Below are 144,179 nucleotides of genomic sequence, written 5' to 3'. Positions count from 1 at the left end.
ATTATTGTCAAGTTCCCGCGCCTGGCGCTCTCTTGTTACATCCCGTAAATGAAACAAATTACTTTCTTCAAAGCCCTCTGCTATCTGTGATACTAAAATTCGTCTGCTGTCTTTTCCTACGATTTCGCTTTTAATATATTTGTCTTGCTTTTGTAATGCCTCAAATTCCCTTTTCACGCGTTCATTAAATTTTCCCTGATTTTCAACATGTTTATTTATGTTCTGGTACTCTTCGGTTTCTGCAAATGGCAATGGAACTGTATCATCCGAATCTCTGTCCCCATTTAAACTAAGACTTGTCAATTTATCTGAAATCTCTTCAACTCTTTCCAATACGTTTACGTCTTCCATAAGTGTCGCAACTCGGGTTTCGGTGTTGACACATTTGGTAGTTAACTGTTCATATTGTTGTGTTAGGTTATTTAATCTGTCATTTGGTACGGATTCCTCGATTCTCTCAAATATTTCTTCCTTATCGTGTGCACGTTGTAAATTTAACTCTGAAAATTTTTGTACTATCACGCGATCTCTTTCTTCCTGTTCTCTATCCTGTTCCCTTTGTCTAATCTCTACTGCCATTAATCTATTATTGTGAGAATTCAAAATCGGTTGTACTTCTTCTCTGATTTCTTTCTTTAATTCATCTTTCATGTTTTTGAAACATGTCCCTATTCGTGAATCTAACCGTGTTTCCATTGTTTCCATCTCTGTTTCTAGCCGTGTTGCCACTGTTTTTAATTCAGATCCTAACCGTGTTTTCATTGTTCGCATATCAGTTTTAATTGTTCCTATCTCTGTCTTAATTGTTCCCATTTGTGAGTCTAGTGAGTCGAACCGTGATCCCAAATTTAATATTGCACCCATCAACTGCTCCGTGTTAAGTGTTTCAAAATTCTTTTCACCCCTAACATTTCCCACAAAACCAGTTTCCTTCGTCATAGCTGTAAAGCTATCTGTGTTCGATACTATTCCAGAATCTTCTGTCGCTAATCTCGAATTCTGAAAATTTTCTGATTGAGAAAAATTTTGAAATGGTTCCGGACTATTTTCCCGACTTATTAAATTGTTTTCCACTTCATTATTCATCATACTATTCTCCTGTGTTGGCGAGTTCGCCATGTCAACAATTTCATCATTCTGACTATCCATCATTTTTGCCTTTTTCATCGATTGCGTAATCATTTACAAAACATACAAAACTCGTCACTGTACGAAAATTACACACAATGGCTCTTTATCTCCAACAATATCATTCACACGAAATGCTTCCCTCAACAACGATTAACGAACAATTGAAATAATTGCACTAAATTATCAAACCCGTAGACAAGACAACAAAAAAAAAAAAATTTGCAAAATACCATTAGAAGAATGTCAATTACCAAGTCTACACATGCAATATAGACTACAATTCCTAAACTACAAATTACTACAACAATCCTACTGTCTACTATTTCTACAATCAGAAGAATTCCAAGGGACGATCCTGGCAGGGTCGCCACGTGCATGGGGGCTTAATTATTTAAAAAGAATGCAAATAATTTTAATTTTTTGATTTAGTAGCTGTCTGTTCGATTACGAAGTCTCGTAAACGGTTGGCCCTGACTAGTATTATTACGCAATCTGACTGCATAGAACAACAACAAAGAATGAAATGGAAATTTTCATTAACACAATTAATTAATTAAGTCCCCAGCAACTATAAAACCTTCGAAACCAAAGCACAAGTATAACTGTTCTGTGTGTGGAAGTATGACTCAACGTACGCATCTGGCACGGTTCTTCTTCAACAACACAAGAAATTTTAAATATCATTTATACTGAATTAATTAAAGGAAATAGAAATACCATAATTACTCAAGAAAATCAGATTTACACTCTAATCCCAGAACACAAGCCAGATGCTTTGTTGACTGAACCTGTAATGAAGCATTATTTACGACATTAAATAATGAAAAATAAATCAAGTTTCGTTACCTTCATATATTGACCAAAATCACTCTAATCATTACAATATATCTCCACACCAACTCGCTATTACCACATCTCAACAAGAACTTTTCAGTATCACATCTCAGCAAGCACTCCCTACTAGCACATCTCAAAAAACACTCTCTGCTACGAGTTATTAACAAGCACTGACTACTACGAGTTCTCAACAACCACTGACTACTACGAGTTCTCAATAATCACTGCCAGTGGAGGCGGCGGAACAATACTCTCTAGAGCGATCTCTGGCGCTGTGGCTCAGTGTAGCCTCCTTTCACAGGTCGAACTTGGGGATTACAACCTTCTACTATCCTACACACCTACAAAATCCCAATGCAACCCATTCTCTGCAGTGCAAATGTTACTTGGATCTCTGTCCCACCAAAGTTCTGTAAGTCCCTCCAAATCTTCAAACGCCAACCTCTCTGTCTCGCTTCCCGCATCTATTTTTCTTCCGCCACATGGATCCTCTACAATCTTATTAAATTCCAGCCCCTCCTCATCCAGATCAAACACCTCCATATCTTCTGTACTATCCACAAACTTGATTCCAATAACCCCAATGTCTCTCCTCTGATCACCAACCCTGGTATGCTTTCACGCCTTCACTAACAAATCCCTCGATCCCTACCCCTACACACTCTGCATATCCTATCTCAATGCAACTTCAACCAACTCCTCCCCCCCCACCCCAAACAATGAGATCCATGGCCCAGATGGGTCTACACTTTTAATTAATAATTAATTTTTAATTTTAATACTAGCCTCTGATTGGGGGAGAGGTTGCGGATGGGGAGAGGAGGGGTTTAAATTTTTTCCACTGATGCAACTGGACTATTTCCCCAGTTTGGTCTCTAATGTCACACTATGGTTGGCTGGAGTGAGGGATTGGGAGAGGAAAGAGGAATAAAACCCAATATGGCTGTTTTCTTTTTTCAGTTTAGTTTATTCTGATTGGATGGCTTCTTTTAATGTTTTGCAGCGACTGGTTGGTCGAAGACAGGGGAGAACGCTGGGGTATAAACCATAGTTGAGCCAGTTGGACTTTTAAAACTTTTCCGCCAATTTTTAACAATTTCTCACTAATGCCTTCCTTGATTTTTTAATTTTTCGTCTTTTCTTAGAAAAGTTCTCACCATCTGCCATCTTTGATTTTTAAATTCCTCGACAATTTTGTTTTCCATTTCCCGACATTTTCCACGCAGGACAGTTTTGAATTTCCGGTCATTTTTTGAATTACCAGTGGGCCTCCATCTCAGATTTTTTTCATTTTCTGCCAAAAGCGTCTGAAGCACCGCGATTGTCGTGCCACCTAGCAGCAGAAACTTGAGCTAGCCCATAGCATTACCACTTACAAACATGCAGTAAGTTCAGCAACTGTTAGGGGATGTACCGCTTAACATGGATGCAACTAGACGAGAATTATTTCCAAAACCATAAGTTCCTGTTGGATAGTTTATTTCGACTCCTCTGTCAACTCCTTGAGTTTGTGCGCAGCCTTGTGAATCATCCCTTATATCGTGCGAAACAAGTACAAGTGGAAGTTGTTTCCCACACCCTGACCTTCATTTTCGGTTATGTGACTTTTCACTTGACGTGTCAAGGAACATAACAACATATGTGGTGTATTTAAAATTAATAAAGATTCAATAACGTCAAAGTTCTACGGGAAAACTTGCTGTAAATGGAGTGCAGCGTATCGCTCAACATAACTGACCCACTCACACGTTGATTAAGCTTCAGTCAGCCAAACCTACTAACGATAACAGAAAAAAATTATTTACAGCTCTGTTCATAACACCTTGCCAGAGCATCAGATAGCCATATCATTGCATCTACTCGTCGGAAATACTATTCTGGAGAGAAAAAGTGACGTACTTCAATGTAAAATTTGATGTCTGTATGTTGGTGAATAATGCGATTAGGATAATACTCCAGTCACTAAGTTATGTCTCCTTTGTGGGTCTCCTTGAAATCGCATTAACTATGTGGTTTATGGACCAAACGTTATTTGTCAAATGTTAGGTGCCTACAATCGTCCCGACAGCATATGAGCAGAGGCTTCAGTTTCACAAGTTTTCAACATATAACTAGGTAGTGGGCACTTTACCTACCGTGCTGCCGTTACATTTACTAGGCACATGCAGCTTAACTGTATGGTTTAATGATGATAGTATCGTCCTCGGCAAAACATTCTGGAATAATATAGTTGCCCATTCAGACTACTGGGCAGAGACTACTTAGGAAGATGTTGTGAGAAAAAGAATGTCTCTGAGGTTCTACAGATTGGACAACGAAATGTTAATTGCTTGGGCAGGTTAGAGAACTTGAAAGGTTAAGCGGTTAGGTTGGAGTTGCATGCAGAGGAACTAGTGAAGATCGATGATAGGAAGAAAAGAACGTGTTATCAGGTGATTACATAGTTATCAACAGAAAATTAGATGAAGGTAATGCAAAAGTAGGACTAATAATAAACGAGAAAACAGGAATGCAGGTAAACTACTTTGAACCAAATAGCCAAGATAAACAAAAAAACACGACCACGACCACCACAGTATTGCTTGTAGAGTAGATGCCTAACTCTGGACCTGGGTAAGAAATTTGGAACAGTGTAACGAGAAAAGTATAATATTAAGTTTGTTAAGAAAGATTTAATTTAATGAGAGGGCTGGAATTCGATAGTAGCAGAAAGAAGAGCAGACGACAATGGACTGTGGAGTATGAACAATAGGATAGGGATTCGAGAAAAATTTTGAACCGAGCACATTGCAATCATTGCTCACTTTTTGATTTTCCTTGAGTCAGAAAACTGGTTTGATGCAGCCCGCCATTAATTCCTCCCCTGCAATAACCGCTTAATCTCAGAGTAGCATTTGTACCCTATGACCACAGTTATTTAATGGATATATTAAAATCTCTGTCTTCCGTACAGAGTTTGCTCTCTACAGCCCCATCTGCTACCATAAAGGGTATTCTTTGATGTCGTAACACATATCTTATCATCCTGTCCCGTCTTCTGATCAGGATTCCCTGTAAGTTCCTTTCTTCGTCGATTCTGCGTAATATTCCTCATTCCTTACCTTATCAGTCCACCTAACTTTCAACATTCTTCTGTAGCACCATATCTCAAACACTTCGGTTTTCTTCTGTTCCAATTTTATCACAGTCCATGATTCACTACCATAAAATGCTGTGCTTCAAACGTACTTTCTCAGAAATTTCTTCCTCAAATTAAGGACTATGTTTGATGCCAGTAGACTTCTCTTGGCTGGGAATGCCATATTGTCTGCGCTAGTCTGCTTTTAATGTCCTCTTTGCTTCATTCATTATGGATAATTTTGCTTTCAAGGTAGCAAAATTAACTACCTTCATCTATTCCGAGATCACCTATTTTGTTATTACGTTTCCCTCTTGTAAGGTGGCTTGGTCTCCTGACCTTCATTTCTTACATATTCCTACCTCACCATCGTATTCTGTGTATCAAGATGTTTCATTCGAGCCCAAACTCGATAGGAGAGAGTCAGTTTTAATATTTCCATTTAATCGATATGCAAATCTAATAAATAAATCGCAAGTGTGCATCGAGATTAAAAAGTCGAAGCTGGTGTACACAAACATTCCAGACACGACGGCCACAGAGCTTTTGTTCAACCAGCCCACTGGAAAGTCTGTAGGAGGGTGAGTTAGCATGCAGCTGTGCGGCTGGCCGACTGCCCAGGGACCAAAACAGCTTTTGCCAGAGAAAAGGGATAATGGCCTGCGTGTTCATCTTAAAAGCAAAACTCGCTGTATTGTTTGGCAGAGCCCCAGCCTACGCATTTTTTGACGGACCTAGTGCGAGGTTTCAGAGCTCTCAGAGGAGGATGGCAAACGCATAACGCAGATGCTATATATTTCCGGATTGGTCTGCTTGAACAGAGCGCCATTCTCCCGTTTGTAAGAGTAACACTGATTGGTGGACTATTTCTGACGCAATGAGTCAGAGAAGTGAGGGAAAGACAGTGGATGGTATACCCTTTCGCTTTTTGCGTGGAGGGAAGTCATTCCGGTGACGCTCCTGTAGTGGGAACACATAGTGAGAGCGAGTGCGCTCGTGCATGTACGCAGAGAGCGAGGAACAAAGTCTCTACTCAGTACTGCACTGGGAGAGCACCTCTGTTGCTAGCGAATCGAAATGATACTCTATATTGAGTCACTCGCGATTAAGCGTTTGTTCACTGTGTTGGCCGTGACACTTAATGTGTGGTGTGAACACAGACAGATTATTAGTTAGCACCTGCAAGCGAACATTGAGTGGCATCGTGGTGGACTGGTTATCTGACCAGCGTACCACGCCAATAGTTAGACTAGGGGCGGATAGGAGTCCTTGACTTCATCAAGGCGTAGTGTGCGTTCGATTGGCGAAGGTCAATCCAGATAGAAAGAGACAGTTTTGTTATTCTTCAGCGGTGAACGACGCAGGCAGCAGTCATCGCAGGTCACGGTATTGTGCGCTACAGCGTAGGCGAGCCCCATCTTTCCTCCATTAGAAATAACGTACTTCATTCACGTCACTCCATTACGTTTCTCACGTCACAACCTCGACCGTACTTAGAAAAATTCAGTCCGATAATTATTCACGTTGAGTAGGTGTGGCTCTCAGTCATTCTTCCGAGTAAATAACATTCTTAAAGAAAAGGTATAAAAAAAGCTTTCCCACACTTTGTATATGAATGTCATTAACAGGATTCCTATCCATTAGGGGTAACCTCCTATTCCAAAGAGAACCCGGAAATCTGTGTATCAGTTTATAAATAAAATTTTCATTTCATTTTTCTTAAATTTTTCAATAAATAATATTTTCCGTTCGTTTAATGTTTTTCTTACACTAACTAGCAATACTCCAGTACACAAGTACTGAACTAATTACATAAGAAAATAAAATATTTTTGTGTCTTTTCCTTACAGCAGACGACTCCAGAAGATATTTATTGCTGAAATTTTTCAGGCATTTCTTTTTGGTACATTAGGAGCGTCTGTCTGACTTCTGTAGTAGTGTGGTGTGGAAATTGCTTCTTGCAGGAGCCAAAGGGTACTTGTCAGATCAACCCGTAGCGCAACTCATCAACATAACACCCACACACTGACACATTATTCTCATTTTTGCCACATCTCATTACCTTCGTCGTTTTCCGTTTACTCTCAGTCCAAATTCTGTACTCATCAGAAAGTTCATTCCATCCAACAGATCCTGTGGTCCTTCTCCATATTCACTGACGATGATAATAACGTCAGCAAATCCTATCGTTCACACCCTTTCACCCTGACTTTTAATCCCACTCTTGAACCTTTCTATTATTTCCAACATTGCCTCTTCGATGTACAGATTGAACAGTAGGGAGGGAATGACTACATCCCTGTCTTACACCATTTTCATCCGAGCGCTTCGGTCTTGGTATTCCAGTCTCACTTTTCCTTATTGGTTCTTGTACATATTGTATATTACCCTTCTTTCCCTATAGTTACGCCAATTTTTCTCAGCATTTCGAACGCACTGTCGTACACTTCTTATCGGTCGACTAGTGAGCGTGTCTTGTTTTTTTTTTTTTTCATTCTTTCTTCTATTATGAAGCTCAACGCATCTCTGGTGCCTTTACCTTTCCTAAAGCCACACTGTTCATCGACTACCTGATCCTCAGTTTCCTTTTCCATTCTTCTGTATATTATTCTTGCTAGTAGTTGGGAAGCGTGAGCTGTTAAGCCATCTTCGGAGTTGAGTGGATGGTGGTAGGTCGCCAGTTCTATATATTTTACGCATCAAGATGAATAGTCCTTTGGTTGCCACTTCCAACAGTGATTTTAGAAATTCCAATATAATATTATCTTCCCCTTCTGCTATATTGATCTCATGTATTCCAGAGGTCCCTTAAATTCTGACACTAACACTGAAGTCCTCTTGTCGTCCGTATCGACTCCAGTTTCTTTATCTGTCACGTTATCAGCCAAGTTCTCCCACTCACAGAAAGCTTGATCGTACTTGTTCCTCCTATCCGCTCTCTCTTCTATGTTTAGCAGTGGAATTCCCATTGCGCTCTCAATGTTACTCACTTGCTTTTAATTTCATCGAACGTTCAGTTGAGTTTTCTATATCCTGTTCAGTCGCCAAATGATCATTCTTATTTCGATTCCCTCACGTTTTTTCAGCAGGCATTTCGCCTTGGCTGTCCTGCACTTCCTATTAATTTCATTCCTAACGGATTTACACCGCTGTATTCCTGCCTTTCCATGTACATTTTTGTACTTGCTTCTTTCGTCGATAAAATGAAGTATTTTTCTGTTACACGAGGTTTCTTCGCAGTTACCTTCCTTGTACCTATGTTAGTCTGTTGAACATCTCTGTTTGCCCTTTTCAGAAATGTCCACTCCTCTTCAACTGAACTACTTCTTCTGCTGTTCCTTAGCGCAGCATCCGCGTCCTTAGCGAACTCCAAAAGAAGTTCGTCGTTCCTCAGTAGTTCAGTATTCCACCTCTTCCACGTTCGTTCTTTCGGTCGATTCTCTTAAACTTCAGCCTATTCATTAATACTAAATTGTGATCTGAGTCCATATCTGCACCTGCATAAGCCTTATAATCCAATATCTTGTTTCGAAATCTTTTCCTGACCGTGGTATAATCCTGCTGGTACCTTCTCGAGTCTTCTCCAAGTACACCACCTCGTGTTGTGATTCTTGAAAAGAGTATTCGCTATTACTAGCTGAAATTTATTGCAGAACTCAATTAGTCTTTCTGCTGTCTCATTACTACTACCAAGCCCATATTTTTTCTGTATTCTCCTGCAGCTCTTTCTTCGATTCCTTTCCCTACAGGCCTGTTCCAATCCCCCATGAATATTAGATTTTAGTCCCTTTCCGTACCCTCATATAATTTCTCTAGCTCACCATCTGCCAACTGTTGACATGTATACCTGAACTATCATTGTCTACACTGCTTTGCTGTTGGATCTGATGAAAAAAATCCCATCACTAAACTGTTTAAATGGTTCAAATGGCTCTGAGCACTATGGGACTTAACATCTGAGGTAATCAGTCCCCTAGAACTTAGAACTACTTAAAACTAACTAACCTAAGAACATCACACACAATCATGCCCGAGGCAGGCTTCGAGCCTGCGACTGTAGTGGTACCGTGGTTCCGGACTGAAGCGCCTAGAACCGCTCGGCCACAGTGGCCGGCCACTAAACTGTTCAGAGTAGTTGATTCTCTGCCCTTCTTTCCTTTTCATAACGAATTCTATTCTCGTTGTACTATTTTCTGCTGCTGCTGATATTACCCCACATCCATCTGACTAGAAGCCCGTATCTTCTTTGGTTTAAGTATCATGAAATAAGGCTTTATACATGAAAGGCACCTGGAGGCATTGGAAGGTTTCAAATAAATTATTTATTAGTAAGACAGAGATTTAGAAACTCTATGTTATGATATGCATATTTAAGCTGAAGATATTACAGTTAGGTACGAAATTAGGGAGATGGAATCTGACTTATCTGGTAGAAGCAGAGGATGTTAAGAGTTCCAGAGGGACTATTAGGCAATGCCTGATTGAAATAGGCGACAGGAACGTAATAAACGTATAATGAGTAACTCTGAGAGATGATACACGAAATACTGCAAGGGAACAAGTAGGCAAAAGGCCAGAACCAGAAGAAAAACTTTACAAAACACATGAGATACCAAATTTAATGACCTGGGAAAATACAGAAACGTAGCAAATGAAGTAGCTGAAAGGAATACAGAGATCTAAAAAACAAGATTTACAGAAACTGAAAATTGGCATATCATGAAATGCGAGGACAAATACAAAGTTATAGAACTTTGCATTACTGTGGGACAGACGTGGCGTATAGGAAATTTAAAATAAAAAAATCTTTGGAGTAAATAGGAGCAATTGAATAAACACCAAGACATCAAAGGGCAAATCAGTTCCAACCAAAGAAGTGAAGTCTGAAAGTTGCGAGGGTTTTATAAAGGAAAGAAATGTGAAGGCCGTATTATGGAAAGGGAAGAGGAAGTAGATGAAGATAAAATATGGGTTTGATAATGCGAGAAATATTTCACAGAGCACTGGAAAATCTAACTCGAAAAAAGGCACCTGGAGAAGACGCCATATAGTCAGAATTATTGAGGCCTTCGGGACAATTAACCACCACTGAATTGTTCCATCTGTTATGCGGGATGTATGAGATAAGCGAAATATCCTCGGACTACAATAATAAAGTAATAATGCCAATATCAATGTAAAATTAGAGAGATTCCAGCGCGCAGTCGTTCTTCCCGCGAACCATACGCTACTGCAACAGGAAAGGGAGGTAATGACAGTGGCACGTAAAGTGCCCTCCGCCGCACACCGTTGGGTGGCTTGCGGAGTATAAACGTAGATGTAGATGTACATCAAAGCAGGGCGACGCTGACTGGTGTCAGTGTTACGGGACCATGAGGTTAAGAAGACATGGCTGTAAAATATTAACACAAATTATCCGTTAAAGGGTAGTACGCCTGGCAGAGGCCGATTTGGAAGAAGATCAGTTGAGGTTTCCGAAAAAAATGTAGCAACAAGCAAGAGAATTGCATTGTCTTGAAAGGAACCCCTTGAGTGCGAGGCCGTAAAAGGCCAATGATGTTCACGGCATTCGACGCCCCGCATATTGTCTGCCAAGCAACCACAACATCGGCTGCTGATGGCAACCGGGGGCGGAACTGGAGGTAGCCAATAGTGAGCACAGCGTGAAGCTGCTGAGGCTACGGAGCGCAGCTGAACTGCTTAGTCCACAAGTAACTCGCAAACAGTGCTACAAAGCTAGTTGTGTTGATACAAAGCAGAACAATAGCAACGAAAAACAAAGCAAACATTGCATTATATCCACAACAGTTACTGATGTTGGCACTGTGGTATCGATAGCTGCGATGTCACGGCGTAGCTGCAAGTTCTTAGGTTGGCACTACGACACCGACACCGACGACGGCGCCCTCTAGCCGGCGCTGTGCAGCTCTACGAGCGCCGCTGCACATTCTGTCCATTTATTTATTTATTTATTTATTTATGCATTTATTTTACCTGGCAAGATTAGGGCCTTCAGGCCCTCTCTTACACCTAACCAGGCATACTCAGATTCAACAAATTTCAGTTTCTACGGAACATTAAGGACATATTACATGTTATACAGTATTAATGTTAAGAAAAAAAATAGAGATTATAAACATAGTACAATGATAATTATAACAATCAAAAATTAATTATAACAATCAAGAATAATAATAATAATAATAATAATAATAATAATGACTATGTATATGAAAGTAAACATATTTTTCTTTTATGAATGTCAGTCCTATTGCTAGTTGGAAATTTTCTCGTTATATTCTTGCAGCTTGTGAGTTATTCTCATCAAGCAGAGACATAAGACGATAGAATGGGGTGAAAGAGATATAGAAGAGGTAGACAAGTTAGAGGAAGAGAAATATAATGGTAAAATTCGAAGCTATGATGGAGAGGAGAAAGAAAGAGATGAGAGGGGCCCAACAATGGTGGCTATACCGTCCCTAATATGTAAGTCTTGAGTTCACTCTTGAATGTTGAGTGGTTCCGGATAAGACGCAGATCACAGGGGAGCGCGTTCCATAGTCGTATGGCTGAGATGGAGAATGACATGGAGAAAGATTTTGTGTTATGTAAAGGTACAGCCAAGATGCTAGACGTATCCGATCTGGTATTGCGGTTGTGGAATGATGATAGGTGTTTAATGTGAGAAGATAAGTATTGGGGGCACCAGTGGCTAAGAAATCGATGAAGTAAGCACATCGTGTGGAGATCGCGTGCCTTATGTGGGCGTATCCAACCTAGCTGGGAGTATGAAGGAGCCGACGACGAAGCAATATTGTTTCTGTTTCATAGAGAGCGAGCCACTACAGGTTTTGCCTGTGTAACTTTTGTAACTTGATGTACAGCTTCACACCTATGTACTCATGTCAGCCAAAGTTAAGTACATAGTAAAACCATATTTAATTGCAGTACCAAGAAAGCAGTTGTTGCCAGATTTGAAAATTATCGAACTATCAGTTTAATAAGTCACAGCTGCAAAATACTACACGAACTCTTTACAGACGAATGGAAAAACTGGCAGAAGCCGACCTCGGGGAAGTTCAGTTTGGATTCCGTAGAAATGTTGGAACACGTGAGGCAATACTGACCTTACGACTTATCTTAGAAGAAAGATTAAGGAAAGGCAAACCTACGTTTCTAGCATTTGTAGACTTAGAGAAAGTTTTTGACAATGTTGACTGGAATACTGTCTTTCAAATTCTAAAGGTGGCAGGGGTAAAATACAGGGAGCGAAAGGCTATTTACAATTTGTACAGAAAGCAGATGGCAGTTATAAGAGTCGAGGGGCATGAAAGGGAAGCAGTGGCTGGGAAGGGAGTGAGACAGGGTTGTAGCCTCTCCCTGATGTTATTCAATCTGTATATTGAGCAAGCAGTAAAGGAAACAAAAGAAAAATTCGGAGTAGGTATTAAAAACCATGGAGAAGAAATAAAAACTTTGAGGTTCGCCGATGACATTGTAATTCAGTCAGCAAAGGACTTGGAAGAGCAGTTGAACGGAATGGACAGTGTATTGAAAGGAGGATATAAGATGAACATCAACAAAAGCAAAACGAGGATAATGGAATGTAGATGAATTAAGTCGGGTGATGCTGACGGAATTAGATTAGGAAATGAGACACTTAAAGTAGTAAAGGAGTTTTGCTATTTGGGGAGCAAAGTAACTGATGATGGTCGAAGTAGAGAGGATATAAAATGTAGACTGGCAATGGCGAAGAAAGCGTTTCTGAAGAAGAAAAATTTGTTAACAGCGAGTATAGGTTTAAATGTCAGGAAGTCGTTTCTGAAAGTATTTGTATGGAGTGTATCCATGTATGGAAGTGAACCATGGACGATAAATAGTTTGGACAAGAAGAGAATAGAAGCTTTCGAAATGTGGTGCTACAGAAGAATGCTGAAGATTAGATGGGTAGATCACATAACTAATGAGGAGGTATTGAATAGAATTGGGCAGAAGAGGAGTTTGTGGCACAACTTGACAAGAAGAAGGGACCGGTTGCAGGACATGTTCTGAGGCATCAAGGGATCACAAATTTAGCATTGGAGAGCAGCGTGGAGGGTAAAAATCGTAGAGGTAGACCAAGAGGTGAATACACTAAGCAGATTCAGAAGGATGTAGGTTGCAGTAGGTACTGCGAGATGAAGAAGCTTGCACAGGATAGAGTAGCATGGAGAGCTGCATCAAACCAGTCTCATGACTGAAGACCACAACAACAACAACCAAGTGTGCTACCTCACCTGCTCCTCCTAGCTTCCTTCATTCGGCCTACGCTTCAGTTTTCAGGGGCAGACCCGCGCGCCGCCTTCCAGGCGGGATACAAAAGACATTTCGTGAGAAAGGAACCCAACGAATTTCGCAGAGTAAGAATGATGTAGAAGATGAAACATTAGTGTTTCTGCAAGATAACTCAGTGGAATGTGTGCTGTCGTATATGCTCGACTGTGCGGACAATGTACGAGTATATGAGGAGTACAATGACGACGATATGTGCTTAACAAGTGACAGTGATACTGAAAAAGGTGTCGAGCCATGTAGTTCATCATCCGTGTCTGACAGGGAATCACAAATCCCGTCTTCAGTGAAACTTAGCAAAGAACAATCGTTGTGCAAGGCGCAGGTACTGAGCGTAACTACGTACATGGCAGATCATCCGCAGCATAGGAAAAAAACAATTATGAACATATTTCGATTTAGTCCATAGCAATATGACTGTGTAGTGAATAAGAAAGGCTTGTTACAGAAACTGGTATCTGAGCGTTTCATGGATGCTCCATACAGTTTAAAGGCTGTGAGTGATGGTGAGCTACTACGGTATGCACATCAAACTGCGCGGGACGCAGATTACACTGATTTCAAGGAAAGCATAGCTTCGAACAGTGCTGTGGAATTGGAAGACGTAAGATAACGAAATTTCAAACGAAGCGTCAAATTGACGATGGACAGCAAACTGCGGAATCAACCCGAAAATTTATAGATGAGATAAGCAAACTTATCCCATCGTTCAGAAAGGAATTTGTTTTCAACTCCGACCACTCGGGATTTGAAGAGGAAATGCATATGTCACGAATCCTAGAAATGAGAGGTACCACGAGATTTGTATCAAGATCAACTAACATCAATGCCTTAAATCATTTATATCCAATTATGCCGACGATTAATCTGGATGATTAATTGTGTTCTGGGAATTTGGATGTGCTCTGTCCCCTACGGTTCATTCTCGTGTGCTTGATTTTAAAAGAGCAATAGGGAATATTTACGTCACAGCAAGCAAGAGTGGGTAAATGAACGTAATAGAATTATTACTATGGTACGTGCACTGCTTTTGGGCAATAGCCAGTCAAAATAACTTGCTTTTGCTTCATTCCTGGTCTGTGTACAAAAATTATACTCCTTCAGAGCAAAAATTAGCCCTCCTGAAGAGTGTCTGCCATTGCAGTTCATGCCACCTGGAACCACTGAACAAATTCAGCCTTTGGATGTTTGCTTTTTCCGCGTCTGTAAAATATATTATCGTACTCTCTGCAGCTGCAGCTTTAAGGGGTGGCGAGTTTTCACGGTAAGCTCTACGACAGACTATTTCGCATTTGTTTGCATGCCATCACAGTACACCAGTTCTCATCACCCTGCTACACCAATACGATTCTATACGCAATCTTCAAGAGTGGATACCCAGGTGAATGTCCTGCCCGGTTTGTAGTCCCGAGGAGTTCACCTTCGATATTGATTGTGCGAACCTTTGCGATCACTGTCGCGCTCCACTTTTCATTCGTTGTCAGTGGTGCAAGTTAATGGTTTGCTTTGAACACTTCTTGAATGTCGACGTTGTCCATTTTGTGAGTGTGATGCACACATCGCACGGAAGATTGATCTCTGCTCCACCCGGACACTCATTTTCCGTCGCCCCCCTGATGCACAAGGTGACTCACTAGAATCTAATATTTTTTCCTGCCATAACTGTTAACCCAACTCTTTCACATGAGACTTACTAAAGATAGTGTACAAAATAATGGAAATAAAATAAATGGTAACTTTATTTTATGCAGTAACGTTCAGTGCGATAGAATGTCATCGTTCAGACAATTTCTGGTGGCTGTGGACAGCTTTAGAACCAATACAATAACAATGAAGAAAGCAATGTAGAAACGTTCTCAAAAGATGTGCGGTGATACAATGAAAATTTTGTGACACTAACAATAAAAAATAATAAGTATAAGAGAAAAACAGGAACTTAGTTAGATAGACAACAAATTGCATCAGTTCAGATGACAACCAGCACGGTAACCAACAACAAACATCAAATTGTGATATGCGTCAACCAGATCTTGGCTGGGTCGTTTCGTATTTTTTTAAAAATCTTCTTGTCTAAAAGAGAATAAAAGTTGAGAAGTGGCATGAGCCCCCTCTCATATTTCTATCTTACGATTTTCCTCTCTAATTCCATGCGGTGAAAAGTTGCTATTCCTTCACACGCGGACTTCCCACGCAGCGTCTCTTGTCACCCTGGTGGTCCGGTGACAGGCGGGCTCTGCTGATCTTGAAAGGGTAAGCCGACGGGTGTGAGGGAGTCGAGTGAATGCTTTCCAGACGCTGACATTGTAGAATAGCGACGGAGACACCCTCGCAGGGGCCTGAAGTAGCGGCTGCGCTCGAGGTTCCATTACTTCGCAGAAACTTAGCGAAAACACTTTCTGGCGGGCTACCAGCGAGGCGTGGGAATGACTTGTGTTCCCAAGCAGCCTTGGGCGCAAATTCCCGAGTTTTCTGCCATATCGTAACTGCGATTGGCTTGATCAGGGCATAGAGTGGAATTTTCCGCCGGTTTTCGAGTTGCTGATTGGAACGTTTAACCACGGCCACTGTCGTGGGGGCGGGAATGTTCTGTGTTTGGTTTGTACGGGTGCTCTTGTGGTAGTCGGCTCTCGCCTTTCGGTCGGAGTAGGTTACAAGACTGAGCTCTCGCTGCTCTGGACAGCCTGCCTTCCGTTGGCTGTCTAATATACTTTTATTTAATTGTAACTGTTTGACGAAGTTGCTGAAGTTTCGACTTCAACGTAACTTTCCGAGTACAGTTGGCAATTGAGCGTTCTGCGTACAAGCGGCCTATGTTGTCTGTCTTGAGCAGTTTTGGCTAAAGTTGACTGTATCGGAGTTACAGTGTGACTTCGCTTGTTAAAATCAATCACTGTACCGTCTCTTCAGAGGCACATTTGTATTGCTAGGAAGTCTTTAGTCTGGAACAACCAAACCAGGATAATTTGTTTTCGGCTATACTCGCGACATTATCATCACCACGACGGGACGTCGAAGCAACCAGCCATCGCCTCCGGTACGCCAGATCGTGTTCTGGCAGTTAAGAAGACAGTTTGGTAATGTATGTCCGCAGCACCGGCAGATAGGGATTTTCCTAGGTGATAATCAGAGCTCAGCAGAGCGAGCCTGTTCGTCTTTTTCTAACTTTGTTCTGTCTTGGGTAGCAGCAATTAATGTTGGGTTGGCTGTGTGTTTTCTCTTAAGATTTGAGTTGCAAGGAATTGGCTCCACATACCACTTCGTCATAAATGTCACAATCTACTTTAGGGACAACTTCACCTTCACAGCATTTATTTGAGTATCCAATTTGAGCCAATTTGATGTATTGTAAATGTTTCATGTGTTTTGTTTATTATTTTGAGTTTAGTCATAGTAAATCATATTGTTATTTTGGACAGAACTTTCATTCTGTTAATCGGTAGAGCAACCCTTTCATTTCTCACTACGTTACTGAAACTTTCCTTTATTTAATTAATGTCTATCAAACTAAATTATTGCAGGTGCCAAACTCTTTTCTACTCCACTTGCAGGGTCGATTACAGTCAATTCGCGTTTATTTTTAATCCATGTGCAACAGCAAAAGTCGGAGTTAGAATAGGTGGGGGGGGGGGGGGGGGGGCTTAGAGCATCATTTATATATGAAGATTCTCGAAGAATTTAGTGTTAAATACACTGCTAGCCCCGGCACCTCGCAAAGTATTGAAAAATAATAGAAATAACGGTTTCCTGCTAGTAGATAGCACCTTCATCCCTTTCTGAAGATCTAAAGTAGCAGTAGTTATGTCAATGAATCAGCAGTTTTCAAACTCCCCCCCACTTAGCAATGTGTGTAAGGACACGTGACCTTTTGACTCACAAGGAGACGGCACGACCGTGGGGTCGGGGATTTGTCCGCAATTTTGTGTGGTGAAGGAGGACCCCTAACACCTCACGTGGTTAAAGTATTAGGACGCACTACCCGGAAAATCCAGGGAAATATCGATCCAAAGTTTCTTAGTTGCCTTATAAGTATAAAATGTTAGTACACTGCCGAGCCGCAGTCTGGCCTCGGTGTTTAGGGCTCGGATTCTTACGCCAAAGGTCTCTCGTCTTCGATTCCTCCTCTGGCACTTTTTTCTCCTACATCATCTTTAACAAATTAGTTACGTTATTGAACAACACAATTCATGGCGGTGAGTTTTCCATTTTTCATTGTAAAGTATATGAGCAGAAACATTGCCTGTTTAATCAGAATAACAAAGTCGATTGGGAAACATTCAATTTTTATACATATAATAATTATAAACAAAAACAGCAGTGGTAATTATCGTAAAAACAAACAAAGCAATAATTTTTGCGACATCTTGCGCAGCGTATATAAGTGGATTTTTTAAAATCACAGGGCGTTTGCAATAAATCTGTACAAAAACATGCCCCATTAACATTTACGAAAATGTTTCGAGTTTCTGACAATTTTGAGGCAAACCGGGCATATTAAATATGTCTCTGCACTGACTTCGACACAAAATTAGGAAATCAAATTTTCGTAATGAAAATGCATTCAATTATTCAAAATCAGCCCTCTACTCCAGTGTATCAGCCTATGCTTGACAATTGGCTGGCTATAGTACTCCCTCACATGTTGCTGAATTCAAGAATGTGAGTCAAGTGGAACTTGTGAGTCTGGGGATTGTTAAAAGGTTCAAATGGCTCTGAGCACTATGGGACTTAACTTCTGACGTCATCAGTCCCCTAGAACTTAGAACTACTTAAACCGAAGGACATCACACACATCCATGCCCGAGGCAGGATTCGAACCTGCGACCGTAGCGGTCGCGCGGTTCCAGACTGTAGCGCCTAGAACCGCTCGGCCTCTGCGGCCGGCCAGGGATTGTTATGATACGGCTTTCGCCAAATGTGCCTATTGTGATTCTGCATATTGTTTCATGCATTTTGTTGAAGAATCTCATGCACATTTTTTATGTCCGGTAGCGAGCAAACTAACAGTAACACAGTGGATTGCTTTCACTATCACAGTGGTACGTAAATCTTCTAAACACAACTGTAACAACGAATTCTTGGTCGAACCCAAAGACTTCCCTTGTCAGAAAGGTTGCGACATTTTGTACAGCTCACGTATCATTTGCACATTCCGCTTTCTTGTACACCTTTTTAGGAGCAGTTGCGATAACAACAGCTGTACTTAATACAGAAAACCTATTTGTTGGTGATGATCACAAATTGAGCAGAAAGCATTCACATATCATCTGCGCTAAGATTTCTTCTTGCCTCGCATGCAATGTGTAACAGCTGTATCTTTCCGCGATCATACACCACTAAGAACTGTTATGAACTGAGCTTTTCGCGTGCGCGCCATTCAGCAGCACGTTTCTATCTCAGAGGGAGTTTCCCAAGTTATTGCATCTGGCTACAGCCAAAGATTTACAGATTATTTGCTTAAGTAGGTTGAGATTACACACTCATTTTGACAATTACAGTTTCTTTGATATTATTACAGCACATTTCTACTGATAATGTTTAAAGTAGCAAAACAGTACAGCAATAAAATTACGACAATCTCACAGAATAGATAAATACAATGTATGTCGTAAGAGAAGTACAAAGACATTTCGCAAAACAAATATAATGCTGTACTAGAAGCGTGTAAGGTGTCGTGCAGTTCCGTTACGACTGTAGTGTAGGACATAGTTGTGGCTAACGAAAATGGAATGGAGGGGAGTGCGACGTACAACGAGTAGAATATATGATAGTCCAAAGAAGTTCTGTACTGGAGTGAGTGAGGGTGCCGATATCGATCCTGTACTTGACGGATCGAAGCTGCCCTCGCGCCTCTTCGCTACAGTGCAGTGGCATCGCTGACGGGCATGCCCTTCAGTTCTAGAACGCACAGTTTCGTTCAGTGGGGTGAATTGCGGCAGAGCCATCAAGCGAGTAGATGGCAGGTGAATGTGAGAAAAGCGATCGTAGTTAAAGTGATAATTTTCAAGCAAAGGATTAATTTCGTATCAGTGGCATTGTTATACAATTTAACGCCACCGTACTGTAACGAATTGGCAATGGAAAACTCATTTAAACTGGTGATAAATGAGTGGCTGTAAATGAAGTGTGAATGCGATCAGATCAAGTAGGGGTGTGATTCTTGAAACTAAAGTAAAGTCGTACAAAAGTGTTCACCTATTGCAAACCTCTTCATTATTATCAGAATGTTTTGCAAGGGGCTGAGTTACATTTCAGTGTGGGAGAATGGACAGGGCATGCGTCGTATACACACGATCAGAACTTTAGTTATCGGCGCATATACATTGGGAATAAGGTCGCCCTCCAACACTGGCTACCTATAAATCTCCGCCGCCTAATATTCCAACCAGTCACAGTATAGTAAATAATGATCAAGTATAAATGAACAAATAATACGGAGTGGCGCCTTAAAATTGCAAGAGATAACGAAAGAGAGAGACGGATACCGATTTGAAAGTGGGTGCTGTCAGAAACCCTTGAACATCAGCAATGTTGCGTATCGTTAAAGATCAAAAAGCCTGGAGAAGTCTGGAGGAGGTCGTTATCTTGCAGCAGGTGTCAAGAGACCATTGACGATGAACATCAACCACGGCCATATAACCTGTGCCTCTTTCCAAACGCCAATGAATGGCCTTAAAAATAATATCGTTTCATTAAACAAAACATAGTTATTTCATGTTAAGTGTTAACAATACAGTGAAAAACTCTCTCTTTTTCATAGTATCAGTTACTCAAAATCTTGTAACTATATCTTTCATCTTTTTCTAGGTTTTAATGGTTTCACATTCTGTAGGAACCAATAAACAGCATAATAATGAGACAATTTTGTCTTGTGTAATTAAACTATCAGCTCCTGAGACGGAGATGCGTCAATCAGCATCTATACGTTGATCTGCTATAACGCGCCGGCCGTGGTGGCCGAGCGGTTCTAGGCGCTTCAGTCCGGGACCGCGCGACTGCTACGGTCGCAGGTTCGAATCCTGCCACGGACGTGGATGTGTGTGATGCCCTTAGGCTAGTTAGGTTTAAGTAGTTCTAAGTTCTAGGAGACTGATGACCTCAGATGTTACGTCCCATAGTGCTCAGAGCAATTTGAACGATTTTTTTTGCTATAATGCTCTGTATTTATGTTACGGTGGAACCCCTTAGCCTCTATTTTTTCGTCGTTGCGACGGATACAGGAAAAGAGGAATGATAAACTGTGCAGGAAGCAGCAGTACAGAGAGGGAGAACGTAAGCAAGAGTATTTGTACTACGTGCTAAAATTTCGATAGAAGGGATTGTGACTTTTAATGCTGTATAAGCCCTCCCTTGCCGCAAGCTGCAATAGGCAGCTGACAAGGGTCTGTGGCGGTAGTTGCCGCTGCTGTGTCTTAATGATACTGACAGAAGAAGGAGCAACAGGTGGGCCTGTAATAGGTTTCCCCTCTCTACTCAAGTCCTCCGTTTACGTATCGCTCTGTAAGCAGGGCGGCGGTCGCAGTACCTCAGATGTGTTAGTGTTTGCTGTTAGAGTAGATCTGATTATCTTTGTGGTGCGGATGTGCGTTTACGGAGTTAGTAAGTGATTCACCCTGAACAATGAGATAGGTAGTAACTGTGAAACTGCTGGTGGAGTATTTTGGTATTGTAGAATACGTACCTACAGAAGAAGAGTTCGTTATTTACGAACAAGTAAAGCAACAGTTGACAGGTAAGAATGATGTAATAGCAGAAGTTACTAAACTTTTAACAGAGGAAGAGGTATCAGATGAAGGGGCATCAGATGAAGAAAATGATACTGCCACGGTAGTGAGAGATGAAGCAGTGTCACCAGTGGCCCATTTCCAGGGAAGTAGCGGTTCATCTTATCAGCCATCACCTCCTGGAAAACGAACGAAGTTTCCAGAAGGACATATGGCTGATACGCACAAGATTTGGGCAAAATAACCAGAGAAAAGGATGGGAATGTTGCTTCTCCCCGTCTATGTGGTCCTGAATTCCAAACATGACGCCGCCCCTGAATATTAGAACGTTGTTAACACAAAAAGCAAAATAAAAGCAAGTATGTGTTGCGAATCTTTGAAAACAGGTTGGAACAACGTCTTTCAGTAAACCCAAAACTTCTGCGGGATATGATACATTGTGAATTACGTTAATACACTAATGGCCATTACAATTGCTACACAAAGAAGAAATACAGATGATAAACGGGTATTCATTGGACAAATATATTATACTAGAACTGACATGTGATTACATTTTCACGCAATTTGGGTGCATAGATCCTGAGAAATTAGTACCCACAACAACCACCTCTGCCGGTAATAACGGCCTTAATACGCCAGCGCATTGAGTCAAACAGAGCTTGGATGTTGTGTACAGGTACATCTGCCCATGCAGCTTCAACACAATACCACAGTTCATCAAGTGTAGTGACTGGCGTATTGTGACGAGCCAGTTGCTGGGCCACCATTGACCAGATGTTTTCAATTGGGGAGAGATCTGGAGAATGTGCTGGCCAGGGCAGCAGTAGAATATTTTCTGTATCCAAAAAGGCCCGTACAGGACCTGCAACATGCGGTCGTGCATTATCCTGCTGAAATGTAGGGTTTCGCAGGGATCGAATGAAGGGTAGAGCCACGGGTCATAACACATCTGAAATGTAACGACCACTGTTCAAAGTGCCGTCAGTGCGAAAAAGAGGTGATCGAGACGTGTAACCAATGGCACCCCATACCATCACGCCGGGTGATACGCCAGTATGGCGATGACGAATACACGCTTCCAATGTGCGTTCACCGCGATGTCGACAAACACAGATGCGACCATCACGATGCTGTAGACAGAACCTGGATTCATCCGAAAAAATGACGTTTTGCCATTCGTGCACCCAGATTCGTCGTTGAGTACAGCATCGCAGGCGCTCCTTTCTGTGATGCAGCGTCAAAGGTAACCGCAGTCATGGTCTCCGAGCTGGTAGTCCATGCTGCTACAAACGTCGTCCAACTGTTCGTGCAGATGGTTGTTGTCTTGCAAACGTCCCCATCTGTTGACTCAGGGATCGAGAAGTGGTTGCACGATCCGTTACAGCCATGCGGATAAGATGCCAGTCATCTCGACTGCTAGTGATACGAGGCCGTTGGGATCCAGCACGGCGTTTCGTATTACCCTCCTGAACCCACCGATTCCATATTCTGCTAACAGTCATTGGATCTCGACCAACGCGAGCAGCAATGTCGCGATACGATAAACCGCAGTCACGATAGGCTACAATCCGACCTTTATCAAAGTCGGAAACGTGATGGTACGCATTTCTCCTCCTTACACGAGGCATCACAACAACGTTTCACCAGGCAACGCCGGTCAACTGCTGTTTGTGTATGAGAAATCTGTTGGAAACTTTCCTCATGTGAGCACGTTGTAGGTGTCACCACCGGCGCCAACCTTGTGTGAATGCTCTGAAAAGCTAATCATTTGCATATCACAGCATCTTCTTCCTGTCGGTTAAATTTCGCGTCTGTAGCACGTCATTTTCGTGGCGTAGCAATTTTAATGGCCATTAGTGTATTTTATAGCAAAGAGACAGGAAAATTCAAATAATATGTGCCCGGACAATGAGCCCTTGGGCACTGAAAATAAAGAAGAGGATTGACCCTCACAATTCACTGCAGTTCAAAGCCGCGCGAAGTGGCCGCGCTGTTTGAGGCGCCATGTCACGGATTGCGAGGCCCCTGCCACCGGAGTTTTTAGTCCTCCCTTGAGCATGGGTGCGTTTGTTGTCCTTAGCATAAGTTAGTTTAAGTAGTGTGTCAGTCTAGGGACCGATGACCTCAGCAGTTTGGTCCATTAGGAATTCGCACATATTTGAACATTTTTGAGAAGTTCAAAGTTTCTAAGTCGTGGGTAAGAAAATTTAATTGTAAGAATAACAATGTCTGTCACAAAATAACCCATAAAGTTAGCGAGCGGTTGGTTGAAAGGGATACCGATATTCAACTAGAAGCTTATCAGTTCCTAGAGAAATCAAGCCTGTCATTGAGGTAAAACGTCTGTCACCAGATCAAGTAATTAATGCCGACCAATCAGGATTTAATAACGAGTTATGATCTGGACGGATTCTCACAGTGAAGGGAAGTAAACATGTGCTTGGTGCGGCTGGATCCACAGTGGCAATCACCCACTAATACATGAGAATTCCTGGGTTTCTTATCAATGGTACGCTGCTGTCTCATTTGTATGTCATTGTATCGGAGCCCACTGGCCATTTTCCTGCAGGTATGAATATAAATTTACCGAACAGCAAGGCATTTGCTAGCACATTTGCTAATATGACGAAGAGAGACTTGAAAATCTTCCCAGAACGAGTATTGTGGCCAGACATACAAGAAACAACTAAAGCCTTTCTTTTGGTTGACTCCTGGTTAGCTGATTCCACCAAAGTGTAGAGGTATTGTGCAATCTGCCGACGTTTACAACTTCCATCCATACAAAAATGTCGTGATATTTATCACAGATATAATTATGGTATCTTCAGAGAATGACATTAACATACGGCACAGACCGCTTCTTACGCCTTCAGTCGTTTGTGTATTTCCAGTTCCCGGAGACAAGATTTTGCAACTTCATCAAATTTGCAGTTTCTTCAGTTCGGATACACCAGACAGATTCCTGTTTGAACACCGTCGGAGTACTGCTTCGAAGAACGATTAACAGAAGAGTGTTTCCATGAGAAATGTGACCAACCTGCTTTCATCAAAGGCGCACACTGCCAGAACTGTCTATGCATTGGCCATGCACATTTCTACCTCCAATAGTGTAGCTAAGTAAGTAAACTCTGTTACAGAATGTTTCATGCCGTAGTGTTGACTGTCTCAAATAATACATTTGTGCAATAAATCATTCGTACTTACAATATTCTCTTCGTAACTTTGACGATTGATTTCTCCTGCTGTAATAGTCCGTAGCAGCCACAATTTTCATGGTGTACTTATATTAGGTTCCTCTATTAGCAGCGCTACGAATGAATACAGTTTGTGCGGCAACGTTTCCCTGACCTTGCCCCGTGAGCCAGCAGCTGCTATGCAGTCAATTGCTGGCGCGCTGAGACTGTGCCCCACCAATGACCTATGATTACCGCAAGGACGTTGGTTAGCGAGGCAGGGGGCACGGGGGGGGGGGGGGGGGGGCAGTGTGTCCCCCGGCCTCACACAAGCTGCTGGCTCTGCGGCGACAGCTGCCTCTGGCTACTGTACCGTCCGAATCATCTGTAACAGAGGTGAGTTACCTGAAGTCATTCAGTCACTGTGAAGAGAGCTTCATACCTAACTATATAGGACACGCACTTCGAAGTTTCCATCTCACATTCCTGTTCTTTAAGGAGGACGTATGCGAAATTTCAATATGTTGAAAAAAAAATCCTTATAAAGTCCAAGGCTTTAAAGACAATATAACTAAATCTGGCACAGTTGTTAAAGAATTTTATATGGATTCACACTTACGTTTTCATGCTTATTCAAGTTATACGTTTTTAATTACAAACAACTGAAATTTTTTCTACACGGTGAGAACAAAAAGTTCCTTTTTCAAAAAATCTGTTACAACGAATTTAATGGATTTTTGTACAAAGTTTGATATACCATCATTACAAATATCTGTGGAACATAATGTTGATATCTTCTTTTGCTAGATTTTCGCAGCTCTCCAAATGTATGTAAATAAAATATACCAAATCCTACGTAAATGCCTTACTATTGTAGTAAATGAAAATTCCTTTCACAGAATGTTCCACTGTAGTATTGACTAACTTCATGCCAAATTTAAGTACTGTAATGTTAGTGATTTGTGAGGGAAAGGTACATCAAGTTTCCAAAATGTAAGTTACGTGAAACGTGAATCAAAGATTTGTCCATGTTTGGATTAGGCCTTATTTTATCTGGGTGAGCTAGTGCGAACTATATGCTTTCTCATCTTCATCCTCTAGCAGCCTTTTCTTTGCTTGTACTCTTAGGTTTACCTGATTTTCAAACAGAGCAACAATAATGTTAGCTACACCAATTCTCCTGCTCGATTTCCTTCAATATCGATAGCATGAAAGCTCGTGGATCAAATCCTAGCCTATTTAGAGTTCGTAGTATGTCAAGATTAGCACAGTTAAAAACTAAACACGCATCATACGCTGCAACTTCTCGAGCAGTTGTGGAAACAAATGTTGTCTTGGGGCATGGTGTTCCTGTCAGACAGTAGTAATTTTCATTAGGGTTTTCAGCTTCGCCATGCTCACACGTTTGTAGAAGTTCTGGATCTGCTAAACACCGAAATATTCCCCATACTGGAAGAAAACACCGCAGGAATAAATAATATGAGGAAATATGGATCAACAAAGGGGCGTGGCCCCGTGCAAGCTTTCATTGATTATTATTTCTGTCTTACTTAGAAATTGAATAGGAACGTAATATTCAAATTATTAAATGTCAGTACCATGTAGTAAATGAAGATCCATTAAAATATTTTTCACAGTTTTGGTTGCTTTCGCCTACGTCCCACCTTAACGAGATATTGTTAGCAATGCCGATTGTGCGAAGCTTCATTACCACCTCTAGAAACGATACCAGGAAAAGACATTATTTCGCAGCTTTTTTCTTTCTCTGCTTGATGCAGCGAAATAACAGAAGTCAAATGTAAACGTAAGTGCGCTATTCTCATCTCTATATTGGCCTTTGGAAGTAGTGGTATCGTATAGTACAAATCAATAAACTCGAACATTTATCAGCCATGTAGCTGTTTGCTTCGCATTCGCCGGTTGGAATTAATCCAAAGTTAGTACAGAATTGTAATGAATCATATCCGTCACTTTCAAGAGCTGAGAATCTGGTGGTTAGATGAATCATATACCTCCTGAACATTGTAAACGCGAACGACATCCCAAAACTAAAGCCACAGGCGAAAGCGTCGATAAAGGACTTCGTAGTCTTTTGGTCTGTTAGTGGTTAAAAGTGTATGAACCAGGGTCCTCGGCAGGTAAGTGCATGATACAGCTGACATGGAGAAATAAGTAATAGAAAGCACTGTGCAAAGTGGGTGCTGCATTTGCTAAACGCTGAGCAAAAGCAAATGCTGCATTTGCTACATAATGATGGAACGCAAATGCCAAATAACTTTTCCAGAAATGACAAACTGCCTATTGGCTTCTGTCTCGGGTTCTTCGGCCGACGTTCATCTAATGATTTTTCTGACGTTTCGCCAGCACGAGTGGCTGGCATTGTCAAAGCTTCACCCTCCATTGCCGGTGGTGAACTGGAGGCGAGCTCGCGGCCGCAGACTATATGTACCTGGCGCGCCAACGTCCGAGGGCTTCTCCGCGGTCATTTCCGGTGCGGTTCTCCTCTTGCTACCTGCGACGGTCGTTCGCTGCAGTACGGGAAGCCAGGATCCGTTTACCTTAAGGCTTTCCTCTTTCTTGTTGAAACTGTTTGCGTGTTTTTGGATTTCTACAGCTTCTCTGAACAAGCGCGTGTGATAGTGCTTCTCTACAGCCAGAACTTCCGTGTCGGCGAATTTTATTACGTGGTCGGTCTCATTCAGTGCGTGCTCTGCCACGGCCGATTTCTCCACCTGCCCCAACCTGCAATGTCGCTTATGCTCTTTGATCCTGGTGTTAATGGATCGTCCAGTCATTCCGGCATAAACTTTTCCGCATGTGCAAGGTATACGGTATATTCCCGACATTGCAAGTGGGTCTCTTTTCTCCTTCGCCGATCTAAGACACTCTTTGATCTTCCTTGTCGGTTTGAAAATCGTCTTTACGCCGTGTTTGCGCAATATACGGCCGATTCTGTCCGTCACTCTGGGAATGTATGGCAGAAAGGCCGTACCCGACATTTCTTTTTCTGGTTCCTTACTTCGCCGAGTGTTTGGCTCTGTTACACTTCTAATGTAATTTGTGGAGTACCCATTGCTCCTCAGAACAGTTTCCAGGTGTTGCATTTCTCGTTTGAGGTGTTGAGGCTCACATATTCGTCCTGCTCTCGTTACGAGCGTACTAATCATGCCTCTTTTCTGGCTCGGGTGGTGGTTTGACAGTTTGTGCAGGTATCGGTCCGTGTGTGTCGGTTTTCGATACACGCTGTGTCCCAGGTTTTCGCCGTCCCTTGTGACCAGCACATCTAGAAATGGCAGTTTCCTGTCCTTTTCTACCTCCATGGTAAATGTTATGTTGGCATGGAGGCTGTTCAAGTGTCTCAGGAATTCACCGAGCTGTTCTTCACCATGGCTCCACACCACGAAAGTATCATCGACGTACCTGTACCACACCTTAGGTTTGCAAGTCGCCGAGTCCAGTGCCTGTGCTTCGAATTGTTCCATGAAGAAGTTGGCCACCACTGGACTGAGAGGACTACCCATGGCGACGCCTTCCAGCTGCTCGTAGAAATCGCCATTCCACGTGAAATAGCTCGTGGTGAGACATGCATGGAAGAGCTTGACCAACGACGGAAGAAGAAAGCGCGACTGATGTCCTCTCTCGCCTTTCTGTCACGGTGCCGAGATGAATGTGCTACACCGAAGTTCTTGAGATGCAAGCGCCTATTCACCACTGCCCAAGCACATCGTATCTACGACAGAATGGAACGAGCTTTTCTTCGTGAGCGAATACATACAACACGGAGAGACTTGGCAAGAACGGATCAGGAACTTCTGGACATTTTCTATCAATTAAGTAGCAGAATGCATCGAGACGACTGGGACAAGATCGACAGCATCACTCACAGGAGCATGCAGAACGAACTCGAGCGCTGCACCGAGCGGCAAAAGAAAAAGTTTGAAAGATGCCGGAAGCAGACCGACAAGGCGATTCCCGACATGTCACACACAGTGGTCAACCTCACTGAACAACAATTGACCGAAGAGGAAGTGTCAGTCCTTCAAAAAGGAGGGAATTTCGCTATCATCCCGAGAACTATACCTATGGAGGACATCATTGCCAACACCGAAGCAGCCATTCGGACCCTTCCTTGTGAAAGGGCAGAGGAAATACGCACTGAAACAGCCAGGATACTGCGCCGAGCAAAACCACCAGCTTGCAACCTGAAGAAAGAAGAGGTACAAGCCATTAAGAATCTCAACGCCGACAAGAGTATATTGGTACTGCCTGCCGATAAGGGGAATGCGACCGTCGTAATGAAGACCGAAGATTATGAACAAAAGATCCGAGACCTATTAGATCCGACGACGTACCGAAAAGTAAGCGCAGATCCGACGCAGCGTATCACTCGGAATACGAATCGATTAATCAAGGCGTCTTCTCTGCCGGCGGACATACAGAGAAACCTGCGCAACACAGAAGCCCTACCACCGCGGCTGTATGGATTACCCAAGATCCATAAGAACAACGTTCCACTGAGACCGATCGTTAGCGCTCCTGGCTCACCAACGTATAAACTGGCGAAACACTTGGCCTCTCTGCTCCAGCCACACGTGGGAAAGACCGACACATACATTAAGGACTCAGGACAGTTCATTGAGAAGCTGAAGAAACTGAAACTTGCGCCAAACGACATCCTGGTCAGTTTTGATGTTGTTTCGTTATTTACGAAAGTGCCACTCAGCGACGCTCTGGAGCACATCGGTTCCATGTTCCCGCAAGACATCAAAAAGCTCTTCCATGCATGTCTCACCACGAGCTATTTCACGTGGAATGGCGATTTCTACGAGCAGCTGGAAGGCGTCGCCATGGGTAGTCCTCTCAGTCCAGTGGTGGCCAACTTCTTCATGGAACAATTCGAAGCACAGGCACTGGACTCGGCGACTTGCAAACCTAAGGTGTGGTACAGGTACGTCGATGATACTTTCGTGGTGTGGAGCCATGGTGAAGAACAGCTCGGTGAATTCCTGAGACACTTGAACAGCCTCCATGCCAACATAACATTTACCATGGAGGTAGAAAAGGACAGGAAACTGCCATTTCTAGATGTGCTGGTCACAAGGGACGGCGAAAACCTGGGACACAGCGTGTATCGAAAACCGACACACACGGACCGATACCTGCACAAACTGTCAAACCACCACCCGAGCCAGAAAAGAGGCATGATTAGTACGCTCGTAACGAGAGCAGGACGAATATGTGAGCCTCAACACCTCAAACGAGAAATGCAACACCTGGAAACTGTTCTGAGGAGCAATGGGTACTCCACAAATTACATTAGAAGTGTAACAGAGCCAAACACTCGGCGAAGTAAGGAACCAGAAAAAGAAATGTCGGGTACGGCCTTTCTGCCATACATTCCCAGAGTGACGGACAGAATCGGCCGTATATTGCGCAAACACGGCGTAAAGACGATTTTCAAACCGACAAGGAAGATCAAAGAGTGTCTTAGATCGGCGAAGGAGAAAAGAGACCCACTTGCAATGTCGGGAATATACCGTATACCTTGCACATGCGGAAAAGTTTATGTCGGAATGACTGCACGATCCATTAACACCAGGATCAAAGAGCATAAGCGACATTGCAGGTTGGGGCAGGTGGAGAAATCGGCCGTGGCAGAGCACGCACTGAATGAGACCGACCACGTAATAAAATTCGCCGACACGGAAGTTCTGGCTGTAGAGAAGCACTATCACACGCGCTTGTTCAGAGAAGCTGTAGAAATCCAAAAACACGCAAACAGTTTCAACAAGAAAGAGGAAAGCCTTAAGGTAAACGGATCCTGGCTTCCCGTACTGCAGCGAACGACCGTCGCAGGTAGCAAGAGGAGAACCGCACCGGAAATGACCGCGGAGAAGCCCTCGGACGTTGGCGCGCCAGGTACATATAGTCTGCGGCCGCGAGCTCGCCTCCAGTTCACCACCGGCAATGGAGGGTGAAGCTTTGACAATGCCAGCCACTCGTGCTGGCGAAACGTCAGAAAAATCATTAGATGAACGTCGGCCGAAGAACCCGAGACAGAAGCCAACAATTTTGTTTTCCAGAAATGTTTCAGTTACTTTTCTAGAGCCCAGATGCTTATGTTCGAAGATTTTTACTGCCTCTTAGACATGGACTCAACGCTTAACGCCTAAAAAGAAACCGTGTTCAACCCAATATATGGAAGCCTCTGACATTGCACCACAAACGAGATGAAGGCTGCATGTACTGGGAAGGTTCTCGTCAGTCTTCCCTTGAATGCAAACAATATTCTGCTTTTGATCGCCTAACAAAAAGTAAACCACTTACAGATGAACACCGGGGAAGTATTTTGGATGAAAAAAGCGTTACAAGAAACCTCACTTTGTAAAATAACGAGAAGTCATATTTCTTCAAGCTCCGTCTGACTCTCTCCTATTTTCACATTTAAATAAATTTCTAAGGGACCAAATTTTTGAGTTCTATGGAAATTTTACACAGTAAGCCGATTTTGAACTGCCAATTTACGTTCAAAAGTAACAATTTGTGACTATACCTTCACACAACGTATTCACACAACACAGAAAAATCTGAAGGTAACATGTGCTGCGAAAAACGAAAAAATGTTCGTATCTCTGGTATTGTGTTTTCACTTTATGTTATACTCGATTTGGACATACTGCCAAACTCCCTCACATGATATTTACAAGTTACGCTACTCCGTTTCAGTACACAATTTTATTTCTTGGTATTATTGAATCTTTTTTTTTTTTGGATAATTTAGGTTCAAAAACTGCCATGTGCCGCATCATTGTATTATTCCTTAGCTCTGGGAATACAAGAAAACTGAAAAGTATCATTCATTCCTACTGAGTGCAACCTGTTGTTTGTGGCTACAACATTTTCATTACAACGCTATCCCACATGACCCGAAACGATTTTCAACACTTTATTGCTAACAAAATAAAGGAATGAAGGTTAAAGTTTAATATGCCGTCGACATCGAAGTCATTAGAAACGGAGCACAAGCTCCGATTGTTTCAAGGACGGGGAAGTAAAATCAGCCACGTCTCATTCAATGGAGGCATCCTGGCATTTACCTGGAGCGATTTAGGAAAATCATAAAAACGTACACAAGGTTAGCCGAAAGCGAATTTTAGACGTTGTCCTGCCGAATGTGAGTCCTGTGTGCTATTATGCCACTCAGCTGGACTTTGTTGCTGGTGTCCTACAATATGTCTTCCCATCCTTGGACATATTCCTTGCCTCAAATCTGTTCCTCGTCTTACTCGTTTTAGGCTCTCACAACTAGAAATAGTTCACAAACATCCCGCATTTTTCACATATTCTTTCCTTGTAGATTATTTCAGTGAATTACAGACTTATGTGTCTGATCTTGGACGTTTTTTGAGGTAATATTTGCAGAATATTGTAGAGTTCTCCGTTCTGGGTTTAAAGTGATGTAGTTCTTTCTAGCTGGATGTGGAATATACCACAGCCTTCTTGAAGCACAGATCTGTACTCCCCCACAGTAGTTAGGCTGCACCAGTTCTGGCGAAGAATCCATTGTTGCCAGATTTCTGATGATGTCGTAAGTAGTGTCATTCATTGCTACCCCCTACCCTGTTGATAGAGGCGAATTGTCCTACATAGAAAATGGTGGAAAATCCAGAAACAATCCAGTTTTACTGCAGGATAATCCCTCTACTCCCATGGCATCACTGTGAGTTCAAATGGCTCTGAGCACTATGGGACTTAACTTCTGAGGTTAACTTAGAACTATTTAAACTTAACTAACCTAAGGACATCACACACATCCATGCCCCAGGCGGGATTCGAACCTGCGACCGTAGCGGTCACGCAGTTCCAGTCTGTAGCGCCTAGTACCGCTCGGCCACCATCACTGTGGGAGCAGGCCACTTGTGTTAAGTATGGAATCCAAGATGGGTTTTCAGCCCTGACATCACACATACTGCTTCTCATAAGTTAAAGACTAATCCCTCTCATGTCACACTACTTTTGGAATTCGCTTGTCCTAAGCCCATCAGCGAAAAGATAAGAGTGTTTTTGTCTTTATTTTAAACAAATACTAGAACAGAGAGCCCCCTTTCTGTAGTCTCAAAGTTCACCATCAGCAATACAGTAACTAGCCAGGCAGCATTTCGCCAGAGACCGATGCAAAACCGCTGTCGCCACCACTGCCACTTCCCATTTGTGCTAGCACAGAGCTGGGACTGCTGCAGCCACCAGTCACTAGCCAAGGTAGGGCTGAGCAGCCAGCCAACCACCTCACCTGTGCTAAGCCAATGACTAATTTCACAGAGACAGCACTATGTCCACTTGTCTGTCTGTCATTTAAGTGTAGATGTTCACATTTCAGCACTTTCAATGAGGTGTAAATACATCCCTTCTTATAGAAAGAGCATGTCTAGTGGAGATGTACTCGTGCCTGCCCAATGAAATTTGAACACCTGCCCACTGCAAAAAACTGAAATGTGACGCATCTCTTCTTGTAGGAAAGGCATTGAGGTGGTCACATTTCAATGAAGTAGAATTTTAAAAATGTAGAATTTTCTTTAGATTGGTGTTATATGTTTTTACCCCTCAAGCTGGACCAGTTCTTACACTTTACATGTTGTATAGGGCTGGAGAGGGCTGTTCGCCAGTCAAAAAGTTCCCAAGAGTCACACAACTGACCTGAACGCCACATACAACACATTTTTAAATAACACACTCCATTTACCCTTACTTTAAAAAATGTGTAACTCATATGTGCTGTTTAAACATTAATGACATGTGATGTAGGAGGTGATACAGGCACTTATTTATTTGCTTTACATGAAATTAGGACACACCCATGAACAGCCCACACCTCACTGGTGGGTAAGTTACATTTAGCCCACACAGCAGCGTATCACACCATACCACACTCAGTCATCCACTCACCAGTCCACAACAGATGCCTAACTCTCTACTGCTAGCTCAACAGAAGCCACAGATGTACTGTTAGCTGGAATGACACATCATAACTTTTGGAATTTAGACAGATAGATGTGTCCTCCCATCTGCCATGGGTTTCCACACCATCTGCATGTGGTGCCCTTGTGTATTCCACAGCTAGCAACATGTGAGATCCTCTCCCATTGCTATCCCAAACACATTCAATGATCGCAAACTTCAGTGAGAAATGGTAAATGCATATATTTTGATCTAATTTCTAAATTGTTTTAATGATTGTCACCACACCTATATCTAGTTGAATGAAGACAGTACATTAAACTCCCCTCACACAATTCTCAAAAACAATCAGATTGGAGTTACAACTATGTATACACCAAGAACTGCTGTATTGTTCTATATTTCAACATAATGAGAGGTGTAAGAAACTCAACTCTACAGCGCCATTACACTGCTGTTAAAGAAGTGCAAATATCTTTACTCTTTTTGACATATTTCTGCAATTACAATAATGACAGATTTTGTGGTTTATCAGTCTCGATTCAAGTGCCATACAGCTCAAAGTATCAAAGTATCCTGCAACTATCAGTCATACAAATGAAAATTAGTTATGAGTTCTATCGAAAATCATGAGGGAACTTCTCAAGTGCTGTGTATCTCAAGAGTTCGACTACGGTGCTAAAAACAGTCCAGCGAGATGGTAGCACACACTGGCTGACAGACACAACACACATAGCTCACACAAGGCAGGTCACTTCGCATAGTTCTGTAAAGCTTCCACCAACAGTCATTGTTGAACTCAGCCTCATACACTTCAACAACAACAAAATTAGTCTTCAGAGTTAATGTGACATCAAAATAGCAAGTGTATAAGAAAAATAACTACAACATATGTAAAAAATGTTAATATAGTACCTATTTATTCACTGTACACCTTTAAAACTTGTATACAGCTTTTAAACTTACATGTCAGCAAGTAATGTTGCAACAATGACGTTGTTATCATCATCATTATCGTTATCTTCACACTTGTTACCACTGAAGTCACTTCCTGCAACAATAAAAATAACAAGGTTCCATCGTCCTTGATCAACAATGAATATACAACATGCCAGAAAAAATATTGTTCACCTCACACATTGTGATGATTGGGTACAGCACACAGCAATATTGTTGCACAGGCGTTCTATCATACATGTAAACATAGCAGTGTCACATGTAGAACTAAAATTAAACAGCATGCAAAGATTGTCCTTAGGTTAAGACACCTGATAATAACATCTCATTGTCATCACTGTCATCATTACACTCTGCAACTGTGTGCAAAATGATAGATGAAAGCAGTATTCAACTATTACATTCATGCAGTAACATTGCATGGGTGCATCGACATTGACAACACCTGAAACATGGTAGGTAGAGCTCATAAAGATAGATCAACAATATTTCCATTACGCTTACTAATACAAAGCACCTATGACAGAATGTTATGTTCTATAGTCACATCAGGGGGTGTTGGTATCACGACACCTACAGGCACACCAATAACTGATTGCTACTCATCTGATGATATGTCAGTAGCTACCCCACTGTTGAGTATACCAATGTTGGCTATGGGAATAAAAACTCATCAAAAAGCATGTATGAGTTCATCATAATTATGAGCAACTATGCAGATAAATAAATAAATAATAAACGTTAACATCTCTTGTGTCAAATAAACTAAGTACTTACACTCCTTTGGCAGCATATGCACATTCTCTTCAACAGATACTACATTAAAGAAATATTCCAGGTTGCCAAACACATCAGCAGCAGACAGCCAACACTGTGTACCACCAGTGGTGGCCTCTGTATAACTGCCAATAGAATGCTTCATTTTGTAATACAGTGCAATGACTGACTAAACCAACCATGTAGATAGTGGGTTATATGTCATCAAGGATAAGGAAGAGACTTCACGGTAAATGATGACAGCCAAAACAGTTGCACGATAAAGATTTATTAAAATTCTTGATCAAGCTTTCGGTATATATAAATATACCTTCATCAGAACTAAAATATCTAAAATTACATCCTGCAATGGAGATTAATAAAATAATTGTGCCAAAGGCGTCATCAGTAGTTAAGACATCAGTAGTTAAGATATCATCTCCATCATTTGCCTCTTTATCTAGAAAAGTGAAGATCTAAATCATTCTACTTATTATTGCACTTTAGTAATCTTAACTGCATTATTTATTCAATGTGTTTGGTGTTTCTAATGAAATGAAACACAATTTAAAGAAATAGACAATAATTTATTTTCACTTTTTAAAATTTTCGCTACCACAGTGGAGGATACAAATAAGCGCAATTATTCACATACTTCTACACCAACATCAGGTAGTGGCACAGATGTATCATATATGCCGCTGAGTGAAGCATAACGCACGTCAAAATCCATAGCAAAGACATGTTCTGCACCGTTCAACAAATACATGCCAGACATTTTCATAAAATCCATACACGTTGGGGTGCTACCTGGGACGATCGGCAGCTTAGCTTGAACATTGCAACTATTTGCGCTGAACTTTGGGCAGGCCGGAGTGGCCGTGCCATTCTAGGTGCTACAGTCTGGAAGCGAACGACCGCTACGGTCGCAGGTTCGAATCCTACCTCGGGCATTGATGTGTGTGATGTCCTTAGGTAAGTTAGGTTTAATTATTTCTAAGTTCTAGGCTTCTGATGACCTCAGAAGTTAAGTCGCATAGTGCTCAGAGCCATTTGAACCTGAACTTTGACGAAACTGATATCATTCATAGAATGGTGTCACTGTCAATAAATAGCGAATTTTCAAAAATTACCACCACTCTGAGCTGTTGATCTGACGCCAAGTCAATAACAATACGTTTACTGCCAATCACGTTCAGCTTTCACAGTGCTAAAACAATACCGTATTCATTGGTGCACAATGCAATGCTAGCAATTCGATGAATGTTGCAGACGTTGGTGATAATGGAAACCCGAAGTCTCTCCTACATGTGAGAAGAGCTATTGCGTTCATTGAGACAATCATTCATGCATTGTAATTTGGTTTAATATTTTTAAGTGTATGTGTGCGCGTAATTGTACAGTGTCACCAGGCATTGAAGCCATGACATCATTCATAATACTCCTTGCTATAGCACAACACTCACTGAAATTCGTTTTCTTCTTCTGAAGTGTAGATTCTTGAAAGTGAATGCACTGCTCGGTATTCTTGGTGTTGAATATTTTCACTGTTCTTAAGCAGTCTCCTACACATATTGTATGGCAATCCAGTAACACTGCTGCTGTTTGACTGCTGAACATTGCAATTATTTGTATTGATTTCTGGTGGTACCTTCCTTCCATTGCGAAGTCTGCTTTCTTACACCAACACGGTTTTGCGAGAACTGCATTGTCATTCCATTTAAGTTGGGCAGTACAGTGAAGGTGGTAAATACCGTGTCCCCTGGCTTGTGAGCAGTGTTTGTTGCTCTGCCTTGATACCACAGCATAAGGAAAATGCAAAGAAGTGCCGCACGGGGTTGCCGCGCTGTCTTAGGCCCCTTGTCACGGTTCGTGCAGCTTCCCCTCAACCCCCACTCCCACCCCCATCGAGATTCGAGTCCTCCCTCGGGAATGGGTGTGCGTATGTTGTCCATAGGGTACGTTTAAGTTAGATTAAGTAGTGTGTATGCTTGGGGACCGATGAACTCTGCAGTTTGGTCCCATAAGAACTTACCACAAATTTCCAACAGTAAATCAAGCGAGTCTATGATCACTTAGAACAGTTCTTTGGAAATGTCTGTTCTAAAACTGAGGTGTGATTAAGGAGCCTGCTTTCTGATTTTATCACCTAAGAAAGCTTCCATTGTTCTAAAAGTATTGCTGAGGCATTGGTTGAAGCTTTAACAGCTTCTAGTGTGCTGACGTGCGGAACTGTGGCTTTCTGATTTTATCATCATCTGAGAGGGCTCCACTGTTCCATGACTCTTTTGTGGCGCTAATGTTTTCTAGTGGAATGTAAAAATCTTGGGACCTTTGTCAGCACCAAATAAGGAAAGAATCGGCATCCTCGTATTGCATACATTGGTGTAAAGGATTCTGGAATGATTGTACCACACTACCTGGAGTGGGAGGCTTAGCGCTTTATGATTTTACCGTGGCTAAGAGGGCTGCAATGTTGCAGAAACATGGCAGATGGCCCCTGACGAGATATGAAGCTACTGCTCTGCCTTGTTGCCTCTTATTAGGAGCGATGATGGGATTGCCTCTCTCCCTTAGCTAATCCATCACATAAGTCACCATTTCCAGGTGTGGCTTGTTCACTCCTTTCATTGTATTTCAAACTGGAGAGTTCTGTTACTCCTGATGGTGAGGTCTGTACTGTATCGACTGCCTGATGCTGTTGTCTTTGGGGATGTGGAAGATTTTATTGATATAGCATCTGATGAAGAGGATGTGCATATGCAGCCAGTGCAGTGTGATTATTGAGTTTGTTTGACACAGGAGTCATTAATGTTTATTACTCATTTATTTATCTGTATAGTTGCTCATAATTATTGTGAAGCTGTAAATGAATTTTCCTTATTTAGTATCCCCTTAGCTGCCACTCGCGTATTCAGCAGTGGGGTAGCTGTTCCTGTATCGTCAGACGAGTGGCAGTCAGTTACTGGAGTGTCTGTAGATGCTGCTGATGAAGACCATGTCCTCATACCAGCACTGCCTCAGTCTCAGTGTTCTTTTTTTAGTAACCGATATATATATAAGAGGATTTTATGTTATTTCTGCACAGCTACTGATAGTTATGAAAAAGGCATCATCATGTGAGGTGTGTGTTTACATTTGGAAACTTAGCAAATGTTTCAGAGGTGTTGACACATATTATTTATTAATTTATTTTCACAGTTGCTGACAATTGTGAGTGAGGAGATTATCAGCATACCATGTGATGCCAACATCTGAACTCCCTAATGTGACTGTAAAATGTAATATTTTGTCATGGGTGCTTTCTATTTGTAAGTGTAGTGTACATATTCTTGATCTGATAGCTTTACGAACTATTACTTACAATCTTACAAGTGTTGTCAATGTTGATGCGCCCATGCAATATTATTATGTGAATATACTAACTGAATGTTGTTTTAATCTAATCATTTTGCACACTCTTGCCGATTCTAATGGCGACAGTGAAGACAATAAGATATTATTAGGTGGCTTAACCTCAGAGCTGCAGGGTCAACGTGGAGGCTGGCCGTGTGGCATCGCCCGCTCTGCCTGTGAGTGGACACGTGGCCGCTCCTTCAGCAAGGTCCGAGCAGGCACACGGCGGGAGGGGTTTATTAATGATTCGGAGCTCCAACGTTAGGCGGGTGATGGAGCCCCTTACGGAACAACCGGAAAGGTCGGGGAAGAAGGCCAGTGTTCACTCTGTCTGCTTGCCGGGGGGGTCTCATCCGAGATGTGGAGGAGGCCCTGCCGGCGGCGGTAGGGAGCACTGGGTGCACCCGACTGCAAATTGTTGCTCATGTCGGCACCAATGACTCCTGCCGTCTGGGTTCAGAGGTCATCCACAGTTCGTACAGGCGGTTGGCGGAGTTGGTGAAGGCGGAAAGCATCGCTCCCGAGGTGGAATCAGAGCTAATTATTTGTAGTATCGTTCCCAGAATAGCGATATGAAGGCTTAAACCAGAGCCTCAGACGATTCTGCGGAGATCTGGGGTGCAAATTTCTCGACCTCCGCTATCGGGTGGAGAAATGTAGGGTCCCCCTGAATAGGTCAGGCGTGCACTACACGAAGGAAGTGGCTACAAGGGTAGCGGAGTACGTGTGGAGTGCACATGTGGGTTTTTTAGGCTTGAGAATTCCCTCCCTAGGCCCGACAAGATGCCTCCTGAGACGCGGCTAGGTAGGAGTGGGCAAAATGCAACAGGGAATAACAATATTAATGTGCCAATAGTAAACTGAAGGAGCGTCTATAGAAAGGTCCCAGAACTGCTCTCATTAATAAACGGTCACAATGCCCACATAGTACTAGGGACCGAAAGTTGGCTTAAACCAGACGTAAACAGTAATGAAATCCTAAACTCAGATTGGAATGTATACCGCAGATACAGGCTGGACAGTGAAGGGGGAGGCGTGTTTATAGCGATAAGAAGTGCAATAGTATCGAAGCAAATTGACGGAGATCCGAAAAGTGAAATAATCTGGGTGAAGAGTACGGTTAAAGCTGGCTCAGACATGGTAATTGGATGTCTCTATAGGCCCCTGGCTCAGCAGCTGCTGTGGCTGAGCACCTGAAGGATAATTTGGAAAATATTTCGAGTAGATTTCCCCGCCATGTTATAGTTCTGGGTGGAGACTTTAATTTGCCGGATATAGACTGGGAGACTCAAACGTTCATAACGGGTGGCAGGGACAGAGAACCCAGTGAAATTTTTTAAGTGCTTTATCTGAAAACTACCTTGAGCAGTTAAACAGAGAGCCGACTCGTGGCGATAACATATTAGACCTTCTGGTGACAAACAGTCCCGAACTATTTGAAACAGTTAACGCAGAACAGGGAATCAACGATCATAAACCGGTTACGGCATCGATGATTTCAGCCGTAAATAGAAATATTAAAAAAGGTAGGAAGATTTTTCTGTTTAGCAAAAGTGACAAAAAGCAGATTTCAGATTACCTGACGGTTCAACACAAAAATTCTGTCTCAAGTACAGTTAGTGATGATGATCATTGAACAAAGTTCAAAACCATCGTACAATATGCGTTAGATGAGTATGTGCCAAGCAAGATCGTAAGAGATGAAAAGAGCCACCGTGGTACAATAACCGAGTTAGAAAACTGCTGCGGAAGCAAAGGGAACTTCACAGCAAACATAAACATAGCCAAAGCCTTGCAGACAAACAAAAATTACGCGAAGCGAAATGTAGTGTGAGGAGGGCTATGCGAGAGGCGTTCAACGCGTGAAGTTCTATGTACTGACTCGCAGAAAATCCTAAGAAATTTTGGTCTTATGTCAAAGCGGTAGGTGGATAAAAACAAAATGTCCAGACACTCTGTGACCAAAATGGTACTGAAACAGAGGATGACAGACTAAAGGTCGAAATACTAAATGTCTTTTTCCAAATCTGTTTCACAGAGGTCGACTGCACTGTAGTTCCTTCTCTAGATTGCCGAACAGATGAAAAAATGGTAGATATCGAAATAGACGACAGAGGGATAGAGAAACAATTAAAATCGCTCAAACGAAGAAAGGCCGCTGGACCTGATGGGATACCAGTTCGATTTTACACAGAGTACGCGAAGGAACTTACCCCCTTTCTTGCAGCGGAGTACCGTAGGTCTCTAGAAGAGCGTAGCGTTCCAAAGGATTGGAAAAGGGCACAGGTCATCCCCGTTTTCGAGGAGGGGCGTCGAACGGATGTGCAGAACTATAGACCTATATCTCTAACGTCGATCAGTTGTAGAATTTTGGAACACGTATTATGTTCCAGTATAATGACTTTTCTGGAGACTAGAAATCTACTCTGTAGGAATCAGCATGGGTTTCGAAAAAGACGATCGTGTAAAACCCAGCTCGCGCTATTCGTCCACGAGACTCAGAGGGCCATAGACACGGGTTCCCAGGTAGATGCCGTGTTTCTTGACTTCCGCAAGGCGTTCGATACAGTCCATACAATCGTTTAATGAACAAAGTAAGAGCATATGGACTATCAGACCAATTGTGTGATTGGATTGAAGAGTTCCTAGATAACAGAACGCAGCATGTCATTCTCAATGGAGGAAGTCTTCCGAAGTAAGAGTGATTTCAGGTGTGCCGCAGGGGAGTGTCATAGGACCGTTGCTATTCACAGTATACATAAATGACCTTGTGGATGACATCGGAAGTTCACTGAGGCTTTTTGTGGATGATGCTGTGGTATATCGAGAGGTTGTAACAATGGAAAATTGTACTGAAATGCAGGAGGATCTGCAGCGAATTGACGCATGGTGCAGGGAATGGCAATTGAATCTCAATGAAGACAAGTGTAATGTGCTGCGAATGCATAGAAAGAAAGATCCATTATCATTTAGCTACAATATAGCAGGTCAGCAACTGTAAGCAGTTAATTCCATAAATTATCTGGGAGTACGCATTAGGAGTGATTTAAAATGGAATGATCATATAAAGTTGATCGTCGGTAAAGCAGATGCCAGACTTAGATTCATTGGAAGAATCCTAAGGAAATGCAATCCGAAAACAAAGGAAGTAGGTTACAGTATACTTGTTCGCCCACTGCTTGAATACTGCTCAGCAGTGTGAGATCCGTACCAGATAGGGTTGATAGAAGAGATAGAGAAGATCCAACGGAGAGCAGCGCGCTTCGTTACAGGATCATTTATTAATCGCGAAAGCGTTATGGAGATGATAGATAAACTCCAGTGGAAGACTCTGCAGGAGAGACGCTCAGTAGCTCGGTATGGGCTTTTGTTGAAGTTTCGAGAACATACCTTCACCGAAGAGTCAAGCAGTATATTGCTCTCTCCTACGTATATCTCGCGAAGAGACCATGAGGATAAAATCAGAGAGATTAGATCCCACACAGAGGCATACCGACAATCCTTCTTTCCACGAACAATACGAGGCTAGAATAGAAGGGAGAACCGATAGAGGTACTCAAGGTACCCTCCGCCACACACCGTCAGGTGGCTTGCGGAGTGCTGTGTGCTGCACCTCGTCATCATGATGTGGGAATTGAATAATATTTTTTCTGAAGTGGATATTTGCATATTTATTGGTGATCATAACTGATTTAAGTTTATTATTTGTATTGTTGCAAAAAGTGACTCCAGTGGTATCAGGGGTGACGATGTTGTTGATGATGGTGACGATATTATTGTTTTAACATCAGTTGCCAACATGTCAGTCTGAAAGCTGTATACGAGTTTTAAAATTGCACAGTGAATAAATTGGTTATATACAGTATTAACACTTTTTTACATTTGTGGCAATTAGCTTCCTTATTCATTCGCTATATTGATGACAGATTTACACTGAAGCTTAACTTTTTTCTAGATGCATATTAGACTGAGTTTGACTATGCTTGGTGGAAGCTTGTCAGGGTTTTCTAAAGCGATCTGTCTTGTGTGAGTTATGTGTATTGCATCTGTCAGCCAGTGTGTATTGCCATCTCACTGGACTGTTTTAGCACTGCAGTCAGACTGTTGAAATACACAGCACCTGATGCAGCCCGTTATGATTTTTTGTAGAACTCCTAACTACTAGTCATTTCTGTGGGTGATACTGTTAGGATACATTGCACTGTGTGACACTTGGATAGATATTGATGATCTGACAGTTGGCAGATACTGTACATTGCATGAATATTTCGAAAGGAAAATAGCCATTTACTCTTCAACAACAACAGTCTGATGGCATTTTAGCATTGAGTTTCTTACGCCATTCATTGTGCTGACATGTAGACTGTCTTTATTGGACTGTATGTTGAAATCACCTACGTTTTTATTGTAAATCGTAGATTAGTTATTCTAAACAGGTCACTTTCTTTGGTTATTCACTGTGGGTTATAGGAAGTGAACTATCCTGAATAATAGAGCAGTTCTCAGTCTGTATGAAGTTGTGGCTCAAATCCGATTGTTTGTAAGAATTCTGTGAGGGGACTTTAACATACTATCAATATTCAGCTTGATGTAGGCGTGGTGAGAATCGCTAAAACAATTTAAAAATTAGATAAAAATATACGCATTCACCCTTCCTCACTGATGTTTTCGATCATTTAATGTGATGGGGATAGCAATAGGAGAGTATCTCACAGTAGTCTAGCTGTGGGATGCACACAGGCACCACGTACAGATGCTGTAGAAATCCGAAGGCAGGCGAGAGGAGTCACCTATCTGTTTAAATTCAAAGTGCCATGATGTTGCATTCCAGCTAGCGGTAAATTTGTCGATTCCATTCAGCTAGCAGTAAAAAGTTAGGTAGGGTGTGATATACTGCTGTGTGGGTTAAATATAACTCAGCCATTGGTGAAGTAATATGTTGTAAATGTTTAAACAGCACATATGAGTTACAAATTTTTATTTAAATTAAGGGTAACTTGAGTGTATTATTTAAACATGTGTGGTCTGTCCTATTTAACCACGTGTTGTCTGTGGTGTGCAGGTCAGTTGTGTGGGCCTCTGGAACTTTTTAAGTGGTGAACAATACTCTTCAGCGCTACACTACATACTCGAAATGTAAAATGTATGAAGTGGTTCTACCTGATGGGTAAAGACATGTAACACCAATTTGAAGAAAGAGTATTACATATAATTCTACTTTGTTAAAGGTGACCAGCCCAATGTGTGTTCCATAAGAATATATGCTTTAAACTTCAGTTTTTTACAGTAGGCCAGTGTTCAAATTTTATTACTGAAGGCAGGTGTGAGTATATCTGAACCCCACGTATTCTTTCTATAAGAATGGGTGCATTTATAATTCATTGAGAGTGTTGGAATATGAACACCTACACTTAAAAACGTCAGACAGGTGAGTGGACACAGTGCCATCCCTGTGGCATGGCACAGGTGAGTTGGCTGGCGGCTGCTCGTCCCTGTCCTGGCTGACGGCTGACAGCTGCATCGGTCCAGGTTCGCTGTAGCGGTGGGTGAACGGGAGGTGGCAGTGGTGGCGGCTCTTCCTTGCTTGTTGGTCTAGCAGTGCCTGGAGAGAAGGCATCTGGCTGACAGTGAACTTAATGACTGCAGAAAGTGTGCTCTCCCCCAAGTAGTATTTGCTTGAAATAAAAAGTTGAACTCTCCTATTACTTCTGCAGTGGGAATAGGACACGTCAGATCGAAATATGGTGTGACATCAGAGGGGAGTTGGATTTTAACTTACCACAAGAAACAGTATGTGACATTAGGAGGAAAACACAGTGACCATCTTGAATTCTATAAGTCATCTGCCTGCTATAAATAACCATACTTGATTGAGTGAATAATAGCTTGGTCAAAACATGTTAAGTAGGTCAGCAGGAAATTCCAGGCCGGTCTCTACCTAAATTGCAAAAGTATGTTCTCTTATCCGTAGGTTTGGACCTGTAGGGGGAACTAACTTCCTGTACCTCAGGTCGCTTATGGCAAGCGGAGATACGGTGGCCGTCTTGGATACTATACTTAACACATATTACATACTTCCACCAATATAACATTTCCCTATCTAGGATTTCATGCCAGTTTTTACTTGGGGCAACAGGTCTATATCCACAGTGTCATCAGGGAGAAACCTGGAGGGATCTCCACAGAGGAGCGGTGGGAAACCCTGCAGCACAATTAACCTGTGTCTTAATTTCCTGACAATTTTTGAATTTCCAGCTGTTTTATACACAGGGTACTTGATCTATGTCAGAGGGTTTCATTTCACATCTGACTTTTCTGCGTTTCTCCTTACAGTTTTAAGCTTCTGTCTTAAGCGGTCACTTATAAAAAATACACCGAATTAATTATGTTAACGTGATTTCATTGATGACATGATTGGAAATCTGGGAATAATGAATCTGTGCCCGATCTTTTACAGGTACCTACACTCTGCAGGTGTTTGTTAGTCCCAGATCTCCACCTCGTTAATCAAATGTTCAAATGTGTGTGAAATCTTATGGGACTTAACTGCTAAGGCCATCAGTCCCTAAGCTTACACACTACTTAACCTAAGTTATCCTAAGGACAAACACACACACCCATGCCCGAGGGAGGACTCGAACCTCCGCCGGGACCAGCCGCACAGTCCATGACTGCAGCGCCTCAGACCGCTCGGCTAATCCCGCGCGGCCGCCTCGTTAATCTAAAGTCGCTGTGCTACAAGCTGAACACTGAACAATTCTTGTGCGAGGCGATTTGACATACTGCTCTTGCTATGTTGCTAGTAATCCCCGGGTGTATACACAGGCTTAAATTAACGTAAAATACTTTCGAAACTTAAATGCACTTTATTAGCTGTACCTCATATATTAGATTCGGAAAACTATTTTGTTGTTTTTAGTTTTACCTTTAGTTTTTCTGAGTATCTTCTTAAAATTTTCAGCTACCCTCAGAGCAGGCAATTGTAAAACGTATACAAAGGTTAACGTTAATATACCGAGTTTCTGTATCGTTGCGTTCTGTTTTCAATGCTGTTCAAATTCATAATGACTTTTTTAATCGTGTATATTGCAGCATCCGTAAGACCCCAATAAAACTAGAGCCCATTCGTTAGATTTAAACATCAGCATCACTCCTAATTACACTCCTGGAAATGGAAGAAAGAACACATTGACACCGGTGTGTCAGACCCACCATACTAGCTCCGGACACTGCGAGAGGGCTGTACAAGCAATGATCACACGCACGGCACAGCGGACACACCAGCAACCGCGGTGTTGGCCGTCGAATGGCGCTAGCTGCACAGCATTTGTGCACCGCCGCCGTCAGTGTCAGCCAGTTTGCCGTGGCATACGGAGCTCCATCGCAGTCTTTAACACTGGTAGCATGCCGCGACAGCGTGGACGTGAACCGTATGTGCAGTTGACGGACTTTGAGCGAGGGCGTATAGTGGGCATGCGGGAGGCCGGGTGGACGTACCGCCGAATTGCTCAACACGTGGGGCGTGAGGTCTCCACAGTACATCGATGTTGTCGCCAGTGGTCGGCGGAAGGTGCACGTGCCCGTCGACCTGGGACCGGACCGCAGCGACGCACGGATGCACGCCAAGACCGTAGGATCCTACGCAGTGCCGTAGGGGACCGCACCGCCACTTCCCAGCAACACTGTTGCTCCTGGGGTATCGGCGAGGACCATTCGCAACCGTCTCCATGAAGCTGGGCTACGGTCCCGCACACCGTTAGGCCGTCTTCCTCTCACGCCCCAACATCGTGCAGCCCGCCTCCAGTGGTGTCGCGACAGGCGTGAATGGAGGGACGAATGGAGACGTGTCGTCTTCAGCGATGAGAGTCGCTTCTGCCTTGGTGCCAATGATGGTCGTATGCGTGTTTGGCGCCGTGCAGGTGAGCGCCACAATCGGGACTGCATACGACCGAGGCACACAGGGCCAACACCCGGCATCATGGTGTGGGGAGCGATCTCCTACACTGGCCGTACACCACTGGTGATCGTCGAGGGGACACTGAATAGTGCACGGTACATCCAAACCGTCATCGAACCCATCGTTCTACCATTCCTAGACCGGCAAGGGAACTTGCTGTTCCAACAGGACAATGCACGTCCGCATGTATCCCGTGCCACCCAACGTGCTCTAGAAGGTGTAAGTCAACTACCCTGGCCAGCAAGATCTCCGGATCTGTCCCCCATTGAGCATGTTTGGGACTGGATGAAGCGTCGTCTCACGCGGTCTGCACGTCCAGCACGAACGCTGGTCCAACTGAGGCGCCAGGTGGAAATGGCATGGCAAGCCGTTCCACAGGACTACATCCAGCATCTCTACGATCGTCTCCATGGGAGAATAGCAGCCTGCATTGCTGCGAAAGGTGGATATACACTGTACTAGTGCCGACATTGTGCATGCTCTGTTGCCTGTGTCTATGTGCCTGTGGTTCTGTCAGTGTGATCATGTGATGTATCTGACCCCAGGAATGTGTCAATAAAGTTTCCCCTTCCTGGGACAATAAATTCACGGTGTTCTTATTTCAATTTCCAGGAGTGTATAACGTTTTAAGTTATCCACGAAATTCAGTTTTGTGCGTGTGTGTGTGTTTGTTTTCCCATCGTTATTATATACAACGGTACAGAGGGTAGACATCACAGAATTTCTAAGAGTTTTCATCCTTATTATCATTTCTCGGTGAATTCAGGAGCAAATCGCTTGACACCATTGTTTCTATCTTCCCAGTAATGTAATTGTAACTGGCCTTTCAAATTCCAAAAAACTATATGTAAAACGTTAATAATCTTTAGCTTTGCTCGGTTAGTCACGTCTGTGGATTCGTTAATAGTTTTCATAATATTTCAGCCAAGCAAAGCTATTGCATTACAAGGTATGCCTTGGTCCATTATTGTAGTAATGAGGATTTCCGTAGGTTAGGAACCATCGTTAACACCCAATGACCAGTGTTCTTCAGTTTCGACTGGTACTGTAAACTGCACGTAGTTGTTGGCTCATGTGGCACATTATCATCCGTTAAATTTTATTTCTAGCCGATTTTTGTTTTCCCAATGTAAATAATTATAAAATTCGTGCATATCGCTAGATGATCGGTAGATTATCAGCAGGTAGTGTAAAGATTAGCAGTTGCTCCAGCAGAAAGAAGTGTAATGTTGTGCTCATAAATGTAGCAATATCTCATGCTTTGCCAAACAATTACCGGAATCGGTCACAGCGATCACGTATACTCTACCAGCATAAATTTAAGGCGAAATGATCATGAGATATTCTAATTGGGCCTACACAATGTAGATGTTTGCTAGAGAAATTCTTTGCAAGTAAAGATTTTTGTTTTGAAAAGAACAAAAATTTCGATATCTGAGGCACTAGAAGAAATTAACTAACGTCATTACTTCCTGAAGATTAAAAACGTGTGCTGCACACAGACACGAACTCGTAACCTCTGCCTTTTGCTGGCAAGTGCTCTTTCAGCTGAGCTACCCAAGCATGACTCAGAATTCCTTCTCACAGCTTTATATCCACCAGTACCTTCCAAACTTCACAGAAGCTCTCCTGCGAACCTTGCAAGACTAGCACTCCTGTAAGAAAGGATCTTGCGGAGACATGGATTAGCCACAGCCTGGGGGATGTTCCGAGAATGAAATTTGCGCTCTGCTGCGGAGTGAGCGCTGATATGAAACTTTCTGGTAAAGCATTGCCTGCGAATGCAATGGTCTCGAGTCCGAGTCTCGGTCCGGTACACAGTTTTAATGTCCCAGCAAGTTTTATATCAGCGCATACTCCGCTGTAGACCGAAAATTCATTCTGGAAACCATCCCCCAGACTGTGGCTAAGCCATATCACCACAATACCCTTTCTTCCAGGAGCGCTAGACTTGCAAGGTTCGTAGGAGAGCTTCTGTGAAGTTTGGAAGGTAGAATAGGAGGTACTGGTGGATGCAAAGCTGTGAGGATGGCTGGTGAATCCTGCTTGGGTAGCTCAGCTGGTAGAGCCCTTGCCTGCGAAAAGCAAAGATTTCGAGTTCGAATCTCGGTCTGGCAGACAGTTTTAATACGCCAGGAAGTTTCGCATACTTAGACTTATTGCATAATGACATCTCCAAGTGGTGATATTGGTCCTAGGACAAAACAAGTATTTTGAAAACTGTAAGTACAACATGAATTAAATTGTGTGTTTACTGAAGTACGTCAAAGGCTTAATATCTTACTAGCCTGTATAGGATCATGCAGAGGTCACTAACTTGCGACATAAGATGAGCCATACTTGGGTTGAACCCGCTTGCTGAATAATTGGTCCAGTGCTCTAGGTAGTCTGCATGTAGATTTTATATCTTATTCCACGAACACTTGAGTAAAATCTCTGGCCTAGAAATTCATCATACACTGTCATACAAGAACGTCAACAGACGTGACATAACAAAAAAATTCAAAGCTGGCATTAAGTAAAGTTGGCCTCCTTAAGGAAAGGCAACACTCTGGTTTATGCAGTTTCATCTGGCGACGCAATACGTCAACATGTTCGTGATGAAGAGACGTGCTCTGTCAGAAACTTTAGTTAGCCAGAGAAGAAAACAACGATTTTATGTTTTCATACGCCAGTTTTTAAACACTCAGTGCAAGTAGCGTAGACGTTTTCCTGGCGGAAGTATCATCTATAACAGGAGGTCTGCGTCGATAAGAGAAACTATATCCGCAAGTGTACTGCATACTTAAGTCTTATGTTCTAATCCACATTTGCAGGGACAAGTTCATTATCTTCACCCGTAGATATTAAAATATTATGAACCATTTTAGCCTTTTCAGTTCGCGAGAGCTCAGATTGTAGACTCGCATTTTACCTGAAAATTTCATCTACTGAAGTCGTACCTCGTAATTAACATTTCATGTACTGAAAAAGTAGAAGGTGACCATATAATGAATATAATATAATTGTTATATTCTTGATATGTTCCCTAAGTTACAAGTTTGTGTCATAATTACTGAAATGAATTAAATCAGATTAGCTTGGAATATTTCTCTTATAGTGGGAAGTCAAAAGACGTCATGCCACAGTTTGTTACATTTTGCATAATGCTAAATGCTAGTCACGTAATCATATAGGGGTTGTTAAGAGTGTAAGTGCAGATATTTTTGTTGGTGACTGAGCACAGTGTACTGAAGAACATTAAATCATTATTTACTTCATTTCCAAAGTAGTAATTATAGGCGTTAGGAGTAGTATGTTTTTAGGTTGGTTAGTACCTCCAAGTACTTGCGGCAAGAGTAAGCCATTAATGCTTATTTTCCCCTGGGCAGGACATCAGCTGTTGAAATGTGATCACGTGGATGCAAAATGGTTAGTCTATATCGAAAGGCGTAGCCCACTTAGTGGTGTAGTTACGCCTGTGCCGGTAGTAAATTATGTGACGCCTCTGTGGTCGGTTGGATGGTTTAAATGGGGGAAAAGAGACCAAACTGGTTGGTCATCGGTCCCACGCCTTTGTGGGTTCAGTGTTAGACGACAAAATAGGGGAGTAAATTGTGTGATGTGTTTGCGGTATAAACAAAAGAAAAAAGGAACTAAAACGCTGACGTGGATACGTATTAAGGTATCAATGATCAGAATATCTGCATTTATCTCCCCAAGTTGCTTCACCATAAAGTTAAATCATTTCAAAGCGCTACACTTCTACATCTGATAAGCAATCGTGTAATGTACTTGTAAATATATTTAAGAGAAACGTTGGAAGAATAACTGACTTTATATTGAACATTGTTAATGTATATGGAATACGTTCTTATTCAGAAGTACCTCTGCCGTTTTAGAAGACGACTGCGAGAAAACTACAAGATGTACAGGAACATAACACTTACCAATTGGATAGGGTATCTCCCCAGGATCGATTCGTAATACACGCTGTGGTAGGACAGGTGTATGTGTCTCACAACGTGTAGGCAAATCATCCACTGTGTTTATTAAATAAAAAACTTTTAAGAGTAAAAACTTTTAATGCCTAGACCATAATTTTGCTATGACTATTAGAGTTCGAGAACTAGTTTCGGTTGCTGTCTGCAACCATCTGTAGATCGTTCAAAATATGAAAAGTCAGTGAATAAGCATTGGAAAGCATCGTTAGCTGTAGTCATGCAACAACATGAATTCGTAAGGACCAAAACAGTGAATGAATATCGTGTGACTAGAACCACCCTTCGCCGGGTGCAAGTCTTTCGATTTGACGTCACTTCGGCGACTTACGCGTCGATGGGGATAAAACGACGATGTTGAGGACAACACAACACCCAGTCCCCGAGCGGAGAAAATCTCCGACCCAGCCGGGAATCGAACCCAGGCGCTTAGGATTGACATTCTGTCGTGCTGACCACTCAGCTAACAGTGTATAGTTTAAAGAGTCGCCGTGAGCAAGCCAGGTTGTAGACTGTAATTTCGCAGGTTGACGGTCATATAGGAAATTGTGTACTTGCATGTGTAGAAGTTGTATCAAAAGCTCACTAATTGCAGTAGTATAACAGGTGTTATCGTCAGAGAAGTGTATACAATGGTCCCAAAAACTATCAGCTGTTCTGTAGCCTGGCTTGCACAGGAATGATGCTGCGTGGCTTATAACGTTCTCATCCTTACAAAGTGTGTTCAGATTAAAGTAAAACATGTGAACGCTGCACGCCGCCAGTGTGAAAAGACATGTGAAAACGAAGTTTTCTTGTGCAAGCCAGGCTACGGAATACCTGACAGTTTTTGGATGCCGCCTAGCCGCGTCTGCGATCTCATCATTTGCGCTTACTTCAGGGAGCCTCATCCTAGTTGGCATCGTTATAGGTGGACCTGTCGTTTGTTGCTTGTTTGTAATGAGTCTTCGTTCTGTTGGAGACACACAAGTTAAGTAAATGTCCAGCTTGTTGTATAACTTGTTCGCTAGTCACTTCTGCTCGTTTCCAACTTACCTATGACGACAGCTGCCACATCATTCTATAACCACATCTCCTCGTCACTAAAGTTGTACACAACATAAATAAACGAAAATCGTACAGAAGAAATTACATGTGGTGTCCCACAAGGATCCATCTTAGGGCCATTGCTTTTTCTTGTGTATGTTAATGATCTCTCATCAGTTACACTGCCAGAAGCAGAGTTTGTTTTGTTTGCAGATGACAGAGGTATTGCAATAAATAGTATGTCGAGTGTAGTTCTAGAAAGATCTGCTAATGATATTTTCATGGATATTAATAAACGGTTTAAAGCCAACTCATTGCATTAAACTTCGAAAAGCCTCACTATATGCAATTCAGAACCTGTAAGAGGTTTCCACCCAGCATATGCATAAAGTATGAAGAAGAGCAGATATAAGAGGGTGACAGTCTTAAATTCCTTGGATTACAACTTGAAAATAAATTCAGTTGGGAGGAGCACACCACAGAACTGCAGAAACGCCTTAACAAGTCTGTATTTGCAATTCGAGTGTTAGCAGACATAGGTGACATAAAAGTGAAAAAGCTTGCACACTTTGCCTACTTTCATTCCATAATGTCATATGGTATAATATTTTGGGGTAACTCTTCAAGTCAAACAAAAGTTTTCAGAGTCCAAAAGCGTGTAATACGTATTATTTGTGGAGTAAATTGACGGACATCCTGTAGAAACCTGTTCAAAGAACTGTGTATACTAACTACTGCCTCTCAGTATATTTACTCCTTAATGAAATTTGTCCTAAATAATATATCTCTTTTTCCAACAAACAGCTCAGTTCGTACATACAATACCAGGCACAAAAATGATCTGCACGAGGACTTAAAAGCACTTACTTTAGTTCAAAAAGGTTTCCACTACTCAGGAACAGTCATCTTCAATAATTTGCCAGCAAACATAAACAATTTGGTTACAAATAAAGATGAGTTTAAAAGGAGCCTGAAAGACTTACTAGTGGCCAAATCCTTCTACTCCATTGACGAATTTTTTAATAGAAACAAATGATGTATTGTATGTATACATACTATTAGTATTGTTATTTCAGCTTTAAAAAAATTGACATGTTCCACATCCACGAGGATCTCCTCAGCACGGATCTATGGATCTAAAGGAGCCTGAAAGACTTACTAGTGGCCAAATCCTTCTACTCCATTGATGAATTTGTTAATAGAAACAAATGATGTATTGTATGTATACATACTATTAGTATTGTTATTTCAGCTTTAAAAAAAATTGACATGTTCCACATCCACGAGGATCTCCTCAGCACGGATCTATGGATCTAAAGGAGCCTGAAAGACTTACTAGTGGCCAAATCCTTCTACTCCATTGATGAATTTGTTAATAGAAACAAATGATGTATTGTATGTATACATACTATTAGTATTGTTATTTCAGCTTTAAAAAAATTGACATGTTCCACATCCACGAGGATCTCCTCAGCACGGATCTATGGAACGAAAAACTAATCTAATCTAATCTAATCAAGCCCTTTGACATTTAAAGACAAATCAGTTTTTACTGCAGATAGACTTGGGCATATTAGCATTGGTGCAGGCTTTTATTCACAAAGTCGTTATTACTCTGTGTATCCAAACACACACGGACCTCTGCCTATAACTTGAGTACCGGACTGTTTTGGTTTCTAAACGCGCTGCAGATGTCTGCAGAGAGCGAGCCGTGGAGGCGTCCGGACGACAAGCCGGTGCCCACCGTGTGGCGGCGCTTCGAGGGCCGGCGCCCCATGGCGGGCGGGAAGCGGCCGCGCTTCGTCGTCCAGGACGCGACGCCGGAGCTGGACGGCGCCGTGCTGGAGCTGATGGCGACGCACTTCCTGCGCGACGAGCCAGTGTGCGCGGCGCTCGGCCTGGCCGGGGAGGCGGCCGCCGTGCGGGACCTGGAGCGGCTGTGGCGCCGCATGCTGGCCCGGCGGGCGGTGCTCGTCGCCCTGCTGGAGGACGGCCGCGTCGCCGGCGCCAACATGACGTCGCCCGAGTGCCTCGCCGACAAGGACAGGAAGGAGGAGGTTCGTAGGACGTCGCTTTGAGTTAACAGGGTGCACGACACACTTTAATGGTACTGTACTTTTGTAACTGTGAACTTGACTGATAAACACGAGAAACGTTACATACTACGAAAGCTTTTCGGGAAGTAAGGATTGACAGGTCGCGAAATGGGAACCGCTTTGAAAATCCGATGAAACTTTGCACAGATGTGTTGGCTAATGTGTGTAGCAATCCCATCTTTCGCGCCACGTACCTCTTTTCAGTTCTCAATGCACACTGAACACTTTTAAATTGAAAGTGTATGACATTCCATCTAAACATCAACTGGTGAATGGATGCTTAATGGCCATCCTTATATGTCATTCGTAAACAGTAGGAACATGATGCATATATGACCGCACAGGAAACTATTAAAGTCTTGGTAGCGTCGAAAATTGTATAACACATGCCTTCTGCCTGTCAAGTATCGTTGCAATTTTTCTGGAGATTGCAGGTCGCTGAATGAGTCAAAATAGTAGACTTCATTTGCATTTTTTAAACATATGCTACCCAGTGAGTTCCACACGACCGTCTGTACTACGTGCGAATTTCTTCCCACCAATTGATTTAAGCATTGGAGGTTGGAGTTACTTGCTGATTGGACTGGAGACATACAACTACATCCCAAGTATCACAAAGGCTAGGAATAAACTGCATCTGGAAATTAATAGTAAAGATGAAATTCTGGAAACTGAACCTGGTGTATACGATACTGACGATTGAAACGAAGTTTTAAATCAGTGTGGAAAGGGATTGAGCTCTGTGAAAACATCAGTACACTTAAATCTGAAATAACAACGGTGAATGCATCGATTGACTTTAAGCAGAAAGCATCAGTACGCCTCTTACTGGGTTTCACAAAGGGACAAGGCGGGATTCAGTAAATTTTACAAATCTGATCAGATAGTGGATATTTCCCTATCAGTACAATCCATGTTGAGTGTAACATTGCAACGAACTTATAACTGAACAACAGACTGATACATTCAATTTACCGATTCTTCCCATCAGTCGGAACAGGGTATAAGATTGTTGAGACTCCTACCAATGCTGTATATGCTGTATACCTTCCAGTGACGGTTAAGACATTGGACTACCTGGAGCTGTGTTTTGTGGACCAGAATAGCCAACTTGTTGACTTTCGTTGTGAGGAAACCATTGTACGACTATATCTAAGACAGGATGGGCGCAACGCATAAAACCAGCGCACGCAGTGCACAACACAGCACTTCGCAGCAGAACCGCAGGATGATGACACGTGCGAACTACAAGTTTCTTAAATCAGTGGGCTTGAAACGACGTCGTCTCCCAATAGATTTCACCGAGTCGAAATTGACGAGCGAATCATCTGACAGGAATACTTCTCACAGAAACCTTATGCTTCAACGACATGTAACAAGAAGATGACATTACTGTCATCCAGAACCAACACGCTTTAACTTTTTCATGCAAAAGTTTCATATGTTAGGATGATCATTTAAGGAAAAGGATGGTTGTCATGCCGTGGGATCAGAACTTACACGTAATGCTTTGGCATTACTGTTCTACGAAATACGGTATGAACTTAATGGGGAACAGATCGATCGTACACGTAATGTAGGCATTGCATCAATCAACCCTTAAAACATGTCTCATCATCACATTTGGATTTAAATGGTTTAGAAAATGCAGGGTGGTCCACAGACGACCTTGCGTATGGAACAGCAGAAGAATATCGTCGATTTACTGCCTGCATGTCTCTAAAAATGCTTATGGGGTACTTTGAGGATACGCAGCAAATTATTAGAAATTATTCTGCTTTGTAGTGCTATGGATAGCAACTCATATATACAACTAGCTCAAGAAGAAAATCGGATCACCATCCATAAAATCATACGGAAAAGTCACACATCGTTGTGGCAGACGAGGATCCTTTGAAGCTTTTAAAATTTCTGGACACCGGTACATACCTGCCATTTTTTATTTAAACCGAGCGAGGTGGCGCAGTGGCTAGCGCACTGGACTCGCATTCGGGAGGACGACGGTTCAATCCCGTGTCCGGCTATCCTGATTTAGGTTTTCTGTGATTTCCCTAAATCGCTCCAGGCAAATGCCTGGATGGTTCCTTCGAAAGGGCACGGCCGACTCCATTTCCTAATCCGATGAGACTGATGACCTCGCTCTCTCGTTTCCGCCCCCAAAACAACCCTTTTTATTTTACTTTCCGCTCATGGGAGGTTTGTGAGTAACCAGTGCTACCGACAGCGAGCAGGAAAACATGGGCTATTAAAACTTCCGTGCAGCTGGAAACATCGAGATTCATCGTACTTGTATTTCAGACCAATAGAAGTGGAACTTAAGCAAATTACTCCACTAATTTAACTAATCCCAGAATCTACTTGAAGTCAGAATTCTGTCTGTATGACAGTTTACTGCTACAGTGAGACCATAATGCGTACAGTCTATTTAATTTTATCCATATTTCGTAGCTTCAAACGTGACTGTATTCAATACACTAGAAGAGTGAATTAAAAAACGCCTTCAGTCACAACTTTCCGTGTTTAAACTCCAGTGTATACAGTCTAGCATTTGACATGTATGCAAGGTTCAGTGCTTCTTACTGTGAAGGTGTTGAAGAAGAAGGATGCCTACTCAGTCCACATACATTTAGGGAGCTGGCACCAATCATCGTAATAGACTGTTGTAAGCAGAATGAGATACTTAAATCAGGACCAATCGATGTACGAATCAAATCTGAATCCTCGTCGAGTTTCCCAGAACACACTGCAGAGTATCCTCCAGTTCTACATGGCCGTGTGATTAACTACTGCCCACTTACTGGCGTTGTGCGGCGTGCTGTATAAATGACCAAGTGCTGCGGCATACCCAGAGCATTTCACAATGGCAACTCGCAGTGTGAACTTCGTTGCCGACATTCAAGGGTTCTATGATCATGATGAGTGCAGTCAATTCATATTTAAAGATGTTGCACTCATAGCATACATACAATATGCTGGTGTATTAGAGACATTCTCAGGAAGTATTACATCTCCGAAGCCTTTCAGAGATGTGACTTGTGCTAAAATACAGAGGAGTACAAAGTGGCTAATATGTTTCTTCCACGGACTCCACTGGGACGATCCTGGTATACCTTATAAAGTTATAATGACGTCGCTTCGAATATTCAGTCACCCTGATATCATCATGTAGGTCAAAGGCAAGGAGAAGATCACATAGATGTATCGAATCTTCAAGTTTGGATCTGTTCCATCGAATCTTCAAGTTTGGATCTGTTCCATCGAATCTTCAAGTTTGTACCTATTCAAGACCTGGAATTCTATGGGTACCCTGCTATCCATCAGCTCTCACTTAGATAGTATGTAACTTTACCCAGATCCTACATCTGTGGCTTTGTTCAAGCACAAGTGACATAATTTCAGACACGTTTGCTACAATGTCTTTGGAAGCGGGCACGATCATGCGCCGCCTCTTCCAAAACAAAATTTGTGTGCAGCAGGACAGGCGACATCCCATGCAATCATTACACGTATTGAATATTCCTGCATCACTGTCAGTACTGGGTGAAAATTTCTACACTGCATTGCGGTACTGATTACAGATATTGCAGAGGTTACAGTTTCTCTTACACCATTACTATTACTAGTAAAATCCCACAAAAACAGAACACCTAATTTATACTTTGAACGGGGTGAAGCAGCTGAAATTATTTTATAATACAATGAATTGGGTGACCCTTAAATCTTCATCCTAAACAGCTGCATGAACGTGAACTGGCTAGAAATTACACTAAAAAATAGTGTGGCTTGGACAACTAGCGGTAGGTGAATCTTAAAAACTATCATGTTTACACACGCACTCACATAAAGCGCAAACTAAATTTTTTCTACATTTCAAATTTTTAATTTTTTATGATTTTGCTCCAATTTTTAAACCTTCTTATATATGCTATGAATATTTTAAACTTTTTCATAGTTTTTTGTAATTTTTTCCAGTACATGGTCTTATTCAATAATGTGTATATAGTATGTTATTTATTAAGAAAAAATAATAAACGAATGTATTTATGCACGGGCATACTTATTTACACAGGCATCCACACTCAAACACACTCACAAGCTTACACACAGACACATAAGCCATGATGTATGAAGGCACATGCTTACGTGTTTACACTATGATAAAAGAGCCATGCTATTCGGTATAACTCTCACTCAACTAGTCACCTACTCTCTCTCATTCACACCATCAGAGTCCCCCACCCTCTCTCGTGTTTCAAGTAAGTAGTAGGAGGGTTGTTGATCCCGTCATTACAAATGGCTCTTTTATCGTCATGAGGTGACACTCTGACTTTAGACTGCAGGACAGAGTGCACGTCATGATCTCATGATCGAATATTGCTGTACCATATGCGGAGGTTGCGGTGGAGCACCACGACCATCGCCATAGAGGTGCTGTAAGTAGTCTTCGATCGTGAGGACATGTGATGCTCCACATTGCACACAATTAGCCTGCCTCTCGCTGGCCGCATCTTTTGTACAATATATGTACATTTCGGATATTAGATCCACAAACTCCACAATCGACAATCCGTGTGCCTCGTCTTTCATTAAGCTGATAACCTTCTTGTTCTGAGGAATAATACCATAAGGATTCTCGGCTGGATATCATGATGGTCATCACTTCACATGGATCACAATTCTTCACCCAGTAGATGAAGCTATCTGTACCTGTATAAAGTAACTTGGGTTCCACAAAATGGATCTTAGCAAACTCCTAATGGAACCGGTACATGTGGAGTTTGGAGATGTTCTGTACACATACCCAAATAGATAGATTTCATAAGCTCTACTGAAACCTTCGACATCTTCACAGCAATAAAGTTCTCATGAAAATAGTGATCCATTTAAAATTTTGTCTGGTGACATACTTTCTTATGCCCCAACGATCCTATTCAGTCCTAATGAAAGTAACACCTTCATTTCTTACGCTCTGCATGGTTTTACTGAAAATGGAATCAGTCATTAAGTTATAAAACTCTTTTTCGAAGTCGTTAATCATGCCTGCCCTCTTCTGAGTATTTAATTCATTGTACTCCTTCAACCAGGGGACTAACTGATGGAGATAGCCTGGGTGATTCTAAGCAGCTCCATCCCTAAGCTGAGACACTGCTGGAGATTCCGATAGTGAATTATGTACCTCTGCTTGTGTCCAACAGTGACCATCAGTTTAGGGATTATGCTTCCTCGCTGGCCGGAGTAGCCGAGCAGTTCTAGGCGCTACGGTCTGGAACCACGCGACCGCTACGGTCGCAGGTTCGAATCCTGCCTCGGGCGTGGGTGTGTCTGATGTCCTTAGGTTAGTTAGGTTCAAGTAGTTCTAAGTTCTAGGGGACTGATGACCTCAGGAGTTAAGTCCTATAGTGCTCAGAGCCAATTGAACCATTTGAACCATGCTTCCTCACGGAACTTGTTGCTCTGGACACAATGGCATTTCGCTTGTCATTTCGTGCATACTAACAGGCTATATAGGGTCTGGTTTCACCACATACCCTACATCAGAATCAGCCGCTAGACCCACCACTTTTCTACCTAATCCCTCAAACTGCTTTTTGGGCACTCATTGAAACACATCAGTCGGCAGTGGCTACATCATAGCGTGCCCATATAAGTTATCGACATCCAACTATATAATAAAAGTTGAATCAAGGGATGTGTTGAATCCCACACCAGTTCGTGGATTATTTGCCTTGGCGTGTCTATGGACACACTGGCCAAGTTCCCCATGGATCCTGTGCTCAAAGAAAAGAAGCATATCAGCGTTGGTCAAAGGTTCGATGCTGCACCTCGTTTTCTTCAGCATCGCGTCCCAGGATAATCCAGGTACTGTGTAATGGAAGGTGGGGTCCAGAGAGTATGTGGCCATACATACAGTGTGGAAATTTTCAAAAACATCCACAAGCAAGCACACGTTGGTGTGTATGTATAGTCTTGCATATCCACCCAAATTGGGAATGATGAATTCCCACCAGACATTCAGAGCACGCCCATAATCTGTACTAGTTATGGCGTCACGTGTGACAGTACTGGTAAATGCAGACATGTTGGGTAGCCTGGCTTCATTGAGTTTTGCCTTACTACCCAGACACTCATAAGGGAAAACTCCTTTCCTAGTCACAAACTGAAACTTTTCCTTATCAGGGTATGCAGATCAGGTGATACACGTATTCTCCCAAGGTGAAGTGTCAACAAGTTTCTGGAGTGAACTCTGCATGAAACATAAGAATCAAGGAAGCAGAGCGTAATTTTTGGTGTCATTCGTTTCGAGAAGAAAGTATACTTCTCTACAGTCTCAAGCATGGCCACTGACCTGATGTTTCTTCATAACAAAATTAGCCAGTTGCTCAACTTCAAAGTGAGGGTCATAGGCGCTTAAATTATGGAAGAAGTCGGGTATGTGTCATGGTAAGGGTAGTATTGGAAGATGGCTGGCCTCAGTCCAAAGTACCGTTATCCAAGATGGCGGCGATGACGTCATCCAAGATGGCTGCTGTAACGTCAAAGATGGTGGTCGTGATGTCAATTAAGACGACTGGTTTTGGCGGGAAGTTTGAATTTTGGCGGGAAATTGCCATGCCGCCCTCCCCCAGAAAAATGACGCGAAGTTCAAATTCCAACACGATAATGCATCACATCACACTTATCTCTACTAAGCAAAAAAAATGACAGGAAAAAAGTACTTGTCTTTATTATTTAATCAATGAAGCAAATGTGTTCGTCACTGGGTCTGGACTCCAGCTAGCTTAGTTCATATCAATGCCACCAGAGGGCGCTACCGGGACTTTGGGTGATGACGCAAGTACTGTTATTCAAGATGGCTGTATACAGTGCATATCCACCACTTGGTGTGGGTCTAGTTAAAATCGCCACCACCAGAGGGCTCTGCCGTGATGTCAGCTGATGATGTTCTGCGGTGGGGGTAAATGGTGGGAGCCAATAGGAGTCCTTAATAGCGTCACGTGTTTGATTTCACCCAATAGGGTTGAAGTATGCTCAGCAGCTCTGAGGCCTCAGTCTTGTTCAGTCAGTCAGTCAGCAGCAGAAAAAGAAGAAGAACCATGAAGCGCCAACAGCAGCAGCAGTAGGACTCCAGCACAGTCATGCAGAATAGGATTAAACGGAAAGTAAGTATCACCCATCACATTATTGTCTTTCTCGTTAGCTTTATTATTTTTCAAACTTTTCACTTAATGGACCATATCTAATGCTTCATTGTCTTTGTTCAACAGGGTCGAGTGCCAAGATGCCTAGCTCCGCAGACGCGTCAGGATCTGCATCAGCTTCGACCGCCATCTCGTCGAGACCTACAGCCACGGCACCCGTCTCGTCTGACCCAGAAGCGACCACGTGGGATCATGTAGCCCACATAGCCCACTTGTTGCTGCTCTCCATTCCACTCAGCAACTTGCGTGACGAGGACACATGACCCACACACGACACATCGAATGCTACCACCGGTGGTGTTAAACAGCAACTAGGTGGAGGTCAGTACTGGGCGCCAACATATGACTCACCCCAGTCGAACATTCCTGTGATAGTGCATTCACAGAGTTAAGCTACTGTAGATAAAAGGAGTACGTCTAGTGCAGCCGCCCTTTACACCACTACATACAATTTAACCTCCAGTGGATCCAAACGTGTGAACATTGCTATAGAGGTGCATCATGTCTGGCGGTTCCAAGGTGTAATGGAGATTGAAAATGCGTCCAAATATACACTCCTGGAAATGGAAAAAAGAACACATTGACACCGGTGTATCAGACCCACCATACTTGCTCCGGACACTGCGAGAGGGCTGTACAAGCAATGATCACACGCACGGCACAGCGGACACACCAGGAACCGCGGTGTTGGCCGTCGAATGGCGCTAGCTGCGCAGCATTTGTGCACCGCCGCCGTCAGTGTCAGCCAGTTTGCCGTGGCATACGGAGCTCCATCGCAGTCTTTAACACTGGTAGCATGCCGCGACAGCGTGGACGTGAACCGTATGTGCAATTGACGGACTTTGAGCGAGGGCGTATAGTGGGCATGCGGGAGGCCGGGTGGACGTACCGCCGAATTGCTCAACACGTGGGGCGTGAGGTCTCCACAGTACATCGATGTTGTCGCCAGTGGTCGGCGGAAGGTGCACGTGCCCGTCGACCTGGGACCGGACCGCAGCGACGCACGGATGCACGCCAAGACCGTAGGATCCTACGCAGTGCCGTAGGGGACCGCACCGCCACTTCCCAGCAAATTAGGGACACTGTTGCTCCTGGGGTATCGGCGAGGACCATTCGCAACCGTCTCCATGAAGCTGGGCTACGGTCCCGCACACCGTTAGGCCGTCTTCCGCTCACGCCCCAACATCGTGCAGCCCGCCTCCAGTGGTGTCGCGACAGGCGTGAATGGAGGGACGAATGGAGACGTGTCGTCTTCAGCGATGAGAGTCGCTTCTGCCTTGGTGCCAATGATGGTCGTATGCGTGTTTGGCGCCGTGCAGGTGAGCGCCACAATCGGGACTGCATACGACCGAGGCACACAGGGCCAACACCCGGCATCATGGTGTGGGGAGCGATCTCCTACACTGGCCGTACACCACTGGTGATCGTCGAGGGGACACTGAATAGTGCACGGTACATCCAAACCGTCATCGAACCCATCGTTCTACCATTCCTAGACCGGCAAGGGAACTTGCTGTTCCAACAGGACAATGCACGTCCGCATGTATCCCGTGCCACCCAACGTGCTCTAGAAGGTGTAAGTCAACTACCCTGGCCAGCAAGATCTCCGGATCTGTCCCCCATTGAGCATGTTTGGGACTGGATAAAGCGTCGTCTCACGCAGTCTGCACGTCCAGCACGAACGCTGGTCCAACTGAGGCGCCAGGTGGAAATGGCATGGCAAGCCGTTCCACAGGACTACATCCAGCATCTCTACGATCGTCTCCATGGGAGAATAGCAGCCTGCATTGCTGCGAAAGGTGGATATACACTGTACTAGTGCCGACATTGTGCATGCTCTGTTGCCTGTGTCTATGTGCCTGTGGTTCTGTCAGTGTGATCATGTGATGTATCTGACCTCAGGAATGTGTCAATAAAGTTTCCCCTTCCTGGGACAATGAATTCACGGTGTTCTTATTTCAATTTCCAGGAGTGTATTAAAGTGCTAATTTACGAGATCGAGTGGGATGAGATGTGCGGTTCAGAGCGCTACATCAACCAGCAAATGACCGACGAATATAATCCATCCCATTCTCCTCCAGACATTCGTCTTACTGATGCTACACTTTCTATTACTACGGTATATGAAGACAGCGCCTTGTGCGTGAAACCAGGTAACAACTGCGTCTATCTAAGACATCCATCAGTTATGAAGTAATACGATCTAGACTCTGCCATACGGCTTGCGCTGGAGAGACTGCCTAGCATAGGGGCCGCATACAGTCATGTTGTCAACTCCCTACGTGTGATTATTATACATATTGACGACCTTAAGCAGCACCTTCGTTGGCACATGACCGCTAAATCTAAAGACAAGCAGATGAAATGCGTGTGTCAAAAACCAGAGTACTGCGAGTCACCTATTGGCTTGAGTGAGCTACATGCTGAATTTATTGCCAACCAAAGAGCATTATTTAGTAGATATTGTACAGGTGCTAAGAAGATACATACCAATTCTAATGATATCCCTGCAATACTAAATGCAATGTACGATTTTTAAATAAATAATTTATGTCTAATGTCAACTCGTGTATGTTTGTTATTTCATACACCTTTCTCATTATAATCAAAGTATTACAATTATTTTCTTCAATGCTATACCACTTACTGAGATTATGATCATGTTACTCTTCATGAGTAAAATACATACTTCTTTCTTTGTGTAGTCAACATAGCTCAGTCGGTTAACCGATCAAACTATACTGGCTATACACAAATACTGTTATTATTATTATTATCATCCTTCCAGGTGTATTTTCTATATATATATATATAGGTGAACTACTTGTCTGTACCTGACGCATTTAGTATGATGGCGGGTTGGGTGAAGGAACCTCGCCACAAAGACTTTGTTGTCGGTGACTGGTCCTGTGAACACTCATGTGAAGAGCTGAAGAAGAAGAACAAGAAGAACGGAATTCTTCTTCCCAATAATATACGAGCAATTATTGTAGGCCCATCCAATTGCCGGAAGACTAATGTACTCATGACTTTCCTAACGCATTTAGACGGAGCCCGATTTGAACATGTTTGTGTATTCTCAAAAACAAAGTTTCAACCCAAGTATCAGCTATTGCAAGAGATATTGCACGATGTAGATGGTGTTACATACACGAAGTTCAGTGAAATCTGTGATGTACCCCCACCTGAAAAAGCAAAACCAAACACAGTCTTCATATTTGACGATGTTGCTGTCGAAAACCAAGACCAAATTCAAAAATATTTCCCTTTCGGTCGTCATATGGTGCTGATGTATTTTATCTAAGTCAAACATATTCCAGAATCCCCAAACAGCTTGTTAGGGATAACGCAAACCTCATTATAGCCTTCAAAAAAGACAATCTGAATTTAAAACACATTTACCAAGCACATTTCGGAACAGACATGTCGTTCAATGATTTTGTAAAGACATGTGCAGATTGCCGGAATCATTCACAGTATAGGTTTCTCGTTATTGATAAAACAAGAAAACTGAATGATAGTAGGTATAGCCGAGACTTTCTAGAGTTTTTGCATATATAGCACGGTAAGACAGGTTAGTACATCAGTATACGCTACACCATGGACAAATTAGCGCGTATGTCTACCTCTCAACCCGAGAGAATGGGTGTGAACAGACAGAACATTCGATTGTAACTTGGATGCGAAAATTCAGGCCATGGCGCATAAAGTTGCAGGTATGCGCAGGGAACTAGAGACGTGTTACCAGACTCTTCTCAGGATGGTGAATGCGTTAAATGAGCTAGTTAATCAAGTCAGTAAGAAAGTAACCGACTTCACTGAAAAGGTCGATGCTATTCGGGGGGAAATAGATGTAGACTTCCTTGTTGATGAGAAGGGTGATCAGGGTCAAAGTAGGAGGAGGAAGAAAATGACCGGATATATAAAGCCTCACGCCGCGCAGATGTCTGATTAGTATACGCCGAGATGTCGACGAAGTAGAAAGTGATTCAGGCGCATAAAGCAGTTCGTGAGAAATTACGGCTGCAGAGGTTAGGGTATATGGATCGACAGCAAACACTAAGAGAAACCTTTAAGCCTGTTACTGAATCTATCCGACAACTCTCAGCAAAAACAAAAACACACGATAACGAGGGTGTTGCCATCTATGAATTCATTACTAGTCACACTCCAGGTCAGACAGAACATTCGGCGTCAGCAGGGAAGACCGTACATGTTGGGTGCGCATCCCATAACTGTAACTGAAGACAGAATACAGACCGGTGACTGACAGAACACCCGGATTAATGAATCTTATTTTCCTAAGGCCTAACAAAAAACCTATAAATTATTCATTTAATGATAGGGGCACATACCGTGAAATACTGCACATGACTGGTGTATACAAGACCACGAAAAGCCGAAGCAACAAGAAATATAAAACCATTATAAAGCCAATACTTGAAGGCGAAAACATCAACAACGGCGGCAGCAGCGGTGATGGTATTGACATCGAGCATAAAGCAGTGACCAATCGAATCCCTCAGTATATATATTATGACGACCCTAACGGACTAATAGATCGACTATGGCTGCTCATGGCATCAGCTGCTGCAGGTAATATGGCTCATTCGAATGAGATTGTTTCCATAATCTCGAAGCTTCGAGAGAGAGGTGTCATCGAATAAGTATGGAGACAATTCGAGAACTGCACAAGCCAGCACGCAAAACATACCCTCGCAGGCATGTTATGATTAAAGGGCTGGATGACTTGTGGCCAGCTGATCATGTAGATATGCGACAATACTCACATGAGAATAATGGATTGAAACACATTTTAATGGTTATTGATACATACTCCAAATTTGCCTGGGCATTACCGGTCGAAATGTTGCTCATGTTTTTGAGCGTTTGCTACAGAGAGGAACGAATCGATGCCCGGACAATCTCCAAACCGATCATGGTTGGGAGTTCTACATTAGATATTTCAAGACAGCGATGCAGCGATACAGAACACATTACTACTCGACATTCACTCAGCTTAAGGCGAGTATCGTGGAGCGCCAGAACAGAACAATAAAAGGTCGAATGTGGATGCGTTTTAACCTTCGCGGCTCATACAAAAGGACAGAAGGACAGATATCCTCCCAGAAATAATTCTCAATATAATAGAACCAAACATAGCACAATAAAAATGCGGCCAATCGATGTTCGTAATAATGGACTCATGGATACCGTGTACTTTCGCATTAAGATGCTGGATCCACGCAAACAGAAATTTAGTGTAGGTGATGTGGTGCGTATATCAAAACACAAGACTGCATTTGAGAAAACATACCTACCGAACTGGTCAACTGAGATATTTACAGTTTCAAAGGTGCAGCGAACGAATCCTAGAACTTATGTATTGAAGGACAGTAAAGGCGAAGAAATTGTGGGATCCTTCAACACTGAGGAGATGCAGAAAAGTTCAGAACCAGATGTTTTTCTCGTGGAGACAGTCATAACACGACGGGGAAATAATGCACTAGTCAAATGGCTTGGTTTTTCTCCTACACAAAACAGCTGGATTGATGTCGGCGATTTGCTATACAATGAGCGTGCATTGTCCACAACCAACACAGCAGCGTAACATGCGCGCTAGAAGACACATTAGAGGAGGTGGTGGTGTTCTAGACAAACTACCCGTGGAATTAAACATCCCTGGGTATAGCTACTGTGGGCCTGGGACAAAGCTTCAGAAACGCTTGGCGGTCAAGAACGCGCAAAACTCCCAAGCGCAATTAGAAGAGGCGAGAAGGCGTAACCACATGATGGAAGCCACAGCCATCGGTAAAGGGCAATACTTGAAGCCGTACAGGAAGGGTCTTGGTCTATTCATAAATTAAAAAAAAAAAAAAAAAAAAAAGCCCATTAGCGGTCCTACCAGATCGACCTCTCACAAATACAGATCTTCTTAAGTTTGTTAGATATAAATTCAAGATAACAAGATTCCGTGGTGTCTTTATGCGGAATACATTACCGAAGACTATGTGGAAAACTGGTGAATGCGGTACTGTGAATTTAGATGTTGCTAGAGGTCCCGGCACCCACGGGGTGGCACAAGTTGTCAGAGACGCTGATACCATCTACTGTTTCGACTCATTTGGTGTCCTGCAACCACCAGAAGAATTACAACAATACCTCAGTCACATAAGCCATGTACTCAACAATAATCGGTGCTATCAGGACTTCAATACACTCCTCTGCGGACATCTATGTATCATGTTTCTCTTGACGATCACAAAGAAGAATAAGAAGAAGCACGCTATATAAGGAGGATGTTTAAACATTCATTCATCAGTTGAGGTTCAGATTCAACGTCGTACACTTTGAAGTTGAAAGGACGATCATCTGTATTGCGTGCAAATTACTTCCCGCCAATTGATTTGAGTGCTGGTCAATGGAGTATTGCATTGATTGGACTGGAGACGTACAACAGCATCCCGAATATCACCGAGACCAACAATAAACTCCATCTCGATATTAATGGCGAAAAAGATATTCTGGAGATAGAACCTGGTGCATACGATATCAACGATTTAAACGACGTCTTAAAACAGTCCGGAAAAGGTATTGAACTACGTACAAACATCAAGACACTTGAATCTGAAATAAGAAATGTAAATGCAACAATTGACTTTAACCAGAAAGGTTCAGTTCAGTAGGGCCCTGCTCAGATTCACAAAAGGACAGATTTTGAAGAAGGATCCAAATAAATTTTACAAGTCGAATCAGACAGTGGACATACTCCCAGTCAGCACAATACGTGGCGATTGTAACATTGCAACGAAGTCCTATCTCAACGATACTCTCATTTATACTATTTACGGATTCTTCCCGTCAGTTGCAGCGGAGTATAAGATTGTTGAGACTCCTGCCAATGGAATATACCTTCCAGTGGCAGCTCAGACATTAGACTATTTGGAGCTGCGTAAAACCGTTAAAACACCTAACAATACTTATAGAGAGCGGTCCAAAACAGATATAACATAGAGACGCCGAACACGTAGACACAAAAACCTGTTAAAAGGCCTGGCAAAATGTATAGAGAGCGGCCAAAGACAGATATAACACGTAACACAGAACTTATAGACACCCACACACAAAATGTGTAAAATCAGGAATCATTCTGTATAGAATGAGATCGAAAACATATGTAAGAACATAAACTGAGTTAAAGGATGCAGATATCGGAGCAGTGAAAATGTACTTACCAGGTAATGGAACTTCGTCCACACTAGATGGTTTGCTATTGCTGCTGCCACTGGCACAGTTGCTGATGCTGCATGCTCGCTTCATAATGACTGAATGCACAATCACTTCTACACACACACACACGTGTGTATCGAACAAAGTATAGGAGCAGAGTGTGGGCGAGTTCAGTTGTGTTCTGGTTTATATAGGTTCTATGACGTAGTGTCACGTGACTAGTGCAGTAGCCAATAGGAGAGCAGCATTCTAGGGGTGGGGGTGGTATGTCATGATGCGACACTGCACTCCTAGTGGGAAAATGTGAAACTTGTCATTTGTTCTTTGAATATCGAAGTGATAGATTAAAATTGAAATGGAATTAAGTACTTCGGTAATTCATACGTTAGATGTCGATGCGGGTGATACTTTAGTTAGAATATTTACAGAAGACTATGTCCGGCGCGAGTATAAAGGTCTAGGCTGGGGGGCTGTGATGTCAGCGGTCCCACACACGCGGGCCCCTGACACGGCTTGAAAGAGAGAGCACAGACGATCTTGCGTTATCACCCGACGACCCGGTAGCGCTCTCTGGTGGTGACGATATGAACGAAGTCATTTGGGCTCTGGACTCAGTGGTGAACACACTGGATGCAGCCATGTTGAATAATGGTACTTGCATCATCACCTGACATCGGGAGAGTGCCCTCTGGTGGTGACAATATGAACTAAGCCACTTGGAGTTGAGACCCAGTAGCGAACACATGTGCTTGAAATTGGATAAATAATAAAGACAAGTAATTTTTTCCCGCCATTTTCTTTGCTTAGTAGAGATAAGCATGGAGTGATACATTACTGTGTGGGAATTGGAACTTCGCGCCATTTGTCTGGGGGAGGGGAGCATTGCACTTTCCCACCAAAATTCAAACTTCCCACCAAAATCCGCCATCTTGATTGACATCAAGACCGCCATCTTGATTGCCGTCACAGCCACTATCTTGGATGACGTCATCGCCGCCATCTTGGATAATGGTACTTTGGACTGAGGCCTGCCTTGTTCCAATACTAGGGTTCATCCTAATGGTAAAGTTACTTTTGTGATGCTGGAGGAACTGATGCATGCCTCCCAGTTTATGGGCAATTCTGAGGGTCTATGACTAGAGCCTGTGCAATGTACACAGTGTAATTTACTTTGGCATTGTGCCTCTTGTGCCGAATCTGTGGAAGTTCGTTCTTTTACGTCTCAAGGCAATGCAGGGAGTCTAGGTGGCTCATGATTAGATATAAGAGATAAGTACTGTACTGTTATTAACTAAGAAATGTTCTGTTCTTATTGTTGGGATGTTGTTCTTGAATTCGTAAGTATGAGTAAGGGTGATGCAATGTCGAAAGCAAAAACGCTAGGTGTGACCAGTTAGGAAGCTATGCAGTCATTAGCTGATCGGGTGGCGCAGTTAAGAGCGGAAAATACATCTGAGTGTAATAAGCTAGCTGAGAAGGATGACGAGTTGGGATTGTTGAAAATGATTCAACTATTGCAAACCTTATAACTCCCTCTTCCGGTGGGGCGTCTGAGGATGTGCTATCATTTGTGGAGGATCCCTTGTCATCAGCTGACACGGGTTTGGCCGAACCTCCCTATCAGGAGAAGCGAAGGCCTTTGTTTGATACATGGAGGCTGTGGACAGGATGGAATCTTTTGGGCTGTTGAGGAAAGAGTTGGTGTAATGATATAAGAAGCAGAATATAGCGTGGTTTTTCTTTGAGCAGTTAAGGGAAATTTCTAATAGACCGAACGAGCACATAGAAGATTTTGCGAGCAAGATTTAAAAAAAAAATATTTGGATGCATATGAACTGAAGTAGAGTCGTGAGGGAAACAAGCTGACACTTCCGGAAGCTGAACAGTGGGCGCTTGGTACTTACCTGAATGTCTCGGAGAGTGTAGGAGAATTCGTTCTGCTGCCAGCAGTTAGGCTAGCAACGGAAACTCAAGAGAATGATGTTACTACAGTTGTTAAAAAGGAAACGTTGGAAGATTGCTGTACAGGAGGTGTAAGCTACGAAAATGCACAGGATGCCGCTATTACCGCACTCCATGACGGGAACAGAGACAGTACAGGTGGAACAACTTTTGCTAGAATTTCAAAATTTATTGTTTTGCCTATTACGCCAGTGACACCTTCCTAAGGGGAACGAAGCACCAGTATACTGAACAGAATCCCACGATCTCTGCAGACGATAATAGGTGAGTTTATCAGTCAGCAATTGGTTGACAGCACAATACAAGGGTGTGCTGAAAAGTAAAGCTTCTAAATTTTTATCGTGAAAACTCGTAAGGCTTTTTAAATAAAACAAACTTTCTTAACATTTTACATGTTTATTCTTCCCGTTCAGATATCTGCAGAGACCTGCTTCTAGAGGGCTCCATATCGTAGTGTGCAGGAAGGCGGTGTGTAACCTAACTATTCTGAAGCGTGAGAAACTGCATGATATAATCAAGTTTCGAATTCAAAGAGTTCGTTCAAACGTGGAGCACCCTCTCCTTAAGCATGAAAATACCAGGCCATAATCGAGTGCTGCGACCTCTACAACAATCCAACAACTTGGGTTCAATACAGTCAGTAATCCTGCATACCTTCCCGATTTGGCCCCATCCGATTTTCATCTGCTTACAAAACTTCGAGGACTTCACTTTGATAGTCATGCAGTGGTGCAAGCAGAAGTGGGGTTGTGGCTCCAACAACAAAGTCAGACATTCCACAGTGATGGTGTGTCATTGATAGAAATGTGTTCGTTGTCAAAATGACTATTTTGAGAAATAAATATGAAGAGACGAAGAATAAAGATGTAGAATGTTAATAATGCTTGTTTCGTTTAAAAAAGTTCAGAGGCAGTATTTTTCAGGACGCCCTCATAGATGAGAGTAGTAGCCCCTGTGAGGCTGGAATTGTAGTGTTACTGAAAAAGTGTATGGCCGTTCAAGAAAGTATCGATTCTGCTGCGACTCCAGGTATTTGAACAGTATTATCAGCATGGAGCAATCCCGTCTGGTTCAAACAACGGACAAACAACATTTCGCCATTTGTTACCCATGGCATTGAGGGTATTGAAATGTCGTCGAAGTCTAGTGTATCTGGATGGCATAATTGTTTCTCCGAGGGATATGCAAGAACGTATGCAGCGAGTGAGGGAAATGTTCAAGAGGTTACGTGCTGCACATTTAACACTGAGTACTGAGGAGTATCATTTTGTTTGGGAAATATAAATAATGAGGATGGTGTGAAGCTTGATCCAATATTAGTACATGCTTTGCGAGATCTTCCAGTACCAGGAAAAAGCAAAGAGTTACATTCTTTCTTTGGCCTTGCCAATTATTATAGAAAATTCGTGAGAGGATTTGCGTATATAGTAGTTGCTGAAAACGGTCATCAAATTTGTGTTGGGTGAGGTTTGTCAGAGAGCATTGGCGAGTTAAAGGAAATATTAACGTTTAGTCCACTGTTAGTGTTTCCAGATTTTCAGAAGGAATTTAGATTATCATGTGATCCGTCGAACCATTCTTTCAGGTGCGTTTTAGCCGGGAGGTCGATGGAGTTGAGCACTAAGTGGCTTTTATGCTGAGACAACTGAGTGTTGCTAAGAGGAATTATTCTTTGGCATAGAGGGAGGTACTTAGCCAGGTGTATCAAGTAATATACCTTTGGTCTTAACTGTACAAGTGAAAGTTTAAAGTAGAGACTGACCATGTTGCTGTGAAGTGGTTACTAGGTTTGCCTCCAGCAGAGTGATGAGATGGGCATTAAAACTCAGTGAATGTGAGTGTGAGGTAATTCACAAATTAGGGAATAAACACGGAAATGCAGATGTCATAAGCAGAAAGGCAGCAGTGCGTACAAGCACCAGGTCAAGGCGTTGTTGAGTGGCACGCAGCGCAGAGCACTGATTGTGGGTGTCAGCGATATGGTAAGCAGCAGCAGCTCAGCATGTGTGCGCGTTTGTTATGTAGGGAGGCGAGATCATGACCATGAATAGTTGTAGCAGGGAAACAAAGGGAACAGGTGCTGAGAGAAATGGGCGATCATGTTTTGTCTGCCATTGGAGGGTGCAGAGCAACTAATGGGAGAGTGGTGGGCAAATACTGGTAGACAGGAAGAAAAGGTGATGTCAGTCAACATGAACTGTGTGAAGTGTACCCAACGGGCAGATCTAAAGCGGAAACAAGAACTGTTTCAGAGATTACTGGAAGCGATGGAACATATTTGGTTTATTTGGGTGGGTGTATTAGAATCTTTTAACTGAATTCCAGCAGGGAATCTTTTTTTGCTGACTATAATAGATTATTTTTCTCTTTCTACTCAGTGGTATCGATGCTAGACCAACAGGCAGTCACAGTGCTGAGAGTGTCGATGACCAGATGTTTGTTGAAATTTGGGATGTCAGAGACAACAACACAGATTAAGGCACAAACTTCACTCAAACCTGATAAAGGTATTGCGTCAGTTGTTGCCAGTGAAATAATTAAGAACTGGTCCACTTCACCCTAAGTCATACAGAAGAATGGGACAGGTTCATCAGACAATATGAAGGATGCTTAGTTGTTGTCTTAACCCCTACCATATGGACTGAGACATGCATTCATCTTTTTAAGTGAGTATATATAATTCGAAGTACACACCAGCAAGGTATTGCCATTCGAGGTCGTGTACAGCAAAAAGATGCCATTGCCATTCAATATGATTCAGGGGAGCTGGAGGTGCCTATGCTGCCCATGTTAAAATCACTTAGTTTGAGGAACATTTATGAATAAACTACCAAATAGAAAAATTTGAATTTTTTTTACATATAGAGTGGTTTAGTATTGCAGTTATGACAGAGGGATTTTGGAGTATCTTTTCTAGTATCCTTTCAATTATTTTTTTTATTAATGACGCAAATTTTTTTACAAATAATTGCTTTATAATTAAACTGAAATGAAACTACTGAACATATTGCCAAATGGCTGTGTTACAATGTAAGTTTGACCACTAGGAGTTCTGTATAAAAATTTCATCTCTCTAGCTTGAGTGGATTTTGTGAAAATGTTCCTTATATTCGAAAAATTCTAATTTACTGGAAATGGCTATCAAAGTTTCTCAATACATTCCTGCACTATAGGATGGATTATCAGGGTCTTCTTCTTCATCCTCCAAAAGCTTCCTCTTCTGTCTTCTCTTCTGGCCTGTTGTTCTATCATACTTCATATGCCTTTCTCTTCTTTCTGCTCCTCTTATCCTTTCTCTGTCAATATTTCTTAGCGCTCGTACAGTGTTCACCCCAGCTGTAAATCCTAATGCCTTCAGAACTTCACACTGTTCCCTTGGTTGTAGGTTGCTATTGCATCATAAATGCCAAAGTGCAGTGTTTTTATGCTTACAAACACCCTTTTAGGAATCACTTTCCAAATCAAATTGTTTACACTCTCATTAGGAATCTGCGTCTTTCCGTGTAGACATTTGTGTAACAATTCTGGCTGTACTAAGTCATGAAAAATTGGTTTTACTGCATTATCACAGCTGCTGGCAAACCATGTTTGTGATCATAGTCCTTTTTTGCATTATATTTGCACCAGGAATCTTTTGGGCACAGGCTGTGTTGAGGGTATTCATTGGAAGAGGCAGTATGAAGGAACAATGCCCACACTGCTTTTCGCATGTCAGTAACATTACTATTATTTTGTCTTATAGCATACCCATAGTATCTCTGTAGACGTTCAATCACCTCATCAGTGAGCCTGCCTCTCCCTCCTATTGTCTTTCCATCACTGAGCTTACTTGAACCCAAAGTTTGTTTGAGCCTTCGAAGCTGTGCACCCATACGATTTTGCACATGCCCAATGCATTCCAACTTTTCAACTACAAATTCATTTCCATATGGTTTCAGTTCCTCTATAGTCTTGAAACCTTTGGAGTCACCATCCCCAAGGTAGTATTTGTACCTAACGTTGTATCTGGGAACTGAACGTTCAAAAATTTTTACAATTTATAAAAAACAGCTACCAGCCACATGTATGGTTTAAAAAGGTTTATTATCTTCAGACCATGACCGGTTTCGGATTTTTCATTACAAATCCATCTTCAGAATGGCAGTTACAAGCATTCTAAGTTGGACCTAGTTTTGTTTTTGTTATTCGTTTGCTGCACTGGGAAAGAAAAGAAATATTTTTGTTGTCATATCGGTAATGGTATTTTTACAAAAGATTTACTTCTTTTACAAAATCTAATTGCTCATGAGATAGTTTTTTGTTTTAAACTTAGTAAACGTGCAAGTTAGTGTACTTACGAGCTATGTAGTTCTGCCTGACGAAATATTCGTGCGTTTATGTTTTCGAACGCAAGCTTAATACACTTTTCAATATGCACTATGTGAGTGCTATTCCAGTCAATGGACGTCACTTTCAACCTCATCATCTTAATTACACACGCAGCACACACGGATAACGTTTACAAAACGTGGCCCAGCTTCATATTACAAACGAGAACAATATTTGCAAAGAGCTTACAGTCATAACGATGTTAACTTACAGATGCTGTATAGTCGATATGGGTACAGTAAAATATCTCTTTGCTATATGAAATTAATCTAAAACGGAATAAATAAAATAACATACAAATAAGATTACAAACATTATATGTAGTACAGAAATACTGTGTGTTACTAATTAGTTGTTACAATTTTAGGAGATAAATTCTAATATATGACATGATAAGCAATGCACATGTTTTCATTATGCAATGTTTCAATGACATATAAGCAGTTTTGGGGGCCTGTATATTGAATGTTTTTAATGGAATATTAGGCTTAAGTTATTTTAAAAAAGTGAAAGATTCTTCAAAGTTATTTAGGAAGGGGGTGTTAACTGACTCTGTCTGTTCATTCAGAATGAGATCAGGGAACCTGTTTTTATGTGTATGAATCTCAATCTCCTCTAAGAGATTCAATGTGAAACCCTTGACTTTGAGGTGTAATATCTGCAGGTTGTTTTCTATATTCTCAACTGTATGACTGTTTTCTACAAGATGGGTGGCAAAAGCAGATTTGCTTAGGTTTTTCAGACGTAGAGCGTCAAGGTGTTCCTTGAATCTTGTTTCAAAAGCTCTACCTGTTTGGCCAATGTAGAATTTAGGACAGTTGTTACACTTGAGTTTATAAATTCCAGATCTTTTATGGGGTATGCTATTGTGTGGGAGTGAGTGTATGACTCTTTGTTGGAGTTTGTTATTGGTAGAGAAACTGATTTTGACATTCTTCTTCTTGAATAGGTTGGAAATTTCATATGAAAGTGGGCCTATTTATTGTAGAGCTACATATTTTACTGATTTTTTGTCTTTCATAGTTATTGTGGCTGTCGCTTGTTGCAAAGACTTATTGCTAGCAATTTTTTCTTTTGTTTTTTGAGAGAGTGTGTCTATGATTGAAGCATCATAGCCATTATTTTGGGCAATTGATTTGATTATGCTGATTTCTTTGTGCTGTTCAGTGGGGGTGAGGGGGACTTTTTGCATACGATGTAGCATTGACTGGAAATTAGCCATCTTATGTTGGTTGGGGTGGCAGGATGTGTTATTGATGGTAACATCTGTGGTTGTTGGTTTTCGAAAGATACCAAAATGGTGTTTGTTATTTATGTTTGATATTTTGAGATCCAGAAAATTGATGCTATTATTTATTTCATGCACCACTGTGAATTTGATGTTGTTGTGTAATTTGCTCAGATCTTCAGCTAAGGTATCAATTTCGCTGCTGTTACCATCAAAAAGTAATAGAGTGTCATCTACGTATCTCTTGTAGTAAATTATTTTACCGTTCATTTGGTTATTGGATGAGAAGAACTTTTGCTCAAGATGGTTAATGTAAATATCAGCTAATAATCCAGCAAGACTGCTACCCATTGCAAGGCCATCATTTTGTTTATAGACTTTATTATTGAAGGTGAAGTAATATTAGACAAGACGAGTGTGAGGATCTCTATTAACTCATATATTTCTGGTAGATTGATCTTTTTGTGTTTTAAGAGGTTACTTTTTATTATGTTAATTGTTTCATCTACTGGGATGTTAGTGTATAGGTTTACAATATCTAGTGAGGCAAATCTAGCTGTTGGTGGTATGTGGATGTCTTTGATATGTTCTACAAGGTCCACTGTGTTTTTAACTGTATAACTATGTTCGAACATGTAGTAGGTGGTAAGGAGATCCTTCAATTTTCTGCTTATGTAGTATGCTGGGCTGTTTCTTGAGTTCACAACAGGGCGTATGGGGGAATTTTCTTTGTGGATCTTAGGCTGTGACCGAAGTTTCGGTGCAGTTGGATTCATGGTAATGCAGTCCCGAATTTCATATTTCTTTAAGAGGGATTCAAAACTGTTGAGTAATTTATGAAGTTTAGCTTGAAATTTAGCTGTGGGGTCTGATTCTACTTCTGTGAAATTATTGGACTGAAAAAATTCTAGAGTTTTTTCAATGTATTCTGATTCATACAAAACAACAACTGAATTTCCTTTATCAGCCTTTACCATGAGAGCTTTGTTAGCAGTAAGTTTATCATTGATATCTTTAAGAATTTTTTGTTCATTATTAATTATATTATTTTTTGAAAGCATGTGTTTAGTGATGAGTTTGTTGGCTTTAAATGCCAACGCATTTTTCTCATTGGACTTAAGTTTGGCAGTGTCACATGCCAGTTTTGTAGCTGCTATTAGGTCTTTTATGTTCTTATTAATTAATCTTGGGCCAATATTATGCTTGAAGCCTTTATCTAAGAGGTTAAGTTCATTGGGATTGAAAGAAATATCTGTTGTGTTTACCACTCTGTTATAGAATATGTGCTTCTGCTGTTCCCCAGTGTTACGTGGTTCCTTTAATTTGAGTTGAATGAGGGATTTTAACTTCTTCTTGTGCCTAGAGGAGATTTGTTGTTGTTCTCTGCTAAGAGCATGATTAATATGGTGTATTACATATGTGAACTGTAGAGGTGAGAGACTATTTCCTAATTGTAAATGCAACTTGTACATAGATTTATTCAGCTTATCTTTCTTCTTATATTGTAATTTGATTTCTGTTTTTATCCAAGTAGTTTCACATTTTGCTTTAGCAAGCTTAGCAGCTTTTGTTTGACTATTGACCTTAACTTTAACATAATTTGGGCTCACTTTTTCTAACAGACATCTTTTGTTGAATTTTATGTTGTTAATTGTTTTCATTGCATCAATCTTATAGTTTTTGAACGCATGTAACATTCTCATTACCTGGCTAGGTAAGCTTAACGCTATTTTGTCGAAAGTCGACATCTTGAGAAACGTGGCTGTTGTACTAAAAAAGGTTTATAATTTATAAAAAACAGCTACCAGCCACATGTATGGTTTAAAAAGGTTTATTATCTTCAGACCATGACCGGTTTCGGATTTTTCTTAACAAATCCATCTTCAGAATGGTAGTTACAAGCATTCTAAGTTGGCAAACTGCCTATTGGCTTCTGTCTCGGGTTCTTCGGCCGACGTTCATCTAATGATTTTTCTGACGTTTCGCCAGCCACTCGTGCTGGCGAAACGTCAGAAAAATCATTTGATGAACGTCGGCCGAAGAACCCGAGACAGAAGCCAATAGGCAGTTTGTCAACAAGTGGCCACGAAAGGCTTAACAATTTTGTATTCTAAGTTGGATCTAGTTTTGTTTTTGTTATTCGTTTGCTGCACTGGGAAAGAAAAGAAATATTTTTGTTGTCATATCGGCAATTACCGATGGATTTGTAAAGAAAAATCCGAAACCGGTCATGGTCTGAAGATAATAAACCTTTTTAAACCATACATGTGGCTGGTAGCTGTTTTTTTATAAATTATAAACCTTTAGTACAACAGCCATGTTTCTCAACATGTCGAATTTCGACCAAATAGCGTTCAAAAATTTGTTTCACTCCATCCACTTCCATTGCTCCACTTGATCCACTAAAATTTGCCTCACAGTTTCCACTGTGCTCTCCTTTGATTTTATTTTTTCACCTACAATGTTTTGATAATATTGCAACATCTATCACTTTTGCACTATCACAACAAGTAGCAGTTACAACCCCATTCATGGATTTATGACCCCTCTTTTGCCAGGAACCATCTAATGCCACTACCAAATCCCTAGAACCACTGTTCATTTCTACAGATTCCTCCACTGCTTCCTTCATGGTTTTCAAAGCCACATCTTCAACAGAGGATCTTACCAGTTCACAGTAGTACACAAATTTCCTTGGAGGCGATGGCAAGTTCATAATACCACATAACAGTTTACCAGCAGCAGACCCTTTTCCAATGGATCGAAGACCATACACAAGTCGAACATTCACATCAAACACTCTAGATCGTCCATTTTCACCAAAGAGACTGGCATGTGGATTGTAGAAAGTCACTTGATACTTGCAACATGCACAGATTATCTTCATGTCACAAGCTAAACCAAAATGCTTTGTTATCTCTAGTCCCACTCCTACACTTGAACACATTTTGCACAGAACACTTTCTTTCAGCACAGAAGATAATAATCCAATATTCAGTACTTCGTTAATATCATCACTGTCACTAACATATTCACGAAATCTGTCACTTCCACCAGTCAGCTTCTTGCTAGAAGATGTCACAGGGCTATGGCCGGCCATGTGTTGCTTAGCAGAAGAACGCACTGTTTCAGTAATTGTAGTATCGCAACTTGGTATTAATGTTAATTTTCTTTTCCCTACGTTCTTCCTCTTCTTATATACACGGTTACTAAAACGTGGCATCGCAACCAGAACAACGCTTTACACAAGAAGTATAATATTACCAACAACAGGCGCAACACTGAACTAACTCGAAACGGTAAACAGCAAACAGACGATGTTCCGCGCTGTTTGCGCTTCATTTGTCACAGGAAACAATGTAGCCAACCCTTGAACACTCGCTGTATGCGTAACATAAGGCGCTGTATGCGTAACAGGCCGAGAAAATCCCAAGCAGTTCGCCAGGAAGTCACGAGAGGGTGTTAGATGCATTCAGCGGCCGCCCATTTCCTCTGCAGGCGTGGGGGAAAATGGTAATAACTCCACTTCTAGGGCGAGTAGAACAATAATTCAAAGTTTACATTAAAGAGGAATGTTCCAATTAATTTTCGGTAGCAAAAAAAATCGTAATTTTTTGGATTTGACCACCTCCGGCTCCCCTTAAGCAGGCAGGGGGGAGAAGCGGAAACGCAGTCCGAGAAATTGCGAGACCTGTGAGGGAGGTTTGAAAAAGTGTTTAACAAGAGAACACCAAGACACTGGAAAGGAGAAAGGATGTAGTGAAGGGTATCTGAACTTTGCGTCTGTACAAGGTGGACCAGAAGGTGATGTTGTCGATTCCCCGTACTCCGAAACGGAAAGAAAAAAAGTTTGTAAGAGTGTATCGGGGCTCAATCGAAATGACTAAGATCATGTCACTGGTGAATGTGAAGGTACAGTTGCCTACAAGATCAACAGCTGTTCATGTAGCACTTTTACGACCGTTCAAGGGTGCACCAGAGTCGACCTCAGGTGCAATATCAGTAGAACCAAAGTAAGGAGCAAAAAAATAAAGATCGAGGAGTGAGCAACAGGAGAAGGAGGCGCAAGCACCTCATACATCATATTTGTTAAGGCCAGGTAGCCAATGTGTTTTACGTTATTTACAATTCCTGCGATTTTCTTGTGTATTGTGTATATTGTTAAAGTAATTGTGGGTAGGATCGCATGTTTATTTTCTTTAGTTGCTGTGTGAGAGATGCTGATTGGAGACAGCAGAATTCTAGGAATAGGGGAGATGATAATGATTCCCACCCTCAGGTTGCTGTTCTCCGAGGGCGACGAAGGCAGAATGCTTGTTTCGGAGGTGCTCCGCTTCTTCACATGGGGTGGTAGTTATCCAGGCCGCAGTATGTGGCATTGTCTAGTCACAAACGGATGTTAAGTTTGGTATTTACTATTTGGAAACTACAGAATGAGAAAAGGAAGTTGAAAGATGTATTTACGGTGTACCCAATAATTAGCAATTAGTAATGGGGTACTCATGGATCTGTCAGGAGAGCACAAGAAGTCGCTCTTGGCATATGCACGGTAGAAGGAACGGACACAGGAAGTAATAGGAATAGTACCAATTGAAGTACGGAGGAAAAAAGGGGATGGACAATATTTGGGGCATCAGACACAAACGGCGTGAGTGAACTGAATGAGGCAGCAGAAGCCATAAGAGAATTGGCAGAAGGGAATCGGAAGGCTGTAGAATGGCATTCCACACCAATTGTAAGTTTAGAAAGCACCAGGCTGAACAACACATACAAGCTTCGACAGGTAACTAGAGACATAAGCAATTATGGCAGAGCATCAGCTAGCACTCTAAACTAGGATTTAGAGGAAGTCCAAGCACGGATGAGAGCGTTAGACGCAAGAATAATGCTAACAAGAATGTTGCAGTCATTAGGAGACAGTATATGGAGTGCAAGAGTTGGGGATAAAGCCGCGCGTCATGTGCTAAGTGGAAAATTCATTCTGGTCCTATTGTCACCCAAGCACTATCTACAGAGTTTGAGGAAAGTATTACGGCCAGAGCTACAATTATTAACAGACCCTAGCAGTCAGAGCCAGCCTTTCTAGTAGCGCTGACCAAGGATGGAAGTAAAAACAGGTAGCACACAGATGTATGAATCAGTGAAGGTACAACAGTTGACAAGCGTGTTTGATTAGGTGTTACACGGTGCGTACCTCTACAGTAAGGCTGGGAACGATGGGGAAGCGTATGCAGATATAAAAGGATGGTGTGTTACTGATAGTGAAAGATTGGGATCGGTGTAAAGTATGAGGGTGAGCTACAGTAATCTCAAAGCACGATTGTCACCATATGTCCCACTTGCGAGATCCAGATGGGAGAAATACATGTGGCATTCAGTCCTGAGCAGGACCTGAGAGGCTGGGCCCAGCAACACCACGATTTTCCTAGGGCCACACTAGGTGATAAGATGACTGAGCATCACCAGCTGAAGCCATGGGTTCGAGACCAGTTCGGGCCAGCCACCTCCTGCACCGTCTACCCTGATGCACTTGGAGTCACAGCACTGTCGACCTGCCACCCATCACTGCACCTGCCAGTGGACAGTGGATCGTGTCCCATGCACGGCCGTCTACTCTGACTTCTTTGGTGGACGTGAGCTGGGCCTGAATCGCCTGGGTGTGGGTGTTGAACAGGAGAATGCAGTTGAAGCAAGAAGAAGAAACGCGCCGCTGACCTCAGGGCTTTGACCCCCAAATAGACTGTCGTCTGCTGCTAAATTAGAGCTCAGTTTGAAGCGGAATTCATCACTGAAGATAATTCTACACCAGTCCATGATATTCCTGGCCGAAGACGTATCTCGTGACACCTTGGATTGCGGTGGGATACCAACCTGATTTTTGCCGGCTATACCGCCCACAACGGGGAATCATGGTCTGGAATGCCATTTCTTTTCACAGCAGGAATCCTCTGGTTGTCATTCATGGCAACCTTACAGCAGAGCGGAACGTCAACAACGTCTTCTGCCCCGTTTCGTTGCCCTTCATGGGAAGCCATCCTGGGCTTACTTTTCAGCAAGATTATGGTCACCTGCACACTACGAGACTTGGTACTGGTTGTCTTGGTGCCTGCCAAAGCCTGCCTTAGAAGTGAGGTCGCCAGATGTCTCCCCAGTTGAGAACGTCTGGAGCATCATGGGCAGGGCCATCCAACCAACTCGGGAGTTTGACGATCTAACACGCCAATGGGACAGAATTTGGCATTACATACCCCAGGTGGACATCTAACAACTCTGTCAATCAATAGTAAGCTGAATAACTGCTCGCGTAAGGGCCAGAGATGGACCAACAGTTTATTGACTTGCTCATTTTTTGAAGCTCTTTCTCCTGAATAAATTATCCAATTTTTCTGAAATTGTAATCATTTGTTTGTCTGTATATGTACATCACATTTACTGATTTCAATCCCATTCGGATAATTTTCGCTATTTTCTTCTTTTTGTCTTAGAGTCTATATACTATAGAGAAAAAGTGTGCAAATTAAAGGATTTTTCGCCATTAGTATCAGAGATAGTAGATTTTATTCTTACAGCAAAAGTAACAGGTTTATTTTGTGGACAATATTCTGAATGTATTACTTTGTAGAGAGTGTACTGCGTTCCTTCATTCCTAATAAATTAAAATGTTTAATATAACTGATTATTTGAAAATTTATGATAGTAACATTTGCTTCCAGAAGAGTTTTGTGTCATAAACTACCTGTACTGAGTTACTTGCGCAAACGAAGTTGACACTTGGCGAGGTGGCTGATAGGAGTGATCGTAATGGCATTTCCCGTTCATGATGTCTGCCATCTGCCACCGCTCCGAGTGTCAACTTAGTTTGTGCGAAAAATATTTTACTGCAGCGACAATCTATACTCTGAAAACCACACACGATCTAGCCACACACTGTTAGCCAAATAATTTAGTCAAATTCCACGCCTCTTGCAACGACATGTCATCTCCAAAAGAAAAATTTTGGAGTCATCTGCAGATCATTTACTAGTTCTACGCAGCAGACCAGAATCACAACTATGTGGCATCCTCAACTTTTCAGCACTCCAGTCGGATTAAAATCTGTTCCCAGTTTTGTGGTCTGGAGGATCTTCCAATTCCGATTTTCTAGATATGAACTGAGCCACTGTTCAGCTTTTCTCCAGTACTGTAATATTCCAAGTTATGAATAAATATAAAAAGCATTCAAACAGAAACGCGCCAAAGGCTGCGAAATGATCGCTACTCATAGGAGCGTAACGTAATTTCTTGTGGAAGAAAGTGAAGTCGCCATAAGATCGTCACTAGATGGACACACACGCACACCGACGTGACAACAGGGTGAGCAAGCACGTACGTCTGTCGTCCACTGTGCTCACTCATTCTGAAAGCAGTGAAATGGTGGCCTCAAGAGCAGAGGGTTGCAGCGCGGTTCCCGACAGCAGAAGGAGTGCTAGAAATGGAAATTCATTAAAGGATGGCCGAAGTGTTAAAACGGATGTCGTTGGCGTGTGATACACACTCAGAAACGCCACACCGCATTACCGTCGGTATTGTCCAGCAGGAGAACGCTCTCATTATTCAAGACGGACGAGTTTCGGTAAAAGCCATTGCCGCAGAGTTGGTATTGACCGATGGAAGCGTTCACGCAACTATGAGGAACGGACTGAAATTTCGTAAATGTGGGCACCCAATGGATGCCTCACAGTCTTCAACCATCGCAGGAAATATGTCGAACGGAATTCTCTCTTGAACATCGTCAGCGCTAGGCTAGGAAAAGGAATGAGTCACAGTCACGAGTCGTCACTTAAAACGAGACACGGTGTCACCACTTCTAATCTGAGTCCAGCGGACGTAACCTATGTAGGGTCTCCGCCACCCACAACGCACTACACGCTTTTGTGCATCTTGCGAAGCCTCCATTCCAGTGTCTCATGCACGACTAACGAGGAGAACGGGGCTAGCGCCATAACCTCATTTCCCATGGACTTGGCTCGGTTGAAGAGGAGTCCAAATAGGCGAACCCGTGTCTCGACTTACCTGAAGGTACCCGACAGTTTCTGAGAAAACGACGGTTAAAATTTTCAACGTAATTTAGATGGCTTTTAGCGCGCGCTTAACTCGATACTACTGGTGACTTAGTGGCTATCGTCACGGATTCTAAGTTTTGCATCCCGCGTTCAAAACCCGAATAATGTTCTTATTTATTTTGTTTTATTTTTTTTCATTTATCTACCCAAGTCCATGGAAGGTTACTAGCTGAATGTTTCTTATCAAGTTATGGGATACAAGGGCGTTATATTAATTTTAAAATTACAACTGGGTTTCACAATAGTGTCATATATTCATAATATAACATATGTGTGTAAGGCATTTTTAGAGGTTACAGTTTTTCTTAATTCTCATATTCTTATACTTTATTTTTACGTTTATTCTTCAGGAGGATTTGGTGCATTCCCTTGGATGAGACCGATCGTAGAAACATTTGAAACACATTTTTTAATGGACAAAATGTTCGCTGTGGACTGCATAATTCATTTATTTCACAATTCCAATTCCCGCCTTTCGGCCGCTTTCAAGTGGTACTGCAAAAGATTTTGCTTCACCTCATGTCACTTCAAAATCCTCTGATGCGTGTACATGTCATCGTAAAAAATGTGCCATTTGACTCTAGAAATACAGTAACCTCAGATGAGTCTGATGTTACTGTATTTATACAATCATAATACATATTTTTTACGATGACATGTACACACATCGGAGAATTTTAAACTCTGACGTGTACTGAAGCAAAAACTATCGCAGTACCACTTGAAAACGGCCCAAAGGACGAAATTGAAGTTGTGAAATAAATAAATTATGCAGTCAACGGCGAATATTCTACACGCCTGCGAACCCCGACCTTGAGAAGTTAATCATTCGAAAAATAGTAATTCAAACACCACAAGTATCTCTCCAAGGCAGTTTTACCACAGCGAAATTTCTTCGCATGCACCGCATTCGGGAAAGAAACATTGTTAACCCATCTGCGCACTACGGGTGGAGCTTATCGTGAAACAACCGACTTTTTGCTATATCATTTTCCTCCAACGCTAGTTTAATCGGACTTTTAATACCGCTCAAAAGACCCGCTTTCTGAAATAACACTTTTCAGTTTCCTATTCCTATTATTTCCCGTAATAAACGCAGAAATCGTATGAAGACTGAAAAAGTTTGACTCCCTCGGTTTCAAGATACACAGAATGAAAATATTCAATTAAGTAGGCTAATAAAGGAAACCTTAGTCCGTTCACCGTTCGCTACTTTTCTCGAAAAGTAATTAGTGGTTGACCACTACCAAATATTATTAGTTTTCTCCTGCTGTTTACAATGTTTTAAACTGTGCTAAAAAATCGTGTTGTAATCGTTCACCATACCACTATTTGTAAGAGCAGTCAGTGTTAAAGGGTGAACATTGAAGTTGAAGAACTCAATTTTTGTGTTGATTTCTCCGGTTTCAAGGGCTACAAGCAGATAAAGACACGTTACGTACACGCAGACAGCAGGGCAACTGCTTTCTGTTTTTATTGTATCCATGAATGAATTGTCAAGTCTTACAATATCACCTTATATTATGCCACAAGTTTGTTGTGGCTTCTCCAGTTTTTAATCTTTTAAAGCAAATGGAGCAATGTACTTCACTGATACAGCACTTTGTAAAATACTTCCAGATTAGAGATTGTGCCATTCTGTAATGCAACTGATGTCCGAAGACGTTGGTGAGGAACTACCTTATAAACCAGAAGAGGAAAGTACTCGCATAACGTCCAATAGACCTTGCCTCAGCGCTGACGTACCAATTCTTTGTTGCCTCAGCGCTGATGTACCAACTCTTTGTTGCTCGTTTCTGTCGGCATTGTTATTAAACAGTACTAATCGCTTTCCCGTTCTCTATAATAATGAAATATTTCAAAGCAACGAAAATTTTACAAATAAAAAGTACTCGTCTTCTTTTTTAAAAAAAAAGTTTTATTTAAAAATGAAAAATTTTAGCGTTGCAACTGTGGCTAACTGATATTTCGGTTCTTTTACCCGGTTATTAGCAAGAAATAGAAACACCTGCTATAACTGAGACAAGATACCAAAAAATATCAGTTATTGGGAACTAAAATACCGGTATCGGTTTTAACTGGTCCATTTTTCTTATCCCTAGCATCCACTGATGCAAAGTCACGCATGCCTCTGATTATTGCGCAAGGGCGAGGCGCGGATAGGTTCCCCACCCCTGACAGGGGAGACAAGCGCAACAGTCGTGGGCCTGTAAGCCGTTCTCTCGGTTTGGTGCTTTCTTTCACTACGTTCCACGGCTATATCATTTTTTTTCACGCTTCCATGTTTGTCTTTGCGTTACCACTTCGGCTAAGTGGCCTAACGAGAAACATATGGTATTTGCATTTCCTTTATTCTCTTTGGTTAATTCTGTTGATTATTACGACAGAGAATTATTAAGATAGAGAATAACTGTCAGCAGTTCCTCTCAGATTAGAACAACCTGAAAACAACAATGGTAAACATGAACGAAATAAAATGTCTTCCCTCGTACTTCAGATGAATATGTGCTGAAGTGGAGGACTGATTCTGGGGCAGTTGGTATGCCGAAGCCGTCTTGATTCCTTTATGAGCCGCTTTGATACATAAATAGATTGCGTCGACAACAGCAAACAAAAAAAGCACAGAAGACTCTAATAGAATTGCCCATCCATGAAGTACTTTATGGCTTGAAAATAGAATCGGAAACGAGACATCTAATGTCTGATATTTCGTCTGTAGCCGCCAGCCAGTCGCTAATCATGTTGCACATCCATATACTGCAGAAACTGCTCCACTCTGTACTTCTTACATTTCAACTGCCAAAACATCCGTCCTCAGATCAACAAGTGAAGCAAAAGACGTATTCATGATATAAAGTGAAGGACTTTATAGGCATGTTGATTTGGTGATGGTACTTTTTTTTCTTAATATATTGTCGCCATTAGAATTCATCACTACGATTACATGTTTTGCGAGGTAAATTGAACATACAGGGTGTTAATTATTGAACTATATAAAAAAACGTAAATTAGTTACAAACTACGGCGTGCACACACTTTACTCAATATGTAAACGTCACCGCAGATACTCGGATGTAGGCCATGGAATGTTCCATATGTCTGGCAATATGGCGATGACGTGGCGCAGACAAAACGCGAAATTCTGCATGACCCGCTGTCGATGACCTCCTGAATGGCTGTTTTGAGCTTAGAAATGGTTTCGGCGTTATTGCTGTACACTCTGTCTGCCCCACAAAAAGGAGTCGCATTGGCGGCCAATCGAGCCTCGTGCCAGTGGCCTCTGGGTACGACAGAGCCATAATGGGGTCCTCAAAGTGCTCCTCCAGGACATCCAGCACTCTCCTGCTTCGGTGGGGTCGAGCTCCGTCTTGCATGAACCACATCTTGTCGAAATCATGGCAACGTTGGATAATGGGGATGAAATCATCTTCCAAAACTTTCACTTACCGTTCGGTAGTCACTGCGACATCAAGGAACATTGCACCAATTATTCCGTGACTGGACACTGTACACCACACAGTCACCCATTGAGGGTGAAGAGACTTCTCGATCGTGAAATGCCGATTCTCAGTCCCCCAGAGGCGCCAGTTTTGCATATTGACAGACCCATCCAAATGAAAGTGGGCTTCGTCGCTAAACCAAACCAAATTAATTCCCACAATGCCCCGCGGCCAACCGTGGAGTTTGAGCGTCCTAACGCGAATCATTGCGACGTTATGACGATTTTTTTTTCATATAGTTTAATAACTGTCACCCTGTACGTATTTGTACCCTGTCTAACACAAATATTGAGAATCTAGCACGTGCTTTGTTCCTCGCAGTAAGTCACTTTAGGTCTTCAGCCTGCCTTCAGAGGGCATGCACATAGGCAGAACACATCGCTGGCTCTGATATACTCTCCGGAACTTCGAAAATAGCGGACCCAGAGGGAAAAAAAGTACAAATTCGAAACTTTGTAAATAAGTGTAGTGATGTCTGATATACAAATAACCAAAGTTCGGCGCCAATGCGCGTGTCCACAGAACTGGCAGTGGCGCTGCAACCGGGCAGGGGACCCTCTTTAAGCGGCGCAAAGTGGACGACTCACACACGTGACGATCACATCCTGACTCCAGGAGGACGTACATGAAACTTACTGGCAGATTAAAACTGTGTGCCCGAACGAGACTCGAGCTCGGGACATTTGCCTTTCGCGGGCAAGTGCTCTACCACCTGAGCCACCGAAGTACGACTCACTCCCCGTCCTCACAGCTTTACTTCTGCCAGTATCTCGTCTCCTACCTTCCAACCTTTACAGAAGCTCTCCTGCGAACCTTGCAGAACTAGCAAAGGTCCCGACTTCGAGTCTCAGTCGGGCACACAGTTTTAATCTGCCAGGAAGTTTCATATCAGCGCACACTCCGCTGCAGAGTGAAAATCTCATTCTGGAAACATCCCCCAGGCTGTGGCTAAGCCATGTCTCCGCAGTATCCTTTCTTTCAGGAGTGCTAGTTCTGCAATGTTCGCATGAGAGCTTCTGTAAAGTTTGGAAGGTAGGAGACGAGATACTGGCAGAAGTAAAGCTGTGAGGACCACGCGTGAGTCGTGTTTCGGTAGCTCAGATGGTAGGGCACTTTCCCCCGAAAGGCAAAGGTCCCGAGTTCGAGTCTCGGTCGGGCACACAGTTGTAATCTGCCAGGAAGTTTCATATCAGCGCACACTCCGCTGCAGAGTGAAAATCTCATTCTGGAGGACGTACATATTTTTTAAAAATTTGTTATATTAACGCTAACAAATATGCCAAATGCACACACTTACTGGTACAATGTTGGTCAAAAGCTAAAATTTTCTCACAGTGCATAAAGACAGTCCTGATTATTCATCACAGTATTAATTACAATGTTATGCACAAAGTCTGAGCAGTAAAAGAAAATGCATATGGATGTAGTGGATTTCCATGCAGTCTTGAAGAAGTAGTGTTGTCCTTCCAACAGAAAGATAATGCTGACTCTTGCCATGCAGACAGGTAATGGTCCACAACAGAGCAAACCCACAACAGAGTCAGTCAAAGAATATTGTTAGGTAGGTAATCACAGAGCAGACCCACTATAGTCATGGTAGAGATTACTGTATTGATTGACCACCAGAGGTGGTCAATCAATACAGTAGAGATCCTTGTAGAGATGGCCAGCAGCCATCTGTTGCGACTGTGCAGGTGCACAATCACCATTGAAGAGTCTTGCGGACAATATAGCAAGTCCATAAACCACCACTTGTGCACTCACAAAGTTTTTGGAATTGTCCTTAGAACCAGCAATGCTGTTAACCAGTCCTTTGCTGAATTATTAACACACATGCAAACACTAACAGTCCCAACTTCTCACATATTGTGCCTTTACTATGATCAACAGAAATGTGTGCACTGAAATGAATGCTTACAAGTTACTTAATTTGATGAACGAGTGTCAATTACAATTTTGTAACATGAGAGTACAATCACAAAGGTACAGAAAACATCATTAAAAAACATAACAGTACAGATAACATTTGTAGTAGTACAGTCTTTACAAAAGAATAGAAATAAACAGATACATCAGTGTTACAGGAATCCTGACATATGTAAATAAATAAAATAATGAGAATAGTTTTCGAAACATTAATTTCACACATGAGCATTGAAATAGAACAGAACAATAATGTCTAAACATCTTTACAAAGTAAATAACATAGTATTAGATAAATTCTACAACATATCTCTTATCAGATGAACATGTAAAGACAGGAAGAACACAAATACACAAGGGTACACAAACACATAGCGGAATAACACAAAAGGAAAGGACAGGGTTTTTTTCAGTGAGACATCTGGTACTGCAGTCCAACCCAAAACTTCATTCCATAGATCTTCCCTCTTATTTCAACATTTGCTCCTGCCAAAAAAAAAAAAAAAAAAAAGTCTTTCTAAGCCTGTAGTCCCTAAACCCTACTGTTTCGTTCATATCCTCTTTCAAAATAAATGTTTCTCATTGTAGAATACTCATTTTTGCCCAACTCTGTTTCATATAACTTCTCAATGCATTCGTTTCCTGTTCTTCATAGTTAGTTTCTTATATAGTCTACCCCCTCTTAAGCTAACTTAAATCTACTGAGCTCAGATATATATATTAAGGGACGAGGCAATGCAGCAACACACAACAAATTAACACAAAGAGCAATGACAAAAAAATGTAAATTGGCAAAGCCAGCAGCAGTATATCTAAATTAGCAAAGCAAATGCAACATTACAACTAATATGAGCCAATGTGCAGCAACAAGAAAAATAAATCAGTCGTAAAAAAAGGTTAATACAATGTAAAATTCAGTAGAACTATGCCTGGCAAACAGCAGCAGCAAATGCAATAACTTATATCTAAACATGACAAACCCACAAGCAGAAAAAATATTACACTAAAGACAACAATGCAGATAAGGGAAATGTCTGTTCACATCTTAGAGTCTATGCCATTAATGTGGTGCACCACAACAACTTATTCTACCAAAAAAATTACCAAGTAATTGAAAAGAAAATTATGTATGCAGTTACTGTTATTAGTCCCTTCTTATTGTTCTTTCCTTTCCAAGTGCTCCTTTCTCGAAGAATGTGGATCATAAAATTATTATTTAATAGATCTGTTGAGAGGAAGTGTTCACATTAGCAAATGCATTTAATTTTATTTTATAAAACTAATGCTGCAACACAAATGGAAACCAGATATCAAATGAAATAAGCAACTATGTAAAACAAAGCATAAAAACATTATTCAATAACCATGTGGCATTTCATAAGTCAGTAGAAATTATCTCAACTCTCGTAGAAAGACACTTGTCATAATCAGGTGTGCAGATGTAAGAATATTTCCCACCAATTCATAAGCATTTCAGTAAGTAGCACAAAGTACGTGCTCCACAGTATAATAATATGTTTCCAAGTAATAGCGTGTCATATTTGCGATGCTTTCTACAAAGGAATGTCAATAGCGAGGTTAGTGGCCACTTTTTCCTCCACCTAATGCGTTTTTCTCCAGGCGGCTGGCGCAGCTGGGCACAACGCATTATGTCAAGGTCACTTAGCTTTCTTATCGAAATATTTACGACAGCAGCTGGCACCACTGTGACAGTCTCATATAATAAAATTTCACAGGTCAAGAATTTGCGTTACAAATGTGTAGAAACAAAATCCTATAAATATAACAGTATCCAAAAAATTTTCGTAGGTATTGTGATACATTCACGCATTTACACACATTTCATAACTCTTAAAGTACGATTCTTGGTTTCCAACATCTTTTTCACAAATCAGAGTCCCTAACCACTACTCATAATTCCTTACTTTATTACACATATACATATTCATCAACACTTCTTCAATATTACATCATAATAAATACGTAGCATAATCAGATTCCTCATATAGCATCAGCTTATTGATCATAAATATACCTCAATGGCATAATACACATCGTCGTCGTAACAATAACATCATAACAGATCAATCACATCTCAAAATCGTCGCAGCTTCTTTCAATAATTTCAAAACTTTCAATAAAGTCATCTACCTCAAATGTACTTTAAAAATCTTGATCCCATACCAAAGACATCATTCAAAGCTCTCATAGTATCACAATGGTTCCGAAAAAATATGAACAGTTCATAAAGTACAGACAAAATAGAATTTCATAAGTGTGAAGTTATCCAACTGTGTAATTGCGTAAACATGTGTCACTGACGTAGTAAAAAAAATCTTTGTCTCTCTCAGTTAAATGATCAGATAACTGTGTAATTCTGTGTTACAGAAATATGGTACCGGTGTGTAAAGTTGTATAAGCAAATAACATTTTGGCTAGGGCTCCTTGTGCTTGCCAAACACATGGTACACAAAGTAAGCGTGTACCCTCCTGAGGATTAAAGTAATTATATGGCTCTGAGCACTATGGAACTCAACTTCTGAGGTCAATAGTCCCCTAGAACTTAGAACTAGTTAAACCTAACTAACCTAAGGACATCACACACATCCATGCCCGAGGCAGGATTCGAACCTGTGACTGTAGCGGTCTCGCGGTTCTAGCCTGCAGCGCCTAGAACTGCACGGCCACTTCGGCCGGCAAAAGTAATTATACCCTCAGGTGTTACAGATTACAGCAATGGAATGAAATGTATCACGGGAAACCTTTGTGTCTTTGTAGTTCAAAAATCTTTAAAAATAAATGTTTTAAGTACAAAATTAATCACTCAAATACATGTACTGTAGCGCTAAACTGTGCGTCTTGTTGTAAGATAATCTCTGTCACTACTTAAGGGTAACAAAATGTGGCAAGTGTCGTAATTATCGTCGTCTGTAAGCAAAATTCTGTAGAAGTCAATGTACTTACCTCATAATAAACAAAGTGACATGCTATGCGTATACATATCATTGTTATTACGTACATTAGCGTGATCAAGAAACTAATATACTGTAACGTATTTTTGTGCTACAAAAAAGGCTGTCTCATTGTAGCTATACCACAAAAGTTACTACTAAAACATGTTTTACTTTCCAGATGAATTCAGAAAAACTGTGCAGATATAAAACAGATACACGGCAAAAGCAACAATGTAAATTGTGTCACACATTAGTAGTGTCGTGATATAATCGTGTAGCTGTCAAATAAACTAACCACTGTGTCATCTGGTATCTCTCAGAAAGTACTTTACATCCAGAATGTATTTTCAAGTAAATCCAGATGTTGCATTAAAATCTCATTAGCAGTACCAGTATATGTTCTAAGTATGTAAGCCTTATGGCCGTTACATAATCATGCAACTAACAAGCAAGAATGTACACACAATAACATTGTGTGTCGTCTGTTCACTATAAAAATGCTTTCGTAATTACTGTCTAAATAAGTTGCCCAGGCTCTTGACTGGATAGTTAACTTAAAATCATTGTTGCATGTTAACAGGTTCTAAGTGTATCAAAGCATACTAGTAATGTGAAATGAAAAATTTTATAGCAAAGACTAAGTTAAAAAGCAGATTATCTCTTCAATAAACTGTTTTACGTGTGAAATATGGTGTAAACCTTTACTCTTCCTAGTACGCAGAGTTTCAGTTTCAACGCAATTATCATGTGGTATACATCGGTAAGGAACACTGGAATTTTTCTCAAGGTTAGCTTATGTTATTTTTCTCAAGCCCAGCCGGCGCACATGGCTGCCTGCGGGGCGAGTCATTGTCTGTTTCTTTGTTGGCGCGCTTCGTTATTAGGATTAGGAGACCTAACTTTTACAAATTCACCTTGTCAAGACGGCCCTGCCCTGTTTGAATCCCGCCGGTTCTGATGAAGTTCAGGTCTGTTGTTACGATTATATCATCTGTTGTCATGTTGGTAGTTTCCATAGTTTCTTTCTAGTCGGTCATGTGGTGGAGAATTTCTCCCGGAATCGTAACTGCGCGGTGGACCGTTGGGTCTGAAATTGTTCTGTCTCACTTGATAATAATTATGTTGGTTCCCATATTGTCTGTTTCTCTGATTGTCTCTGTTATAGTCATTGCCACTGAGAGGTGATCTTTCCTGTGATTATTATTACTCTACCAGTGGTTGTCATATGAGTGGTGTCTGTTTTGGTTGTAAGAATAGCCTTGTCGTGTCCAGTTATTACTTCTCTCATCGCGGAATTGTGACGGATTGACCTGTAATTGTTGTGTTCCTATTTTCGCGTCCCGCGATTGTCAGTGTCGATTTCCAATTTTTGTAAGAGTCCCTGAAAAGCTTCAATGTCGTCTTTGCAACGTCCTGCCAATATATGTCGTAAATGTTCAGGCAATATGATTAAGCAAATGCGGATAAGTTCTGAGGGGCAATATGGGTTTGACAGATACTGATTCTTGTGCAACATGTCTTCAAAATATTTCACAAGACTGGAAAATTCAAATTGTTCGAAATGTTTCATCATTATGATGCTATGTTTAACTCGGTCTTGTGTAGCTTGAGACCAATATGCTGAGAGGAAACCATGATACAATTCTCCTTCACTGTGACAATCGTGAATGACCGATAGCATTCTTACAGCTGGTTCATTCTTTAAGTAACCACACATAAATTCTAACATGTGCTCTAATGACCAGTTGGGAGGAAAACAATGAGTGAATTGATGAAGCCACGCTTGTGGATGAATGTCGTGGCCAGAATTCTTAAATGTTTTGAATTTACGTTTAGTAATGAACAGCTTATAGTAGATTAGATTAGATTAGATTAGATTTACTTTCATTCCAATTGATCCGTAGTGAGGAGGTCCTCCAGGATGTGGAACATGTCAGAAAAACAACAATACATGACAAATATTTACAACTAAAACAAATAAGCTAATGTACCATTCCACAGGTCCCAAGTGGAATGATCGTCATTTTTTAATGAACACTAAGAGTCATTTTACAAATACTAATGCACTGAATTTAAAATAAAAAAGTTTTTTATTTATTTATAAGGTAATACAACTACTGTAATACTTATTTACAATGAACACATTACTGCACTGAAATGGTGCAGAAGTTAGATTATACTAACACACACACACACACACACACACAAATTTTCAATGAACACATTACTGCACTGAAATTGTGCAGAAGTTATGTTGTACTTATATACAAATCAGTTGGTTTTACTAAGAAATTTATCAATGGAGTAGAAGGAGTTGGCCACCAATAAATCCTTTAGGCTTCTCTTAAACTGTATTTCATTGGTTGTTAAGCTTTTTATGGCTGCTGGTAAGTTATTGAAAATGTGTGTTCCTGAATAATGTCAAAATCATCATTTCAGCGAGTCGCATATCGGTTTCGGCGGTTCCATCTCAAAATTCGGTGTACCTTGCCAATTTCTTTCATAATTTCCGAAGTGCCCTGTGTTATTATTTTGTGGCTGTTCCGTATTTCTATGTCCCTCTTCTCATATTGGAGCGCGAGTGTCCTCTGAAATATGTAATTCTTGTATTACCTGTGTCAACTGATCTCCCTTTTGTACTGTGTATTGATTTGATTCTGATTTTGTTTGAATTTTCTAATTTGTTCATACCCATCTGTGTCAGTGAAGGCTACCGGTCTTGTGTCATTCAGATCACCATCTACCTTTGTAGATAAGTTAGTGAACTGATCCGAAAGTTCGACTACTTTCTCCGATAATGAACTGATTTCCTCAGTGTGTTTTTCTGAACCAAGTTTCAGAGTGTCCATTTGTGTTGGAAGCGTATCTACCATGTCCTTGAAGTTTCCTTGAGTTTTGCAAGTTGCGTAACCGAATCGGTAGATGCAACTGAGTCAATTTTAGCTTGCAAGGTGTTGTGATTTTCATGAACAATAGTTTGCAGTTCTTTTATGGCTGCTTCGTGATTCTGTAATGCATTTTCATGACGAAAAAAATAGGTTGAAAATGCTCACAAATTTGTGTTTTACGTCATTACAGACTTTTTGACATTTCGATTCGATTTTAAGTAACTCAGCAGTTAAGTCTTTACGAGTTTGTTCAAGCGTTTGCTCAATTGTGTTTAACTTTTGAAGATTTTGTTCCATTGTGTCTAACTTGTGTAGCTGTTGCTGTGTTCGTTCCTGATTTTGTTCCATTCGTTGCATGAATTGCAATAACAATGTATTAGTGTCTGGAACTTGTTCCTCTGTGCTTATCGGCAGTGCATAACAGGCAACATTCGCATTTTGAAAGTCATAAAATGTCTCTTGACTTGACTGAGAAACGGGTAATGACGCAAAACCCGAATCTGCAGTATTTGCAAAATTTTGTCCTGTCATTTTGGATTCCTGAGGCGAGCTGTTGCTGACTGATCGATCGACAATGCTTCCCTGTTCACTAATTGTTTCACTGACTACGCCATTATTTGCCGCCTGGTCCATTTCCCTATGCACAATTACCAAATTAATACTTTGAATGTCTGTTAATTCATTACACGATAGTGCTGGTAAGCTACGCTCGTCGTCACTATCATTTCTCAATTTACTTTGGAGCCTAATGTTACGTTTTCCACACGCCATAATTATCACGTATTTCACACGGTAACAAGAAAAGCACAATTTGAAGAGCAAAAATAAGAAAACACATTAACAAAGCACTGAAAATAATATCTAGTTAATCGCAAGCCCAGCTGCGAAATGTTATTGTTGTGGTCTTCAGTCCTGAGACTGGTTTGATGCAGCTCTCCATGCTACTCTGTCCTGTGCAAGCTTCTTCATCTCCCAGTACCTACTGCAACCTACATCCTTCTGAATCTGTTTAGTATATTCATCTCTTGGTCTCCCTCTACGATTTTTACCCTCCACGCTGCCCTCCAATGCTAAATTTGTGATCCCTTGATGCCTCAAAACATGTCCTACCAACCGATCCCTTCTTCTAGTCAAGTTGTGCCACAAACTTCTCTTCTCCCCAATCCTATTCAATACCTCCTCATTAGTTACGTGATCTACCCACCTAATCTTCAACATTCTTCTGTAGCACCACATTTCGAAACCTTCTATTCTCTTCTTGTCCAAACTATTTATAGTCCATGTTTCACTTCCATACATGGCTACACTCCATACAAATACTTTCAGAAACGACTTCCTGACACTTAAATCTATACTCGATGTTAACAAATTTCTCTTCTTCTGAAACGCTTTACTTGCCATTGCCAGTCTACATTTTATATCCTCTCTACTTCGACGATCATCAGTTACTTTGCTCCCCAAATAGCAAAACTCCTTTACTACTGGAAGTGTCTCATTTCCTAATCTAATTCCCTCAGCATCACCCGACGTAATTCGAGTACATTCCATTATACTCGTTTTGCTTTTGTTGATGTTCATCTTATATCCTCCTTTCAAGACACTGTCCATTCCGTTCACTGGTCTTCCAAGTCCTTTGCTGTGTCTGACAGAATTACAGCTGCGAAATACTTGGTGCAAATCTACATGCATGCCAAAACTGTTTTACTGTATAACAATGAAAGACTACAACTGCAAAGGAGATTCTCTCTACAATTACGCGCTAGCAATAAACAAAAGCTGCATTAATTACACAAACTACAAGAAAAAATCATAAGATTCCAGTGAGGTATCCTCAGCTAAGGGTCGACATATGAAACCTCCCCTTAGAAAAATGTATTAATGATTGTGCTGATAAGCCCCTTACGTCATTTGATTTTCAAAAAGCAACGCAATCTGACTTTCAGTAATCCCTACAAAAGAGTAGCCCTGACTAACAATAACCTATACCCTTCATGAATCACTTACCTCACAAAAATCTTCGTTACTCGAACTACTGCAATACAGCGAGCGCCAATGCTGCCAGCTAAATAAAAGATTCTAACTACTGAAGGCACTAACTAGTGATAGGCATACTTTGCAAGTGAAAGATTTTGATAGGAAACAAACAATGTATTTACCTTAATAGTGTTCAAAAGTCATTATATATGATGGACACACGTGCAGATCATCCGCTTTCAAAACTCCGCCGTCTCTCTCCCCACATCCACCACTGCTGGCGGCTCACCTGCAACTGCGCAACGCTACGCGCTGTTCACATCCAACTGCCCAACACTACAATAGCGAATATTAGAATAATGCCAACCAGCCACAGACTGCACACAGCACAGCCAGTGAGTTTCATACAGGGTGCTATGTGGCGTTACCAATGTAAAAACCTGAACAGCCTACTTACACACGATTTGGAGGTGGCTGTTCATGATTAGTGGGCCACTCAGCCTCAGGAGATCAGATGCCTAACCAACTCGATTGTGGACTGTATTCCGGCATGTACTGCACGCAGCAGGAGATCCAACGCGTTATCAAGTCGCACTGTATTTGTATACTTGTACTCGCTGTATTTGTTTACATGTCTTGATTTTGAGATCAAGTGAATCTCTAATCTGTCTCATTACGTCTAATAAATTTCATTTGTATCTGATGTTCCCCTCTTGGGTGAGCTATTTTCAATGTTCCTGACTATACATAAAAAAAAGAGAAGGAGACAGTTCACTGGCGAGTAGTATGGGTGCATTTTACCTGCAGCTGCAGCTCGATCACTGAAGTAGTGTGCATTATTCCCTCTACTTGTGAGTGAGAAAGATTTATGTAACTGTATGTGTCCCTCTACTTGCGTGTAGGGCAAGCACAGGCACAGGCGACTAGACTCAAGGGGCACAGGTGTAAACGTAACTTAATGGTTGTTTTAATCGGTACGGTAACTGACTTCACTTGTAAGACGTAATGCTCACTACGATAAATTATTTTCAGTACGAGGGCACAGCGTCGCGCAGAGCATTCGCTGCGTACGACTACATCAAGTCGCTGGTGCAGCCGGACGTGTTCACGCGCTACGGCGTGGACTGCTACCTGACGGCGCTCGGCCTCTGCGTGCGGCCCGAGTACAGGGGCCAGGGCGTGGGCGAGCAGCTGCTGAGGGCGCGCTGGGACCTGTGCAGGGCCCTGGGCATTCCTCTCACCGTCACCTGGTTCACCGCCACGGCTTCGCAGGTAAACACCGTCCCCTGTTCTCAGTCGGATACCGACGCCAGCCGAGAGGGGAAAGCTGCCGTCTCCCAGTACGTAATATCCCGCGTGAAATTCTTGTGGAGCGACTCAGTTGTCACACTAAAACTCGTTTTACTACTTCTAATTTTCATACATTATCTGATCAAAAGTGTCCGGACACCAATTGACCATCAAGTGTCACGAGATGTAAACCCACCACAATAAAAGTGTAAGAAATGTATTCGCACTTTCGAACATGGACAACTATTAGCCGTATAATGGAATGATGATAACGAAAATTTGTGCCAGATCGGGACTCGAACTCGGATTTCAAGCTTATGGCGAGCGGCTGTCTTGCAATTACGGTATCCGAACACGATTCACGGCTGGACCCAAACTTCCATATGTCGTCAGACACGCTTGTTGGGTGTGGCCGTGAGTCGTGCTCAGATAGCCTAATGGCAAGGCGACGGTGGGAAACCCGGGTTCTAGACCTGGTCCGGCACTACTTTCCATTATCATTATTTCATTATACAGCTGATGGTTGTCCATACTAGCAAATGCTGATACGTTTCATGTGTTACATAACAGCCGTAGTTGTCGCAGTGCCTGTTCCTTCAGACAGGCATGCATTTCTCAAGGAACATTGCACTGTAATTCTGAACGACACAGACATGGCAATATCGTGCTGTGAAAGACGGGAGAGTAGCAGCAGTTGCACACTGACCCGGCCGGGAGGGCTTGGTGGCTTCTAACGTAGACTAGTCACTGGATGTCACCCGAGTAACGAAGCCCTCAGGGACGTTTCCGCCCTTCTTAAACTATCCAAGTCCACGGTTGGTGATGTGACTGTGAAGTGAAGAAGCCAAGGAACCAGCACAGCTAAAGCGAGACCATGCGTGCTCCTTATAATGACAGAGGGGGACCATTGGGAATTGCTAGCACAATGATTGTGCGTAGGGAGTAAAAAGAATCGAGTACAGTGTCGACCAGCTCCTCATAAGCCACAGACATCTGTAGTGAATGGTAAGGACGCTTCAGGTGCTGTAATACCCCGTGGCAGGACGAGGGAAGGGTTCGGCTTAAGAGAATACCTGGAGTACGTACATGCCACCGTGTGGAGTGCGACCAGTAAAGAACACAAGGGGGTGGTGTGGCTGGTCTTCGTAGTTAGACACCGGTCCCCTTACAGTGATGAAGAAGACGCAAAATACGAAATGTACGAACACACTTTACAGCACTGCTTACTCCGTGGTGTACATGAACAGTTCGGAGACTGATTGTATCACGTCCAGACTTCGGCCTCCAGGTTTCGGCTTTTGAGAAACCAGGGGCTACCATTCCTCCACAGACAGTCAAGACACTCAGAAGACTTCTGGTCGTCTTGAAAGCAAATGGTGGACACGTCCCACGTTAATGTACTCTAGTAGTCGTCCGGGTACATTTGATCAGGTAGTGTCTAAGAGAACATCTTTCACTGCATAACCAGCTTATTTTCTTTCTGGAGATACCTCAGAAAACACTGACGGGGATGTTCTTCAGCTATCCAAACCAGACACACTGAAAAATTCTAAAGTTTAATGAAGCTGGTCTGGCACGTACCACTGCTTCCCCGCCTCCTATTCTTTCTCGCATGCTAGTCCATCATGAGGGCCCATCAAACACGCAAGCTATCGCATAGCCTTTTTGTTTTAATGACGTAATTCTCTCGCCCACTTGTTCTGAGGAAATAAACTATGTTACACAGCCAGTTATCGACTGAAAGTTACTGTCATCAGATCATACTAACATCCGACATATTTGATTGAATACTTCGAGTCTAATAGTAGTCGTATTTTGACTTCAATTAGTCATAGGACTGATCTTGTAATAATTTAAAAACGCAGACAAGTGAACACCATGTTGTGAACTATATCAAGAACTAACATTCAATCTGTCATGGTGATCAATTGCACGCTGAAACCGGCTGCGTAATACGGACTGTTTCGTGTCAACAGTTGGGTGATACAATCAGAACATTAATGAGTAGCAACTCTTACCTCTGCCTATTAAAACTGCCATGAATGATGAAACCACTACAAAAAAACTTAATAACAAATTTAAAAATAGCGTTCTACATGTTAGAGCGCGGAAAGTCAGAATTTTGGACGTGATAGGGAAGCTAGAAAAATCTGGAAATGGAAAGGCAACAAACATATCAGTGTAGATATAGTGCGGGTCCCTGAAGAGAAACGGGAAGAAGATAACGAGTTCTCCTAGGGCGAATGTATGGTAATATCAACATCAGCATAAACCGAATGTATGGTAATATCAACATCAGCATAAACGGATTGTAGGGTAATATCAACAGCAGCAGAAAATCGTATAAAGCGAGTAGTATTCGTAAGTTAGGGTAGAAACTGAGATACTGCGAACAGTTCGGGGAAATGGTTATTCTCTTCAGAACCGACAGCAAACAAATGTTGACAACAGTACTTCATGTATACATGCCGTCATCACAAGCTGAAGATGTAGAGATAGAGACAGTATATGAGAATATTGAAAGGGTAATACAGTTTGCAAAATGAGACGATAGCCTAATAATTACGAAAGATTGGAATTCGGTTGAAGCGAACGGAAAAGATGACAGAGCTTAAAAAAAATATTCGCTTAGTACTATAAATGAGAGAGAAGAAAGGCTAACTGAGTTCTGTAACGAATTTTAGTTTGTAAAACCACAAGAGGAGGAGTTATGCTTGGAAAAGCCCTGGAGACACAAGGATATTCCATGGTAGATTGCATAATGATCAGACAGAGGGTGTAGATGCTACGGTAGTGAATGCCATAGTAAACAGTTAAGCTAAACAGGAATGTACATACCTAAAAATTGCAATCGCTGAAGTTGGACAGATAAATGTAGTGACAAGGAACATAACTGCGAAGAAAATTTGAGAAACAGAGGAAATACTTCAATTGATTGAATAACTAAGTACAACAATATTCAGCGAAAGACAGGAATTCAGCAATATAAGTCACTTAGGAATGAAATAATTGGAAGTGCAAGGAAGCTGAAGCGAATGGTTGCAGAACAAATGTCAACAAAGCGAAAAGAAATTGTCATCGGAAGCACTGCTTCAGCACAAAGAATAATCGAAACAGCTTTCTGAGAAATTAAATTCAAAGACGTCAACATTAAGAGTGCAGTGGGAATTCCACTGTTAAGCACAGATGACAGAACGGACAGGTGGAAAAAGGACGTAAATGGCCTCTACGAGGGGGAAGGACATGTCTGATGACGTGACAGAAGATGAAATGGTAGTGAATATGGAAGACGCAGAGGATACGGTATTAGAGTCAGAGTTTAACCGAGCTTTTGATGTAAAAGGGACAGGTAACATTCCTTCGGAATTCCTGAAATCATTGGGAGGATTAGCAAACACACGACTATTCTAGTTGGTATGTATAGTCTATGGGGTTCATGACATACTATCAGAATTTCTGAAAATATCACCCACACAATCCCTAAGACAGCAAAGACAGATACGTATGAGAACTATAACACAATCGACATCACAGGTCACGAATCTGAGTTGCTGACAAGAAAGATATACATAAGAATGGAATGAAAGTTGAGCATTTGTTAGAAAACTGTTAAGTTTGCATTGGGAAAGATAGTCGCGCCAGAGAGGCAGTGCTTTCGAAGCGCGTGATACTAGAACCAAGACTTAAGAAAAATAAAAGACATGTTCGTAAGATTTGTCTATTTAGAAAGAGCGTTCGACAAAGTAAAATACTGAAAGCCATTCGATATTTTGAGGAAGATAGTAGTGAACTATAGGGATAGGATAGTATACTTTGTGTACATGAGCCAAGTCGGTGCAATAAGAATTTTGGGAAGAGAACGTAGTGTTCAGATTAAAAATGGTGTAAATAATGCTGCATTTCGCCCTTTTAGTACAGTAGCGGGATTAAAATACGAGGTAAAATAATATTAATAATATTATTCGGTGCTGGGATTGCTATCATCAGTCAAACTGAAGAAGTATTACAGGACCTGTTGAATGGAAATATCAGTCAGATGAGTTCAGAACTTGGATAGAAAGTAAACCGAGGATCAACTAAAGTAATGATGAATAGAAACGAGATCTGCGATTAACTTAACAGCAAAATCGGTGACTAGGAAGTTGACGAAGTTAAGGAAGTCTTCTTCCCTGGAAGCAAAGTGACATATGTCCGACAAAGCAAGGAGGATATATAAAGTAAACTAGCACAGGCAAAGAGGTTTTTCGTGACCAAAAGAAATTTAGTAGTATCAAAAATAGGGCTTAATTTTAAAAAGAAATATTCAAGAAAGTTCGTTTGAAGCATAGCTCTGTATGGTAGCTAATCATGGATTGTGGGAAAACAAGAAGAGAAGATGACCAAAGCATTGGAGATGTGGTGCTGTGGAAGGAAGTTGAAGAGTGAGTGACTGATAAGGAATGAAGAGATTCCCCGCAGGATCGGAGAAGAAAGGAACGTATGGGAAACTCCGATAAGAAGAAGGAAACATTTCGTAGGAACTGAATTAAGAGACCACAGACTTACATCTATGGCACTAGAGGGTAGAAACTACAGCGAAAGATAGAGCTTGTAATATGTCCAACAAATAACTGAAGATGTATGGCGCAAGTGCTACCCTGAGATGAAGACATAAAGAGGTTGCCTCAAATGAATTCGTCGCAGACCGCATCGAATCAATCAGAAGACTATTGTCTCAAAAAAAAAAAAAAGTTTTGGGCTATCTTCACATACAGAAGGATCTAAAGTTCAATGTAGACTTTGGATAATGGTGCAGTGTGGAATTTTCCACATCAACAAATCTTTGCCAGAGATGGAAGAAGCGGTAAGAACCGAAATAATCCCAGGACCAAGAGCAGTTTGGACTGCATACCTCTGGATTGATGGTCTGTCACTTGGACATTGAGCCACGTCATAGTTTTCGTTTCATGGTCAGAAGCTTCACTTTATACTCAAAGCCTTGCGAGACAAGCGCTGTCAACCTTTAAGAATTTCTAAGGTCATCGGAATACGTCAGGCTAGGTGATTTGCAGTACGTTCGCTGTGTCCGGGAAATAGTAGGAAATTATCAATGGGACAAGATCGGCCACAGCAAAACATTTAAAACACAGGGAGTGTGAATAACAACGCCTTCAGTGAGAAAAATTCCATGTTTTATTAAATCACACAATGTATTTTGGACCCACAGGTGCAAATAGTTTAATACACTATTTGATTCTCGTGTTGAATGAGGTGATGTGGAACGTATGTTTCTGTTGTGAGAAGTTTAAATTTTAAATTTCGGATTTCGCGAATGAAACAAAGAAAATCAATCAACAAAAAGGGAAAAATTTATCAACTGTTCACAACTGCAGCAGTCTTCAATAACATTAATTAATCGTATGGAATTGGACTTTCATTTGCTCACACAATAAGATCTATGAGCAGTTGTTTGTTTCTTCTGAATTGGCGAGTAATTGCTGGCAATGTTAACACATAATTACGAGGGCGGTTCAGAAAGTAACCTCCGATTGGTCACAGTGCGGGTTGTGGGGGGAGTAGCGACGCCATCTGTGCGTTCACGCACTCAACAGGTCAGTCGGCATCAAGCCGTGGTCGAGTGAACGTCGTACCTGCGCTAGTTTAGTTTTTGTGGCAGTTTGAAATGTGTGCTGCAATAGAAAACCCCGCCAAATGTGAAGTGCGTGCTGTCATGAGGTTTTTTACAGCCAAAGGATATTCTGCAGCAGCTATTCATCGTGAGCTTTGTGCCGTGTACGGACCAAGAGTTATGAGTGAAGGAGTTGTCCATGAATGGGTACGTTTATTTAAAAGTGGACGAGAAAACGTTCATGATGAAGAGAGGAGTGGTAGACCATCATTGGTGACTGACGAACTCATTCAGACAGTTGATGCAAAAGTTCGTGAAAATCGACGTTTCTCAATGTCGGAGTTGTCTACTGGTTTTCCACAGATTTCTAAGACTCTCTTGTACGAGATAGTGACAGCAAGATTGGGTTACCGTAAGTTCTGTGCACGATGGGTGCCCAAAATTCTTACCGACCACCACAAAACTCAAAGAATGGCCTCTGCATTAGACTTTCTGTCACGTTATGAGGACGAAGGAGAACCATTGTTAAACAGAATCGTGACCGGTGACGAAACCTGGATTAAGTACGTGAACCCTGAGACAAAAGAACAATCAAAGATGTGGGCACATTCAAATTCGCCTACCAAACCAAGAAAAGCCTCGCAAGATTTTTCTGCCAGAAAACTGATGGCAACGGTGTTTTGGGATGCCAAAGGGGTGTTGTTGGTTGAATTCATGGAACGTGGTACGACCATTAATCAAGACGTGTACTGTGAAACAATAAAAAAGTTACGACGGGCTATGCAGAACAAACGCCGTGGTATGCTGACTTCCGGTATCGTTTTTTTGCACGATAACGCCCGTCCTCACTCTGCTCGCAGAACAACGGCCCTTCTTGAGTCCTTCAAGTGGGACGTTATCAACCATCCACCTTACAGCCCAGACCTGGCGCCAAGTGATTATCAACTCTTCATGCATTTGAAGAAATGGCTCGGGTCACAGCGGTTTGATGACGACGAAGAGCTCAAAGATGTGGTCACAGGCTGGCTCCAGGCACAAGCGGGTGATTTTTATGCAGAAGGAATTTCAAAGCTTGTGAAGAGATACGATAAGTGCCTCAATCGCTATGGAGACTATGTAGAAAAATAGTGCAAAGATGTAGCTGTAAGATGTATATATTAAAATATTTTTATTTAACTTGGTGTATTTTTTTAAATCAACCGGAGGTTACTTTCTGAACGGCCCTTGTAGTTATTTTCTGTCACTTTCTATCATCAAATGTAAAATCAAAACCTTCAGAATTATATAATATGAATAGAGAGGAGAGTATGGTCCTCAGTGTATCCACGACTCATCAGATTGTGATACTGATATATAAAAAAAAGTTGTTGTCGTTGTGGTCTTCAGTCCTGAGACTGGTTTGATGCAGCTCTCTATGCTACTCTATCCTGTGCAAGCTTCTTCATCTCCCAGTACCTACTGCAACCTACATCCTTCTGAATCTGCTTAGTGTATTCATCTCTTGGTCTCCCCCTACGATTTTTACCCTCCACGCTGCCCTCCAATACTAAATTGGTGATACCTTGATGCCTCAGAACATGTCCTACCAACCGATCCCTTCTTCTGGTCAATTTGTGCCACAAACTCCTCTTCTCCCCAATCCTATTCAGTACCTCCTCATTAGTTATGTGATCTACCCATCTAATCTTCAGCATTCTTCTGTAGCACCACATTTCGAAAGCTTCTATTCTCTTCTTGTCCAAACTATTTACCGTCCATGTTTCACTTCCATACATGGCTACACTCCATACAAATACTTTCAGAAATGACTTCCTGACACTTAAATCTATACTCGATGTTAACAAATTTCTCTTCTTCAGAAACGATTTCCTTGCCATTGCCAGTCTACATATTATATCCTCTCTACTTCGACCATCATCAGTTACTTTGCTCCCCAAATAGCAAAACTCCTTTACTACTTTAAGTGTGTCATTTCCTAATCCAATTCCCTCAACAACACCCGACTTCATTCGATTACATTCCATTATCCTCGTTTTGCTTTTGTTGATGTTCATCTCATATCCTATTTTCAAGACACTGTCCATTCCGTTCAACTGCTCTTCCAAATCCTTTGCTGTCTCTGACAGAATTACAATGTCATCGGCGAACCTCAAAGTTTTTACTTCTTCTCCATAGACCTTAATACCTACTCCGAATTTTTCTTTTGTTTCCTTTACTGCTTGCTCAATGTACAGATTGAATAACATCAGGGAGAGGCTACAACCCTGTCTCACTCCCTTCCCAACCACTGCCTCCCCTGCATGCCCCCTGACTCTTATAATTGCCATCTGGTTTCTGCACAAATTGAAAATAGCCTTTCGCTCCCTGTATTTTACCCCTGCCACTTTAAGAATTTGAAAGAGAGTATTCCAGTCAACATTGTCAAAATCTTTCTCTAAGTCTACAAATGCTAGGAACGTAGGTTTTCCTTTCCTTAATATTCCTTCTAAGATAAGTCGTAAGGTCAGTACTGCCTTGGGTGTTCCAACATTTCTACAGAATCCAAACTGATCTTCCCCGAGGTCGGCTTCTATCAGTTCTTCCATTCGTCTGTAAAGAATTCGTGTTAGTATTTTGCAGCTGTGGCTTATTAAACTGATTGTTCGGTAATTCTCACATCTGTCAACACCTGCTTTCTTTGGGATTGGAATTATTATATTCTTCTTGAAGTCTGAGGGTATTTCGCCTGTTTCATACATCTTGCTCACCAGATGGTAGAGTTTTGTCAGGAATGGCTCTCCCAAGGCCGTCAGTAGTTCCAATGGAATGTTGTCTTGATGTTCATACAAGTGGTTCTCTTTTCTCCAAAGGTCTCTTCAATTTTCCTGTAGGCAGTATCTATCTTACCCCTAGTGAGATAAGCCTCTACATCCTTACATTTGTCCTCTAGCCATCCCTGCTTAGCCATTTTGCACTTCATGTCGATCTCATTTTTGAGACGTTTGTATTCCTTTTTGCCTGCTTCATTTACTGCATTTTTATATTTTCTCCTTTCATCAATTAAATTCAATATTTCTGCTGTTACCCAAGGATTTCTACTAGCCCTCGTCTTTTTACCTACTTGATCGTCTGCTGCCTTCACTACTTCATACCTCAAAGCTACCCATTCTTCTTCTACTGTATTTCTTTCCCCCATTCCTGTCAATTGTTCCCTTATGCTCTCCCTGAAACTCTGTACAACCTTTGGTTCTTTCAGTTTATCCAGGTCCCATCCCCTTAAATTCCCACCTTTTTGCAGTTTCTTTAGTTTTAATCTACACGTCATAACCAATAGATTGTGGTCAGAGTCCACATGTGCCCCTGGAAATGTCTTACAATTTAAAACCTGGTTCCTAAATCTCTGTCTTACCATTATATAATCTATCTGATACCTTTTAGTATCTCCAGGGTTCTTCCATGTATACAACCTTCTATCATGTTTCTTAAACCAAGTGTTAGCTATGATTAAGTTGTGCTCTGTGCAAAATTCTACAAGGCGGCTTCCTCTTTCATTTCTTAGCCCCAATCCATATTCACCTACTACGTTTCCTTCTCTCCCTTTTCCTACACTCGAATTCCAGTCACCCATGACTATTAAATTTTCGTCTCCCTTCACTATCTGAATAATTTCTTTTATTTCATCATACATTTCTTCAATTTCTTCGTCATCTGCAGAGCTAGTTGGCATATAAACTTGTACTACTGTAGTAGGTGTGGGCTTCGTATCTATCTTGGCCACAATAATGCGTTCACTAAGCTGTTTGTAGTAGCTTACCCGCGTTCCTATTTTCCTATTCATTATTAAACCTACTCCTGCATTACCCCTATTTGACTTTGTGTTTATAACCCTGTGGTCACCTGACCAGAAGTCTTGTTCCTCCTGCCACCGAACTTCACTAATTCCCACTATATCTAACTTTAACCTATCCATTTCCCTTTTCAAATTTTCTAACCTACCTGCCCGATTAAGGGATCTGACATTCCACGCTCCGATCCGTAGAACGCCAGTTTTCTTTCTCCTGATAACGACATCCTCTTGAGTAGTCCCCGCCCGGAGATCCGAATGGGGGCCTATTTTACCTCCGGACGCCATCATCATTTAATCATACAGTAAAGCTGCATGCCCTCGGGAAAAATTACGGCCGTAGTTTCCCCTTGCTTTCAGCCGTTCGCAGTACCAGCACAGCAAGGCCGTTTTGGTTATTGTTACAAGGCCAGATCAGTCAATCATCCAGACTGTTGCCCTTGCAACTACTGAAAAGGCTGCTGCCCCTCTTCAGGAACCACACGTTTGTCTGGCCTCTCAACAGATACCCCTCCGTTGTGGTTGTACCTACGGTACGGCTATCTGTATCGCTGAGGCACGCAAGCCTCCCCACCAACGGCAAGGTCCACAGTTCATGGGGGGAAGAAAAAAGTATAAATTACAATAAACACAATGGATTAACAATTTTTTAAAGGAATATTAAATTACTGTTTGCATAATAGACTTTATGCTTTATACACACAGAGATTTCTATTTATTGAGGGCAGCTGATATGGCTAAGCTCAGATACTAAAGACAGAAGGCTCTTCTCCATCTTTGGCAAGAGTATCTCATCCTCATGGCCAATAAGATTCAAATATCATCGACGTGCTTCTGTTACACAAGATAAGGAAGGGAAAAGGGAATAGCTATGGAAGTGATTTTTGGGTTTCATGACCTTCAAAGATCAGGGATGAAATAAAGTCCTACTTTCTGTCTTCTTACCTTATAGTTACTTTGGCTTAAACCTGTTCAATAGGACTCTTCAGAATGGAGATTCTTTATCTTATATGCCTTTCTTTAAGCTCTCCACCATCCTCGACATACATTATTGTCGAAAACTCATTTCTTGCTTATGGCATGCACCACTAACTGCGATTTCGGGTGGCTGGGATCTGGATACCATTGCAATTGGGTCTTTGTTCACAGGTACTGGCTGAACGAATTGGTTTCGAAATGCTGGCTGAAGTACCATATGCTGAATACGACGATCCGGACATTAAAAGAAGCAGTACGCCCACCACAAAGCTGATGGCAGCACGAATAACGTAGTCGCATCTAACAGATTTTCTTTCTTTTTTCTGTATAATCTTGCCTATGTGTCACAGTTGCACACATATTTTCTATACCAAAGACACAACCACTGAAATAAAGTTTCAAGATCGTTCAGTAAGTATCTGTATGTACACTTGGAATAAAAAGTATTATAATTTGATGATGTGTTACACCACAAAATTTCACTTGAAGACGGGTACACACTTCTGGAACACTTAAGGTTTAGCACAAACCATATGCAGCACAATGATGGAGGGAAGTTTTGGTGTTACGAATCCAGTTGCGTCATTTGACAGGAGAAGAAACAATTATTTATTGAAATGAGCAACAGTTACTCTCTTCTCCTTACAGTGTTCCTGCAAGCCTTTCTTACACCAGTCTCCAATTACTATGGAACACTTTTGACAAGATGCTGGATGTAGTGAAAATAGCTGTTGTATTTCTCGCCTAAAAGTTATAGTAGCTTATAAAGATAAATTACGCCTTTCGTCCTGCAAAAATGGTTGGTTGTACTGATTTTAACGCCTACGAAAAGCGAAATATACGTAAATAATCAAAAAGCCTTCCTTGCACTGAGTCTTTCTCAAGTACATATAACAAGCTTCTTATCATTAGCTTATAGTATAAGGTTTTTCAACACACTGCAATAAAACAGTCTAGCTACTTTGATTATGACACACTTTGTTTACGTTTGTGATGTGGAGTGAGGGTTCAGCACGTTTGTGACTTGGAAATCGGGATCAGCGCTATACCCATGACGTCGCAAATCATGGACCCTTACTTATTACGTCATAATAAATCACAAACTGCGCCCTTTTTGATAGCTGTCACAAAAAATGAAAGCTGGTGCTTGTAGGAAATAAAATGTACTTTACTGTCCTTTACAATGAAACAACCAATCACACTGCAGTTTTTATTGCTGGATATTAACATGAAACAAAGATGGTGCTACTGGAAATTAAATTAGCATTCATTAATATGAAATAGCCGTCACAGTGCACTATTTTGTATTTAAAACGAAACAACCAGTAAGTATATATAGTCCCAATGTTTAAAAGCATCTTCATATTTACCACAGTACTACAGTATTTCCAAAAAATTACACAAACTTCTTTGCCTGAATTGTGTAAATTACTATCACACAAATAAACATACACACACTGAATTTTTTTGCAGTGTTCAAATGTTTCTGAAGGATCAGTGTTAAAAAAATACTTAAGCTGTCTGAACTGCATAAACCTGCGCCATTTCATAAATTAATCTCTCTCTCTCTCTCTCTCTCTCTCTCTCTCTCACACACACACACACACACACACACACACACACACACATATATATATATATATATATATATATATATATATATATATATATATATATATATATATATATATATATAGTGTGTGTGTGTGTGTCAAATATTGTAACATCATGAAAATGCATTGCTTTTGTTACCTTTTATGCCTTACTCTCTCGGTGAGGATCTTTATGTGTGTAGTATAATTTCACACAGGTTAGCACAAAAGTTTCAGAATGATGTTTCTATCACTATTATAACCTGTCAGAGCAATGGTCAACCTCCTACTAAACTAAGGGAACTTTCTGATTAAATAAATACAACAAAATTGTTGTACTATGGTCTACGTTTTTTTTATTTTTGACACAATAAATAAGTTAAAGGTCACATTCTTTTTTTACATTTTACATAAGAAATCAGTCACATATAATATTTAATGTTTTTACTCCACAAATACAAAAAATTGCATTTAGCTTTCTCTTGCAGTACAGACCAGTTAGAAATCGTATTTTACATTTTCATACATACAGAACAAAATTAGCCATCTTCATTTTTCAAGCCACAACGAACCCAAGCTAAGGTATTCACTTTGTCTGGGCGCACAAAATGCATACAAATGTAGTCTTTGCTGTTTAACAGCAGAAACTACATGGTGGTGGGAGTGAGTTTTGTGCTATTCAGTTGTTTTAACTTCATAATCCAAACCAAATTGCTAGTAACCACCGATGGTTAGCTCCTTAACAGGAGATTGTCTCACAGTCATTGCTCTGTGCGTTATACACGCTGACTCAGTATTGAGTGCTTGCATTTTAGATTGTAGATTGATAGGTTCACCATTCAACTTGTTTTACTTAAGTCAGCCTCCTATTTATTTACAAGTGGAATGTAGTGTCACCGCCAGACACCACACTTGCTAGGTGGTAGCCTTTAAATCGGCCGCGGTCCGTTAGTATACGTCGGACCCGCGTGTCGCCACTGTCAGTGATTGCAGACCGAGCGCCGCTACACGGCAGGTCTAGAGAGACGTTCTAGCACTCGCCCCAGTTGTACAGCCGACTTTGCTAGACATGATATGCTGACAAATACGCTCTCATTTGCCGAGACGATAGTTAGCATAGCCTTCAGCTACGTCATTTGCTACGACGTAGCAAGGCGCCATTACCAGTTTATATTGAGATTGTAATTATGTATCAACAAGAGCGATGTTCTCCAATTATGGATTAAAGTTAAGTATTCAAGCAACTCCGTACTTTATTTAGTAGACTCAACTCCTTTAACTGTTCCAGACCTCACGCCAGTCTGCGTGAGCTTAAACGCGTGCATTTCGGCCTCCTCTAGCAACACGGTGTTGGCTCTTCTGCCAACACATCATGGAGTGCTATAATTATCAGAGGAACAGTATATAAAAATCGAATAATATAAGAAATGATTAAGGCTACAACTCTTCATTTATGCAGCAATTTAATGCTTGCTGCAATTGGCTATTAGTAGCTAAATTCATGTGCACAAACTGCATAGTATTGCATTCTGCATTCAATGCAGCTACAGTGACGAATATTCTGAGTTTCATTTGTAATGACCTGCAGACATTATGGAATGGTTTACCAAACAGATGTAACTGACTGCAGAGTTCATTAAAATGGAATTGCTGCAAAATATGTAAGTGATTATTACTCCTGAAGAGGAAAAATCGTTCTAAATGTCAGAAATTTGCCACATCTGCAAGGAGCATTCAGGTAGGCTAAAGTGGAACACGAGGTCACTACCATGCTACAAGCAGATTTCACAGAGCAAAATGTGATAGATGTAATTAAAATTATATACCTAATTTTACATTGCCAATTGTGTTTCACAGTCTAATGAAATATGCTGTTCATTTTATAATTATGAATCTAGGCAAACTAGTGTGATTATAGCAAGTGTGGAGGAATATAGATCATCCACTAAATCTATCGCACTGGGATATTAGAGTGATACAAAATTTAAGTCTATGGATTCCTTTGGGGTATGTGATCTAGAAAATTGTGCCTCAATGAGTAGTTTAATTTGATTGATAAAAATGTGTGTTTCCTTATGGCCATGTACCACATGATTCTGAAATAAGGTACATGTTAGAAGTAGATTTCAAATATCCACAATGTCCATGTTGTTCGCCTACTGCACCTTGTCCAGAGTTTGGAAACTCAAGTCGATCTTCAGTCTTCTGCAGTCCTTAAGGTAGACAACAATGACAGCTGCTCTGAATTTTGTCACAATTACATATTTTTAGGAGACAGCTGCTGATGCATGTATTTTGTACTCCCAGGTAACTGCTTCATATTCTGCATCGCTGAATCAGAAACAAGTATCCCTCAGTTACAGCAAGTAATCAGTATAGAGTTTCATAAAACATGATTTGTAATACAATGCTGTGAACAGTGCCAGTGCTTTTCTGAAGAGACTGTTTCCAAACATTAAAACACCAAGAAAAAGAGTGACTGATGTGGCACAGATTGAACACCAACAAGCTCTGTTGCTATTACAGAGCATATGCACATGTATACATAACTGTACCAATAATTTTATAAGAGGAAGTATTCATTCCAACTCTTTCTCTTTGGGCATAGCCCTCACTATTAAATATCATATTTTCAGTATTCATTCTTCCCATTAAACTTTCACTTTCTTTACTTTTAGTCAGTACATGTCCATGTAGTCTCTCAACTAATGTTGATAGTGATACAGAGCACACTCATGAATATATATACATTTCTTTTTTCCATTACTTAACAATAATAATAATGATTATTATTATTAATATTTTTATATTACTATGCTGAGACATAACTGTAATAAATCAAAATACGTTACAACTTCAAAAATGGTAATATCATGACCCATTATATAAACAGATAGAGTGGTTCTACAGAAATCAGTAAAATAAAAACAAAAATAAAATCTGTTCATGGGTGAAGTGAGAATATTGATAGTATAGGTCATACATTTTTTTTTTTAGAGTTGTGAGGATCTGAAGGAAGCATTTAACAACTCCTATAATGGCTCAGTATCAACAGTTTGCTATTAGTAGCTAAGTAGCTACATCATTTCATTGCCTATCTTTCTGCATAGTCAGCAAATTAATACTTCTGCAATATCAAAGCAAGGCATATTTTGCTGACTCAACACAAATGCGTGTGTGCCTTCTCAGACAGACAAGCCAAGACAAGTTGCAGCTTCTTCCAACAAGCAAAGTATTTGGTCAGCGAGTTCAGATCTGCTGATGCTTGTCTTCTAAGGAACCAGTATCATGTGATGTTTTGTCGAGCTGAATCAAATGCATTAGCAAGAAGCTTGAGCCATGTAACACAATGAAATAGTTACAGATACACCAAACATTGTTTTGTCCACATCAGATGCATTGGTAACACACATGCTTAACACATGCAGTGTAATAAATAATGTAGTCATATTGAAACATCAACCATATGAAAAACGCATTTTCATACTGCAGCAGAGTGGCCTCTGGGTTGAAGATCTGACAGGTTACTCAGATACTTTTGGGCAAGATGCTAATTTATGCAAAGGAAACTAGTCTGCCCAAGACGACTATTGGCTACTGCTTCGATGATACAATAAAATGCCCCTTTCACTGCCTCTGCTGACATACTAATGATTATGCAGCATCAAGGTTATCCATACACTTTATCACATGTTGTTTATTAGGGAGTTAACTGTTGAATAAAAACCTGTGTCAGGGTAATGGTAGTTAGCATGATGACGGCGTAATGGCGGTCACCCTGTGAACTGACTATTATTCTCCCGCACAATCAATGACCATTATTGTCAGACCCAATACTGTAAAGGGGGTAATACTCGCCACTCTGTAAACTGAGCATTGTTGCGCACCCAGTGGTATCCAGCGGGTAATGGCAGACACCCTGTCAAAGAAACATCACAGCCCCACCCAGAAGTATCTGGAGTAATGGTGCTCACACTGCAAACTAAAAAACATATTAGTGTGTATAGGATGACGGTGGTCACCCTGACAAATGATCGTCATTTGCAATGGTGAACACAGCGCCGCTGCATTCTGGCCATCTGGAAGGTTTTGGATTGGATGTTGAGACAGAGAGAGTATTTGAAGCAAGCAAAGCCATAGTACAGGTCACAATTAATCGCCTGTTTCACAGCTTCTGCTGAAATACTAGCAATTACATAGCATCAAGGTTAGGCCTACTTCATATCGAATTATTAAGGATTCAAGTCATATTAATTTCTTAGTTGTTGAATAAATGGATGGCAATGGTAATCACCATGATTGCGGGTTAAAGACAGCTACCATGTTAGCAGACCATACTGCTCTCACCCATTAACATCTGGGTAAGAACAGTCACTTTGTAAGCTGGCTATCGTTTCCTCACCCTGTAAAATGGCAATCATTATCCGACCAAATAGTGTCTATTGGTAATGGTAGTCACACTCTAAATTGTCCATATTGCCCCAAATTCAACATAAATTAGCAACGTTTTCGAGAAACAGAGTGGAACAGTTGACTCTTACTATCCAGAGGAGTAATGGCAGTCACCCATTAATATCGGAAGGGGTTATTGCAATCATAGTGTAAACTGACCATCATTGCTTCAGTAATATAGATACACACACGCACACAGATATATATATATATATATATATATATATATATATATGTGTGTGTGTGTGTGTGTGTGTGTGTGTGTGTGTGTGTGTGTGTGCTGTTGTTGTTGTCCTACTAACCGATCCCTTCTTCTTGTCAAGTTGTGCCACAAACTCCTCTTCTCCCCAATTCTATTCAATACCTCCTCATTAGTTATGTGATCTACCCATCTAATCTTCAGCATTCTTCTGTAGCACCACATTTCGAAAGCTTCTATTCTCTTCTTGTCCAAACTATTTATCGTCCATGTTCCACTTCCATACATGACTACACTTCATACAAATACTTTCAGAGAAGGCTTCCTGACACTTAAAGTTATACTCGATGTTAACAAATTTCTCTTCTTCAGAAACGTTTTCCTTGCCATTGCCAGTCTACATTTTATATCCTCCCTACTTCGACCATCATCAGTTACTTTGCTCCCCAAATAGCAAAACTCCTTTACTACTTTAAGTGTGTCATTTCCCAATCTAATTCCCTCAACAACACCCGACTTAATTCGATTACATTCCATTATCCTCGTTTTGCTTTTGTTGATGTTCATCTCATATCCTCTTTTCAAGACACTGTCCATTCCGTTCAACTGCTCTTCCAAATCCTTTGCTGTCTCTGACAGAATTACAATGTCATCGGCGAACCTCAAAGTTTTTACTTCTTCTCCATAGACCTTAATACCTACTCCGAATTTTTCTTTTGTTTCCTTTACTGCTTGCTCAATGTACAGATTGAATAACATCAGGGAGAGGCTACAACCCTGTCTCACTCCCTTCCCAACCACTGCCTCCCCTGCATGCCCCCTGACTCTTATAATTGCCATCTGGTTTCTGCACAAATTGAAAATAGCCTTTCGCTCCCTGTATTTTACCCCTGCCACTTTAAGAATTTGAAAGAGAGTATTCCAGTCAACATTGTCAAAATCTTTCTCTAAGTCTACAAATGCTAGGAACGTAGGTTTTCCTTTCCTTAATATTCCTTCTAAGATAAGTCGTAAGGTCAGTACTGCCTTGGGTGTTCCAACATTTCTACAGAATCCAAACTGATCTTTCCCGAGGTCGGCTTCTATCAGTTCTTCCATTCGTCTGTAAAGAATTCGTGTTAGTATTTTGCAGCTGTGGCTTATTAAACTGATTGTTCGGTAATTCTCACATCTGTCAACACCTGCTTTCTTTGGGATTGGAATTATTATATTCTTCTTGAAGTCTGAGGGTATTTCGCCTGTTTCATACATCTTGCTCACCAGATGGTAGAGTTTTGTCAGGAATGGCTCTCCCAAGGTCGTCAGTAGTTCCAATGGAATGTTGTCTACTCCCGGGGCCTTGTTTCGACTCAGGTCTTTCAGTGCTCTGTCAAACTCTTCACGCAGTATCGTATCTCCCATTTCATCTTCATCTACATCCTCTTCCATTTTCATAATACTGTCCTGAAGTACATCGCCCTTATATAAACCCTCAATATACTCCTTGCACCTTTCTGGTTTCCCTTCTTTGCTTAGAACTGGTTTCCATCTGAGCTCTTGATATTCATACAAGTGGGTCTCTTTTCTCCAAAGGTCTCTTTAATTTTCCTGTAGGCAGTGAGATAAGCCTTTACATCCTTACATTTGTCCTCTAGCCATCCCTGCTTAGCCATTTTGCACTTCATGTCGATCTCATTTTGAGACGTTTGTATTCCTTTTTGCCTGCTTCATTTACTGCATTTCAACATTTTCTCCTTTCATCAGTTAAATTCAATATATCTTCTGTTGCCCAAGGATTTGTACTAGCCCTCGTCTATTTACCTACTTGATCCTCTGCTGCCTTCACTACTTCATCCCTCAGAGCTACCAATTCTTCTTCTACGGTATTTCTTTCCCCATTCCTGTCAACTGTTCCCTTATGCTCTCCCTGAAACTCTGTACAACTTCTGGTTCTGTCAGTTTATCTAGGTCCCATCTCCTTAAATTCCCACCTTTCTGCAATTTCTTCAGTTTTAATCTGCAGTTCATATATATATATATATATATATATATATAGGGGGTGTCTCTACTATGGGGCGTGAGTCGCCTTTTCTCTGGTGTTTCGGCAGATAGTTGCAATGCAATTCGTTTTTGTAACGTGTATCTGTATTCGGCCAAACCAATTCTGCTCACCAAGTCTTTAATGCGACGTCCAGCTTCGTCAGAAAGTGTCGATTTGTTTCCCATTACCAGCACAATGATTATTAAAGGGGATAGTAAGACTAGAAGAATAATCAGTACTGCAGCACAGACTGAGCAGCGCGTTTCTGCACGGCGGTATCAGCCAGCGAGTGAGAGGGCTGTGTTGTCGCTGTGGCAGTACTGGTTATTTGCTGTCCTTCTTAACACACGTCGATAAAACGAATATCCCGCTAGACTAATTTGGGACCGCTCTGCCGAACGGGCACTTGAAATTCCTCTTCAAAAATAATTTTGTTTGTAATGGGAAACAAATCGACGCTTTCCATCGATGTTGGGAGTCGTACAAAAGACGTGATGAGCAGTACTTGTTTGGGCTGACTCCAGTTACACGACGGAAAAACGAAATTGCAAATACCTCCCGAAACACCAGAGAAAATGTACCTGACAACTGTCAAGAGAGACACTCTGTATATAATGATCACATCGTTAGAAAATATGTAAGGAAGGCAAACAAAGCTAAATTAATTGCAGAAGATTTAAGAGTAAGCAAACTCACTTGTTCCTGAACGTTTACTGATTACAAACGCTGTTGAAATGTTTGAAAAGCCTTTTAGCAGCCTCCATGGCATATTAAAGAGAGGAAATGAATCTAACCAAAGTTACTGCACCGAAAGAAGCTGTTGGTGATCATGTTAACACACCTGTCTTTGAAGAGTTGATCCAATAAGCATGACGTTCAACCTCCAATCAGACCTGTTTTTCAACTGCTAGAGAAATTCATTGAAGGACAAATATTCTGAAAGGGGAGGACAGAGCAAGAAGAAGAATACGGATACGTTAAAGCCGAAGAAAACTAGGTGCTTGTGAAAGCAAAGGGCAGACAAGGAGCAGGAGACATTGGAGGAGGAGGAGAAGGAGGAGGTGAATACGATGAGGGTGATGTTGATGATGATGATGATGATGATGATGATGATGATGATGGAAATAAAGAATAGTTAAGAAACAAAATTATAGCAGGGAAAACAGATAGTGTTGTAGCATCATTTTTTTAGTAAAGCAGTAGACAATATGCACATCAGATTTGGCCTAATATCAGAAGCTTGTAAGCTTGCTGATTCGTTGGTAAATAGTGCCGAATATTATTAACTAATTTTCAATATAAGGAACCAGGGAACGAGAGGATTATATAATGCATCGTTTAAAATTAAACCCAGTAAACAGAGTTAAACAACACGAGATCTTCGAAATTATGGTGAAACTGTCAGGACTACAAACGCTTGTAAGCAAATCTATCTCTCCCATAGGCCACTGAATTCCGACAGAGGCCATAAGTATACCAATGTCGTTACACATGATAGATAAAAGTGTTGGATTATTATTGAGAGATGATGACATATATATTGGCGTGGGAATGCACGGGTATGGCGACATTAAAAATAAACTTGACGTTCAAGATGTGAATACACTGCTCAACAAATCATCAAGATATATCGACTATGCCCACTGGAATAACCCTCATTAATCACTAGAGAGATTAGTTTTCTAGCTAGCGTTGAAATTGGTAGGCAATAATTCACGTGGTAGTGAAATAATATCAGTCGAAGAGGAACTTCGAGAATCACTTGTTATTTTTTGTTGATGGTATTAGGACAGCAACCAGCCACAAATTTACTTTCAGTTCCTTTATTCAAAGGGTACCGTTACCGGTTTCGAATCGTTGTGGTTCATCCTCAGACGCTTTACACGCTTTCTTTATGACATGTGGTGTGTTTTTTTACAGATTAATTGTCCTAAAATATAAATAATACATAATTATAAACACGCCACAGGCAGATGGTTCCGTTACAAATTTTCGTTGCATGTGACTTACGTGAAACGTTGGTTTGGAGTGTTTGTTTTCGTAACATTCGTCCAACAGTTGTAAATACATTCTCACTGCATTCTTATTGTTGCACACGTAAATTGTTATTGCTTCAGGTTTACAATGGTTGCAGAAAATAAAGTGAAAGACTCAATTGCAGAATATATTGTAAGCTCCCAATAGATAATTTATGTAACCTCGCAATAATAAAGTGACTAACCTCACAATAAAAGTGTGACTCATATATAACCTTTCAAAAGAAATCTCGTAATGTAACCTTTGAATAATTAACAGACTGTGAATCTAAACTGGTAAATCTGGACGTCAGCAGTGCTGCCTGATGGCCCTGAAAAGTTATTCTAAGTAAACTGAATATTCTTACCTCAATTATGTCGCCGGATAACGCGTATATATACATCTGCTCCTATAAGAATTTTTTTCTGGCACAGCCCAGTGCAATGCTGGACACTAGATTTTGTTATGTATGAAAAACAACTGATTTTCTTTACGATAATCGGCATAACTGTGGATAGGAGAAATTAGTAAAAACTTTAAATCCGGATGAATGACTGTCAAAAGTTATCTTTATAAGAGAGATTATTATTGAAAGATTTTTGAAAACATTTACTGGCAACTTTGATATAACAATAGTACAAAAATCAGTTGTAGCAATTAACATATGCGCACGGCAATAAAGAACAATAATATTTTATGTAAGAGGTCCATGACTGAGGAATTTATTGCTAGCGCACTCGAGCAGATGTAACTTCGATGGATTGCTCACGCGCTGCCTGCGATATGTAAGCTACAATAGAATCGCAGACCAGAGAGCTGTGTCGGCAGCAGTAGGAGTAGTAGCTCGCAGCACAGGGAGTTCGGACAATGCAGTCCAGTAGTGGTGTTTTGTAGCCCGAGAAGATCAGTAGAGTTATGGAATTACCAAGGCCGGTCGTGGAGAACGATGGCGGTGCCTGAGGGATGTAGCATAAGGTAAAAGCAAAAATTATTGTTCTTTATTGCCGCGCGCATATGTTAATAGCTACAACTGATTTTTGCACTATTGTTATATCAAACTCCCATGTAAATGTTTTCAAAAACCTTTCAATAATAATCATTCTTATAAAAATAGCTTTCGACAGTCATTCATCTGAATTTAAAGTTTTTACTAATTTCTCCCATCCATAGTCATGCTGATTATCGTAAAGTAAATCAGTTGTTTTTCATACATAACAAAATATAGTGGCCAGTATTGCACTGGGCTGTGCCAGAAAAAATTTCTTATAGGAGCAGATATATACGCGTTACCCGGCGACAGCATCGAGGTAAGAATTTTCAGTTTATTCAGAATAATTTTTCAGGGCCATGACGCATCACTGTTGACGTCCAGGTTTACCAGTTTAGATTCACAGTCAGTTAATTATTGAAAGGTTACATTACGAGATTTCTTTTGAAAGGTTGTATATGAGTTATCTTTTTTATTGGGAGGTTAGTCACTTTATTATTGCGAGGTTACGGAAATTATCTTATGGGAGCCTTTATATTTTATGAAGTAACAGCTTTTTCATGAGATGAGAAAACATTTTATTTTCCAAGCACAGATCAAAAACTAACAAGAATAAACAACTCGTAACCAAGCCGACTACGGCAAAGATAAATATCTATCAGCTGCAGCTTTCACCCGCTGTTTTTGGCGCAGTGGATAAATGACGTCGCCACATCAGCCCCCCTTCTTTTGAAAGCGGGTGCACCAGGTATGTGGGGAAACTTGCACTTGATTTTTCTACCAGCTCTCGTGAAAACATCTGGTGCAGGCAGTGGCTGCTCCTGTTCTGCGCTTGCTGCTTCGTTGTCCTCTTCTGAAGCCGAGGGCTCGGCGAGACTATCTGCTGTTTCTTTGGCCTCCACGTTTGAGGGTGATTTTGCAGACCGAGGAAGGAGTGTACCCTCTTCGGTGTAAGCAGGTTTAAGCCGCTCAATTGTGACTGTCTCCTCTTTACCATCCTTATCGATTTTGAAGCTGTGGCTTCCTCTTGTGATTACCCTGTATGGTCCAGAGTAAGGCAAAACAAGCGGCGGGCGCACCGTATCGTCCCTAAGCCACACGTGGGACGTTGCTTGCAGGTCTTTATGTACAAACACTCTCCGGTCTCCATGTCTGACAGGGTTAATGGGTTTGATGTTTCTCATTCTAACGCTGAGTTGTCTCGCGAATTGCGTGCATAGCTCAGTGGCGAACGGCTGTGTAGATGCTGTAACGATAAATTCTCCAGGAACCCTCAATTGCTCGCCATAAACCAATTCTGCGGAAGAGCATTGTAAGTCCTCCTTCACGGCCGTTCTCAATCCGAGTAGGACCAGCGGTAGTGCTTCAGGCCATGAAGTGGAACTACACATTAATGCAGCTTTGAGCGTGCGGTGTAGTCGTTCCACCATTCCATTACTAGATGGATGATAGCTTGTGGTGCGTAGGTGGTTGCAACCGCGCAGTAGTAAAAGTTCATTGAAAAGTTGGCTTTCAAACTGCCTTCCGCGATCTGTTGTTATGTTTTGCGGAACGCCAAACCTGGAGAACCATGAATGCAACAGTGCTTTTTAACTGACTCCGCAGAAATGTCTTGTATTACAACTACTTCTGGCCACCTGGTAAAACGATCAATGATTGTGAGCAAATAGCGTTGTTCTGAAGAGCATGATAGCGGGCCCACAATGTCCACATGTATATGTGAAAATCTTGCAGATGGCGTCGGGAAGTCAGCAATAGGTGCAAAGACATGTCTGCTGATTTTATTACGCTGGCATGTTAGGCATTCACGCGCCCATGCACGACAATCTTTTTGTATTCCAGGCCACACTACTTTGGAGGAAACTAACTTGGCTGTAGCTCGTACTCCTGGATGTGATAGGTTATGTAGTGCACTATAAATCTCGCGACGATATTGTTCTGGTATGTAAGGTCGCTCCTTTCCTTTTGCTACATGACACCAAATTCCGTCTGGAACATTTGGGACAGACACACGTCTGAGCTGCAGCGCAGTTCTCTATTCCTCTAGTAGACGGCGCAAGAAAGGATCTTCTCGTTGTTTAGACGCTAACTCGGTCCAACGAATTGAATTTAAACTGGCACAATTCCTGGACAGGCAATCTGCGACCAGGTTGACTTTCCCTGAAATGTGACGCACGTCAGTTGTGAACTGTGCAATGTACTCGACTTGCCTGCACTGACGTGGTGAATTGAGCTCTGTGTCTCGTTGAAATATACGAGGCCTGTTCAGAAAGTAAGCTCCGATTGATTGCCAAATTGAAACCACAGTGAACATCAGAAATGTTTTACTTGTAACAATTAGCTACACCTTTCAGCTACTTCTCTACGTAGTCGCCGTTCTGACTTAGACTTTTGTCATAGCGTTGTACCAACTTTTCAATAGCCTCATCATAGAAGGCAGCCGCCAGTGCTTTCCGCCAATTCTCCACGCTGGCCTACACCTCGTTGTCTGTGTCAAAATGTTGTCTTCAAAGACAGCGGTTCATGTGACCAGAGATGAAACTCAGGGGGAGACAATTGCGGACTGTATTGTGGGTAATCTCACATTTCCATTTGAAAACGATGCAGGAGCATCTTCATTGCCCCTGCAGAATGCGGCTGAGAATTGTGTTGAAGAAGAAACAGCACGATAGTTATGTAATGTTAGCTGCATAGCTTCAGGCGAAATTTCTCACCAGGCCCTCGTACTTGGCGGCAGACACTATTTTCTAGACATCTTTACGCACTCACTGCGAGCTCAGAAATGAGAAGAGCGACGTGATGCTAACTGGGGTTATACTAGAGACACTACCCAACACATCTGTGCAAAGCTTTATCGGATTTTCATAGTCGTTTCCATTTCGCGACCGATCGGAGCTTACTTTCTGAACGCCCCTCGTAGCTACTAACGGCTTGTGATCGGTCAAAATTGCAAAGCGCCTCCCTTCGACAGACGTGCGAAAATGCTTTATGGCTAAGTAAATAGCAAGCAACTCACGGTCAATAGCACTCCATTTTTTCTGCTGTCGAGTCAGGTTTTTAGAGAAAAATGCGAGCGGGTGCCATCTGCCATCAACTTCTTGCTGTAGCGCTGCACCCACTGTTGTTTGGCTCGCATCAACCATGAGCGCTAAAGGAGCGCTCAATCTTGGATGTCCCAGTAGTGTTGCCCGAGAAAGTCATTTAAGTCATGGAAAGCTGCTTCAGCATCTGGACTCCATGGAATTTTACGATTTCCTGTTGTATTTTTACCTGCAAGTAACGTTGTGAGTGGCTCTTGGGCGGCAGCTAATTTAGGTAGGTGACGTCTGTAATAGTTGAGCATGCCTAAAAATCTGCGAAGTCCTTTGTAAGTTGTGGGAAGGGGCATCTGTTGTACTGCTTCAACCCGCTCAGGCAAAGGTGACAGGCCTGCTGCTGAAACCAAATGTCCCAGGAACTTAACCTCGCGTTTTCCAAACGTGCACTTTGTTTCGTTAATAATTATGCCATACTCTGTCAGACGGCGGAAAAGCTGCCGCAGATGTTCGACATGCTGATATACAGAACCAGAGAATACTAAAATGTCATCCATATAACAAAATACGAATGGTAATTCTCGAAGCACCTCATGCATGAATCTTTGCCATGTTTGGGCACCGTTTCTGAGGCCAAATGGCATAAAATTGTACTCAAACAAACCGAATGGTGTGATAACTGCTGTTTTTTTAATGTCAGATGGAGCCATGGGAATCTGGGAAAATGCTTTGGCGCAATCAATCACACTAAATATTTTGGCATTGCTAATCGTACTGTTAAAATCAGTCACATTGGGTACTGGGTAGCGGTCGGGAATTGTGCGGGCATTAAGCGCCCTGTAGTCTCCACATACTCTCCATGAATTGTCTTTTTTACGGACAATGTGAATTGGAGATGCCCATGAACTATCAGACCTACTTACAATACCCGTTTTTAGAAGTCTGTCGAACTCAGCTCGCGCCGCGAGCAGCTTCTCTGGAGGCAGACGCCGCGGGCGGAAGGCAACGGGTTGACCTTGTGTCGTGCTGATGTGGTGTTGATATTGTGTCTGCATTTCCTGGTTGCGTTGACGGGTTCGGTAAGTGCTGGAAAGTCCTGAAGCAGTTTACGAAAAAGTGATTCCTCCGACAGTGCTCTGATATTGCCTACAGTATACGAATCGTTACGACTGTCGGGTGTCTTCTTGCGTGACGCACACGTGTGCGCCCCGCTTAGTTGCGGGTACGAAATCGTATCACAATATCCCGACGCGGATGACGCGGTAGAGGAACCGGAAATCTTCGTGCGGAAAGACACGGGCACATCGCACTGCACTTGAACCGACGCGGAAGACGCAGTAGGCAATATCCTTTCTGTGGGAACTGTCACCAAACGACGGTTAACCAGGTCGGGCATAAGTCGGTAGTTCCGTAAAAAGTCCGCTCCAATTATAGGACTCGGCACATCAGCAACCACAAAAGTCCATTTTGGATGGAAGTTGGAATTCAGATGTAATGCCAACTGTTTCTCACCATAGGTAGATATTCTGGAATTGTTTGCCGCAGTCAGCACATGTTGCGTTGTCGTGAGTATATCACCTCTCTTTCTTGGATAAACACTGACTTCTGAACCTGTGTCAATCAGAAACTTCTCACCTGAAGAGAGGTCCAACACGAACAATCGGTGTGATTGGTTGACTGCAGATACCGTGGCGTTTTCACCTCTTTGATTCACGCTATGACTCGGGCGCCTATGTTGTTGTTGACGAACGTTAGCGCCCTTTAACGCCCGCCTTTTAAGTTTGGGTAGCTGCAGGGTTGAATACATTGACGGGCAGTGTTACCGAAGCGTCTGTGGTACCAGCACCATTGATCTGTCAAATCCTGTTGGATAGCATTTCTTCGTCTTTTCCAACTGCGACTTCGTAGCTGCTGGTGGTGTGAAGTTACTTGCACGTTGAGTTTTGCCACTTGTGCTGCCAGTTGCTGCATGGTGGGTTCGGTCGATGAGCACTGCTGTTGGGAAGTATTATTGCATGTTCCTGGCTCACTGACGTCAGATTCCATCACACTACACGTTCTTGGGCCTCTATCCTGGCTGTAGTTGAATTCGGAACACGCAGAAACTTCGGTTAAGGTGTTTGCGATGGTGTCTGCCTTTTTTGCTAAGACTTGCAATGGTAAGTCTGTTTCTGCTGCAATGACGACACGGATGTTGGCAGGAAGTTTACGAAGCCATATTAGACGTAAAGGCTCTTCAGGTAGGAGTTCCGGGCTGGCTAATGTACGTAAGGCTTTGAGTACTTGTGACGGAGTCTTGTCGCCCAAATCTTCGTGTGCGAAAATTTTTTGTAGTCGCAAATCTGGTGACAACGTATAATGCTGTATGAGAGCTTCCTTTAGCACAAAGTAATTTTGTTGCGACAAGGTTTCTTCTACTTGCTCTATCACTTCTAAATTTAGATGTGAAACCACCATATTAAATTTGTCAATGTTGTTAGACACCCCACGCTGCCGAAATATGCATTCAGCCTGCGTAAACCAAAGCTGGGGGCGCGTCGGCCAGAACGCGGAAAGCTTAACATTTCCGTGTCGCGCGTAGGTACTCCCATGTTTTGCGTTAACATCTGTCGTTCCGTTTTGTGGCGAATCAAAGGGCGTGGACCGCGATCCTTGGTCGAACAGACTGTAGTCTTCAATCTTGATTCCACTGCCCCATGCTTTTGTCTCTGAATTCATTATTCTCGTCGATATATATATATTTTCTTTATGCTTCTGCTACGATTTTTCGGGGTCACCACTATGGGAGCCTTTATATTTCATGAAGTAACAGCTTTTTCATGAGATGAGAAAACATTTTATTTTCCAAGCACAGATCAAAAACTAACAAGAATAAACAACTCGTAACCAAGCCGACTACGGCAAAGATAAATATCTATCAACTGCAGCTTTCACCCGCTCTTTTTGGCGCAGTGGATAAATGACGTCGCCACAATCTGTTGGGAGGTTACACTAATGTCACGTAAAGCTTGAAGTTTTTCCGGATCAGGCGTAATGCCTTCTGCTGACATTACTTGTCCAAAAAATTTTATGGAAGTTTTGCCAACTGCGATTTGCTAAGATTATCTGTGAGTCATTGCGCACGAAAAGTTTGCAACAGTTGTTCAAGAATCAAATTATGTTCAGACCACTTAGCTTCTGCGATAAGGATGTCGTCTACATACGTTGTGATTCTGTCTTTAAGTTCTGTCGGAAGTATAGTATTCAAACCACGAATAAATGCTGCTGAAGAAATTGTTAGACCGAACGGCAATTTTCAAAATTGATAACAATCACCAAAACAGAGAAATGCTGCGTACTTTCTGCGGTTCGGATGGAGCTGAATTTCCCAAAATCCCGATTTTAAATCTAATGTTGAATAAATAGGAGTACCATGAAATTTCTGTAGAAGTTCTTCTAGTGTCTGTGGGCGATATGTTTCATTAATAACAATGTCGTTGACATGACGCGAAACAAGTACGAAGCGATGTGAGCCGTCCTTTTTCTTAACAATGTGGAGCGAGTTTATGTACGGACTAACTGCCGGTTCAATAATTCCTTGGTCAAGCATAGTTTGCAATTCTTTCTTGACTATTCTCTGTGGATATATGGAATGGGATAATGTTTGGATTTAAATTTGTCATGCTGTTTAACTTGAAATTCATACATAAAACCGGACATGGTACCAGGGATGTTGTCAAAAACTGGTGACTGCTGTAAAAGAATATTGCGTAGTTGAGTACGTTCGTCATCTGTATTTGCATTGGTCTGTCTTACTTTCTCAGAAATCGGTTTCGTCTTGTGTATTGTAGTTGTGTACATACGTATCTGTGAACAATGTGGAATGACAGTCTGTGTTACGCGATGTGGGAATGACCTCTGTCCGATTGATTGCCTGTTCTTCTGCTGATAAAGAGTGCTGAAATTCTAACGCCAGCTGTAATTTTTATCCTTTAACATTACATAGGAACTTCGAAAGCCAATAATTGCGTCGTACCTAAAATAACGTCTGTTGTGAATAAGGGAACAATCCAAAATTTTGTGTGGTACGTATGACCTGCAATACAAAATGATAAGCGTGTCTGTAATTTAACCTCTACTCCTTTACCAGATACTGCTCCTTTTACTTTATTTTTACCTAATGGTAACGTAGGATAGGTGTTCTCTTCGTTACATTCGTTGAAAGTTTCTTCATTTGTAATTGACATAGGTGATCCAGAATTGATTACTGCCGAAATTGTGGATGATCCAATTTTTACTACAATAACAGGGTGGGAAATGGTTCTTTTGTATAACTCGTTTTTCATGTAAAAGTGTGTCTCTGATGTCTTCAAAAATAATAACATTTTCATGAAAAAGATTCTGTGTATCACAAGTATTGCTTACGTAGCTGGAAGATGCAACGTGCACTGTATCTAGTCACATTCTTTCTGACGTGCTGTTATTTGCGCGAGGATCCTGTAGCGTTTGCTGTTCTGTTACTTCGTACTTACGTATGATATCGACTGCCTGGTTCATTCATGATAATCTGTCGTCGTGGATGATTCTGCTGCTGGCAAAACCTGCTGTTATTAAATGTGCGCTGATACAAAACGGCGCGTTGCGATAGGAGTTGAAATGATGTGTCTTCTGTACGTAGTGATTACCTTGTTGCTATTTGGCGGAGCCGACGCTATACCTGTAGGCGGCGAGACATTAATGCTTGGCTGACCTTGCACATTACATTGTTGGTTAGGTATGCTATCCGGCTGGTTTTGTTGTTTTTGTGGGGAAAAGCCTCTATTGTAGCCAAAATGTGTTTGCTGTTGTGATAATTTTGACGATACTGATAATAAAATTAAAGTTCTGGTGGTTGTCATTCCTGGAGAGTCTAATGAAAACTTCCAGGTAAAACTTGTCATATCAGGTTTTCTTTACTCATTCCTAATCCTAGATAGATCGATAGTTGAAGAGCCGTTTTGATAGCTATAAAGGATAGTAAAAGAGTAGGCAGCAGTGCAGAAAACTAAAGAAGAAATAGCAGTACTACGGCTCGGGGTCCTGATCACGCTCCGGCACATATTCATCGAAGTGTAATGAATCCCCTGAGGTCAAAAGCTGCAAATAAATTTTAGTTTCTGCGTTAGAGGCCAACTCGATGGAAATGCAAAAGTAAATTGTTGTATCCAGTCCAAAGGGTGAATCTGTGTTCTGTCATTCTTAAATAACTTAAATTTCCTAACGGATAAGAAGTTCTTGTAGTCAAAATTATCGTCTCTAAATGTTTGAGCAAGATCAGGGTTGTATAAGAATCTGTTTTTCTGTGTCTCTTCGGAATCGTTCGGAATCTAAGTCACCTACTCTCTGTTACCTAAGTTATACTGGCTGTGTGAGTGTGACAAACGTTCAGAATGTGGCGTATGCTGTGACGTGTTAGAGGCTGAAACATTTTTCATTACTGTCACTTCTTGCTTTAAAGATAACAATTTCCTACGTAATGTTATTATTGGACGTACATATCTCACTGATTGTCTGCTGTATATTTTGGAATTCGGGTGTTCGACTGAACGAAACCGATGACGTATCGTCTGATTTGGTGTCATTGTTATTTTCGATAACGTCAATATGACTGGCCAATTCATCAAATTTTTCAGTCAGTGCTTTTACCTGATCGTCATTTTTTGTGTCACAGACGTCGTTGCATTTACGTGTGGTTTTGTTTAATTTCTTAATGTCTGCTTTAATGTCATCGGGAGCCTGTATTAATTCCAGTTGTTCAAGTCTGCTGCTCACTGTTTGAAAGTGTACTGTGTACTTATTTTCCAAAGTCTGAATATTAGAGTTTGTTTTTGTTTTTAGATCGGAGATTTCACCATGCAATTCAGTTTCAACTGTTCGATAGTATTGATTTCGTCTGATACTGTAACAATGTTGGTGTCTACGTACGTTTTTGCTTTCGTAAACAACTTATGCTTGTCTTCCTGTCTTTTCTGTTTCTGTATGAATTTACGGTAACTCGTTTCACTCTTTTGTAGGTGGTGATTAAAACGTTCTTCAATTTGGCTGTTCTGTTGTTCAAATTTCTTGTCGACTTTCGCATCCATAGTGCGTGAAAGATATGCTGACATTTATTTAAACTCGTCGCATAACTGTGTTGCATTTTCTGAACATTGTTTAGCAACTGCACTGATTTCATCTATAAGTAATTTTGTTGTGGCTGCATGTGTATTATGTTTTTCTTGTGCAACGGATCTAATTTCTTCACTACTATTGCTACCACAAGCCTTAATTTCCTCACGTAACTGTTCTTTGGTATCATGACATTGCACGACAACGGCTGTAATCTGTTCACTAAGTTGTTTGTAATTGTTGTCATGTTTTTCATTAAGTTGTAGCAATAGTCCCACAACTTAATCCATGCCAAAATTAGCGACTCTATTCTCTGTACTGTGTGATGTTGTATTTGCATTTGTCACGTTTTTTGTAACCATTTGGTCATTGTCTGATTCATGAAAGGGCTTACTACCTGTATGGTCACTACATCGGAATCAAATAAATCTGACATATTTTGAGTACAGTATTCATCTTCGTTAGAAATATTTATCTGTTCGCTGTGTGAATTTTGCAAATCAGGTGTGTCAAACTGGGCAGCGCTCATTGTAGCGGAACGTGCCGCGTCATTAATTGTCGTTAAATTTACTGTGAACATAACTGAATTTGTTTGCTCATCATTTAGATTAGAATCATTACTGGTGGTCGGCATGCACTGATTATCTGTAATTAGAGGATTATCATTATGACACTGAGTGTCGCTAGTATTAATAGTCAAATTATTCAAGTCGGTTTTTTCACTCATTACGCATCGCGATGTACTGTTAGCTGTTTTTCGCGGCATTTTCACTAGTCAAAGGTAGGCAGAAAATCAAACAAAGACAAAGCAAAAATGGAACAAATACAATTACAACAAAGAGCAATAAACTGCCGATGATCTGTGAAAGAAGACAAATAAGTAAATGCGTTGCGCCAGATGTAAACTACATTTAACATTACATAAATAAGTGCAGATATATAACTTCTCAGAAATTCACAAAAAAATACGATCCTGGCCAGCTGTCACCAAGTGTAACTTTCCAATACATAATTTCCGTAACTTCGCAATATTAAAGTGACTAACCTCCCAGTAAAAATGTGACTCATATATAACCTTTCAAAAGAAAGTCATGGACCTCTCACAGTATGAAAACATTGTCAGTTGAAAGATATCCACAAAAGGTGCATTGAGAAAATTCACAAACTTTTGAAACAGTTCTCTTAATTATTGCAGGGGATTTCGCATATCAGACATTACGCTTCATATCTTGGAAGCAGGTGGTGAGAGATCGTATTCGATTTCAAAGGAAAATGGAACATACAGGCAGAATAATAGTGCCAATATTACAAGCTGATCGCCACAAAAGTTTAGAGCTTAAAAGATCCATGTGTGTTCATATTGTATACAGTTTGTCCACCAAATGCAGTTCAGTGTCCTCTCGTTTTTATTAACGCGGAGACAGCTCTCAAAACTTGGTTGCTGGTGGATATGTCACATATTTACACGAATTGTAACAAGTTATTGTGTTACAGGTGATTTTCTAAAAAGTGTTGAAGATGAATTAGAATATCTCTTATATTGGGACGTTTCCGTTGTGTGACTGCAAATACTTCGTGCTGCAAGTCAAAGTTAACTGTGATTTTAGTGTAAGTGTGCAAATGTGACTTACTGCATGAAAATACATGATTGTTTTCTCTGTTTTTCTCTTCTCCCATTCCGACTTCATTATTTTATGATGCTGATGCCTCATTAAAATAGGCATTACAGAGAGAGAACATTCACTGAAGCAGTAAATTAACTATGATACTCCTTGAATATACATAAGATGTAATCACCATTTACAAAACATGAATTGTGATGACGATGAGGACGCAGATTTTGAAATACCATATGTAATTTTTTGGTGTTGTGAGCATACAAGTGAAATGAGAGTTGATGGTAAGGTAGTATGTTAGTTAACATAAACACGCACACAAATACAAACACACACACATACACACACGCGCGCGCGCGCACGCAGAAAGAGACATAAACATGAAATACAGGGTACAGAGGTGGAATGTGATGCTGTGTGTGTGCGTGTGCGTGTGTGTATGAGTGATGCGAATTTACGCACATCAGGTGAAGAAGCTTTCGTAATTTTTTGGAATTAAGGGAGCATTGCGATTAATTGGACACTTGGCAGGCTACATACACTGACTGGCTATTTAGTTTTTGGTGAAAAACGCTGCACTGGTGCTGTCTGTTTTCTGTAACTATTTTTTTTTAATTTCCCACCCGTCATCCTTTTTTCGTTTTAATGCCTCGTAAAAATATTGTAGTGTAGTTACTTGTTCCGCTTTAATGCACATTAATCGGTCAGGTGTCCACTATATTCAGGAGGCGGCTACACGGGTAGCAAGGGCTGTGTGGCGTGGACTGGGCGGTTTTTTAGGTTAGAGGGTCTCGGGAAAATACAAGAAGGGCTTCAGTCACAAAGGGTGCGGGCCGAACACAGGAAGAACGTAGATACAGGAACCATCGGAATAACAGTTGTAAATTGTCGTAGCTGTCTTGGGTAAGTACCAGAGCTCCAGGTGCTGATAACAGGGTGTATACGACCCGGGAAAAACCCGGGAATTGTTTAGAGGGAATTGTTTAGAATTCCTGGAAGTTTTCATTGTTTTAGTTTTCAGTTAAATTTTTGTGATTTTGACTGGTAAGAACCAATACTCTAACAAAGGATATTACTGTATACCGCTACTGCAGAATAATACTGCAGCAACAAAACATGTACGAGAGAGGGAAAAAAAACGAAAATAAAACTTAAATTTCAAAGGAAATGCGCCGTATACAACAACAAACGTTGTGCTCATAGAAGCGTCTGCCAACACGAAGTGTGTCAAAGGCTTTAGGAAGACTATGCAATGCTTTGTAACAACAAATTGCCTCCGATGAGCGTGGCGTGACAACTGTTAAAATTAGATTTGTTTGAGCAGTTGCGGGCGGACTCTTGCGCGCGCGCAGTTGAGTCGCGCATGGGTAGTACCTTCTCCCGCTTCTGGTTACAGAAGTGTGGCTGCGGGCCACTACTTTATATTGCCCCGGTGCGGAAATTAGTAAATCTGGGGCTGATGCACAGAGCAGTCTGAGTTGTGGTGGGGAGGTGGGTCGTCTCCACGTGACCTGTGTTTACGTTCAGTGATTTTGTTGTTTTCTCTTCGTTTGTTGCTCTCTCGTTAAACGATAACAAAACGGATTTTTGTGGCCGGGAGCTATCAAATGTATGAAAATACGTTCGCGTTATTACGGAAGGCTAAAATATGTTATTAGTTTTAGATTTTATTTTCACCTTTCTGACAGTCGAACATTAATCGTCTTACAGAACACTCAAGTTATTTTTGCCGGTTTGCTAGAGAGATTTGGCTGTTATTAATCTTTTCTGTTGAGGCAGTCAATTTATTTGAAACTAAATGTTTAATTTCAGACTATTGGTTAGTTTCAACTTTTCACTGCATTCCAAGTGCACGTATGGCATTATGCCATAACGAAGAACCAAACATGAGATAACACAGTACTGGTACTCCAAGAAAATTTACACACGGATGCGTATTTTAAGCTGAATCATGCTTTTAGTATGGGTCACGAAATTCCGACGCTCTTGAAGTATCCTCTGGTGTCTTGTTTCTGTTATGACATAATGTAAGATCTTTTAATGTTTTACACGTACGAACAATGGGCTTCCTGCTCCATCGTAGGTGCTCAAGCGCGGTGACGCTTGCTATCTGGCGCACTCTTGCAACTGCAGAAACGAACCTATTTCTAACAGGTCGCGGGAAAATATTGCGAATGGTGGTTTGAAAAGCGTTACATTCAAAACAGATTTCCTTTTACTTAAGATGAGCTATGTGCGAGAATGTACGACGGATTTCTTAAATCACAAAGCGTTTGACTCTCATTTAAAAATCAACTCTTTGAGGACGACCATTTAGAAGAATTTCGAGCCCAGAAGATAAGACATTTACGTCGTTATTAAAAATTTTACTGGCACATTTGTGTTATGTATCTTAAAGTGTAACAAGCGCAGAAAAGATCAACATTACATGTAGAAGCTTAGCTTCTCTTCCAGCTTATTAATCTTCGAGACCAATATTATATGTGAAAGCTATGTATATTAATTTAAACCATTAACTTTTCTTATTTGTGTCTTCGCGCTACTTAAGAGTGATCTTGCTATTTGCTGACAACATCACGTGTCCTGTGCTGTCATCAGCTGGCGAGATCACGTGACATTAGCTATGACGGGCTTACAAAAGCCCATCGCAAGCTCGATTTCAGTGCTTCGGAAAGTGACATGCAGTGTTTGGTGAATTCGAATTTATACCTTCGTAATACGAAAATATGCAGCGTACATATGCTGCACATCAAAGGTCTTTCAAAACGTGTTTTTCCCCCCAGAGTTTCGTTTTCTAAAGTGCCGGGATATTCTACTCCGGTCTTTAAAACCATAAATATTCAAAGGATTGATGAGTCTTACAGTGCCGAATAAGAGTATACTGTCAACATGAAAAAACTGTATCTTCACCCGGGAGAAAGTGTATTTTTAACCGGTAAATCCGGGAATTTTTTTCCCTTGTCCACGTATACACCCTGCAAAATGACACTGATGCTCAAATCTTTATAGGCACCAAAAGCTGGCTAAATCCGGAGACAAGCTCAGCCGAAATTTTTGCGAAGAACCTAACGGTGTTTCGGAAGGATAGGCTAAACTCGGTTGATGGTGGTGTGTTTGTTACTGTTAGAAGTAGTTTATCTTAGTATATATGTAGTTTATCTTGTCGCGAAATTGAAGTAGATACTTCCTATGAGTTAGTATGGCCAGAGGTGATCATTGGCAACCGGAATGAAATAATAATTGGATCCTTTTACTGACATCCCAATTCAGATGATACAGTTGCTGAAAGGTTAAAAAAACTTGAGTGTTTGATTTCAAGCATGTACCCGACTCATGCGATTATAGTTGTTGGTGACTTTAATTTATCGTCGATATGTTGGCGAAAATACATGTTTAATTCCAGAGGTACGCATAAAACATCATCCGATATTGTGGTAAACGCATTCTCTGAAAATATTTCGAGCAGTTAGTTCATGAGCCCACGCAAATAGTAAATGGTTTGTGAAAAGACACTTGACCTCTTAGCAACAAATAATGCTGAGTTAATAACGAACATCAAAACGGATACAGGGATTAGTGAAGACAGGATTATCGTAGCGAGATCGAATATTGTAATCCCCAAATCCTCCAAGAATAAACAAAAAATATACCTATTCAAAAAAGCAGATACAAATTCACTTGATGCCTTCCTGAGAGACAATCTCCATTTCTCCCAAGTTAATAACATAAGTGTAGACCAGATGTGGCTTGAATGCAAAGAAATATTGTCGACAGCAATTGAGAGATTATACCAAATAAATTAACAAACGACAGAACTGGTCCTCCTTGGTACACAAAACGGGCTGTAACGTCGCGAGTCAATACGCAACAGCATTTATTGCACTTCTTTTCAGTACGGCTCGTAGCTTTGGAGCCGTTGGCGGTGACAGAAACAGCCGCTTGTATCTTAGCGGTACTCATTCGCACCTGTCGCTAGCGTAGCCGTGGGAAGCGCTACCTGTCAATTGGAGCGACAGAATATTCAAGCCCGTAAGAATCTAAATAAACTGTATTAAATATTATTCAATTTAGTTAAAAGTCAATATACTGCCCTTTATTATTATAAAGAAAATTGTGTAAAAATCTCAGCTTTGTAGCTGGCATACTTTCAGAGTTAGAGAAAATTACCTAAAACACCCCAAACCGACACTTGTAAGATTCAGTTAGGATTCATAACAGTTTGTCGTTTAGTATCATTTGGAATCATTACTGAAGTTCACAAAATCTCAGGTCAATTTATTTGGATTTTCGAAATAAAAACGTTAACTACTTCACATTTTCGTAATATAAAAAGCAGACAAAATTATTATTTGTGTCTAGTATTGTTGTGGGAGTAAACGAGAGTGAGTGAGAGTGTGTATGTGGGCCATACGTTAAATTTCAAGAATAAATTTATGTAATACTTTACGTAATCATAGCGTGGGAAAGATTTTTGTGCCCACTTTGCTGATGATGTATATCTAAGTGTACTCTAAGTGTACTTTGTGAGGAGGCAGCCAGAATAACAGCTGAAAATAAAATCATATTCTAAATTTACTCCAAGATTAGTTTTCTTTTCGTTTGGTTTTATTAAATCTTATATTAGTATTTGCATCTTGGAATGACGTAAATGCATCTGCGAATAATTGCAGGCCAGTTTTGGCGAGAGAATGATTTCGAACAATTTTTCTGATTGGCTAGTCATTTTGATCAACCAGTGAAAGTTTAGTAGTTCCCACACACTGCCAGGTAGGTATAGGCTGTGGAAGGAGCAGCATTGCCGAGTCGCTGGGCAGCTATTGAACGTGCAGGTCATGTTGAACGTGTCCGTCTGTATAACGTGTAAAATGAAGACGTTATTGGAATTTCGCGTCCAGATTGTGTTGCCGTAATAGCAGTTGCATTTACGGACAGTTTTGTGAAGGTTGGAAGTTTTTGGATTGTTTTCTTGGAAAGAGAACCGCGTGTGAACTTTCGGCCTTTGTAAAATTACACATAGCATGTTTCATATTCGTCTATGGAATATTTGGCGAGCAATTTCTTTATTAGAAAACCAATGAAAAAGGACCGAATGTGAAACTCGTATATTGTAGCAGAGTAATGACTGTCATTCCGGGCTGCCTTGTGTGTGTGTGTGTGTCTACTGGGTTGTATGAACTGTGAGCTGAGGACAGTGGGCCGGCCGGGGTGGCCGAGCGGTTCTAGGCACCACAGTCTGGAACCGCGCGACCGCTACGGTCGCAGGTTCGAATCCTGCCTCGGGCATGGATGTGTGTGCTGTCCTTAGGTTAGTTAGGTTTAAGTAGTTCTAAGTTCTAGGGCACTGATGAGCTCAGAAGTTAAGTCCCATAGTACTCAGAGCCATTTGTACCGTTTTTTGAGGACAGTGATATTATTCGTTAATTAAATTCGGGTTGATGGAAAGTGTTTAATTTTGAACCTAAACAAATAAAATAACTCGCAGAATTTTGTCATTTTTCTAATGAGATGACGCAGTCGCCCTCTACCCGAAAATTGTGTTATAAGATATTATAGGATAGCTTGCCGCCAGAGCTTACGCGGACATTGCAAACGTAAGTATTGACGGTGTTTTTCTTCAATACTGCTTTTAACATCGTCTGAACAGTATCTACGTATGCAGAGAAACGGGCTGGTGATCTGACAACATACTGAGGTAGTTGGAACTTTTGTAGCGAACAGTACGCCGAGAGACAGTGATCAAACATTTACGACGAACGAATCATCCCTAACCCGCCCCGACGTAGGGTCAGAACACTTTTGCAGAAACAACGAAGCAAACATACCAAATTTAAACAGATACGAAATCCCCAAGATTGGCGATCTTTTACAGAAGCTCGAAATTTAGCGCGGACTTCAATGCGAGATGCTTATAACAGTTTCCACAACGAAACTTTTGTCTCTAAACCTGACAGAAAACCCAAAGAGATTCTGGTCGTATGTGAAGTATGTTAGCAGCAAGAAACAATCAATGTCTTCTCTGCGCGATAGCAATGGAGATACTATCGAAGACAGTGCTGCCAAAGTAGAGTTACCAAACACAGCCTTCCGAAATGCCTTCACAAAAGAAGAAGTAAATATTCCAGAATACGAATCAGGAACAACTGCCATCATGAGTAACGTAGAAGTAAATGTCCTCGGAGTAATGAAGCAACTTAAATCACTTAATAAAAGCAAGTCTTCTGGTCCAGACTCTATACCAATTAGGTTCCTTTGGAAGTATGCTGATGCATTAGCTCCATACTTAACAATCATATATAACCGTTCGCTCGACGAAAGATCCGTACCCAAAGACTGGAAAGTTGCACATGTCACACCAATATTCAAGAAAGTTAGTAGGAGTAATCCACTGAATTACAGGCCCATATGATTAACGTCGATATGCAGCAAGATTCTGGAACATATATACTTTTCGAAAATTGTAAATTACCTCGAAGAGAACGCTCTATTGACACACAGTCAACACGGGTTTAGAAAACATCGTTCTTGTGAAACGCAACTAGCTCTTTATTCACATGAACTGTTGAGTGCTATTGACAAGGGATTTCAGATCGATTCCGTATTTCTGGATTTCCGGGAGGCTTCTGACACTGTAACACACAAGCGGCTTGTAGTGAAATTGCGTGCTTATGGAATATTGTCTCGGTTATGTGACTGGATTTGTAACTTGCTGTCGGAGAGGTCACAGTTCGTAGTAATTGACGGAAAGCCACCGAGTGAAACAGAAGTGATTTCTGGCGTTCCCCAAGGTAGTGTTAGAGGCTCTTTGCTGTTCCTTATCTATATAAACGACTTGGGAGACAATCTGAGCAGCCGTCTTCGGTTGCTTGCAGATGACGCTGTCGTTTATCGACTAATGAAGTCATTAGAAGATCAAAACAAACTGCAAAACGATTTAGAAAAGATATCTGAATGGTGCGAAAAGTGGCAGTTGATCCTAAATAACGAAAAGTGTGAGGTCATCCACACGAGTGCTAAAAGGAACTCGTTAAACTTCGGTTACACGATACATCAGTCTAATCTAAAAGCCGCAAACTCAACTAAATATCTAGGTATTACAATTACGAACAACGTAAATTGGAAAGAACATATAGAAAATGTTGTGGGGAAGGCTAACCACACAGTGCATTTGACTGACAGGACACTTACAACGTGTGACACATCTACTAAGGAGACTGCCTACACTACGCTCGTCGGTCCTCTTTTAGAAAACCACTGCCCGGTGTGGGATCCTTAGCAGATAGGACTGACGGAGTACACTGAACAAGTTCAAAGAAGGGTAGCACGTTTTGTATTATCGCGAAATGTGGGAGAGAGTGTCACTGAAATGATACAGGATTTGCGCTGGACATCATTAAAAGAAAGGCGTTTTTCGTTCTGACGGAATCTTCTCACGAAATTCCAATCACCAACTTTCTCCTCCGAATGCGAAAATATTTTGTTGACACCGGCCTACGTAGGGAGAAACGATCACCACGATAAAATAAGGGAAGTCAGAGCTCGTACGGAAAGATATAGGTGTTCATTCTTCCCGCGCGCAATACGAGATTGGAATAATAGAGAATTGTGAAGGTGGTTCGATGAACCCTCTGCCAGGCATTTAAATGTGATTTGCAGAGTATCCATGTAGAGGTAAATGTAAAAAGATTTCATTAGCGCAATTTTGTACTTTTTTAATTTTGTGCGAACGTGGCGTCATTGAAAAAGGATATGGTTTGTGACATCGCTATGATGACATGATTTATAAGGGGCGTGACTTGTGACGTCATGGGGATGACACTGACCTGCTCACCTTAAATCGAAAATGTAAACAAAGTTTGCCAGCATCTGTACGGCTATACTCCTTAAATGTAGTGTGTTGAGAAACCACATACTGTAAATTAATGACGCCCCTTACGTCTCAGAAAGACTCTGTTCTTTCATTTTTATTGTATTCGTTGGAAATCTTCATAAATCTGAGTGATGATTTGCGTAATATAATTTTTTCTCCAGACCATTAAGAAGCTATTTATCATACATCATTTTAAAATGTTTGAGAGCACTGGTGAAACTGAAGTCAGGTTATACTAGTTTCCTCTATCTTTTTCGTCTTACGGGGCTTTAAATTCAAGGCTACAATGTTCTACAGTAAGCCTTTTGCATAACGTGTCGTACGACTCCAGGCTTTATAATGATAGTAACGTGGCGAGCATTAACATCACAGTGCTTACTTAACAGTATCCCCTGTAGCACAATTGGCGTTCAGTTTGTAACTTTTACCTGTACGTGCTGGTGAACTCCCGAACACAGAGATTTCTTCTCCATCAAACATGTCTGCCGGCTGCCTAAATGACGGGTGACAACGCGGTGTCCTGCAGTTGTGTTAGTTACGTTGCATCCACCACCGAGAAGTTGCACCAGCTACGACGTTGTCCTTCTTAACCATCACTTTTCTTGTCTATAGGTATATTTTATTCCCTGTAGCGTCATAATTCTGTTCTCATTGAATTACAGCTATGCAGTTGCCCAAAGTCTGGAGTAATGCTGTAGGAATGTGTAGGCCGGAAACACTGGGATTGTAAAGTCTCGTGGATGTTAATTACAAGTTTAAAAGTTCGACAGTCATCCGACCACATTATACATTGTTCTTGATTTATTTAGTTACAGACGGTTATCCAATATAAGGCATAATTTACATGATTTATAATGTAAGTTTGTTTCAGATAAATAGTTCGTTGATGATAATTACATTGAGGTTATAAAAGTTATGGGATACCTCCTAATACCGTGTCAGATCTTCTTTTGACCAGCGTAGTGCAGCAACTCGGCGTGGCGTGGACTCGGCAAGCCGTTGGAAGTCGTCTGCAGACATACTGAGCCGTGCTGCCACCTATAGTGTGAAGGTGTTGTCGGTGCACGATTTTGTGCGCGGAATCACCTCCAGATTAATGTCCGATGCTGATTCACGTCGGGGCCAACAGATTCGCTCGAATTAACCACAATGTTCGTCAAACCAATCGCGAACGATTGTGGCCCGATGATATAGCGCATTGTCATCCGTAAACATTCCACCATTGTTTTGGAACATGAAGTCCATGAATGGATGCAGATGGTGTCCTAGTAACCGAACGTAAACATTTCCAGTGAGTGGTGAGTTCTGTTCGATCAGAGGACGCAGTGCATTCCGTGTAAACACAGCCCACGCCATTATGGAGCCGCCACCCCAGTTTACACAGTGCGCTGTTGGTAACGTGGGTCCACGGCTTTCTGGGGTCTGCGCCACACTCCAACACTACCACCAGCTCTCACCAACTGAAGTCGGGACTCACCGGTTCGCTTCACGGTTTTCCAGTCGTCTCGGTTCCAACCGATCTCACCACCAGACCAGGAGATGCCGCGGGCGTTATCGTGCTGTCAGCAAAGGCACAAGTCTGCTGCCCTAACCCACTAAAGCGAGATTTCGCCACACTGTCACAGCGGACACGTTTGTAGTGCGTCCCACATTCTTTTTTGCGGTTATAACATGCAGTGTTGCTTATCTGTAAGTACTGACAACTGTACACGAATGCCGCTGCTGTCGGTCGTTAACTGAGGTGAGGCCCTTTCGGCCACTGCGTTGCCCGTGGTGAGAGGCAGTGCCTCAAGTCTGGTAGTCTCGGCCGACTCTTGGCACTATGGATCTTGGAATACTGAATTCCCTAACGATTTTCGAAATGGAATGTCTCATGCATCCAGCTCCACCTACCATTCCGCGTTCAAAGTCGTGCGCCACAATCACGAGGGAAACCTTTTCACACGAATCGCTGGAGGAAGAATGACAGGTCCGCCAATTAAGTTCCCTTTTACACTTTGTGTACACGATACTACCGCCACCCGCATATCTACATCCATACTCCGCAAGCCACCTGACGGTGTGTGGCGGAGTGTACCTTGAGTACCACTATCGGTTCTCCCTTCTATTCCAGTCTCGTATTCTTCGTGGAGAGAAGGATTGTCGGTATGCCTCTGTGTGGGCTCTAATCTCTCTGATTTTATCCTCGTGGTCTCTTCGCGAGATATACGTAGGAGGGAGCAATATACTGCTTGACTCCTCGGTAAAGGTATGTTCTCGAAACTTAAACAAAAGCCCGTACCGACCTACTCAGCGTCTCTCCTGCAGAGTCTTCCACTGGAGTTTATCTATCATCTCCGTAACGCTTTCGCGATTAATAAATGATCCTGTAACGAAGCGCGCTGCTCTCCGTTGGATCTTCTCTCTCTCTTCTATCAACCCTATCTGGTACGGATCCCACACTGCAGAGCAGTATTCAAGCAGTGGGCGAACAAGCGTACTGTAACCTACTTCCTTTGTTTTCGGATTGCATTTCCGTAGGATTCTTCCAATGAATCTCAGTCTGGGATCTGCTTTACCGACGATCAACTTTACATGACCATTCCATTCTAAATCACTCCTAATGCGTACTCCCAGATAATTTATGGAATTAACTGCTTCCAGTTGCTGACCTGCTATTTTGTAGCTAAATGATAAGGCATCTATCTTTCTCTGTATTCGCAGCACATTACACTTGTCTACATTGAGATTCAATTGCCATTCCCTGCACCATGCATCAATTCGCTGCAGATCCTCCTGCATTTCACTACAATTTTCCATTGTTACAACCTCTCGATATACCACAGCATCATCCGCAAAAAGCCTCAGTGAACTTCCGATGTCATCCACAAGGTCAATTATGTATATTCTGAATAGCAACGGTCCTACGACACTCCCCTGCGGCACACACGAAATCACTCTTACTTCGGAACACTTCTCTCCATTGAGAATGACATGCTGCGTTCTGTTGTATAGGAACTCTTCAATCCAATCACACAATTGGTCTGATAGTCCATATGCTCTTACTTTGTTCTTTAAACGGCTGTGGGGATCTATATCAAACGCCTTGCGGAAGTCAAGGCATCTACCTGGGAACCCGTGTCTATGGCCCTCTGAGTCTCGTGGACCAATAGCGCGAGCTGGGTTTCACACGACCGTCATTTTCGAAACCCATGCTGATTCCTACAGAGTAGATTTCTAGTCTCCAGAAAAGTCATTATACTCGAACATAATACGTGTTCCAAAATTGTACAACTGATCGACGTTAGAGATATAGGTCTATAGTTCTGCACATCTGTTCGACGTCCCTTCTTGAAAACGGGGATGACCTGTGCCCTTTTGCAATCCTTTGGAACGCTACGCTCTTCTAAAGATCTACGGTACACCGCTGCAAGAAGGGGGGCAAGTTCCTTCGCGTACTCTGTGTAAAATCGAAATGGTATCCCATCAGGTCCAGCGGCCTTTCCTCTTTTGACCGATTTTAATTGTTTCTCTATCCCTCTGTCGTCTATTTCGATATCTACCATTTTGTCATCTGTTCGGCAATCTAGAGAATGAACTACAGTGCAGTCGTCCTCTGTGAAACAGATTTGGAAAAAGACATTTAGTATTTCGGCCTTTAGTCTGTCATCCTCTGTTTCAGTACCATTTTGGTCACAGAGTGTGTGGACATTTTGTTTTGATCCACCTACCGCTTTGACATAAGACCAAAATTTCTTAGGCTTTTCTGCCAAGTCATTACATAGAACTTTACCTTCGAATTCATTGAACGCCTCTCGCGTAGCCCTCCTCACACTACATTTCGCTTCGCGTAATTTTTGTTTGCCTGCAAGGCTTTGGCTATGTCTATGTTTGCTGTGAAGTTCCCTTTGCGTCCGCAGCAGTTTTCTAACTCGGTTGTTGTACCACGGTGGCTCTTTTCCATCTCTTACGATCTTGCTTGGCACATACTCATCTAACGCATATTGTACGATGGTTTTGAACTTTGTCCACTGATCTTCAACACTATCTGTACTTGAGACAAAACTTTTGTGTTGATTCGTCAGGTACTCTGAAATCTGCTTTTTGTCACTTTTGCTAAACAGAAAAATATTCCTACCTTTTTTAATATTTCTATTTACGGCTGAAATCGTCGATGCAGTAACCGCTTTATGATCACTGTTTTCCTGTTCTGCGTTAACTGTTTCGAATAGTTCGGGTCTGTTTGTCACCAGAAGGTCTAATATGTTATCGCCACGAGTCGGTTCTCTGTTTGACAGCTCAAGGTAGTTTTCAGATAAAGCACTTAAAAAAATTTCCCTGGATTCTTTGTCCCTGCCACCCGGTATGAACGTTTGAGTCTCCCAGTCTATATCCGGCAAATTAAAATCTCCACCCAGAACTATAACATGGTGGGGAAATCTACTCGAAATATTTTCCAAATTATCCTTCAGGTGCTCAGCCACAACAGCTGCTGAGCCCGGGGGCCTATAGACACATCCAATTACCATGTCTGAGCCTGCCTTAACCGTGACCTTCACCCAAATTATTTCACATTTCGGATCTCCGTCAGTTTCCTTCGATACTATTGCACTTCTTATCGCTATAAACACGCCTCCCCCTTCACTTTCCAGCCTGTCTCTGCGGTTTGCATGTGTGTATTACCATCCCATGACTCGTGTCACTTCACTGTGCTGGGTGGAAGATACCGTTAATACTGTATGTTTGCGTACCCTGCTTATCCTGTGTAGTACAACCGATTAAATTACTGGAAACAAAATTCTCAAGAGTCTCTTTCAGTGAGGCCAGACACCATGTCAGAGCTGACTGTGATGGTGGGTTGCCACACAAAGTCACGTGACACTTCTCGACGTACGGACTAAGTGGGGTTTTCACATGCTGCATTAAGCGCTGATGCCAATGAGACATAAGGACGATCCACCGTACCTAAATTGTACGGTGGGTCCTTCGTCTACTGCCTGTGTGGTGCGCTTCCAGTCGCCTGTGGACGTCCCCTATTCGATTCGCCCTCCGTCTATGAGTTGGATGACGTGAACGGTGTTATGAAGTAATGTGCTCCTTCTTCTGCGATGTGTCTAGATCTGTGATTTATGGTCGAGTGTTCCTGCTAGCATTTCTACCTTTGTAGCAACTGCCACCAATGTAATTGGGCTCTGAAATACACCGTGACTTCGAAGTTATATAACTTTACACTATCTAATAATGGGATTATGTCACACATATTGTGTTAAGTAAATCCCACATTTCGACAACTGGGACGTCTTATTCTCCATACTGAAGTGTCTGAAAATAATGTTTTGAGTCCAATATATGAGCAGGCAAACAGCTAACATTATTTTCGGTAATAATTATTCTGCAATGCTATACGACAGTTCTACCGCACGATAGATGTTAATGCTTCGTGATCAGGTTAATTCATCCTAATATCTGGAAGACGATGCAACATCTCTGAAAGAGTAAATCTGCTGTGATTATCTGGCACAAATAAGGTCATTTTTCATGAGCATCAAATATCATATGTAAGATAATTTTGTTCTTTGTAAATTAATTAGTGTCTTGTTTAGCTGGTAACTGGACATTTCATTTTCTGACTTGTATTTTTTAAATAATGTTTCACTTGCGCATCACATATGTGCTGCTCTATGGCAAAATCTACACTAACCGGAATTCAAAAAATTTCAGTCGAATTTCGTTGTATTTCCCTTGTGACTTAACAGCCGTTCACGCAACGTGCTAGACGACGTATATGTTGACAAATCTGTATGAGAATTAACTTCTGTTACGTA

At 41.6% G+C, this 144,179-nt stretch overlaps 1 protein-coding gene across 1 annotated transcript; it reads left to right on the top strand.

Moving 5' to 3' along the window:
- The first annotated feature begins 53,032 nt into the window (after nt 1–53,032).
- Nucleotides 53,033–108,921, top strand: LOC126237540 (uncharacterized). Its single transcript, XM_049947725.1, has 3 exons — nt 53,033–53,398; nt 97,798–98,037; nt 108,636–108,921. Exons 1-3 carry the CDS (start codon nt 53,033–53,035, stop codon nt 108,756–108,758), a joined length of 729 nt encoding a protein of 242 aa, XP_049803682.1. The 3' UTR covers nt 108,759–108,921.
- The last annotated feature ends 35,258 nt before the right edge of the window (nt 108,922–144,179 follow it).

The sequence above is a fragment of the Schistocerca nitens genome, chromosome 2 (genome assembly GCF_023898315.1).
Source record: "Schistocerca nitens isolate TAMUIC-IGC-003100 chromosome 2, iqSchNite1.1, whole genome shotgun sequence".
Taxonomy (NCBI): Eukaryota; Metazoa; Arthropoda; class Insecta; order Orthoptera; family Acrididae; genus Schistocerca; species Schistocerca nitens.
This window is presented reverse-complemented; position numbering and strand designations above follow the sequence as displayed.

Coding starts and splice junctions, on each gene's coding strand:
- LOC126237540 (XM_049947725.1), top strand. CDS start 53,033: ATGTCTGCAGAGAGCGAGCCGTGGAGGCGTCCGGACGACAAGCCGGTG. Junction 53,399..97,797: donor ACAAGGACAGGAAGGAGGAG/GTTCGTAGGACG, acceptor AATTATTTTCAG/TACGAGGGCACAGCGTCGCG. Junction 98,038..108,635: donor TCACCGCCACGGCTTCGCAG/GTAAACACCGTC, acceptor CTTTGTTCACAG/GTACTGGCTGAACGAATTGG.